This window comes from Homo sapiens, chromosome 2, assembly GCF_000001405.40.
Source record: "Homo sapiens chromosome 2, GRCh38.p14 Primary Assembly".
Lineage (NCBI taxonomy): Eukaryota > Metazoa > Chordata > Mammalia > Primates > Hominidae > Homo > Homo sapiens.
The window spans coordinates 57,077,920-57,222,098 of NC_000002.12; the positions used below are offsets into that span (position 1 = coordinate 57,077,920).

Consider the following 144,179-nt stretch of genomic DNA (forward strand, 5'->3'; position numbering starts at 1 on the left):
TCATTCCAGCCTTCCTTGTTCAAATGTCACCTGCCATGAATATAGTTGGAGCCATAAGGCTTCTCTTTAGGCCACACTAGAGTCAATGTACATTGCATTTGCCAGGCTTCTTGACTCCTTCAAGAAGCCCTCACCTCTGCCTTGGACCCCCAACTGTACTGTTGTCCCCACCAGAAATGTTAAAATAATTGTCCCCTGAAGGACAATGGTGGCAATGCTACAAAGACCTTAGTGTAAGGTTGAAGTATAAAAGGTTCCACTTCCTTGTCCTATACTATCTTTAAACTCTTCATAATACTATTAACAAAGTAATTATAGTTGGATGACCTTTATTGATTATCTAGAGGTGAATGACTATTTACATGCAAGCATAGCATCAACAAAACAAAAGAAAACAAAACCCCAAGCAAGCCAAAATGCAACGTAATAATTACTATTGGATACCAATATCCCCGCCCCCCTCTCCTTACACAGGTGCTCACTGACTCCACTCTTTTCTTAGATCTTGATCAATTGCTATTTTCATAGGTCCCTTATCTTTCTAAAATTTTTGCAAATCTATTCTCTCTTGCTAGCTGCCTGGACGCTCATAGTTTTGCAAGAACATGAATGATTATTCTCTTTTTTATTGTACAAAATAATTCAGATCTCTCTTCCTTATTCCATTCATTTAGGATATGTCCAGAAGGCATCATTTCTCTTCACTGAAAAGTTCCATCAGGGTGTTTTCCTAAATAATATAATCTATCTAAGTGTTGTCACTCCCTTGAAGGTAGAAGATGCCATAGATTGCATTCAATTATTTTTCAAATAATTACATACACATGCAGATATATCTATATCTAGGTCTAGACAGATATAGCTATTGATAATATGTGTGTGTAGTTATCTGTAAAATAATACATATAGATATGAAAAAACTCTTGTTCATATTCAAGTACAAATTGCTTCATAGTTAAATGCTCATGTGTTTGGGTGAACTATAGGTAAACTTACGTGGAGGACTCTTCTTATTGGGCTTCCCACATTTGGAGCAGCTTTTACCTTAGAGCATCTTAAACATCAGTGTTTGTCCCCTGAAACTGATGGCTAATAGAAGCCTAATTATTCCCATTCTGAGCTCTTTATATGATGTCTTTATGACAGTGCACCAGCTGATAATGGTTTGGCTCCGTGTCCCCACCCAAGCCTCATATAGACTTGTAATCTCCATATGTCAGAGGAGGGGTCTAGTGGGAGGTGATTGGATCATGGGGACAGATTTCCACCTTGTTGATCTCATGAGATATTATCATTTAAAAGTGTTTGGCCCCTCCCCCTTTTCTCTCTCTCTCTCCTGCTCCACTGTGGTAAGACATGCTTGCTTCCCCTTCAACTTTACCATGATTATAAGTTTCCTGAGTCCTCCCAGTCATGCTGCCTTAACAGCCTGTCCAATTAAACCTCTTTTCTTCATATTTTCTTCATAAATTACTGAGTCTCTGGTAGTTCTTTATAGCAGTGTGAAAACAGACTATGCAAGCTTTAGGAAGGGAACATATTAACTTTACAATAATTTTAATGACTTCAAATTAATATATTAAGTATCCATTCTATTGTGTAAAATGCTTTCATTAAATGTTTATTGAGAACAAAATGAAAGAAGGGAAGAAGAAAAACTGTTTCCACCTCTTTAGATATTTTGGCTAAAGTGTCTCAAAATTATAGGGATTGCATTGTTTCTTCAATTAGGACATTTAACATGTATTTAGTATTTCAGTCATGGTTTTGCTCTGTTTGGCATATAGTCAATTTTTTAAGCTCCCTTTCCAAACCATCAGCCACGTCAATCATTATGTCCAGGGGAATGTTTCATGATGTTTAGGGACAAGGATTTTCTTTGAGAAATTTTGCACTCCTGAAAAAGATACAGGCATGGTAGATAGCTTCCTTCAAATCCTTATTGTTTTTATGGTGAAAATAATGCCTGCATATTCAGTAGCCATTGTGCACCTGCAAGGTAACAAACAGCAGACAAGTCAATCTCTGCTAAGTCTAGCAGAGCAGAAAAAAAAGCATAGATAATTAAATAGTGCTTTCAGAATTCTATCTCCAGACTGTTATTTTTTAGTAAAGTGTTGTTTAAACATTCTGAGTGTAATATCCCATTAATGCACCAATTTGAATTCCTAACTGATATATTCTGACAAAGGGATTTTTCAAGTACAGCTATAGAACTGTTCAGTTCCAAGTTTCTACTCAGGACATCTTGGGAGATACTGACAGAAAAATAAACAACCATCCTTTAATCTTGGTTTGCTTTATTATGATTCATAAAGTCCAGTGAAGTCATGACTGACTCATCAGTTTCTGGTCCTATGATGAAAAATGAGGTTCAGTTTCATTAAACATAATTGTTTCTTCATGAACTATAAACTAGCATCTAGAATTGGTTTATTTGCCAAGAGAGACTGTTATTTTGATATATTTTAATTGGAAGCAATTGTAGCATTTTTTCTGCAAATAATAATGAACATTACTTTCTATTCATGTGATTACAATATCTTTGTTAATATTGATATAAATATTGTTTGGATATTAAAATATACCATATCAACATTTTTTCAGGTGAGGTAGAATCAAGATTGTACCCTGTAATTTTTGCTGGTTTCATAAATGATCAGAGTTAGAACTCTTTTAAAGATGGGATTGGAAACATCATAAAACAAATGAACAGTTATGCAAATAATTGCTGTTATATCATTTTAACAATTCAAATTGATATGGGAATTTGTCATTTCTTTGCTTGAATTGAATTTTCTTCATCAGTTGGTTAAAATCAGACTTTATGCATTGTACGATTTAATGGCTGTAGATGACATTCATATAGAAATAAAGATGTAAAATTGAAGGAAGCTGCTGTGTATTTTGATTCTTTATGTCAAAAATAATGAAAAATAACCACTTTTCAGTGATCGTTCTAAGTATTGTGTTATACATACATAACTTATCATAGTCTACTGATGTCATTATTTTACCAGTTGAGTAAAATATCTTCTAATGGCCATTTATCCTCTGGTTTATAGTATAATTGTCTTAATCATTTCCTCTCTATATAAATTTAGAACCACATCGGACAATGCTATAATTTTTGCTTCAACAATCCAACACACAGTAGTTTCCTCTTATCAAAGGAGGATATCTTTGATAAGAGGATACCAGGGATAGTACCAGGGGATGCCTTAAACCATGGATAGTACTGAACCCTATATATGCTATATTTTTCTTTTCTATACAATCACATCATACAGGGCAGGTAGCATGTACAATATGGGTACGCTGGACAAAGGAATGACTCATGTTCTGGCAGGATGGAGCTAGATGATGGGAGACTTCATTGCACTACTAAGAATGACAAAATTTAAAATGTATGAATTGTCTATTTCTGAATTTTTTTCATGTAATATTTTCATAGTGTGGTTGACCAAAGGTAACTGAAACCACAGAAAATGAGACCTTAGTTAAGGAAGAACTGCTATATAGATGCGGCTTGACTTATGATGTGACTTATGGTTTTTCTACTTTACCATGGGTTTATCAGAATGTAACCCCATAATAAGTTGAGGAGCATATGGATTTACAGTCTTTTGAATTATGATTTTTTGGCTTTATGATAGGTTTTTTTAGATATTAAATACGTTTCGGACTTGCAATATTTTCAACTTACAATGGGTTTATCAAGATGTAACCCCATCATAAGTCAAGGAGTATCTGTACTTTAGAAGACTTAGGAGGAAAAGTCTTTTTTTGTTTTGTCTATTTTTTGATTATCATGTTCTTCCTTCCTGATATTCCAAAATTTCTACTACTATTACATATCCATGAAAATTAAAAATATATATATTTTATATATTCCTTCTTTTATCATTTTTCTGTTTAGATAGCTTCCTCTGGCCATTATTTTATGGTAGGTCTACTGTAGATGAATTATCTTATTATTCCTTTATCTGAGAATGTCTTCATTTTCTGTCATTCCTGAAGAATATTTTTACTGGATATAGCATTCTGGATTGACAATTCTTTTCTTACCACATTTGAAACATGATGTGTTTATTTCTGCCCTCCATGATTTCTAGTGAAAAATTCACTGCCATTCACATTGATTTCCCCTATGCATAAAGCATTCCTTCTTTCTTGCTATATTCAATATTTTTTCTGTCTTAGTTTTCAGAAGTTTTACTATGATATCTCTTACTATGGACTTATTTGGGTTTATTCTGTTGGCAGTTCACTCAACTTCTTGAATCTATAGGTTTATGTCTTTTTCTGAAATTGACTATCTAGCATTATTTCTTCAAGTGCTTTTTCAATTCCCTCCTTTCCTCCTCCTCCTCTCCGTGTGCAACTCCAGTGAAAGGAATGATAGATCTTTTCTTGTAATCCTAAGGTGTCCGAAGCTCTGTTCATTATTTTTTGAATCGATTTCCTCTCTGTTACTCAGACTGGGTAATTCTAATGTTCTGTCTTCAAGTTTCTGCCTCTTTCATTATGCTGTTTAACCCATACATTGAGCTTTATTTTTGCAACCGTACTTTTCGTTTCTAAATTTTTAATTTAGTTTTTTTCCTTTTTTTATTTCTTTGCTGGAAATCTCTATACTTTGTGTGTTGCTAAATGGTCATTCACATGTTTTTACGGGGACTGCTTTAAAATTTTGTTATCTATACCTAACATCCCTGTATCTAGTGTTTGGACTTACTGTCTTTCTCTCAATTAGTTGAGATACTTCTGGTTCTTAGTATGATGAGTCATTTTTTATTGAAACTTGGGCACTTGGTTATTATTTTGAGACTCTGGATCTTACTAATTTTCAGTTTACCTGATTTTCACTACTCCAGCAGGGAAAGAGGGAGGTGCTGCCTTGTTACTGCCAATTGGAGATTGAAGTCCAGGCTTCCCTCTTTAATCTCTGTTGACACCGTTAGCCTTCTCTGAAATCATCCTAGAGGTGGGTAGAAGATGGAGTGCTTGTGAGTCTCATCTTAGCTGAGTGCAGGTAGAAATCTAGGCTACCCAGGGAAGCTGCTGGTGGTGTAGGTGGGGTTGGTCCTACAGGTTTTGTTGTTGTTGTTGTTGTTGTTGTTATTGTTGTTCTTTTCTTGTGGTGTTTGGTTGAAGAAGAGTAGTTAATGTCTAAAACTTTAATGCGAGGCTTCCCCATTTCTAGTTTTTTGGTAATAAAGAGCTAGACATCATACTTTTTTGTTTTTTGATCTTGTTGTATTCTTGTTGTTGTTGTTGTTGGTGGTGGTGGTGTGTGTGTGTGTGTGTGTGTGTGTGTGGTGTCTCATTAGAATTTCTGTGTGGCTGGCTTATTTAACACTCAACCTTAAATGTTTAAGGAAAAAAAGCAAATCTAGGAAGCTCACTATTATGGGATTTTTGGGGGTGTTGCTTTTCTAGCTGGAAACCTCTGTGACCGGTTGTGCTTTTGCCCAAGTTTTGCTCAGCCCTGCCTGGTCCACTCGGCCTGGCAGGCTACAGTCAGCTCTTGCTACCGGCCTGGATCTCATACTTCTGAAGAGACTGGAGTGGAGTGGCAAGAGGTGTGTGCGTGAACAGGCATGGGGTCCAGCCACTGCACACAGTCAAGCACACTGGCTGCTGCAGTGGGTCAGGCAACTCCAGGTGCCAGCACAGGTGCCAGCTCATTACAAGGCTGTGGCTGGACCAGGCACACCAAAAGCACCTTCCATGGCTGGCACTGGGGAACATGATGGTACCTGGAAGCTTGAGGACTCCAGAAACTTCAGGGGTTCAAAGGGAGAGTCACAGCCCTTGCTAGGAGAGCTTGCAGGTCTGGGATCCCCAAAGGGCCACAGCTCTTCTCTCCTTCTCCCTTCTCTCCTTCTTGTCACCCACAATGTGATGAGCAAAAGGCTGCTTCAGCTCTGTTTGTATTACAGCTCTTTTAACCCCTCCACAGGGTGGGTCCCAAGTTCTTGTCCTGTGTCCAGGAAGAATGAGGTACGTAGACAAGTGGAGGGTAGGCAAGACAGCGGAATTTTCTTGAGTGATAGAACAGAGAAGACCCAGAGAGGCTATCTCCTCTCCATAGGCAGGTCATCCTGTTGAGTATTCAGTTCTCAGCACAGAGGTAGCTCTTCTCTGCAGTGGGTCATCAGCAGATGGGAGAACCTGGAGTGGGAAGCTCCTCTCTGCAGTTGGTCGTCCCATCATCTTCCAGTTGCCTCTCCATCCTCTCCTGGAGTCTTGCTGAGTCTGGGGGTTTCCATGGCCTCAGAGGGGAGGAAGTGCATCCTGATTGGTCCATGGGCAGCCATGGGTGGGCCCAGGGAAAAGCATCACACATTCCGACTCCTGTCCTTGGGACTGGCAGCCTGGCCCCAGGCTTCAGACCTTCCCTGGCTTGAAGGTGGGGCTTCACCAGGGACCCACACTCTTCCACCCTGAAGCCTTTCAGTCTCCTGCTGCTGTTCATGGAGCCCAGGCTGTTTATGTCAAGGGCCACCTGCAGCCCAGGACTAGGATGTTTTCAGCCTCCCCACCCCTTCATTCTCCCTCCCGTACTCATCAGTGCCTAAAGTCTGGAGGGGGCTGAGATAGCAGGGGGCTGGTGTTGTCAGTGCTGCCTGAGCATGTGCACACCGGCTGGGCTGCAACAGCACCCGGACTTGGCCCCATTTTTGCTCTGAGATTGGAGTGAGCGCTGGGAGCAGGGAGAGGCCAGGCAGCCAGAGCAGACACCTCTGAGCGTATAGGGGGTAAGGGGGAGCCTTCCTGTCTCCCAGAGTGCAGAGATGCCTGGGTCTGTCGCCTTAGCTCGATAGCTGCAGCTGGAAAAGCAGGGCTCTTGCCTGCTCCCGGCACCCAAGAGGGAGGCCTATGTCCACAGCCAGGACTTGGGCTGCTGGAGCCATGCCTGGGAGGGTGGGACTGCTGTCTACTCCCGGCTCCTGCAGGCTCTGTGGAGGGCGGTACCCCCTCAGGCCCAGCTCCACCCCAGGGCCCCTTTCTGCCCACCCATCCGTGCCCGACTGCACTGCTCCCCAACTGGCGGGCAACTTGGCCCAGCCCCATCATGGTAGACTCTGGGGAGCTCCCAGGTTGGGCTCGCCGGACTGTCCGCCGCCTCTCTGTGCCCTCCCTGCAGTGGTGGCAGGCTAGAGTGGCGACATGGGGCCAGGGGCCAAAGCGGCAGAGGCTCCTGGTCTGACAGTGGGTCCCGCCAGGCTGAGCAAGGGCAGGGGCGGCACAGTCGGCTGCCTCCAAGATACGGGGCATAGGGGACACAGGGCACAGGAGTCCCAACACTGCCATTGCAGCTCCCACCCGCAGCGACCTGCCCGCACAGCCCCCCACCCCCTTAGCAGCCAGCACCATGACAGTGGTTGCTCTGGACAGCCCACTACTGCCATCATCACTACCACATCATTTATTGAGTTCTGAGGTCCCTAGCATGTCTACCTTCTCTCCGCCTTTCAAAAGTCTTCTTAGCTTGATTTTACATACGATATGCAGAGTTTTTAGCTACACTTGGCAGACGGAATAGGGAAAAGTTCTTCTATCTTCCCATAAGCAAAAATGCATTTGCTCTTTTTTTAATTTACTGGACAGTGTTCTGTTGTATGGACAGATCCCATTTCTTCATTACTCAATTGTTGTTTCTAGTTTTTGACATACATGAATAAAGCCATATTAAAGACATAGATCACAGGATTTCGTCTGAAAAAAGGTTTTCATTCTGTTAGTGGTGGAAGAGGTCTGAGTTACCGTGATTTACCAGCGGCGAATCACACAGATATGCCGCAACCTCAATTCTTGCCTCCTCAGAAGAAAGAATTCGACTGATGGGCATAAGGCAGAAGGAGAGGCCGAGGCAAGTTTCAGAGCAGGAGTGAAAGTTTATTGAATAGCTTTAGAACTGGAAGAAAAGGAAAGAAGAAGGAAAGCGCAACTTGGAAGAGGTCCAAGCAGGGACTTGAGAAGCCTAGTGCACAACCTGACCTCTTGAATTGGGGTTTTATACATTGGCATACTTCCGGGATCTGGCCTTACTTCTCCTGACCCCTGAGATATTATTGGGAAGCTGCTGACCAGTTTCAGATGTTTTCTATAAGGAGACTATCTTTCCCGGGCACTGGTGGTGACCAATTATTACTTTAGAGAAACAGTTACCAACCACCTGACCATCACCTGATGGTCACCCAACACTCCTGGGGTGTGTGTGTGGGGAAGCCGTCTCCTGCCCTGCTCATACCCGACCAGCCACTGCAGCAATTCTACTTTGTTAAGTACCTTAAAATGAGATTGCTGTGTTGTATGGTTAGTATATTTTTTAACTATGAGAACCTGCCAGACTGATTTCCTAAGTAACTATAACATTTTTCATCACATCAACCGCACATTATGTATCTCGTTGTTATGTATCTTCTTATTTTGAGCACTTATATTTTCAATATTTTTTTAATTAAGCTATCTAATAGATGTGGCAAGTTGCTTTGTCAAGATATTCAGAAATACATATGCATCCAAAAAAGAAACTTTGAAATCGAACACTATTGTTTCCTAAGATTATGGTACAACTTCCTATGTGTTTAGATTGTGTATTAGTATCTTTTAAGCGTACTTTTATATGAGAACTCTATTCTTTTCTTTTTTACAAATTTATTATGAAAACGTTTGTATTTTAATACCATCATTAATGAAATATGTTTCCCATTTTTATTTATAGGAATTTATTATTAGAGTAGAAGAGAATTATTAGTTGGTAATATTATTTTGTACCTACCTTGCATGGTTTAGAAAATTTGTTAAAACTCTGATAGATTTACTCTACTAAGGCCTCTTGAGTTTTATAAAATATAATATTAGGAGCAAAAATATATATCTTTTATGTTTTTCGTATGTTATGTCAGTTATTTTGCTTTTTCTCTTATTTCCTTTTCCAAAATGTATCTGCACAATTTTTTAAACTTAATTTTTATGTACATAAGTGTACATGTTTATGGAGTACATGAGATATTTTGATACAGGTATACAATGTGTAATAATCACATCAGAATAAATGTGGTATCCATCACCTCAAGGATTTATCATTTCTTTGTGTTACCAACATTCTAATTATACTCTTTTAGTTATTTTAAAATGTACAATAAATTATTGTTAACTGTAGTCACCCTGTTGTGCTATCAAATGCTGGATCTTACTCATTTGCTGTAACTGTGGTTTTTATCTAATAATCATCCCCACTTCCCCTGTACCCCTCATCCCCTACTACCCTTCCCATCCTTTGGTAACCATCATTCTAATCTTCGTCTCCATGAATTCAATTGTTTAAATTTTTAACTCCCACAAGTAAGTGAGAACATGGAAAGTTTGTCTTACTGCACCTTCATTATTTCACTTAACACACTGTCCTCTAGTTTCATCCATGTTGCAAATGACAGAATCTCATTATTTTTATTTTATTTTATTTGTTTTTGGCTGATGGATACTTAATTATATACACATACCACATTTTCTTTATCTATTCATCTGCTGATGGACACTAAGGTTGCTTCCAAATTGTAGCTACAGTGAATAGTGCTGCAATAAATATGGGAGTGCAGATATTTCCTTTCTTTGGAATCTATACCTGGCAGTGACATTGCTGGATCATATGCTGGCTCTTTTTTGAGTTTTTTGTGGAACTTCCAAAATATTCTCTACAGTAGTTGTAATGATTTACATTCCCACCAACAGTGCATGAGGGTTTCCTCTTCTCCACATCCTCATCAGCATTAGTTATTACCTGCCATATTGATAAAAGCCATTTTTGCTGGAGTGAGACTATATCTCATTGTAGTTTGGATTTGCATTTCTCTGACAATCAATGATGTTGGGCATCTTTTCATATACCTGTTTGCCATTTGTATAGTCTTCTTTTGAGTGATATATGTTCAGATCTTCTGCCCATTTTTTAATCAGATTACTAGATAATTTTTCCTGTTGTGTTGTTTGAGCTCTTATATATACATGTTGGTTATGAGTCCTTTGTCAGATGGTTAGTTCGCAAATATTTTCTCCCATTCTGTGAGCTGTGTCTTCGCTTTGTTGTTTCTTTTGCTGCGCAGAAGTGTTTGGACTTGATGTGATCCTGTTTTACGTTTTTGCTTTGTTTGCCTGTGGGGTATCAACAAATCAATAAATTTTGCTCACTCCAATGTCCTGGAGTGTTTCTCCAATGTTTATATTTAGTAGTTTCATAGTTTGAGATCTTAGGTTGAAGTCTAATCCAGTTTGAAACATTTCCAGCACCTCAAAAATTACCTACACTTCTGCAGCTAATTCTTCCCTCTGAACCAGCTTGCAGAACATTACATATGTGATTTTTGTCACTAGCTTAATTTGAATTTCTTAGAAATATACATTGAAATCAAATATTATATTCTCCTTTGTGTCCAGCTTTTTTCAGTTATTATAGTGTTTTTGAGATCTATTGATGTCGTTGCATGTATTTGTTGTTGGCTTATAATTTTTATTGATAATTAGTATTCAAATGTATTATCTATTACATCCTATTGATGTGCATTTTACTTGTTCTTGATTTTGGATATGACAAATAAAGTTACTATGAACATTATGTACATGTCTTCTTGTACATATATTTTTAAAAATGTATACTTAAATGTTGCCTGGTTTGGAAGCCATTTAATGAAATGGAATTTTATTTTGTGATTTTTATTTGGTAGTAATATGGTGATGCAATTTGTGAAAAGTAATTTTAAGTACTGCTGTCTTGTGCAACACACTCAATTTTTAGTACCTTTTTTGTGGCTTCCTTAAGATTTTCCATTTATAAAAACTTGTTACTGCAAAAAAGAAAAATAAAATTCACTTCTTTTGACAATCTGTATAATATGTAATTATTTGTCAAATTCATTTTTGCTAAGTACACTGGGTAAGACCCCTTTACAATGTCGAATAGCAGCAGCAAGTGTTGACATCCTTAACTTGTTATAAATTTTAGGTGGAAAGATACAGTATTTTGCCATTATGGCGCTAGTTTGTGGTTTTATCAAATGCCCTTTATTAGCTTGATGAATTTTCTTCTATGCTTAGTTTGTATAAATGAATGTTGAATTTTGTCAAATGCTTTTCTGCATCAAATGTAATCATTATATGTTTATTCTTTTGATTCTGTTTATATGGTGAAATGTTGAATAAATCTTGCTTAAATAAACTTTACTTGGTGAATAGATAGCATGTTTTTATCTTGTGGGACTTAATTTACTAGCATTTCTTTTTTTTTTAATTATACTTTAAGTTTTAGGGTACATGTGCCCAACATGCAGGTTAGTTTCATATGTATACATGTGCCATGTTGGTGTGCTGCACCCAGTAACTCGTCATTTAACATTAGGTATATCTCCAAATGCTGTCCCTCCCCACTCCCCCCACCCCACAGCAGGCCCCGGTGATGGAATTGAACAATGAGAACACATGGACACAGGAAGGGGAACTTACTAGTATTTCACTAGGAATATTTACTTGTGTGCTTTTAAACGATATTGGTCTATAGTGTTTCTCTTATAACATCGTGTCTTGTTTGGTGTCAGACAGCAGCTAATGGCCCTATTAAATGAGTTGGGAAGTGTTTCTTGCTTCCTTAATACACGTAGACATTTAGTCAACAATGAATGCTAAATATTATTAGTTCTTTTGGAATATTTCAATGATTTTTAATATAAATTATATGACAAATTTTGGTCTCAGTGTATTATTTCCTTAATACACTACTGTATTTGCTAACATTTCATAATAATTGTTTTAATCTTTGTAATCCTAAGTAAGATTTGAAATCAGTGTCCTTTTGTGACATAAATTCTTCTTGGTTTCTATATTAACTAGAATTGTGCTTATAAGTTAAAAGTGTTTTTCTTCTTACATAATTAAGGGTTTTACAGCAGAAATTTTATTATCTGAATATAATTTCCTCTGTTACATAGATTTAGTTTTGGCATGTCCTTCTTTATTTTCTAGTTTGTATATTCTCTTTTGATTTCTTCTTTGATGCAATTGTGTAGTGTCCATTTAAATCATTAATTATATTGATTAATTTTTATTAGCAATTTCTAAATATACTTTTCTTGACCACACAGGTTGCTTGTAATAATGCACATATTTGGACTTGGTAAATGTGTTGTTTTCAATACATGGTCACATTTTATTTCCGTTTCTGTTTTTGTTCTTTTGAGACACAGTCTCACTGTGTCACCCAGTCTGGAGTTCAGTGGCATGAACTTGGCTCACTGCAAACTCCACCTCCTGGGTTCAAGCGATTCCCTTGCCTCAGCCTCCCGAGTAGCTGGGATTACAGGCCCACACCACCATGCCCAGCTAATTTTTGTATTTTTAATAGAGGCTGGGTTTTGCCATGTTGGGCAAGCTGGTCTCGAACTCCTAGCCTAAAGTGATCCTCCTGCCTTGGCCTACCAAAGTGCTGGGATCACAGGCATGAGCCACTGCACCTGGGCCATGGTCACATTTTGTATAAGTTTTACATATGTTTAACCAGTAATATATATTCTCTCTATAAATAATAAAAAGATGTATCCATGTGTGTTAATTTAAGATTATTGATTATATTACTCAATTTGTTTACATTTCAACTTCTTTTTCCTTGATCAGGTCTATCAAAATTTGAGCAAGAAATGTAGAAGTCTTAGAATTTTCACCAAAATGTGTTCAGGGATGTACATTTTTCATCACTCCAGCCTGGGAACCTGGTAAACCCCTTCAATATGGAGGCTCCCATTTTTCCTCAAGTAAGACAAATTTTCTTCTATATTTTGTTTAAATATTAGCTCTTCTTACCTGTTTTTATTTATTATTTTATACATGAATTTTATGTATCCTGGCATCTATTTATATGTCTCACCACTTGTTTCATGATATTCTCTTTTGTTGCTTTGCTTTGGAAGTATTTATTGCTCTTAATTTTCCTGGTCACTAGTTCTGAACTCTATATGACTCATTCATGTAATTAGTTTTTATTTTTGTTAAAAAAATTAAGCTTTAGATATTCTGTCACACTGGATCCCTTTACTTAGTTGTGAGGAGAATGTCTTATGTTTAGTTAAAATTTAATAACAAGTTTTATACATTGATGGTATTCTAAGAGCTGAGAATAAAAATATAATTTGTGATGAAATAAAGAAAGGGGAACAGCAAATGCACATTTCAAGACTTAAATACTTAGGAAAAAGGAAATAATCCATGTGATAATCTATAGAAATGGCATTTCATAGTGATAACATCAAATGCAAAAAGCCTAGAGGCATTATAGTTCTGAAAATTCTATGAGACCAAGTTTAGAAATTCTGGCTTCTCCTCATCGCATGGAATGGAGTCAATTGAGTTTGCCAAGGCTGTTCACTTAAAGAATACAGAATCGTCAGGATATGGATACTTTTCTAATGCATAGCAACAACAGGCTGGAACAGCCTGCACTTAGTGTGCTAAAAGAAATCCTCACAAATTAACTAAACTCAAAATATGAGTTTTCTGAGAATTTAAGCCTTCTCAGATTCTGATCTTTTGGTTTTTGGTTTTCTCTTATTTACCTGATCTTGCCAATGATAAAATCATGGTCTTTGGTGCACATAAAATTTCTTCCCACCTCTAACCAATGGGACCATTTAATTGGTTGCTGTGTCATTTATCCTGCTAATTGGAAAGGAGGGGTAGTTATATATGTGTACTCAGCATGCTGTCTTTCAATTTCTACATATTCTTTTTTTTTTTTTTTTTTTTGAGACGGAGTCTCGCTCTGTCGCCCAGGCTGGGGTGCAGTGGCGCGACCTCGGCTCACTGCAAGCTCCGCCTCCCGGGTTCACGCCATTCTCCTGCCTCAGCCTCCCGAGTAGCCGGGACCACAGGCGCCCGCCACCACGCCCGGCTAATTTTTTTTTGTATTTTTAGTAGAGGCGGGGTTTCACCGCGTTAGCCAGGATGGTCTCGATCTCCTGACCTCATGATCCGCCCGCCTACATATTCTTAATACAATATTTTAAATTTATCTACTTGCAGAAACATGCCAAATAGTATTTCAAATTTTATTTCTATATTTTCTTCATTAGGTTTGTCAGAGATACATGTAATCACGGATTTCCTCCAAAGACCTAGTTTATATTTAAATATTAATTATATAATTTTTCATTTTACATATTTTATTTTATAATTCATGCCCTGGGGCTCTACAATCAGTAGGTGGCAAAGCCAGCCAAGACTGTGTTCTTCCCTTCAGGACCGCGTGTGCCCCCAGGCCCCAAGTGCCATCAGGGAGCCAGGACTAGAGTCACAAACCTTAGAAACCTACATAGTGTCCTCTGTTGTACTGCAGCTAAGCTGGCAGTGAAACTGTAAGATGCAGTCCTTCCTACTCTTCTCTCCTAAAGATAGAGGAGCTGCACTGCATGGCCACTGCCACCACAGGCCCACGGGGAGTACTGCCAGGCTACTGCCGATGTTCTCTTAAGGCCCAAGAGCTCTTAAGTCAGCCTGTGGTGAATGCTGCTTGGCCTAGGACTCACCCATGAGGGCAGTGGGCTCTCTTCTAGCTCAGGACAGGTTAAAAAATGCCATCTGAGAACCAAGTCCTAGAAATGGGGTCACCAAGAGCCTGCTTGGTGCTACTCTCCTGTGGCAGAGCTAGTACTTAAGGTACAAGACAAAGTCCCATTTACTTTTCAATCCACTTTTCTCAAGAATAAGGGGTCTCCCCCATAGCCACCATGTCTGGGAATGTGCTGAGTCTAACTTGAAGCAAGCCTCAGAGTCCCACTCAAGACCTACCATGAGTATTGCTGCTGGTTATTCAGGGCCCAAGGATCTTCAGCTAGCAGGTGATGTATTCTGCCATGACTGGATGCTTCCCTTCAAAGCAGCAGGTTCCCCTGTGGTCCAGAGTATGTCTAGAATTATTATCCAAGATCTAGGGGCCTGAAAAAAGGACCTCACCACTCTAACCAGTGCCACATTCTGCTGTGGCTGCGCTGGAATACAAAGTCTTCCCCAGTCTTCCCTCTCCTCTTCTCAAGTGAAAGGAAGGAGTCTCTTTTGGAGCCATCAGCTGTGCAGCCTGGGGTTTAGGTGGGGAGTGGTGCCATCCCTCCCCTAGATACCACAGCTGGTGTTTCAGTAGGTTGTGTCCACCTCACCCCAGTTAACTGACTCTGAGCCCAGTTTAGCACTAGGACTTGCCTAGGAGTTACAGTCCTTGTGACCTAGACTGCCTTTCTAGTTTACTTAGCCCCAGAGCACTCCAGTCCAATGTGTCAATGTTTACTGGAACTTAAGTTCCCTGCTAGAATGGGCAATTCCCCTCTGGCTAGGGTTAGTTTAAATAGTCTTCCCATGGGAAGATGTCCACTGAGTTTGTTCCAATTTTGGTTTCTGCAATAACAGGGAAACACTGAGTTCAATACATTTTCTCAAAATTGCTGTGCTCTCCCTCTCCAAAGCACACAGCTTTTCTCTTCATGTTGCATGGCCATTGATTGCCAAGGGATTGGAGAGGGGTGGCATAGGAAATTCAAGACTGTTTTCCTACCTTTTCAGTGCCTCTTTTAGTGATATAAAATTAAAACCAGATATTGTGAGTGCTCACCTGATTTTTGGTTCTTATGAAGGTGTTTTTTTTTGTTTGTTTTTGGGTTTGTGTGTGTGTGTGTGTGTGTGTCTGTGTGTGTGTGTAGATAGTTGTTAAATTGGTGTCCTTGCAGGGGAGTGATTGGTGGAGCCTTCTATTCTTCCGTCTTGCTCCACCACTCTCCCATTAATTTGCTTTAGTGCTGATTGGGGCATACGTGATTTACTAAGAAATATATTTATACTGAATAAAATGTTTAGCTCACAAAATTACTAGTGTTTATAAAATAATAATTTACTATTGCTCACTCTCATTTCTTTTGAAAACCTTTAGAAGACTGTTTTTTCTGATCAATAACATGAGGAAATATTTGTTTAGTTGTTTCGAGATTATGAGATTTCAAGCTTTACCAAATGAAAGTTTCTTGTCAGAATGGTATTAACATTTGTGGTATAAGAATATTACTAGGAAAATGAAAAAAAGTGACAAAAATGATGCATTGAGGACACTGAAACACTCTACCTCACACAAATCACACCTGACATCACTTATTTATGCAATTTGTTTGATTTCTTTAATTCTACACAAAATAAGTTATAACATTGAATTTAACATATATTTACTTTTGTTTTAAAAGCATATGATAAATTTCTTAAATTCACATAAAAATCTCTATCAGACAGTAGAAGTCAATAATGTGATACCAAAGATACTGAAAAAACTGATGCAATGTTTCATATTTTTAAAGAAATATCAGCCTGGAAAGTCTGGAAGGGGTGACTAGTCACTCCATCAAATGCAGGACATCAATGCAAGTCAATGAGAAACATGAAAAGTAAACAAGGAAACAGTACCAATAAAATAACACAATTATTTTCTCATGACAGACCACAAAGAAACGGAAATCTATGAGTTACTTAAATAATTCAAAATAATCATTTTAAGAATGCTCAGCAAATTTCAAGAGAAAATGGAAACAATCCAAATCAGAAATACAGTTCCTAAAAAACAATAACTTTAACAGAGCAATGAAAATCATAAAAAAATAAATCCTAGAGCTGAAAAATACAGTGAGTTAAATGAAAAATGCAACAGATAACATTAATAGCAAACTTTGTTAAGGAGAAGAAAGAACATGTGAACTAGAGTCAGATAAGAATTAAGAAAAAAAAAAAAAACAAAAAGGAATAAAGAAACTCTACAAGATTTATGTCACCTGAGGCTAGGAGTTCGAGACTAGCCTGACCAACATGGCAAAACCCCATCTCTACTAAAAACACAAAAAATTAACTGAGCATGGTGGCAGTTGCCTGTAATCCAGCTACTTGAGAGGCTGAGGCAGGAGAATCGCTGGAACCCAGGAGGCAGAGGCTGCAATGAGCCCAGATTACTCCATTGTACTCCAGCCTGGGAACAAGAACTTAACTCCATGTCAAAAAGAGAAAAAAAAAGAAAAAAGAGAGAGAATTCTAAATTTTCTCACCATAAGAAATGTTAAGTATGTGATGTGATGTGATGTGATGGCTGTGTTAATTATGTTGTAATTCCACAATGTATGCATATAACAGAACATGTTGTACATCATAAATATGCACAATATTTTTTCTTAAAAGTTGATACCTTGTTATTCCCCACTGAATCGTGAGTGACACAGGCTCAACCTACTGACACACTCTGATATGCAAGAAAGGAAATCTGGAATTTATTTAAATAGAACAGATTGCTTGTTCATTCACATGGTCTATTTTTACGTTTTTTTCACTTGTAGCCAAGGATATATTTTGCTATTTTTGTCAAAGACTTCTTAATAAAATCCACCTTGCTCTTTCTGCCAGTTATGCATTGAATGTTATGGAAAACAAAATATTCCCTCAATTGTATGTTCCCTTAGTAGTTTAGGACTATCCCATATAAAATATTTTCTCAGACAGCCCATCTTAAATAGATGATATAATGTAAAAAGAGAGTGGGTAACCTTTGGCTCTGCTGTCTTCTTGTGGAAAAACATATTGAAGAATTTATCTCCCATATTATTACCACCTCTTGGCAATATACCACTTACTTCAGAGAATTTCAGAGCTCAAACATCCTTGGGAATTATCCACTCCAGCCTTGTCAAAATAGTGTGAACACTGAGACAATGTTTCTACAAAGATTCATTCAATTTATGCTTGATTACATACCAGAACAGGTTCTTCAGTTCTTCAATAAGCAGTCAAACTTTTTGATAAATCATCCTTATAATAAAGTGCAATGTATTTTCCTGGAACTTTGACCCAATTCTATTGTCTAAACCAACAATGAACAAATGCACCTAGTTCTTCTGCATGACATTCTTAGAGATCCTTGTACATAGACAGCAGTTCTTTCAAAGTTCATCTACGTGTTAATTATTTATTGTCCTTTTACATTTGATTTTAATAACACTCCCCATCCTGTTAACTTTATGTGACTGTAATCTATCACGTGAGAGCCGCTCTTAAAATATTGCAAGAAGTGGGCACATAATTCCACCATGTAAGATTTAGTTCAGGCAGGAATTATTTTTAGTAATCTGATCAATTTGACACTTTTAATGCAGTTCAGCATGCTATTTCCATTTTGAACATTTTTGAAATCATGTCAAATTTAGGGATATATGGTTAATACTACCAGGTTCATTGCATATTAAATGCTATTTCTTTAAAAAATTATTACTTTTTGGCTCAATTAAAAATATTCCCATCTGTTATTGACAAATTTTACCTTAGATAGCTTTATCATTTCAAGCCTGTTGATGTCATTGTTAGCTGTAGAGGAATCATGTAATATATTCCTCTTGATTTTCTTATCTTCATCCTCTCTTTACCTTTTTTTCATTCTAAATGGTTTTACTGGGGTTTTCAATTGCACAATCCCACCCTTCTACCACAAGACTTTGTTTCTTTTTTTTATTATTATACTTTAAGTTTTAGGGTACATGTGCACAACGTGCAGGTTAGTTACATATGTATACATGTGCCATGTTGGTGTGCTGCACCCATTAACTCATCATTTAACATTAGGTATGTCTCCTAATGCTATCCCTCCCCACTCCCTCCACCCCACAACAGGCCCCGGTGTGTGATGTTCCCCTTCCTGTGTCCATGTATTCTCATTGTTCAATTCCCACCTATGAGTGAGAACATGCGGTGTTTGGTTTTTTGTCCTTGCGATAGTTTGCTGAGAATGATGATTTCCAATTTCATCCATGTCCCTACAAAGGACATGAACTCATCCTTTTTTATGGCTGCATAGTAATCCATGGTGTATATGGTGTATATGTGCCACATTTTCTTAATCCAGTCTATCATTGTTGGACATTTGGCTTGGTTCCAAGTCTTTGCTATTGTGAATAGTGCCGCAATAAACATACATGTGCATGTGTCTTTATAGCAGCATGATTTATAATCAAACCACTGCTCAATGAAATAAAAGAGGATGCAAACAAATGGAAGAACATTCCATGTTCATGGGTAGGAAGAATCAATGTCATGAAAATGGCCATACTGCCCAAGGTAATTTATAGATTCAATGCCATCCCGATCAAGCTACCAATGACTTTCTTCACAGAATTGGAAAAAACTACTTTAAAGTTCATATGGAAGCAAAAAAGAGCCCGTGTTGCCAAGTCAATCCTAAGCCAAAAGAACAAAGCTGGAGGCCTCACTCTACCTGACTTCAAACTATACTACAAGGCTCCAGTAACCAAAACAGCATGGTACTGGTACCAAAACAGAGATATAGACCAATGGAACAGAACAGAGCCCTCAGAAATAATGCCACTTATCTACAACCATCTGATCTTTGACAAAGCTGATAAAAACAAGAAATGGGGAAATGATTCCCTATTTAATAAATGGTGCTGGGAAAACTGGCTAGCCATGTGTAGAAAGCTGAAACACCTTATACAAAAATTACGACTTTGTTTCTTAAAATTCTGGGTTTTGAACTCATTCACCTGTTCTTTCAGTTCTGTGAGATAGCATATATCCCGTCGTTTTATTCCTAGCTCAATTTCATTCAATACAGATTGCCCTCCAACTAAGAATTCTAACTGTTTTGTATAACACTCAGTTTGACATCCACCAAAAAATTGATTACTAAAATTAAAAATTACTATATATCCATCACAAATTAGAACACATGCACCAACTGCTTATGTAGGCTTTATTTTTCCTGAGAACTGTGTTAATCATTTAGACAAATAACTCTTATTTGTTTTCTGGGAATATAGTTTAAAAGCATAATTTTTATTTTTTTAATTTTTGATTTTTGTGAATACATAGTATGTGTATATATTCATGTGGTACTTGAGATTTTTTATATAGGCATACAATGCAAAATAAGCACATCCCAGAGAATGGATTATCTGTCCCCTTAATCATTTATCCTTTGACTTAGAAACAATCCAATTACACTCTTTAAGTTCTTTTAAAATGTACAATCAAATTATTATTGACTATAGTCACACTATTGTGCAATCAAATAGTAGGCCTTATTCAGTCTCTTTTTCTTGTACCCATTAATTATCTCCACCTTCCCGACAGCACCTTACCACTTTTCCCAGCCTCTGGTAACCATCCTTCTATTCTCTATGTCCATGGGTTTAATTGTTTTAATTTTTAGATTACCCAAATTAGTGAGAATATGTGATTTTTGTCTTTCTGTGCCTGGCTTGTTTCACTTAACCTAATGATTTTCAGTTCCAACCATGTTGTTGCACATAACTGGATTTCATTCTTTTTTATGGCTGAATAGTACTTCATTGTGTATAGGTACCACGTTTTCATAATTAATTCCACTGTTGATGGACACTTAGGCTGCTTCCAAATAGTAGCCATGTAAACAGTGCTGCAGAAAATATAGGAGTGCTGATATCTCTTTGATATATTGATTTCTTTTCTTTTGGGTATATACCCAGCAGTGGGATTACTGGATCATACGGAAAGTCAGTTTTTAGTTTTTTTTAGGAACCTCCAAACTTTTTCCCCCAATGGTTGTACTAATTTACATTCTCACCAACAGTGAACAAGGGTTCCTTTTTCTCTATATCCTTGACAGCATTTGTTATTGCCTGTCTTTTGGATATAAGTCATTTTAACTGGGGTAAGATGATATCTCATTGTAGTTTTGATTTGCATTTCTCTGATGATCAATGATGTTGAGCACTTTTCATATGCCTGTTTGCCATTTATATATCTTCTTTTGAGAAATATCTATTCAAATATTTTGCCCATGTTTTCATCAGATTATTAATTTTTTTTCCCTGTAGAGTTGTTTGCATTCCTTATATAATTTGGTTATTAATCCCTTGTCAGAGAAGTAGTTTGCAAATATTTTCTCCCATTATATGGGTTGTCATTTCACTTTGTGGATTGTGTCCTTTGCTGTGTAGAATCTTTTTAACTTGATGTGATCTCATTTGTCCATTCTTGCTTTGGTTGGTTGCCTGTGCTGGTAGGTTATTGCTCAAGAAATTGTTGCCCAGATCGATATCCCGGAGAGTTCCCACATGTTTTTTTTGTAGTGTGTTTTGTTTTTTTTTTTTCATTTGAGGTCTCACATTTAAGTCCTTAAACCATTTTGATTGATTTTTGTACATGGTGAGAGATAGGAGTCTAGTTTCATTCTTCTTTATATGGACATCCAGTTTTCCGAAAAACATTTATTGAAGAGACTGTTTTTTTTCCAGTAGATGTTCTTGACACCTTTGTCAAAAATGAGTTCACTGTAAGTATGTGGATTTGTTTCAGTTCTCTGTTCTGTTCCACTGGTCTATGTTGCTGTTTTTATGCTAGTGCCATGCTCTTTTGGTTACTAAAGCTTTGTAGCATAACTTAAAGTCAGGTAATGTTATTCTTTCAATTTTGTTCTTTTGCTCAGGATAGCTTTGATGATTCTGTGTCTTTTGGTTCCATATAAATTTGGGAGTTTTTTCTATTTCTGTGAAGAATGTCATTGGTATTTTGAAAGTAATTGCTTTGAATCTGTAGTTTACTTTGAGGAGTATAGAAATTTCAACAATATTGTTTCTTCCACTATATTAACATGGAATATCTTTTTATATCTTTTTATTTTTCGTGTCCTCTTTAATTTCTGTCATTAAAGTTTTATGGTTTTTGTTGTGGAGATTGCTCACTTCTTTGGTTAATTCCTAGGTATTTAAATTTATTTGTATTGTAAATGGGATTACATTTTAAATTTCTTTTTCAGATTTTTTAAAATTGGCATATAGAAATGCTGCTGATTTTTGTATCTTGGTTATGTATCCTGCAATTTGCTGAATTTTTCAGTTCTAATAGTTTTTCTGTGGAGTCTTTAGGATTTTCCAAATATAAGAGCATATCATCTGGAAACAAGGATAATTGGATTTCTTTCCTGCCCATTTGGATGCCCTTTATATATTGCTCTAGCTAGGATTTCCAGTACTGTGTTGAATAACAGTGGTGAGGGTGGGCATCCTTGTCGTGTTCCGCAACTTAAAGGAAAGGCTTTCAGTTTTGGTTTTTTGTTTTTGTTTTTGCTTTTGTTTTTTCCATTTAGTATACTAGCTGTGGATCTTTTGTGTAAGGGTTTTATTATGTTGAAGTAGGTTCTTTCTATCCCCAGGTTTTTGAGGACCTTTATCATGAAGGGATGTTGAATTTTATTAAATGCCTTTTCATCACCAATTTAAATGACCATATGATTTTTATTCTTTATTCTGTTGATATTACAGATATGATTGATTTGCATATATTGAACCATACTTGCATTCCAGGAATAAATCTCACTTTGTCATGATGAATAATCTTTCTAATATATTGTTGACTTCTGTTTAATAGTGTTTTGTTGAGGATTTCTGCATCAATATTGATCAAGGATATGGCCTGTAGTTTTCTCTTTTTGATGTATCTTTGTTAGGTTTGGGTATTAGGGTAATACTGGCCATATAGAATGAGTTTGAAAGTATTCCCTCCTCTATTTTTCAGAATAGTTGTAGTAGGATTGTTATTAGTTCTGTAAATGATAGGTAGAATTAGCAGTGATGTCATCAGATCCTGGACTTTTCTTTACTGGGATAATTTTATTATGGCTTTGATCTTGTTACTTATTATTGTGCAATTCAGGTTTTGAATTTCTTCATGGTTCAATCTTGGTAGGTTGTATGTGCCTAAGAATTAATCAATTTCTTGTAGACTTTCCAATTTGTTGGCATATAGTTGTTCATGGTGGCCACTAATTTTTCTTTAAATTTCTACAGTATCCATTGTAATGTGTCCCTTTTTTATTTTTTATTTTATTTATTTGGATCTTGTTTCCTTTTTTCATAGCCTGGCTAAAGGTTTTTCAATTTTAACTATTCAAAAACCAACTTTTTGTTTTATCAAAATTTTGCATATTTTTAGAATTTAAATTTCATTTATTTCTGCTAGGATCTTTATTATTTTTTTTTTCTTCTAGTAATTTTGGGTTTGGTTTTCTCACTTTTCTAGTTCTTTAAGATGCATTGTTAGATTGTACATTTGTTTTTCTCTTTTTTGATGTAGGCATTTATGAACTTTCCTCTTAGTACTCCATCTGTTATATCTCATAGGTTTTGGTATGTTGCATTTCCATTATCATTTCTTCTGAGAAATTTTTCAGTTTCCTTCTTAATTTTTTCATTGACTCACTGGTCATTCAGGAGCATTTTTTAAAAAATTTTATGTATATGTATAGTTCCCAAAATTCCTCTTGTTATCAATTTCCAGTTGTATTTCTTTGTGTTCAGAGAAGATGCCTTATATTATTTCAAATTATTTGAATGTTTTAAGACTTGTTTTGTGACCTAACATATGGTCTATCCTTGAGAATAATCCATGTACTGAGGAAAAGAATGTGTATTCTGCAGCTCTTGGATGAAATGCTTTGTACATATCTATTACATCCATTTGGTCTATAACACAGATGAAGTCCAATGTTTCTTTGTTTATTTTCTATCTCTAAGATTGGGCCAGTGCTGAAAGTGGGGTGTTAAAGTCTCCATCTATTATTGTATTGGGGCCTAGCTCTCTTGTTAGCTCTAATAATATTTCTTTTATATATCTGGATGACCCAGTGTTGGGTGCATATACATTTAAAAATGTTATATCTCATGTTGAACAGATCCCTTTATTATTATATACTGACAGTCTATGTCTGTTCTTATAGTTTTGGTCTTAAAATCTATTTTGTCTTATTTAAGTATAGCGACTCCTGCTCTTGGTTTCCATTGACATGAAATACTTTTTCCGCCCCTTTATTGTCAGTCTATGTGTGATTTTATAAGTAAAATGTGTTTCTTTTAGGCAACAGATCTGTAGGTCTTGTTTGTTTTTTTTTTTATCAATTCAGCCACTTTATGTCTTTTCATTGGAATGTTTAGACCATTTACATCAATGTTATTATTGATAAGTAAGGACTCACTCATGCCATTTGTTATTTCTTTTTCCAGTTGTTTGATTATCTTCTTTCTTTTGTTTTGTCTTTCTCTAGTGAAGGTGATTTTTTTGCTGGTGATATAATTTAGCTTTCTGCTTTTTATTTTTTTGTGTATTCACTGTATTTTTTTGGTTGAAGTTGCCATAATGCTTGAAAATATTATAACCCATTATTTTAGCCTGATAACAACACTATTTGCATAAAAAAAGCTAATAAGAACTCTATGCCGTAACTTCATCTCCCCCACTTTTTAACTTTTTATTTTTTCTATTTATACTTATTGTAATATGTCTTGAAAAGTTGTTGTAGTTACTATTTTTAATTGGTTCAATATTTTGTCTTTCATTTTTGTCTTTCTACTTACGTTATGAGTAGTTTACACACCACAGTTGCAGTGTTATAATATACTGTGTTTTTCTGTGAACTTACTTTTACCAGTGAGTTTTGTACCTTCAAGTGATTATTTATTGCTCATTAGTGTCCTTTTCTTTATGGTTGAAGTACTCCCTTCAGCATTCCTTGTAGGAGATATCTGGTGTTGATGAAACTCCTCAGCTTTTTTTCAGCTGGGAAAGTCTTTATTTCTCCTTAATGTTTGAAGAATATTTTCTCTGGATATCCTATTCTAGGGTGATAGTTTTTGTTTCGTTTTCTTTCCCCTGCAGCCCTTTAAATATGTCACGCCACTGTCTCCTAGCCTGAAATATTTCCACTGAAAAATCTCTTGCCAGACTTATAGGAGCTCCATTGATTATTTTCTCTTGGTGCTTTTAGGATCCTCTCTTTATTCTTGACCTTTGGGAGTTTACTTACTAAATGCTTTGAGGTAGTCTTCTTTAGGTTAAACCTGCTTGGTGTTCTGTAATGTTCTCGTATGTGAATACTGATATCTTTCTCTAGGTTTGGGATGATCTACCCCTATCTCTTTCTATAACTACTTTTTAAGACAAATAACTCTTAGATTTGCCCCTTTGAGGTTATTTCTAGATCTTATAGACATGTTTGATTGTTTTATATTCTTTTATATTTTGTCTCCTCTGAGTGTGTATGTTCAAATAGCCTATCTTCAAGCTCACTAATTCTTTCTCCTTCTTGATCAATTCTGCTATTACATTACTCTGATGCATTCTTTAGTATGTGTATTTCATTTTTCAGCTCCCTAATTTCTGGATTATTTTTAATTATTTCAATCTCTTTGTTGAATATATCTGATACTATTCCAACTCCTCTGTGTTATCATAAATTTCTCTGAGTTTCCTCAACACAGCTATTTTGAATTTTCTGTCTGAAATGTCACATATCTCTGTTTTAGGATGTCGATTTGAGATCTTTCTAGCTTTTTGATGTGGGCATTTAGTGCTATAAATTTTCCTCTTAACAGTACTTTAGCTGCATCCCAGAGATTCTGGTACATTCTCTCTTTGTTCTCATTAATTTCAAAGCATTTCTTGATTTCTGCCTTAATTTTCTATTTACCCAGGAGTCATTTAGAAGCAGGTTGTTCAATTTCCATTTAGTTGTGTAGCTTTGAGTGAGTTTCTTAATTATGAGTTCTAATTTGATTGTGCTATTGTCTGAGAGACTCTTTGTTATCATTTCAATTCTTTTGCATTTGTTGAGGAGTATTTTACTTCCAATTATGTGATCAATTTTAGAGTAGGTGCCATTTGGCACCAAGAAAAATGTATATTCTGCTGTTCTGGGTTGAGAGTTCTGTAGATATCTATCAGTTCTACTTTATCCAGAGTTGAGTTCAAGTACTAAATATTCTTGTTAATTTTCTGTTTTGATGATCTGTCTAATGTTGGCAGTGGGGTGTTAAAGTTTCCCACGATGATTGTGTGGTAATCTAAGTCTCTTTGCAGGTTTTAAGAAGTCATTTTACGAATCTGGGGGTTCCTGTATTGGGTGCATATATACTTAGGATAGTTTGCTCTTCTTGTTGAATTGAACACTTTGCCATTATGTGAAGCCCTTCTTTGTATTTTTTTTTTACTTTGTTAGTTTAAAGTCTGTTTTGTAGAAACTAGGATTGCAAGCTCTGCTTTTTTCTACTTTTCACTTGCTTGGTAAAGTTTCCTTTATCCCTTTATTTTGAGCATATGTGGGTCTCTGCTTGTGAGATGGGTCCTTTGAATACAGCACACTAATAGGTCTTGTCTTTTTAGAGCTTGCCATTCTGTGTCTTTTAATTGGAACAGTTAGCCCATTTACATTTAAGGTTAATATTGTTATGTGTGAAGCAGTGTTAATATAAATTATTTTTTCCTTAAAAGTATAGGTATAGAATATATAATCTTTTATAAAATAACTGTGCATTTATAAAATGACTGTGCATTCTGGTAAAGTATTATTGACTTGTTGTCCATGAATATGCTCAGGTGAAAATTTTTATATAATCAAGAATTTAGTGCAGAATCTTTATTTCTACAGAACAAGTACATTAAAATAATTTCATTCTTGTTAGCATAACATGTTTTATTAATTTTAAAACACTATACAATTTATAGAGAAAATTGTAATGGTCAAACAGATATTATTAAAGTCACCAAACATGTTGTTATATTAAAAGTAGATAACTATGCTTTAAAAAAGCAATGACAGTAGAATTTAGAATAATAAAGTTATCTTTCAAACTGATTTATATTAAGGCCTGATGTATTTTGCAAATAATTAAGCATGTGTGTGTGTATATATATATATATATATATATATATATATATATATATATATATACACACACACACACACTTAATATATTAATATATAAAGGGTAATATGTTCTAAAATGTATAAAAATATTATACTACAGTATAACGATCATACTTGATACATTCATTGTTGCTGTGGAAATTTTTTTGAATTTATAATACATACTCTGTGCACATCATACTTTGATTTTTTTAGGTCATTTGGTCTTTTACTAGTGAATTGTGTCTTCTCTGCACAGATAAGTCAACAACATAATTTCTATGATTTCCGTATAATTAAAATTGTAAAAATGAAGTTAATTATTATGGTAGGCAGAATTCTAAGATGGCCCTCATAATTTTTGCTCCTTTAAGCCCCTGATTATGTTATATTACATGGCAAAGGGATTGTGCAAATGTAATTAAGTTTCAGTTGACTTTGAGTTAATAAAAAGAGAGATTATCCAGGTGGGTCTAACCTAGTCAGTCACATGAGCCCTTCAAAAGCAGTTTTCTGTGGCTGTTTTAGGAGAAGTCAGAGAGATTCAAATAATGAGAATTCAATTGAAGGAAGGTTTTCTATTGCTGTGAGAGCAGAGGCCACAGGGCAAAGATCTAACAGTGACCTTAGAGGCAAAGGTGCTCCCTAGCTGTCAATCTGCAAGAACATAAAGACATCAGTCCTATGACTATAAAGTAATAAATTCTGCTAACGACCTGAAGAAAAAAACCTGGAAGTAATGTTTTCCAAAACCTCAAGGTGAGAACTCAGACAAGCTAATACCTTGTTGTCAGTCTTGTGATACCCTGAACAGAGAACCCAGTCATATACTACCTGAAATCCTGACCTACTGAAACTCTGAGATATTAAACAGGTGTTACTTAAATTTTCTAAATTTATGTTAATTTGTTAAGCAGCAGAAGACAACCAATATAATTCGTAAAATTTGCTTGATAGGTCGATGAAACCTCCTAACCCTTTCAATGAGACAGTTTTAAGAACACTGACAAGACAAGTAGGCTGGTTTATATTAGGTTGTGCAAAAGTAATTGCGGTTTTTGCCATTATCTTTCATGTACCAACATAATAGCAGGGATCCCCAACCCCTGGACAGCAGACCAGTACCAGTCCTGTCTGTGGCCTGCTAGGAACAGGGGCGCACAGTGGGAGGTAAGTGGCCCTGAGCGAACATTACTGACTGAGCTCCACCTGTTGTCAGATTAGTGGCTGAACTCCACTTCCTATCAGATCAGCTGCAGCATTAGATTCTCATAGGAGCGCAAACCCTATGGTGAACTGCACATGCAAGGGACTTAGGTTGCATGCTCCTTATGAGAACCTAACTAATGTCTGATGATCTGAGGTGGAACAGTTTCATCCTGAAACCTCCCCTACCCCCACTGTCCGTGAAAAATTTGTTTTTGCCATGAAACCCATCTCTGATGCCACTCATCTCCTGCTGTGCATCCAGCAATAGAAGATAATAGGCCACAGACTGGACTGGCACTGGTCTCCTTCCCCCAGGGTTGGGAACCCCTGCTATAAACCAGCCTACTTGTCTTGTCAGTCCTCTTAAACATATCTCACTGAAAGTGTTAGGAGGCTTCATCAACCTATCAAGTAAATTTTACTACTTGTACTGGGGATTGCTGGTTTATGGGACTCAGTTGCCTGAAGGCAATTAGGAAAATGAGGAGGTTAGAATGAGATGAAGTAGGGCCCAAAGAAAGGCTTCTCTAGGTCTGAATTTCATTCAGATCCTCACATGAATATACATAAATAATTTGGATTTGGAGAATTATAGCATCTTCCTGGGAAAAATTCTGCAACTCAAAGTTACCTTTATAGCTATTAAGTGACTGGAAGACATTACAGACTAACAAGTGGCAGCTTTTTTATGGACAGTTACTGAGGAAACAGAAAACAGATCAAACAATAATTTCACACATCATAAATGACAAACCTATATATAAATGAGAAGTGAAGGGGCTCAAAGACAGGAATTTGTGGAAGTTGATGGGGAAAAGAAAAGCATCCTAGAAAGTCACAGACAGGGAACGTTATCAAAGCCATCTAGAAACCAGGGAAAAAGAATTATGTTTATGTTTTAACAGAGACCTACAGCACCTCAATAAAGGAAAATGGTTATTGGAAATTTTTTCAGGCATTGGAGTAGATGCAGGAGTAACATTTTGGGACTCCCTGAGTTACACTCTATAGGAGCTGTCTACAGCTAAGGTTTGCACCTGCACAGTCTTAGATAGCTTCATTATACTAACACTGGCAAAATATAATATGTTTACATTTGCAATATAATATGCATGTAAAATATAGATGACATATGCTAATATTTTGAAAATCTCAGTCATATATTTTTAGATATGTCTTCTTTCTGATAGCATTTGTTTATTCTTTCACTTTCTCTAGTTTTAATTATTCTAGTTAAAAGAATTTACTTAAATAACCTACTCATTTTGTCTTCTGAATAATATTAACTATTATCCTTATCATTTTTTTGCTCTACAGTTTTTTCAGGCTGGTTTTGTTCAAATTTTGTAATTTGAACAGTTTGAATATATGACTAATTTTTTTATTCTTTTTAATAAGGAAAGCATTTATAAGTCCATGGATTTTCCTATTAGTAAAGTGTGCCTATTCTACAAATACTGAGCTACAATTTCATTGTTATTATTCAGATATATTTTTCACTTCCTCTGAGATATAATTATTAAACCGCAGAACTATTGAAAAGTCATTTTAGTAAAGGTGAAATTTGAGTCAAGACTTGTTGACAAAACTAATCCAGATATGCAGACATCTGGGCAAAGTCCATATCTGGAAAAATTACTGCCAAATGCGAATGTGAAAAGAACTTGGCAGGATGGGAACAGAAGTAAAGGCATACAGTACATTCACACTTTCAAATCAAGCCAAGATTTCTTAGTTATGCCTATTTGAAGCACCCTTATCTGAAACATTGCCTGAACCTCTCTATTTTAGATTTAGTGCACTTCTTGAAGGAATATGAAAATGAACTTGAAAAAAAAAGTTCATTTCCTTATTGAGTGGACAAAGAGAGAGAGATTAGACCATTAAGGGGAACCAAGGTAGATAGTTATGTTTAAAGGAAAATTTCTTCTATTTTGCTAAAGTACAACCAGGAAAGAAAACAATCATCTCCCTAGTCAGTCCAGATGCTTTTACCAAGGTGCTGAAAACATAAACAAAAATAATCTGAGAAGAGATTATCTGAAAATGAGAAATCTGATTAAGGCATTTTGATGTTAAATATGACTTTTTTTTTTTTTTACCAACTACTCCAAGTGAGTTTCTCCAATAATTAATTACTAGCATTAAAGCAAAATCTTCTTGATGTGCCAGATATAATCTTTCCTTCCATCAAAAATAGATGGCAAAAAAACTAACCTATACTTTATTATATATACTACCCTTTTATTTTCTTGGTACCAAGCACAGAGTCTAATAAATCTTTAGAATAAACGTTTGGTTCAATACATCAAAGTATGTGTTTGAAAGGTTTCATTTGTCTCTGAATCTTTATTGACTCTAATTCTGATGAAAACACAATACTTAAATATACTTCAATATTTAGTAGACTAATCTCTCATAACTTGGAAATCAAATTACTTTTTCTAGAAAACTTAGAGAGTGTACTCAAATACTTTCTCAAAATACAGGCATACCTCAGAGATACTGCAGGTTCAGTTCCAGACCTCCACAATAAACCAATGTTGCAATAAATCCAGTTAGATATTTTTTTTGGATTCTCAATGCATAGAACAGTTATGTTTACCCTATACTGTAGACTAGTAAGTGTGCAATGGCAGTAGGTATTCAAAAACAATGGACATACCTTAATTAAAAGTACTTTACTACTAAAAAGGTTCATGTTCATCTGAGCTTTCAGTGTGTCATAACCATTTGGCTAATGAAGGGTCATTCTTCACTGTTAATGGCTGTTGACTGACCAGGGTCATGGTTGATGAAGTTTGGGTGGCTTTGGCAATTTATTAAAATAAGACAACATTGAAGTTTGCCATGTTGATTGACTCTTATTCTCATGAAAGATTTCTCTGTAGCATACTATGTTCATTGGTAGCATTTTACCCACAGTAGAACCTTTTTCAAAATTGAAGTTGACCCTTTCCAACCCTGCCACTGCTTTATCAACCAGGTTTATGTAATAGTCTAAATTCTTTGTTGTTATTTGAGTAATGTGCAGAGCATCTTTACCAGAAATAGATTCTATCCAATAAACCATTTTCTTTGCTTATCCATAAGAGGCAGCTACTCAACCTCTAAGTTTTATCATGAGATTGCATGAATTCAGTCCCATCTTCAGGCTCCACTTCTAATTCTTGTTCTCTTACTATTTTCACCATATATAGTTACTTCCTCCATTGAAGTATTGAATCCCTAGAAGTCATCCATGAGAGTTGGACTCAACTTCTTCCAAATTCCTGTTAATACTTTGACCTAGTGTCAAGAATCATGGACATTCTTAATGGCACTTAGAATGGTGAATTCTTTGCAGAAGGTCTTCACTCTCCTTTGCCCAGATCCATCAAAGAAATTACCATCTATGGCAGCTATAACCTTACAAAGTGTATTTCTTAAATAATAATACTTGAAAGTTGAAATTACTTTTTGATACTTGGACTGCAGAATGGATGTTGTGCTATCAGGCATGAAAACATCACTAATCTTTTTGTACATCTCCATAAGAGCTCTTGGGTGACTAGGTGCATTGTCAGTGAGCAGTAATATTTGAAAAGAATCTTTTTTTTTATCTGAGTAGTAGATCTCAACAATAGGCTTAAAATATTCAGTAAACCATTAGACAGATATGTTGTCATACATGATTTGTTATTCCACTTATAGAGCACAAGCAGAATAGATTTAGTCTAATTCTTAGGGGCTCTAGGAGTTTTTGAATGGTAAATGAGCATTATCTTTAGGTTACCAACTGAATTAACCCCTAACAGGAGAGGAGCCTATCATGTGGAGCTTAGAAGCCAGGCATTGCTCTCTCCTTTCTAGCTATCAAAGTCCTAGAGAACATTTTATTCCAGTACAAGGCTGTTTCATCAACATTGAAAATCTATTGTTTAGTGCAGCCAACTTCATCAATGAGCTTAGCTAGATCTTCTGGATAACTTGCAGCCTCTACACCAGCACTTACTGGTTCACCCTTCACTTTTATATTATGGAGATGGCTTCTTTCCTTAAACCTCATGAGACAATGTCTGCTAGCTTCAAACTTTTCTTCTGCAGCATCCTCACCTCTCTCAGCCTTCAGTGAATTGAAGTGAGTTAGGGCTTTGTTCTGGATAAGGCTTTGACTTAAGAGGATGTTGTGGTTAATTTGATCTTCTGTCCAGACCACTAAAACGTTCATATCAGCGATAAGGCTATTTCACTTTCTTAACATTTTGTGCTCACTGGAGTAGCACTTTACGTTTCCTTCAAGAACTTTTCCTTTGTATTCACAACTTGACTAACTGACACAAAAGGTCTAGCTTTTGGCCTGTCTCAGCTTTGACATGCCTTCCTCACTAAGCTTAATCATGTTTAGCTTTTGATTTAAAGTGCGTCCAGGGTAAGTCTTCCTTTCACTTGAATACCTAGAGGCCATTGTAGGACTACTACTTGGCCTAATTTCAATATTGTTGTGCGTGAGGGAATGGGGAGGCCCAATCAACGGAAGATGGGGAAATGGCTTGTTGGTGGAGCAGTCAGAACACATACAACATGTATCAACTAGGTTCGGTGTCTTACATGAGCACGGTTTGTGATGCCCAAAAACAATTTTATCACAAACCTTTAATTTGTAAAAAATGCAATATCTGCAAAGTGCAATAAATCTAAGCGCGTACAATGAAGTATGGCCGTATTCATTTTTCATGGCTGCTGTAACAAACTACCACAAACTGAGTGGCTTAATATGTCAAAAATTTATTATCTCCCATTTCTGGTGGTTAGAAGTTTAAAATCAAGGGATTGGAAAGGTTGTTTTCTAGGTATAGAAAGATTCAATTTCATTATCGAAACATTTGATTAAGCTAATTAACATATCCATCACCTCACCAATTTATAATTTTTTTGTGATAACAATATTAAAAATCTATTTTAGCAATTTTGAAATATATCTGTGTTCACCATGCAGCTTGGTTGAATCTTTCTTTAATGTACACATTAATCAAAATGTCACATTGTACCCCATAAATATATATAATTATTATTTGTCAATTAAATATAAATAAATCGGTTTTTTTTTTTAAAGACAATAGTTTGTTTCTTCTAGAGGGCTCTAAAACAGTTTGTCTCATTCCTTTCTCCTACCTTCATGTGGTTTTCTTCAGTCCTTGGTGACTCTTGGCTTGTGGATGCATGCCTCCAGTTTCCGCATCTGTCATCATATGGGATTCCTCCTGTATATCTTTGTCAAGATTTCCCTTTTGTTATAAGAACAGCAGTAATTGAATTAGAGAATACCCTAAGCTAATGATATGGTTTGGCTGTGTCCCTACCCAAATCTCATCTTAAATTATAGTTCATATAATCCCCATGTATCGTGGGAGGTAATTTAATCGTGGGGACAGTCAGGCTCAGGCTGTTCTCGTGATAGTGAGTTCTCACGAGATCTAATTGTTTCATATGGAGCTATCCCCCATTTTGCTTGGCACCTCCCCTTGCTGCCATCATGTGAAGAAGGATGTGTTTGCTTCCCCTTCCACCATGATTGTAAGTTTCCTGAGGCCTCCCCAGCTCTGTGGAACTGTGAGCCAATAAAGCCCCTTTTCTTTATAAATTATGCAGTCTCAGGTGTGTCTTTATTAGCAGCATGGGAATGAACTAATACACCTAATATGACCTAATTGAAACTGGGTTTACATTTGCAAAGACTCTATTTCTAAATAAGGTCACATTCATAGGTATATAGGATTAGTCGGAACATATCTTTCGGGGAGATAAAATTCAATCCATAATACTTCTTTTAGCTTGCTCAGCAATATTTTGTACTTTCATTATTGTAATCTGGAACATATTATATTAAATATATTCATAAGTATTTTATGCTCTTAGTTCTGTATGTAGTGTTTTAAATTTTTACTTTACATTAATTTGTCATTAGTTTATGGAAATGCAATTGTTTTTTTACAGTGAACTTGTACCCTATAGTTCAGATAAATCCTTTTACTTTTTATAGTAGAGGTTGTAGATATGTTTGAGATTGTCTACATTGATAACCACTGAATAGAGACAAATTACTTCTTTATTTTTAATCATTTATTTCTTTTTCTTGCCTCATTAAATTGTACAGGATCTTCAGTATAAAGTTGGACAGTAAGCAGATATCTTTGTTTTACTTTCATTCCTGAATTCCCCATTATTTTATTTTTCTAGAGATTCCATTTTTCTACTTAATTCTGTATATGTTCACTCACTATAAAACAATTTCTTTGAAATTCTTGAGTATAGGTTTTTATACTTATTAAACTATATCATCTAATACCTATTGTCTGATTCCTGAAAAACAATCATCTCAGTTATTTTATTGTTTCTAGTTTTTAGATTTTTGGATTGTGGTTGTTGTGCTTTGTTTGTTTTTTAGCTGGAAGCCCAGTCTGGGACAAGGTCCTCTGTCATAGCATGCAATGGATTTATAGTTATTAAACTCCAAAATTAAAAAACAGCAGGTTTAAAGTCCTTGTCAATTAAATACAACATCTAAGGTCTGTTTGTACTTATTTTCTTTATTATAGTTCACATTTTCCTATTTATTGGCAGGTCTAACAGTTTTTAGGTGTTCAGATTGTTTAGTAAAGTTTTTAGTTTTTTGAAGGAACAGACTATGTTGTCTTGCTTTATAGAATTTTTGTTTTGTTCTGATAGACCACTAAATTAATGAAGATCCTTGTTTGTGTCTGGTTTGATCATTCTTTTTACTGTTATGTTAGGTCTATTTGAGTTTTGAACTTTGTCCTTGGGCCTAGTTTTAACTGTCAAAACAAGGTATTTTTGAGGCATCATAATGAAGCCTGACATTCTCAGTGAGGTTTTTCTACTCAGCTTAACATGGAATTCCAACTTCTGTAATCACTGTACCATCTTGGTTAGTTCTGTTCTGTTCTCAGTCCCACAGCGGCAATCTCATTTAGACTTCCCACAATCTCACCCACAAGCCAGCTCATGGAAACCACCCTAATTTGATATTCCCAGCTAATGTTTCCCTCTACCCCGTACCTTCTAAAACATTCCATCATTTTAATTACTTTTTCTCTAAAATTCCAAGTGCACTAGCCACCTAGAACTCCAATATTTACCTCCTCAGGTTAGAAAGACTGTCAATATGCTTGGGTTTTATTTTCTTGCATTAAGGCAGCAATGTGCTTCCAGGTAGAAAGTCAGGCAATCATAGATCCTCACGTTTCCACTCTCTTAAATATGAAAGTCCCTATTGTCAATTCCTGAAAAACAATCATCTCATTTATTTTATTTTGTCCAGTTTTTAGATTTTTGGGTTGTTGTTGTTGTGCTTCATTTGTTTGTTTTTTTAGCTGGAAGCCCAGTCTGGGACAAGGTCCTCTGTCATAGCATACAATGGAAGTACTTTTTCTTATAGGCTTCAGAAGACCAATGGAATGATTTTCATTTTTTAACCATACACTGCTGTTTTAATTTTTAACTTAATAAAAGTTATGAATTGACTAAGCTTATTTATCTCCAAAAAGAAATGTATAAATAGGTAGTCAGAAACACCAAAAATAAAATCATCAATTTCATGAGCATGTTTTATGAAAAATAGTCCAACATTCTGGAGATTTCAACAAGTAAATTTATTTACTCCTTCATTCATTTAATCATCTTTACATATGAAATATTGATTAAATTTGTTATTTTCTAGGCATTAAATTGAATGTTGAAGATTACAGTTGATATCCAAAAGTAGTTTACATGATGGTAAATAGAATATGACAGACGAATATGTAACATACCTTTGATGTCACTTTTATTATTATTATAATTATTATTAAGCTATGTAAAAGGAGCTATGTTAACATGGGTGAATAAATCATTAGCTCTATTTTGGCTCCACTGTGATGAGATTAAGATAAGACCCAAAGAAATAAATAGTGAGATTTTTCCTAATAAATTAAATTTTAGGACAAGTTTGAATAACTTGAAGAATTGTTGATACAGTAGAGCATGGCTGAAAAACTGGGTTTGGGCTAGCTGTAGGCCTCGTCATGTTGATTATTAATTTAATATGGTTCTGTGGACATCAGATATTTATAGCAAGGAATCTATTTTTATCAGCTACATGTTTTTGGAATTTAACTGTTTTGACATACAGATGATATATTGAAGAAATTAGTGGCTAGTGTCTGGGAAAATTATCAGAAGGTTATTGCTCTAGTCAGTCAAGGGATGAGGAGCTGAATTATTGGTGTAGTTGTGAGATACAGAGAATAAAATAGATGGGAGAAATTTGTTTCATGAGCAATTATATTTTATGTAATGTATTGAATGCCTGTTGAAACCTTAGGTAGTAGATGCAGTACCCTAAAAGTTGTTGACAAGAAGCAAAATTTTCATTCAGTAAATGTTAAACACCTTCTCTCCATAAGGCATTTTATAATGCTGGGATCTGAAATTGTGCTAGTGTAATAAATGTTTGCCCTATCTTGATTTCTATCTTCTTCTAGCTTCCCTTAAACACAACAATGAAAAAAATGTTGGCAAATTGTAAAGTCAGTGATGGGGACTGGAAGGGCTGCTCAGGGTCGAATTGGACCCAGAGAAGTAAAATTAAGCAAATAAGGTATTTTGCTGACCTAACCTTTCCAAATTTTTTTTTTTTTGGAAAGTAAAATTAAAGGGATTTTTTTAAAGTCTTCTAGTTGCTATGTAAAATTGTATTATATATGAGTTAGTCAACCTTAGACAAATGTGTTAACTATCGTTTAAAAATTTTTGGAAATGATAAATTATAGTTAACATCAAGACATTATAGCCTAACCTCTCAAATCTGTGACTTGTTGCTCATTAATATTGATAACTGCTAAATATATCTCTCACTTTACTTTCCACCAAGTAGAAAAAATTGGCATTTTTCAGTAATGACCTCTCAATCTTCTCTTTTCCCTAGATCTTCTTTTTTCATGAAATTTTCCATTTTAGTTTTGAGTTATGCTTGCAGATTTTTATCTCTAATGAATTGTATGCCTTTGTCCTCTGCAAAAGTATTAAGCTAGACATATTAGTATGCAGTTACAGTCTTCTTTGTTTGCTCTCTATTTCAATTAGCCCTTTTATTTAAATTTAAATTTGGAGTTTTATTACTATGTTTTAACTAATTAGCTTTTATGTACACTGTGCTGTTCTACCAATTTCCCCTACATTGTTTCAGGAAAAAGTTTCTTACTATATTGCATTGCTGAATGTCTCACAGCTTAGTATTTTCCAATTATTCTTTACACACTTAACTTTTTAAAGATCTATAAAATATTAAAAAAATATAAAAACTAACTTTCAGTTTTCAGTTTATAGAATCATTTAGTAGGGTAGAAATGTTTCCCTAATGTTTTTATGAGATGGACTGAGGTGTACATAAGACTAATTGAGGGATTCCTTTGCAACACACAATCACAAATGCCTCTAATTATGAATTTTTAAATTATAAGAGCACATGACTCATTGTACATTCTTTTTTAAAGCCTCATAACTAGTTTTGCAGTAGTGCTAAGATCCACCTTATGATTTGAACACCAGGCAATGTCTCTCTCTCTCTCTCTCTGTCTCTCTCTATCTATCTCTTTCTCTCTTTCTCTGCACTTTGCATACATCAGCCCCTCTCCCGGGGCTAGTAGCTTTTTTTTTTTTTTTTTTTTTTTTTTTTTTGAGACGGAGTCTCGCTCTGTCGCCCAGGTCGGACTGCGGACTGCAGTGGCGCAATCTCGGCTCACTGCAAGCTCCGCTTCCCGGGTTCACGCCATTCTCCTGCCTCAGCCTCCCGAGTAGCTGGGACTACAGGCGCCCGCCACCGCGCCCGGCTAATTTTTTGTATTTTTAGTAGAGACGGGGTTTCACCTTGTTAGCCAGGATGGTCTCGATCTCCTGACCTCATGATCCACCCGCCTCGGCCTCCCAAAGTGCTGGGATTACAGGCGTGAGCCACCGCGCCCGGCCGCTAGTAGCTTTTTATGTGGCAGTTTTTTGCAGCAGCAATAGGAAACTAGTACAGACATTAGTACTAGAAAGTGGGGTACTTCCTGGCAGCTTTTTATGTGGCAGTTTGTTACAGCAGCAATAGGAAGCTAGTACAGATATCAGTACTAGAAAGTGGGGTACTTCTATAGCACATACGAAAATATGTGGAAGTGGCTTTAAAATTAGGTAATGGGTAGAGGCTGAAAGAAGTTTAAGAAACATTATAGAAGTGCCTGGGGAGTCTTGAACAGAATGTTAGTTAGTTTATGGGCATTCAAAGGGTTTCTAGTGAGGGTGCAGTAGGAAGTGAGGAGCACAGGAGAAAAACTTATTGTCTCAGAGAATACTTTAATTGTTATATGTAGGCTGTTGGTAGAAATATGGATATTAAAAGGGCTGCTGTTGGGAGACCAGAAACAAATGAAAAATATGGTACTAGAATCTGGAAGAAAGGGGATCCTTGTTATATAATAGCAGGAAACTTAGCTGAATTATATTTTCTAGTTGTGTGGAAAGGAACTGTATCTGATAAACTTGGATATTTAGCCGAGGAGATTTCTGAGCAATGTGTTGAAGATGTGGCTTTGTTTTTTTCTTATGAAATGTGAAATGTAAGAGGAAAGATATAAATTGAGGGCAAAATTCTTATGCAAAAGTGAGCCAGGGCTTTCAAAACATGCTACTATGAGGGGATTAACTGTCAGGAAAGCATGCTCTGAAAAAAAAGCCAAGTGTATGGCTTGACAACATTTTGCTACTGTCTGGAAGAGATCAAACAATCAGACTATTTAATCACACAGGGGACTATGAAGAGATTAGGCATGTGACTAGGCATGAAATCCAGAAAGGTAACTCAGCAGAAGCCATAAGTAGTGATAGAATTGTCTAGAAAAGATATGTACAGGAGTTTCTTGTCTGATAAGATGAAGCTCCTGACATATGAGGAAAGTAATAGTGGTACAACCACAAGCAAGAAATGTTAGCACTTTCTAGAGCAAGCTTGTCCAAACTGCAGCCCACGGGCCCCATGTGGCTCAGGATGGCTTTGAATGCGGTCCAACATAAATTCGTAAACTTTCTTAAAACATGATGTTTATTTTAGTTCATCAGCTGTTCTTTTTTATGTGTGGCCCAAGACAATTCTTCCAATGTGGCCCAGGGAAGCCAAATAATTGGACACCCCTGCTCTAGAAGCTGGAAAAGACAAGAAACAGTTCCTAGTCTAGAATCTTCAGAAAGAACTAGCCTTGCCCAGCATCTTGACTTCATTACGTTGAAACTTATTGTGTACTTCTGCCTCCAAAACTGCAAGACAGAGCATAGTATGTGTACGTGTGTATATGTGTTTGTGTATTTAAGTTACTCAGTTTGTCATAATTTGTTTATAGTAGCAATAGGAAACTGTTACAGAGATTGGTTCCACTTGAAATTATTAGGTATGTACATAGATTAAGGGAGAAATGAGTAGATCTGTCATAATGGATTATAGGTAGATTCTTTTGGGAAAAATGTGTTGCACACAATTACCTTCATATAACTGTATTAGGTTGTTTTGCCGGGTAACAGTAAAAAATGCTCAATCCTGGCACATTCATTTATTTTGAGTCTAAAGTATACTGCCAATTTTTTAACTTCTAACTTAGTCTATTAGTACTTGTCCCACATAAAAAGAATTTACTTTATTTTTTTATCTTTTTTTGTATTTGATAGGGGCAGGTAGCTATTGCAGAGGAAATAATCATTCTGAGAATAACTGAGAGGTTAAAACTTTATTTAAAAAAAAACCTCTGAATCAATATTTGGTGAGGTGAGAATGTCCATTTCATGCTGCTATTTTATCCAAATAAAGTTAAAGCATTGTAGAAATGTATGGCTATATGTTAGGACTTGAGATACTAAAATAATTAAGGTGTATAGAGTTTGGCAACCTCTAGATATTATTCGTGTATTATTTTTAGTTTATGAGGTTACATTCAACTTGTATCAATCTATTCTGTTCATGTGGTCACTCATTAAATAGAAAAATTGAATGCCACGCACATTTCACTAAGCCCTTTGCTTTTTCTCATTTAAACTATTTCGATAACAGAGTTATATGATAAGATTATTCTATAAATATTGACTTCTTAACAGAGCATCTTATTAAAAAGTATGGCATTATATATGCAAGGGTTTTTAGCATAATCAAACTTCTTTACCTCATCTTATAAGTGAAGGTTACAGTTTTCTGCTGTAAGCTGGACACCAAAGCATATGTGATCAAAAACCCTACAAATATTAGTGACTATGGCATCATAAAAATAAAATAACTAACCCAATATTTATTAAAGTCAATTTTTATAACTTCAAGCTTCATCATTAGGTGCTGTGATATTTGCCTAATTTTTATTACCCCCCAAAATGTTATTAGAACAAAAATTAATAGAAAGCCACTGTAAAGAGGAGCAATTTGATATTAATTTGTTTTCCATCACATCAAATAGTATGGAAAGTTTCCAGGCCCTTACAGTAGGAAATTACAGGTAGGATGTTGAGGTCTGACAGCGTTCTGAGTGACAGGTTTTTCTGTTTCTCTAGAATGAGGAGGCTCCAAAACAAGAAATCATAAACTCACACATATTCTGACAAATTTAACTCTCTCATTATTGTGAATCAGCTAGAAATTTTATTTTAATCATCATACTTCTGGATGCATCATTTTGCAACCCTCATTGCTTCTGCAGGTGGATTATAGGAGAAAGCCTTTGTTATGTCTGATTAGGCTCCTTAAAATCTCCTTGACCTCGGCCAAATTCTTTGAATTATCTGAGATCACTCTTCTGGTCTGCATAATGCTTATTTTCTTACAGGTTTGTAGTTGCAAAACTTGAAGTATACTAATGTTGTGTAGGGTTTTCCTGAATTATGGTATTAATAATCAGAAACAGATTCAATATTCTTCAAATATTTACACCATCTCAGGTAAAATGGATTTTCCTTTGAAATAAATCATGGAAGCAAAAACCTCCAAAACATTTGTATTTACTTTGCCTGTGTCTTAATCTAATAGTAAGGCAGATATAAATAGAGAATAATAACATGCTATGATATTACTGGGTGTCATATTCCCAGGAGTTAGAAAAATAACATAGCAAGGCAGGTGACTTCTAATAAGTACCTTTTTTTTTTCATTAAAAACAACATGTGCCCTAAATAAAAATAACAGTAAATGGAAAGTGCCATTGGCATCATATGAAATAATACACACTTTACAGGCAAGAACCCTGTACAGTATGTCTTATTATTTCTATTTGACTGATGAAGGAATTGGAGATGGGTGAACCCAACTATATCACTCAGCATCACTCAGCTTGTAAGTTGCAAGTGTCTCTTATTTCAATGCCTGTGCTCTTATCACCATATGATGACACTGCCAAAGAAATGTGTTGGCATGAAAGTAAAATATTGTGTACTTTGGATGATGGATGGAGCATTTTATTAAAGAGACAGACTTATTCTGCATTCCCTCAGCCTTCCTTGTAATAAACCTTTCCATTCTGTAAAAAAGTTTTCATTGTTTTATGTTTTAAAATATTGCTTCTTTTCTTTTTTTAATACTGAAATTTAGTAAAATATTGCCACCTTGAATGATTTACCTACTGAAAAATATGCAATGCACCTAAAAAGACCAATTATGCCATTTTTAGGTTTCACAGAGTCAGAATTTCTAAGAAACAACATCTTTGTTTCTGTGATACTAGTGGATGATTATACACATGAATCTCCAGCAAATTGTCTAGTTTGTTTAATTACTTATGTAAAATTATCATTTAGGATATTGTTTATTCATGTTAAAAAACTATTCTTACATAATTAGAATTTATATTTTAAATAGAAGAGAGGAACTATGCTTGATACTGTGTGATGAGCCCACAAGTTTAGTCCCTCACTGTTTGCTGTTTTATGGTCAACTAACTTAAAAATTGGTGTGATTAAAACAAAACATAAAAATTTAAAAAAAAATTGATATAGCCTACAAAAGACTTTTTCTCAGATTCTTATTATGATTTAAATAGCAGACTTGCTTTTATGGCATGACAGAAGCCCTGGGGCTAAGAGATAAAACATCTTCTCTCTGTTACATTAAATCTGCTATCTGTTCTATCTGTTAAACTAAAACCTGGCATTTATAGCTTTGAAATATATATTACACATTAGAGATGTCCTAATTTTCTGTGAGCTAGTAAATCTCATTGTTCTACTTGTATATTTTATGGAGCCCATCAATATTATTGCTTTACTGTGTGTGTGTGTGTGTGTGTGTACATATATATATACAGTATGTATGTACATACAGTGTGTATATATATAGTATGTGTATATATACAGTGTATGTGCATGTACATATAGTGTATATGTGTATATATGTATACACACCGTGTATGTATATGTACTGTATATATGTGTCTACGTGTGTATGTGTGTGTGGTATGTATGTGTATGTATGTGTATATATTTATAGACTGGTGGAGCATCCCTAATCCCAAAATTCAAAACCCAAAATGCTTCAAAATCTGAAACTATTTGAGCACAAACATGACATAATGATAGCTTTGCTTTCTGATGGATCAATGTACACAAGCTTTGTTTCATGCACAAAAGTATTAAAACTATTGTATGAAATTACCCTCAGGCTGTTTTTATAGGTGTATATTAAATATAAATGAATTTCATGTTTAGACTTGAGTGCCATCCTTAAGGTATCTCACTATGTATATGCAAACACTCCAATATCTGAAACAATCAGAAATCTGAAACACTTCTGGTCCTAAGCACTTTGAATAAGGGATGCTCAATCTGTACCTGCAGTTAATCATCATATATACAAACACACACACACGCATACATATATACACACACATATATGATTATAACTTCAATTACTTATATATATGTATATGTAATTACTGCAATTATGTATACATATATGTGATGCAGAAATAAGAGTAATATATGCTTTTCCGGCAAGTGACTATTTCTTTCCATATGGGCATAGTATTTTTGTATAAAATAATACAGTCATACCTTGGAGATATTGTGGGTTCACCTTTAGACGACCACAATAAAGCAAATATTGCAATAAAGCCAGTCAAAGGATTTTTTTAGTTTTCCCAGTGCATATAAAAGTTACATTTACACTGTACTGTAGATTATTAAGTATGAAATAGCATCACGTTTTTAAAAATGTGTATTACTTACCTTGATCAAAAATATTTTATTGCTAGAAGATGCTAACATTCATCTATGCCTTCAGCAAGTCATAATCTTTCTTCTGGCTGAGAGTCTTGCCTTGATGTTGGTGGCTACTGACTGATCAGAGGGATGGTTGCTAACGGTTGGGGTGGCTTTGGCAATTTCTTAAAATAAGACAACAATGAAGTTTGCCACATTGATTGACTCTTCAGGAACTATTTCTCTGTAGCATGCAATGCTCTTTGATGACATTTTACACACAGTAGAGGTTTTTTGAGAATTGGAGTTGGTCCTTTCTAACTCTGCTGCAACCTTATTAAGTCTACATGATAGTCCAAATTGCTTGTTGTCATCTTCATAATGTACATAGCATCTTCATGAGGAGTAGATTTTATCTCAAGAAATCAATTTCTTTGCTCATCCATAAGAAGCAACTACTCCTTCTCCAAGTTCTATCATGTGATTGCTGCAATTCAGTTGCATCTTCAGACTCCACTTTTAATTCTTTGTCTTCCTATTTTCACTACATCTGTAGTTACTTCCTCATGTAAAATTACAAACCCCTCTATGTCATCCATGATGGTTGAAATCAATTTCTTTTAAACTCTTGTTAATGTTGCTATTTGACCTCCTCCCATGAATCACTAATGTTCTTAATGGCATCTAGAATGGGGAATTCTTTGCAGAAGGTTTTCCATTTACTTTGCCCAGATCAACCAGATAAATCACTACTTATGACAGCTATTGATTTATGAAATATGTTTCTGAAATAGCAGTACTTGAAAGTCAAAATTACTCCTTGATCCATGGGTTGTAGAATGGTTGTTGTGATAGCAGGCATAAAACCAACATTAATCTCCTTGTACATCTCCATCAGAGTTCTTGGGTCACTAGGTGCATTGTCAATGAGCAGTAATATTTTTAAAGGAATTTTTTATTTTTTTCTGAGCAGCAGGTTTAATAGTATTATTAAAATATTCAGTAAGCCATGCTGTACACCAGATTTATTGTTTGATTTATAGACTACATGAAGAGTAGATTTAGCATGTATTTTAAGGGCTGTAGGATTTTCAAAACAGTAAGTAAACATTGGCTTCAACTTGAACTCACCAGGCCCACTAGTGCCTAGCAAGAGACGCAGACTGTCCTTTGAAGATTTGAAGCCATACATTGACTTCTCCTCTCTAACTATGACAGTCTTGAATGGCATATTTTTTCATCATAAGACTGTTTCATCAACACTGAAATCTGTTGCTTAATATAGTCATCTTCGTCAGTGATATTACTAGATCTTCTGGATAACCTGCTGCAGTTTCTACACCAACACTTACTGCTTCACATTGCACTTTTATGTTATGGAAATGGCTTTTTCTCTTAAACCTCATGAACTAATCTGCTAGTTTTAAACTTTTCTTCTGCTGTGTCCTCACCTGTCTAAGCCTTTATATTGCTGAAGAGAGTTAGGGCCTGGCTCTGGATTAAGCTTTAGCCTAAAGGAATGCTGTAGCTGGCTTCATCTTCTATCTAGAGCACTAAAACTTTCTCCATATCAGCAATAAGGCTTATTCACTTTCTTATCATTCATGTGTTCATTGGAGTAGCACTTTTAATTTTCTTCAAGACTATTTCCTTTGCATTCCAACTTGGCTAACTGTTTGATGTGAGGCCTAGCTTTTGACCTGTCTTGGCTTTGACATGACTTCCTTACTAACTTAATCATTTCTAGCTTTGGATTTGGTGAGAAACATGTGACTCTTCCTTTCACTTGAACACTTAGAGGCCATTGTAGGATTTTTAACCCATTTGGCTTAATTTCAATATTGTTTTGTCTTCAGGAATAGGGAGGCCCAAGGAGAGGAAGAGATGGAAACAAACAGCTGGAGAGCAGTTAGAACACAAACAACTTTATTAATTTTGTTTTCATCTCAGAAGGGCATGGTTCGTGGGACCACAAGACAATTAAAATAGTAACATCAAAGATCACTAATCACAGATCAACATACAGATATGAGAATAATGAAAAAGTTTGAAATACTGTGAGAATTATTAAAACGTGGCATAGAGAAACCAAATGAGCATATGCTATTGAAACAAAGGTGCCAATAGACTTGCTTGATGCAAGGTTGCCACAAACCTTCAATTTGTGAAAGAAGCAACATCTGCAAAGTACAATAAAGGGAAGCACAATGAAATGAGTTATATGCTTATACATTAATATAATCTATTATATAATTATAAAACATAATATTATATAATAAATGTATTAATAGTGGAACTAAGGAATATATTAATGTATAATATATTAATGTGATGTATTGAGATATTAATAAAAAATTGATATAATATTAATAGTATTTTATATATACATATATTGCCCATATATTTTAGAAAACATAGTCATTTACTGATAAAAGCACATATTACTCTGATTTCAAAATGTAATTTCATAATAAAGTGGGCAATAGACTTAGTTGATTATTTAGTTGCCCACTCTTAGTTAATAATGACCTATACGGCCAAACTGTTACTTGAGTAAAGAATGGACCAATAATTTGATACATGGTAAATATGATTTTTTTCCACATAAAATTATAAAACATGTGTATACATTTGTGGCACCTTTAAAAATAATAAAAATAATAATTTTTATATTCTGACAGTAAAATCACAAGAATCTCTTCTTAGTAAACAAGGATAAATTGTTCAGTTGCAAAAAACATAAAAAGCAATAGCTTTTATTTCTTCAGGTTTTCCTTATTATAAATGTGCAAATAAGGTTACATTTGGGGAGAAATTTTCCTCTGTTTTGGGAAATTTCTTTCTGATCAAATAATCTACCTAAAATAGACAGGTTTCCGCAGATTTTTATGCAGTTTGCTAGATATTTTTTTCTATATAAATAATGTAATGTATCTGCTATGGGAGAGGGTTTCTGACAAGTCTACATTATTGGTGTTTTTCTTGTGGACAAATGATTTTTCTAAAGCCTGAGTGGATAATGGACTGGACTTTTAGCTATAATAGTCCTTATTTCATCTATGTTGTTTAACTTCATCTATATTGTTAATTTCATGTGTATTGTTCAATCAATCTATTATGTGTAACAAGTATACACTTAGCTAGGTTCAGATTACATAGTGTGGTGGAGAAGATCATGTGATGGCCAAATGCCCTTGCAAAGAAAGACCTGCTACTCTAGCAGCTGGGAGTACTTCAGCCCCTTCTCTGGCTGCCTCAGCTACACAGAGCTGCCACAGGGCCTGAATTGTAACACAGCTTCTCCCTTGGCCTCTAATAATCATGACTGAGGTTCTCCTTCCTTGAAGAGTCATCCAGCCTGAAATCCAGAACTCTGAGAGGCTCAGAGGAGACAAGAATTCCATTGTGGAATACATACATGTTATACACACACACACACACACACACACACACACACATTTTAAAATTATTTTTTCCTTTTTATTCCTCCTGCTGTGTGTGCATGTGTGTGTATACAAATATGTATATATGTGGTTTGTGCAAGCTTTTTTCTTCTTTTATTTAATATCATGTGAGCATTTTCTGAGATAAATAAGAAATCTAGGCAAATTTTGTGTTTTTAAAAATAATCACTTTGCATAGCTGTGCCAATATTTATTTAACTAATTTATATTATTTAGCAATAGCTTTCTATTCTTCAGGTTTTCCTTACTATAAATCAAGCAACACTAAATGTCTATAAATTTTTGTGTACAAGAGTTACTCTTTTATCTCTCCTATGACAATTCCGATTATTACAAATTTGAATTTATGAAAAGCAATTCAATATATTTTATTTATAGATACAGTGGTTTCATTTTAAAATATAAGTGGGTCCAATAAAATGTTAATGAATAACAAAAATCAGAGCCTAAATAAAATTCAATTTATTAAAATAGGTTTTTAAATTTTTGATGAGTGTTGAATTAATCATGAGTTTTTCATCCAGGTCTTTTATTTTGAGAAAATTACAAAATTTTATAAACCGGATCTCTCGTCTTCAATTATTTGTTCCCCATTAAAAAAAATTACTGTGCCCTGGAAACTATAAAATTTTTAAGGCAAACTTTTTTTTCAAAACTTTTGAGTTAATTCTGCCCTATTAAAAATTTTTATAACTTGTAATTGGATTCACTAGTTTTTATTACCATCTATAATACTTAAACAGTTTATAACCAGATTTAATGATGTTAATCTGCTTTCCAGGATAATCTGTAATGCCTCTGCTTGCTTGTTATCTAATATTTATTACATATATACATAAATGTATATATATCTAATATTTATTAGATATACACATAAAAATGTATATGTGTGTATATATATGTGTGTGTATATATTTGTGTAAATATATATACGTATATACAGACGCACACTTTTTTGCCCCAGCCACCTCTAGCCAGATGGCATATTATTGGTTGTAGTTATAATACTATATTTTTTGTTGCACCTAATTAGTTACTGATGGAAAAGTCCATATAACTTAAACACCTAAGTCCATATTAAATACATGTGGATCATTAAGGAAAACTGCTTCCAACAAATTCAAAAAATACAAGTATACAAAGGAATTTCTGTACTCAAATATCCCTGTTTCTTTTTTAATATTTGTTGCTCGTTTTCAAACTGGAACAATGTATGGAAATGTTTTGCCAAATGCGTTATATGTTTTTGTTTCATTTAAAGAAAACTTACACTATCAATATTGAATTATATCATCCACTAGTAAAACCAACTGCTTATGTGTTACTTTTTAAAAATTATTTTTCTAAAACATCTTACCCACCTCCTAGCCAATATTGTGTTTAAGCTGGGATTCACAGGCCAAGTATTGGGGGAAGGAGTCTCTGTCACTGATGAGCAACTAAAGATCAATATGTCCAAGATTACCCAGGATCTCCAACATCTAACAGGTTTTTAGATTTTCCTTGGGAAATGTTTTCCATTTTTTTCTACTTCTCCTTGGGAAATAATACCTTCATAAAATTAGGGGAAAAGATATCATCATTAAATATTATGTTAGCTGCAGGGTTTTTTTTATTATTCAATTCTATTTAATTACAAAACTGCTGCTCATAACCCATGGAATTGATTTCTAATTCACTCATCAGTCATGACCCGCAGTCTGAAAAATGCCAGTACAAATAGAACCCAAAAGCTAAGATCTCACCTTTTAAATGTTTCACAAAAGTATATAAAAAAGGAGAAAATATATGGAAAATAAAAATTGTTTATACTCGTATTTTTAGTAAATGTTTCTTTCTTCTTTATGAATTTTGTAGCAAAAGAAACCAGTCAATTGTTCTCTGACTTTGGGGAAGAATATGCAGGCATTAGGTCAGAATTTCAGACATGCATGCCCTGGTTGTGGAAATAGGAGACCCCTGAGCACATGGCCTGCCTGGGCTTTGGGCTTCCTTTCCTGGTGGTATGCCAGCAGGAAGGAAGCTGCTGTCACTGAGGTGTGTGTGTTCCTTCACTGCATCCTGTTCTGGGATCATTCATGTGAATAAATGCAGTCTTCTTCAGGCATGATGATGAAGTCTTTCCTCTTGTTCTGTTGGTGTGCGCTGCTTGTGGGACTTGTGACTTTGTCTGCTAAGTTTGGGCCATAGTCTCATGTGGCTGAAACATCCTCTGTAGGTCTTGATTATTATTTTACTGAACTGCCATAAATTACATGGGGAATCCTGGCATGTTTGGGGTTCATAGAAATGAGGGGCAACACATAAATACAGGGACAAAGATAACAGTATTCTGCCCTGTATTGTGAGTTTATATACGTACATAAACGTATATAAATGTTTATATAAACATATGCTAATATACATACCCATTTATGAAACTTTGATTTATGAAGTAGGGTATGTGGCAAAATATGCCCTGTATCTAATGTGATGGTTTTAGAGCCCCCACAAAGTGTCAAAATCCTACCATGGGCTTTGTGGATTTTCTGGCAGCTGAGTTTGCCCAGGGATCAGCTAGGGAAAGGGAGAGATACTCGACCTCCAGGTGAGCTTCCTCCCGTCCCCCTGCTCTTGCCTGGATAGAACCTAGGACTTTGTCTCTCCATGCCACATTTTATCTCCCTAACAGAAACAACAAAGTATCCTTTTCCTTGGTTGTACCCAGATGGATTGCAGGAAATCCATCAATGCTCATTTGAGGATAGACAGAATAATCATCCAAATGCAAGGTATAGTTTCATGTGCTACTCTGGAGTGGGCAGGAATGCTACCTTTCTTGTTATCTGTAACAAGAAATATCCTTGGGCCATGTCCTGAAATGACTTATAGGAATGCTGCAAGCAACCAAATGGAGTAATAAACAATTTATCACTAGATTGAAAATTTACCTAGTTTGCTCTTTTATTAATAACAACTAGAAAGTCATAATGATGATACAGATGACAATAATCTGAACCAAGATTTGAATAGTTACAAAATAATAACCATATATTGAGCTTTTGCTCTGTGCTCTGCTAGGGGCTTTGTCTCAGTATGTCTGTTACTGTAACACTGAGATGTACACATCCTTTTGTATGATTTTCCTTTGACACGTACATCAACAGCACAAGGTAATAGTAGTCCCATTTTCTTTGGAATAAAATGTAGTTTTGCACATGAGCTGGATAAGTAATTTTAAAAATATTTTAAGAAACGTTATTTTTTAGAAAGCTTTTAATTCACAGAAGAAATAAGTGGAAAGTACAGAGAGTTACTGTATAATTCCTGTCCCTGCATGGCACAACCTCTCCTGCTTTCAATATCCTGCACCACAGTGGGACATTTATTATATTAGATGAACCTACCTTGACACATCATTATCACCCAAAGTCCGTAGTTTAGGATTCACTGTCAATATGGCAGATTCGTTGGGTTTTGACAAATGAATAATGACATGTTATCTACCATTAAAGTATCATAAACAGTGGTTTTGCTGCCCTAAAAATCCTCTGTACTCTGCCTATTTATTCGCTCACCCTAAGCCAACTCCAGGCAACCACCGATCTTTTTACTGTTTTCATAGTTTTGCCGTTTCCTGAATGTCATATAGTTGAAATTATATAGTACGTAACCTTTTTAGATTGGCTTCTTTCACTTAATAATATCCATTTAAAGTGCCTTCGTATATTTTTATGGGTTGATAGCTCATTTTTAAGCCATGAATAATATTCCATTGTCTGGATGTACCACATTTTATTTATCCTTTCACCTAACAGAAGAACATCTTGGTTGTTTCTAAGTTTTGGCAATTATGAATAAAACTGCTATAAGCATCTGTGTGCAGTTTTTTGGGTGGGTACATTTTTAGTTCATTTAGGTAAATACCAAAAAGTGCAATGCTGGATCACATGATAAGAGTATGTTTAGTTTTGTAAGAAACAGCCAAACTGTCTTTCAAAGTGGCTGTGCCACCTGTATTCCCATAAGCAATAAATGAAAATTTTTGTTGTTCCAAGTACTCACCAGCATTTGGTGTCAGTGTTTTGGATTTTCACCACTTTCGTAGGTGTGCATTGATAATGCATTGTTTTAATTTGCAATTTCCAAATGACATACGATGTTGAGCATCTTTTCATATGGTTACTATCTATATATCTTCTTTGGTGAGGAGTTCAGGTCTTTTGCCCATTTTTAAATTGGATTGTTTGTTTTCTTACTGTCAAGTTTTAAGAATTCTCTGTATGTTTTGGATAACAGCTCTTTCCCAGATGTATCTTTTGAAAATATTTTCCTCCAGTCTGTGGCTTGTTTTCTCATTGTCTTTTACAGAGCAGAAGTTTTTCCTTTTATAAAATTCCAATCTTGCCAGAAGCGGTGGCTCACGCCTGTAATCCCAGCACTTTGTGAGGCCAAGGCGGGTGGATCACCTGAGGTCAGGAGTTCGAGATCAGCCTGTCCAACATGGCAAAACACCGCCTCTACTAAAAATACAAAATTTAGCTGGGCATGGTGGTGCATGCCTGTAATTCCAGCTACCTGGGGAGCTGAAGCAGGAGAATTGCTTGAACCCAGGAGGTGGAGGTTGCAGTGAGCCGAGATTGTGTCACTACACTCCAGCCTGGGCAATGGAGTGAGACTCTGTCTTTAAAAAAAAAAAAAAAAAAAAAAGGAAAAAAAAAAACCCAACTTAGATTTTTTTTATTTTTCATGGATCATGGCTTTGCTATATCTAAAAAGTTATTACCAAACTTAAAGTCATGTAGACTTTCTTCTCTGAGCTGCAAGTTTTTGGTAGATGGTATTTATCAAATTGAGGAAGTTTCCCTTTATTTCAAGTTTGCCAGAAGGTTTTATTATGCATGAATATTGGAGTTTGTCAAATGCTTTTTCTGCATCTATTCCTATGATCGTGTGATTTTCCTATTTTAGTTTGTTGATATGGTGAATTTCATTGATTGGTTTTCAGATGTTGAACCTTGAATCTAGACTTGTATATCTATAATATCTCACTTTTGTAAGGCATTATTCTCCATTATGTTGGATTTGCTAATTTTTTGATGAGAATATTTACATATGTGTTTATAAGAGATACTGGTTTGTAATTTATGTTTTCTTCTAATGACTTTATCTGGTTTTAGTATTATGATAATTTTTCCTTCATGGTAAGAGTTAAAAATTTTTCTTTCTGCTTCTAATTTCTAGAATATCTTGCATATAATTCATGTAATTTTGTCCTGAAATCTTTATTAGAATTCATCAGTGAAACCATATAGGCCTAATTTGTTCTGGTAGGTTATTAATTATTAATTCAACTTATATAGTAAATATAGGCTTATATATATTATCAGTTTATCCTTAGGTGAGTTTTGATATTTGTGTATTTTAAGGAATTAGGTCCATTTCATCTAAGTTATCAAATTTGCAGGCATAGAGTTGTTTATCATATATCTTTATTATCCTCTTAATGAACATGAAATCTGATGACCCTTACTTCACTTCTGATACTGTGACCTTGTGGTTCTTTTTTTTTCCTTTTTTTTCTTGTTTAGCCTTCCTAGAGGTTTATCAATCAGTGCTATTTTCAAAAAACAAGATACTTGTTTTATTTTTTCTATTGTTTTAATGTTTACAAATGTATTGATTTCTCCTTTGTTATTATTTCTTTTATTCTTTGTGTTTTGGGCTTAATTTTCTTTTACCATATTCCACAAATTTTGCTATGTTGCACTTTCATTTGTCATCTAGTTCAAACTATTTTAAAATTTCTCTTGAGATTTCTTTGATCCATGTGTTATTTTAAAGAGTTTTCTAAAAGTTTCTGAATATTCGAGGATTATTCAGGTATTTTTCATCATTAATTTCTAGTTTAATTCAACTGTAAGCTGCAAAATACTGTGTATGATCTCTATTATTTTAAATTTGCTTAGGTGTGTTTTATGGCCCAGAATATGGTCCATCTTGGTGAATGACCTAAGTGAACTTGAAAAGCTGTTGTTGAATGGAATATTCTATAAACGTAAGTTAGATAAAGTGCATTGATAGTGCTGTTCAGCTCAGCTATATCTTTACTAATTTTTCGGCTGCTTAATATATCAAGTACTGACAGAGATATGTTGAAGTCCCCTGTTATAATTTTGGATATGCCTATTTTTCTCTACAGGTCTACCAGCTTTTGCCTTATGTATGTTGATCTGTTGAAGTACCTACATTTTTAGGATTGTTGTGTCTTCTAGGAGAATAGTCCTTTATCATCATATGATAGTCTTATTTAATCTTTTATAATGTCTCTTTTTTTTGAATTTTGATTTATGTGAAACTATTCTAGATATTTTTAAATTAGTGATAGCATGGTATATGTTTATCCGTCTTCTTCCTTTCAACTTATCTAAGTATTTGTGATTAAAGAGAATTTGTTACTTGTAGAAAACATCTAGTTGATTATTACTTTTTAATAATCCATTTTGACAGTATTTGTCATTTAATTACTGTATTCAGATGGTTAATATTTATTTTAATGTTTATTTTTTACAGTTCAGTGACTTTTTTTAATGTTTCAATAGCTTTAGGGGTACAATTAGTTTTTTGTCACATGGATGAATTGTATAGTGGCGAAGTCTGGGATTTTAGTGCACCCATCCATCTCCTGAGTAGTGCATATTGTACCCAGTTTCTCGTCTTTCACCCATTTCCTACCCTCCTCCTTTTTGAGTCTCCAATGTCCACTATACCACCCTGTCTTGGTGTACCCACAGCTTAGCTCCCACTTACAAGTGAGAATGTGTGATTCTTCGTTTTCCATTCCTTAGTTACTTCACTAAGAATAATAGCCTCCAGTTCTATCCAAGTTCCTGCAAATACATTATTGCATTCTCTATTATAGCTGAGTATTATTCCATGGTGTGTATGTGTGTGTGTGTGTATATATATTTCTCATGGGTTGATGAACACTTAGGTTGGTTCCTTATCTTTTCAACTGTGAATTGTGCTGTGATAAACATATACATGCAGATGTCTTTCTGATTTAATGATTTATTTTCCTTTGGATAGATATCCAGTAGTGGGATTGCTTGATTGAATGGTAAATCTTTTAGTTCTTTGAGAAATCTCCATATTTTTTTCCATAGAGGTTGTACTAATTTACATCCATGCCAACAGTTTATAAGCATTGTCATTTCACCACATCTGTGCCATCTTTTTATTTTTTTGACATTTTAACGATGGCCATTCTAGCTGAGGTAAGTGGGGATGTCATTCTGGTTTTAATGTGCATATGCCTGATGATAATAATGTTGAGCATTTTTTCATGTTTTTTGGCCATTTGTATATCTTCTTTCGAAAAAAGTCTATTCATGTCATTTGCCCACTTTTTAATGGGATCATATGTTTTTATCTTGCCTATTTGTTTGAGTTACTTGTAGATCCTAGATATTAGTTCATCAATGGATGCATAGTTGGCAAATATTTTCCTCAATCTGTAGGTTGTCAGTTTACTCTGATGGTTATTTCTTTTGCTGTGCAAAATCCTTTTGGTTTAATTAAGTCCCATTTGTTTTATTTTTAGTTTTGTTGCATTTGCTTTTGTGATCTTTGTCATAAATTCTTTGCCTAGGCCAATGTCCAGAATAGATTTTCCTAGGTTTTCCTCTAGAAATTTTATAGTTTCAGATCTTATATTGAAGTCTTTAATCAATCTTGAGTTAATTTTTGTATATGGTGAGGCATAGGAATCCAGTATTATTCTTCAACATGTGGCTATCCAATTTTCCTAGCACCATGTATGAATAGGGAGTCGTTTCTCTAATTTTTATTAATTGCATGCTTTGTCAAAAATCAGTTGGTTGTAAGAATTTGGCGTTATTTCTGGGTTCTCTATTCTGTTTCATTGGTCTATGTATCTACTTTTATACCAATACATGCTATTTTAATGACTATAGCTTTATAGTATAACTTGAGGTTGGGTAATGTGTTGCCTCCAGAATCTTTTTGCTTAGGATTGGTTTGGTTATTCTAGACTTTTCTGGTTTTGTATGAATTTTTCAATAGTTATTTTCCAATTCTGTGAAAAATGTTGTTGGTTGTTTGATAGAAAATTCATTGAATCTGTAGATTGCTTTGGGCAGTATGATCATTTTCATGATATTGTTCTTCCAGTCAATGAAAATGAAATGTATTTCTATTTGTTTGTGTCATCTCTGATTTCTTTCAGCAGTGTTTTGTAGTTCTCATTGTGATATATTTCACTTCCTTGGTTAAGTGTATTCCTAAGTATTTTTTTTTTTGTAGCTCTTGGAAAGGAGATTAAGTTCTTTATTTCATTCTCAGCTTGAATTGTTGTTGTATAGCAGTGCTGTTAACTTGTGTACATTGATTTTGTAACCTGTGAGTTTACTGAATTTATTTATCAAATCTAGGGGTCTTTTGGAGGAGTGTTTAGCATTTTCTAGGTATGAGAACATATCATCAGCAAACAGAGATAGCTTGACTTCCTCTTTTCCAATTTGGATGCCTTTTATTTCCTTCTCTTGCCTAATTGCTCTGACTAGATGATTAATATTTAAATTATTAGTATATTTATATTAATATCTACCATGTTTTAATAAATGTTCTACTTGTTGTATTTGTTCATTGGCCTTACCTTCCTCTTCCATTGAGTTCCTTCTTTGATTTTGAGCGTAATATGTTTCATTGTATCTCCTTTGTTAACATTAAAAGTATATTTCTTATAAAAAGAATTAGTGGTTACCTTAGCATTTCTAACATATACTTATAACTAATTTAAGGCCATCCTGCAAATACCACTATACTGTCTCAGGTGTACCACAGGTATCTTACATGATTTCCTGAATCTTTCGTCCCATCTCCTCTGTCATTGCTATAATTCATTTCACTTTTGTAATAGTAATTTTGTTGTTATTATTATTACTTTAAACAGCTAACTTTTAGAATGATCAAGAATAAGAAAATCAAAATTTTTATTTTACATTTATTTATTCTCCAGCACTCTTGCTTTATGGATATCAGAGTTTCTAATTTATATTATTTTTCCTCTCTTTGAAGAAAACTTCTTTTAAGATTTCTCGTAGAGAAAGACTTCAATGATAAATTCCCCCTAGTTTTTGTTTGTCTGAGTTAAGTCTTTATTTCTCCATCACTTTTGAGTCATAATTAATTTAACTAGACATATATTCTAGGTTGGTGGATTTCTTTTTTCAACACTTTAAGTATTTTATTTCACTCTCTTCTTGCTTGCATGATTTGTGACAAGAAGCCTACTGTAACTTCTATCCTTATTCTTAGATGTGTATTAGTTTCCTAGGACTGCCATAGCAAATTACTATAATCTGAGTGACTTCATATGATGTACTTTCCTCTTTGTGCCTATGCCCAAATTTCCCTCTTTACAAGGACATCAGTCATTTGACTAGGTCTCACCCTAATCCATTATGACCTCATCTTAACCTGATTGATTATCTCTGCAAAGATCCTAGTTCCAAATAAGGTCACATTAATGGGTACCAGGAGTTAAGGCTTGAATATACTTTTTCGTTGGAGACACATTTAACTAACTCACAACAGTAGGTAAGAAAGATTTTTTTTTTTTTTTCTTCTCTGGCATTATATGAGATGTTCTCATTGTTTTTGGTTTTGGCTGTTTAAATAATATGATACATATGATATGGCTAGTTATTTTTTTTTAAAAAACACTTGCTTGGTGTTTTCTGAACTTCTTACATCTTTTTTTGTATATGATTGATTTTGGAAAGCCCTTGGCCATTATTACTTCAAATATTTCTTGTGCTTTGTTATCTCTTTCCCTAGTATTTTAATCATGTGTATGTTATGCACTTTGAAATTTTCCCCAAATTATTTGATGTTCTAGTCTCTCTCTGTTTTTCTCTTTTCACTTGAATTTGGAAAGTTTTATTGGCCTAGTCCACTCTCAGTCCCCAGAAATTCAATTAAACTACCACTTAAATATTTATACCGCTTTATGATTAAAGTGATTTCTGCTCTAGGCAAGAAAATCTCGGCTCTGATTCTTTCAATTAACCTCTCTTGTCAGATATCATGGTGGTCAATTTGTTCTAAAACCTTATTTCTTTGATGGGTTTCAGAAAGGTCGTGGATTCTCACTTTTGTAAGTTACTTTTTTCTTGTTTTAAGGATGAAAGCAATAACTTCCAAGCTCTTCACATACTGGAGTTGCAACTGGGAGTCTCTGTTGTTGTTTCTAAAAGTTTATTACTTCACTCCTTCTGTTTGAGTACTCATTATTTTAACAAAATAAAACTATCATCTTCCTCATACAACATTCAATATTAGTGGAAACACCTACTTTACATATTCATTAATCTTGTTTTTCCTCCTGTTTCCTGCATTTCCAACTATATTTGTAACTCTGTATATATTCATTCATTTACATCAAACTCTTCAGGTTATTCAACTTTACAAATTCAAAGTGAGCAATAGAAATTTACAAGTGTATTTGTTCTAACCATTCCTGAACTTTCTGCTAACATAAAGGAAAGATTTCCTCATTCATTTCTCTTCCCATACGAAAGTATTATATACAACCCAAACCAACAACAAATAGCATCATAAACAAACTGTCAAACCAATTAAATTAGAAACATGACAAGAATACTTACTAGCATAATTAACTAATATTTTGAGGTTCTAACATAATATGTAAATATAATAAAATTATTATAAAAGCATTAAATTGCTACATTATAAAAATAAAAGTAAACAGTTACCTCTCAACAGAAATTGTTATTATATAATTATGCAATTCTATAAAAGTTAGCAGACGATAGAAAAATTAATGTCTGGTAGAAACAAGATATTCAAAAACTAGAAACATGGTTTCCTTCTCTGTCTCTATGTCTTTCTTTCTCTCTCTTTCTACCTCTACTAAAAAAACCAGTTAGTCATAAAGATGGAAAGCTTTTTTTTTTGGTTACAATAACAATAAAAGCACTAAGTATAAAAGATAAACAAGAAAATCCAAAAGACATAAATGTTAAAATATATACAACCTTATTACAGTAAATAATAACTTAGAGTAATATAATATATTCCTACAAAGGTAGGTTCAAAAGTCATCATAATATTATTAATCTCTAAATTAATACATAAATTAATGCATTTCCAGTTAAAATCCAAATATATATGTTTAACAATGTAATATAATTTGAAAATGTGTATGTGAAAAGAATGTAAATTAAAAAAGATAAAATTTAAGAATAATGGACACCTGGTCTTGGAAGATATTAAAAACTTAAAATAGGACTGATATAATCAAAAGCTTGGCTCAGAAACTAGCAAATGCCAGGAGAACAAAATAGACAATCCACAATTTTTCTATGAGAACTCGTATGGCATTTCAACTTGTAAAATACTGTTTTATTTAGAGATTTTGGAACCATTGGTTGGCTGCTTATCTCATAGAATAGAAAGTTGGAACCCTAAAATTAATAATAAAAAATTAGAATATAACTTCTTTAGTAAACTGGAAAACCCAAAGTCTATGAAGTAAATGATAGACAGACATATTGTATTATCAAACTGCAAAGTGTGTATGACAGATGCTGCAAAAAATAAACAGAAAATTGAGAGACAGATGAAATATTTACAACTTATGTGAAACCTTATACATCAATAAAAATTTACTGATTTGGTAACAATGTATCACAATAAAATGGGCAAATTATATAAAAAGACATGGGGAAAAAAGATATATAAATGAGAAGATCTTCAATTTATATTTTAGTTAGGGAAATGCCAGTTAAATCTGTAATTTAATTATTTGTAAAGCCATTGGATTGTCAGTTGCATCACTGCTGAGTCTTAGCAGGATATGAAATAATACATTGTATGAATTTCTGTTAGGAAGAAATATTGATATTTCCTGGAAAGTGCTGAAGAAAAAAATACTTTTATAATTTTGATGATGACACAACAGAAGAAAAAACAGTGCTAATTTCTAAACTGCTAATTTCTGAATCAGTTTATCTTGTCACCTATTTGATTTTCTTGGTCTCAGACCAGGCACCTATTTGATTTTCTTGGTCTCAGACCAGGGCATCTTACCCTGTCATCTCTTTGATTTTCTTGGCCTCTATCAGACTAGGATATCCCTAATCTACAATTTTTGTTTGTTTGTTTGTTTGTTTGTTTTTGAGACAGAGTCTCACTCTGTTGCCCAGGCTGGAGTGCAATGGCATGATCTCGGCTGACTGCAACCTCTGCCTCAGCCTCAGCCTCAGCCTCCTGAGTAGCTGGGATTACAGTCACCTGTCTTGGTGCCTGGCTAATTTTTGTATTTTTAGTAGAGACGGGGTTTCACCACCTAATTCTATAATCTTTAGTGGAAAGATGGTTAAAATAAGAGTCTCCATTTGAAGAATCTTAAATTACAGTCAATAAGAGTAAAAATATGGAAAACCATTTCTACAAAATATAATATACCATATGGGTCTTGAATGTTTGCATCATTACATACTGAGAATTCATTATATAATACTCTGTCTGTTGAGGAATAACAATGTTGTTTGTTTAATCCGGAATTGCATGTTTGGAAATTGTTCTCAGTTATAATGGTAACGTTTGAAAGGGTGACAGATTTAGCTCTAGCAGTGCTGCAAAGCCCCTTTCTTAGTATAAACCATCAAAAAACAGTAACAAACACTACCATTTTGCTGCTTATATACCTTGTCTTAAAGAAGGAAAGGGTAGAAATAAAAAGATTTCAGAATTTATGCCAAACATATGTTAGACAAAGTACTATACCAGGAAGTAATATAAAAAAAATAAATTGCAGGCTTCCTCAAATAAGAAGAGTATCAAAACTCTCCTAAATTCTGGTATATTTTAAAGTTATTTATTTGTTTACTGAAATATATTTGTACTTACACTTTATTATGCTTGTTTTGGAAAGGTAAATTTGCTCCAATGTATTGATGCATTAGGGATCAATTCGAGCATAATAAATATTTCACATTTGTTTAAGCATGATTCATTTCTTGAAGTAAAATTAGGAGAAAGCAGAATATTGCACTCAGCTAAATCAGCCTGTATAACAATCAACAAAATACACAGTAGCACACACTTCAAACATATACCAGTTCTCTTAATCCAATGCATTCACAATCCTAAAAATATGTTCTGCTATTCTTCACATTTGTGAAGTTTTCTTTTTTTATATTAACACAAAAATACTGCCAGGCACAGTGGTTCATGCCTGTAATCCCAGCACTTTGGGAGGCCGAGGCGGGTGGATCACCTGAGGTCAGGAGTTCGAGAGCAGCCTGGCCACCATGGTGAAACACCATGTCTACAAAAATACAAAAATTAGCCAGGCGTGGTGGTGCGCACCTATAATCACAGCTACTTGGGAGGCTGAGGCAGGAGAATTGTTTGAACCCATGAGGCGGAGGTTGCAGTGAGCCAAGATTGCACCACTGCACTCTAGCCTGGGCGACAGAGTGAGACTCTGTCTCAAAAAAAGCCAAAAAACAGAAACAAAAGTAAAAGCACTCATTTATTATTCAAAACATGTGCAAGAGTCCTGGTTCAAAAATACCATGAAGTTGGTGCAAAGAGAAGTTTAAAGTGTTGAAGTGAAGCTTGAAATAATAAAATTTTTTAAAAAAGATAGAAAAACCAAAACCTGAGAGAACATGTGATGTCTCCAAGCAGTGGACATAAAGTAACACATATGGCAGACTATGAAAGACAAAACAATGAAAAGCAAAGAAACGTCAATAGCTATAACAATACCAAGTGCTGCAAAGTCAATAAGAAGAAAGCCTAAAGAAATGGAAAGATTATCAACCATATGGCTTGAAACTCAAACAACCAAAGAATCAGAAACAAGCTCTTTACAACCAAAGAGAAAGCACTAATTATATATGAGGATTTTAAATGGTAAGCACCAAATTCTCCTAGAATGCCTCTTTTTAGTGCTATTAGGGTCTAAGAGTAGTAGTTTCAAATACGAGTTCAATTTCCAAACCCTTCAGCTACTGAGCAAAACTGTGAGAACAGATGAGAAAGTTGCACAAGAATTACCAGTGATGATGCAGAAATTGATTACAGGAAGACTATATATTGGAATTTTTGTTTTTCAGTTTCAATGGACAAGTATCATATATAAGCATATACCTCCAAAACTATATCTCAAAAGCAGAAAAATATATCCTAGGATTTAAGGCTTTGAAAGATTGCTTAACTGTCATATTTGACCAGAGGACCATGAGTTTACCCATCCACATCTGGTGTTAAAACTTTCCATCATATTTTGGATAGCCCTTCTTCCATTGCCTCACAATAATTCACTACCATTCTGAGAACTACTTCCACAAGCAAGTATCAGGTCTTTTCAAGATCAAGTGCCATATTTTTGAACTGTTGATGTGTTTCTTAACCATTTAGCACATGTAAAACTATGTTACTCCTTTGAATGTAGTTCCTATCAATATTATTTAATATGTCATTGATGACATTTTGAGTGTTTTGTTCCTAATCTATTTTATTCATGAGTTCCATACTTTTTATTGCACATATTTGCATAATGCAGTGATATTTAGGAGCACATATGCTGTGTTATAATTAAACGTTCTGTACAATTGAATCTCAGTTCCTCTCTGAATATTCTTTTTCTCCTCTCTCATGCTCACATTTTGTATTCTCTTCTCATCAGCAATGACCCTCTATTTGTTGACATTCTAAATTCCAAAGCTGCAACTGACTCAAATCTCTTAGCTAATAAGTAAATATAGTCACTCTGGCAAACAACATATGGCTAAAACAGGTAGTTCTTCATATTTATGTATTCAAGTTTATGTATTCAAGTATATTCACTTTAAGTTCATCAAGAAAACATTTTGTTAATTGGTTGTAGCAATAAGAAATTGTAGTGAATTGTTATTCTGGGCCTTATATTAAAATGGAATATCAAAAAAGTATTGAATTGTAGCATATACTATTCTAAGACCAAAAAAAAAATTGGTATGGTCTTTATATAGTTTATAAATGTAATACAATAGGATATTTATGAAAACAATATTGAATGGAACATGTTTCAAAACTGATATTTCTATTGTAAAATGCTCACCACAAATATAAGAATTTTAAGTGGCACTTTTTTGGTGTATTGTTGCCAAATACTTCCGGATATTTTATTGAAGGTGTATTATGTTGGTTTGCATTATTATTAAAGGGAAACTTCACTATGTTGTTTGCATAAGGAGTAAAAAAACTACACAATGATGAATATTATTAAGTAACATGTCAAGTACATGGCATAGGAAAAGGCGTTGGCTTAAAAATTAGACACTTTTTCTGTCAACACTGAGAAAGTTTTAACATTGGATTGGAGGATTTGGACTCACTATAAGACTAAAACTTCTTAAAAATCAGTAATTCATAAAAAATAATAAATATGTTTTAAATATATAAGAGGGCATTCCAATCAACTTGTGTACACATTTTCTAAACATGATGGATAAATTGGTTTTATGGTCTGTGGAACACAGCACAAAATGAGCGAGCAATGCAAATAAGAGTCTTATCTAAGTCCCTCCTCTGTACCCAGGGAGACAGAAAATTTAATTAAATGGCTTGAATAAAATAAAATATAGCAGTCGCAATATATTATAAACAAGTCAGCTAGGAAAATGAGAATAAAAGTAAGAAAAAAAGTCAGAATGAGGGCTTTTTGATTATAACAATAAAACAGCAATAGAACTAACATAACTAACTCCATTTTTGTTTAAATAACCTTTTCCCATTCTTACACATAGGCCAGGATAATTTTAGAACACTAAAATAATATATAAAAGCAGCAGTCATGTAGTTTAAAAAACTAATTCTGAAATTAAAGGAAAAGTATGTAAACAAGTATGTTTTGTTAAAGACTTAGAGGAGCACTGTGACCTGACAAAGGACAAGGAAGGAAGTTTCCAACCTTCTTGGACACTCGCTGGTGCCCAGATGTCTGTGGTTGTTAGTTACCTCTTGATCTCAATCTCTTTCTCTTCCCTGGCCTTAACATAAAAAGGGTCTAAATTTTGTACTGACTTAAGGTGATATTCTAGGACAATAGTCCACTATCTAGTCCACTATCTTCTTGGTTTGCTGATTCTCCAAATATACCCGTTTTCCTCCCTACCAACCCTTGTGTCTCAAGTCTGGCTTTTGAGCAGTGAGCTGCCAAACCTGGGTTTGGTTACATAATGATATATATGACAAGTCAAGAAATCCCTACGGTTATAAGTGAATAGATGCTGGGTAAGTGATAGGCAGTTTCAATTATCCCTGTCTCCTATTATTTACATGATTCTACAATCACCTCCTTTTGAGTGTGGACTGGACATAGTCACCTGCTTTGAAGAAATAGAATACAGAAAAAATGATTTTTCTATGATTAAGTTACAATAAAATTGTTACTTCCAATTTGCTAGTATTCTAGATATATGGCTTTTAAAGTACCTTGCAGTTTAGCCAGAAAAATAGTTATTTGGTTTATTTTAACTGTTGAGAACTCTATTTAAAATTAAATAGGGCTTATTTCATGGACTGTCTGAAGTGTGTGTATGTATGTGTGTTTCATAAATGCTATAATAGTTTTGAAAATGTTAGGCATATTTTATTTTACTTCAGAAATCTTGAAAGCTTGAAGAGAAATTCATATATATTTTTGAGTGGGACTTTCTATTCTTTTCTGTTATTGTGTATGGAAAACATGCATATAAACTCATTCTGTGATTAGTTTAGTTTAAATCACCATGCTCTGTTTTTAGATACTGAAAGTATGTTTCCATGGCAGTTGACTGTGGTTAGCAGAAACAGAGAAGTCAGCTATCTATAAACTCCCATGATGAGATGCCAGAAAAAGTCAAACTCTGGGAATACAGGGTAGTACAATTTATTGATTGACATAAACTTCTACAGTAATTCATCTGTTTTCCTGCCTGAATTTTTTCAAGCTGCAGCACAGTGATTATTTAATTGAGTTAATTAATTTATTTTAGAGACATGGTCTGACTCTTGCTCAGGCTGTTCTCAAACTCCTGGGCTCAACAAATCCTCCAGCCTTTCAAGTAGCTGAAACTACAGATGTGCGCCACCACATCCAGCTTATTTCTGGTCGGGCAATGCTGGAAAGATCCATGAATCTTACATTACTAATCTACCTGTTTGTTGTTCCAGTATGTTAAATCTATATTTCAATAACTGTTGACTTTTGCCAGCCTTATGTCTACTCTACCATCAGTAGCAAGACAATTGTGTAGATCAGGGTTGTCCATAGTAGTTAAAAGGTAAGAATCGCTTGGCATATGTATTAATATAGTAATTCTAAGGTCTGTCTGCCAGAAATTCTGATTCTAAAAATTGGTATGGATACCCAGAATCTGTACAGTAGATGACATTTTAAGTTAGAAATATTTAAGCAACACTTATAAAAATGATCAGGAAGAAGAAAAGAATAACAGAAGATACCATTTAAAAAATGCATACATCTTTTGGCCAAATTCCAGAAATTTAGACTAAAATGTTTTGAATAAAAAAGTGTTAAAATAATTTTATTAAATTTTATGCTTCTTGAACTTCAAATTGAAAGCAGAAGAATATTTTGGAAACATTATTTTATTATTTTCATGATCTCTAAATGGAAATCTGAAACAAATTGATTGGAAAGGTTGAAATCATTGATTTTTCAATAAGCTGCATAAGCAAAAATAAAAATAATAAAACAAAGAGTAATCCCAATTACAGACCAAAACATCATTTTTCTTTTGGGTAGAGCCTGAGATAGGGCATGTTAACCAAAGGGCATGGAATTGGGAACTAAATGTGGGCAGCCACCCCATGAAGAGCCACCTCTGCAGGCATAACTCAACTTGTGCCTCCTCCAGGAGAAATTAGGTGGATTTTGATATATTTTTAGAGCTGTTCTTCTCTAATGCAGCTATCAGGTCAATCACTGCATCCCCTTAGAGACAGACTGAGGAAAAGTTCAGGAAGGCCATGAATGTGTTAAGGGGCAATCCCTCCTGGGAAATAACAGAAATGGGGAGAAAATAAAGTGTTTCTTTAACATGGAAGTTAGTCAGTAACCTTGTTTGCTTACCAAAGAATTAGCTGTTTGTTTTAGGTGTCATTTCTCAGGATTTCTTCAGCTCCTACACTTCTCTAATTCTGAAACACTAATTCTGAAAATTGAGCCAGTCATAACAATTTAATTACACACACAAAGGGAGCATAACCTCAAGTTAACATAAAATTATATGATTGGACTAACATGCAGTTGTTACCGCAATTATCCAGTCTGACACTGTGCATTATTGCATTTCACATTGTATTAATATGTATAAAAGACAGAGGGTCAATAAATATTTAGCAGATGAATCAGAGTTGGCATCTCAAGAATATAAGGGTGATTTAGAAATTATCTTAAATAATCTAGAAGAAGCGCTGTGTGGGTTCTGTAGAGAAAACAAAGGAGAGGAAATTGTTTACCATCCACTCCTCACTTGGCGTATTCAGGGAATATCTAGTAGCTTTTTGATGAGGCATAGAGACAGAAGAGCATGGGGAGCTGCTTAAGAGGAGTCCTAAAAATGTGTCCAGGACAGCTTGCTGGAGTATTTATGACAAACTTAAGAATGTTCTCCTCATTTTGTGGGCCAGTAGTGTTCAAAATCTTTTTCATGACACTTATTTGTAAAAGTTTAAGAATTTAACCCCAATTATTTACATTTATATCTCTATCTTTAAAAATATAGATAACAAGTTATAAACATGTGTGTATATATATAATACTGTATATGTAATACTGTCAAATTGTCTAATGCTGCTAATAAACATATTTTTCATCTTTAAACATTAACAGGCAAAAAGATTTTTGATTAAATATACAAACAGATGCCCCTTGACTTATGATGGGGTCCTGGTCCCAATAAACCCATTGTTAGTTGAAAATATTGTAAGTCAAAAATGCATCCAATACAACTAACCTGCTGAAAGTTGTAGTTTAGCCTAGCCTACCTTAAACATGCTCAGAGCAGTTAGAGAGCCTGCAGTTGGGCTCAATCATCTAACACATCTAGCCTATCTTATATTATAATAAAGTGTCAAAAATCCTATCTAATTTATTGAATACTATACTGAGGCATAGTTTCTACTGAATGTCTATCACTTTTGTACCAGTTTAAAGTAAAAAAATCGAAGTTAAACCAACATAAGTTATGGACCATCTGTATTAAGTTTGTCACCCACCCAAACATGGGAAATAATAGTAAAGGGGTTTTTGAAAAGACAAATCCACAAATACAAAAAGAATAAAAGAGGAGTAAGCAACATTTTAGAGGGTAGAGAACATATGGAAGAGTGGTAACTTACTTACTCATTGAATCCATGGAAGACAAATCCTAAGCTCCCATGGGGAAAGCCAAGAACTAACTTGAGTTTTGCTTCAGTACTCACAAAAGGACCATGAACTCATGCCGCCATTAAATCTGTAAGTGTAAATGAAGACACTCAGCCATTTTAATAAATGGTCAGAGTACAGGATAGACTACAAGACCTCTCCACCTTACTTAGTGCAGTTGGAGCAGCACTCTTCTTCTCCATACTCATAGAAGACTGAAGATTTAATACTGGACAGGTTAAAATTGAAAGACTCTCATCTGGATATACTAGACAAATTAAGAAGGATATTATCCTGAAAACAGAGGTGCTGACTAATTCCAAACTGTACTGAGATTCCAAACTCCCTTTTGTCTCTTATCATCTCATAGATTATTGGCAAGCAGTCCTGATCCCCTTATGCTTACCTGGGAAATATAATGACCCCTGAAAGAAAATATTAAATATTTTTATATCATGGATTATCTAAGGAAACAGCTCTACCTCAGAATCTATTAAGCCAAAATTTAAAAAGTTCCTTCAGTCATTCTGAAATTCCAATAAGTGAGGGACTTCAAGGTAGCTGACTAGAGGTATCTAGCATTTGCCTTGTTCACAAAGAACCAAAATAGGGAGATGATCACACTTGAAATATAGTGCCTAAGAAAGAACACCAGAATTCAACAGAGAAGTAACAGGAAGCAAGGAAAGAGAGAAAAGTCAGGTAGGCCAGGCTTGGCCAGGAGCACTGGGTAGGGTCTGCAATGTGGGGGAAGAGCAACTCAGACATCCCCAGCAGTCCACATCCCCAAGTAGACTCCTGTGATTCTAGCCACAGGAGAGCCCCTTGACAGTCGCAGGTCCTGAAACCAACATAGAAAGCTACCTAGAGACTACAGAAAGGCATTACTCCAGAGAGAGCTCATGGTGAGGCCCATACACTGCCAAAACCTAAGCAGCTGTGGCACAGCACCATTTTGGGAGCCAAGACACCACCAGATTGCATCCCACCCTGGGGCCTAATAACATACATTTTCACATCCCTGGAGCCCCACTGAAATCCGCTGTCCCCAGCCACTGCCATTGCTGGCTGCTGCCTCTGGAAGCCTAAGCACAAGTCACTGGCAGCACCCCCGTCACCCTCATCGAGGTCAATATGCATTTATATGTACCTTGAGAATAAGCTACCATGCCTGCAGCTGTCACCTGGGGCCAAAAGACACACTCCTCAGCCACCTGGCTACAAGTGCTGCCATTAAACAACCCTCCTCTCCCTGGCAGCAGGGACACAGTGCCCTCACATATGCCATAAGGGCAGCAACCCCTCCTCACCACTGATGTCTTCCCCACATGAGACTTCACTGGTACCTGGAGATCACCCCACCCTGTTTACCACAGCCAGCACCCACATGCACCGCTGGGGCACCTGAGACCTACTCCTCCCTTCCTGGCTTGAATTTCCAGCATTCAAGAATGTCATTTGAAGGCTTGGGAATCACTCCATTCCATCCACCACCATTGGCCACTGAGCACTCCTCCTGGGGGCCTGAAAACAAGTCCACTCTTCCTGCCACTACACCAGCGTTAGCACTAAACTGCACATGCCACCAGCAGGCCTGGGGACTTACCCACACAGCAGTTGCAGCCATTGCCAACACCAGTGCAGATCACTTGGGAGTCAAAGGATCGTCCTGCCACAGCTGCTGCTATCACAGATGCCATGTCCTCTGCCCAGGGCCCCGAAGACCTGCCCACCTGCATGGACCACCACTGTCACTGATAGCACCTGAACAAGTCACCTGTACCAAGTGCCAGAGCCTGCTACTCTGGGGCCCAAGGACATACACACTAGCATTCCTGCTACCACTGGGGACTGAGATTGGCCCACCTGATGTCAGTGTCCTCAGCAAAACTTCACCACAACTTCCACTACAGCCATACAATCCCTTAGAGATAGTCAATATTAGGGTTGCACAGTGAAGTTTGGTTTTAGGCATATTAGTCCACTAATTTCATGGCACATGGATGGCCTCTAGAAAAATGAAAGTATGTTTGAAAGAGAACATTTCTAGCTGAAATGGCCAAGATGACTTAAGGGAAGAGGTGAATTGCTCAGAACCTTGAGTGGTGGTTCGTTTGTGTTCATGGATGGAGGTGGGGGACAGGGAGAGCTTAAAGAAATCTGCAATGCGAGAAAGGGGCCAAGACAGACAAATAGAAACAGCTCCCATCTGCAGCTCCCAGCGAGATGAACACAGAAGGTGGGTGATTTCTGTATCTCCAACTAAGGTACCAAGTTCATCTCATTGGGACTGATTAGGCAGGTGGCGTGACCCATGGAGGGTGAGCAGAAGCAGGGTGGGGTGTCACTTTACCCAGGAGCTGCATGAGGTGGGGGGACCTCCCTCCCCCAGCCAAGGGAAACAGTGAGGGTCTGTGCTACCTGCCAGAGATACCGCGCTTCTCCCATGGATTTGTGCAATCTGCGGATCAGGAGATTGCATTGTGAGTCTATACCACTAGGGCCCTGGGTCTCAAGCACAAAACTGGGATAACCAACTAACCAACGACAGCCACTCCCGCCAGTGGCTGTTCAGGCTGGCACTGAGCTGCAGGAGTTTATACATACTCCAGTGGTACCTGGAACTCCAGTGAGGCAGGAGAACCTCACAGGAGTGGAAAGGCTAAAGCCAGGGAGCCAAGCAGTCTTGATCAGTTGGTCCCACTCCCATGGAGCCCTGAAAGCTAAGACCCACTGGCTTAAGACCCCTACTACCAGCACAGCAGTCTGGAGTCTGCATGGGAGGACTGAGTTTCCAGGGGAGGTGCGACTGCCATTACTGCAGCTGTAGTTGGTGGTTTTCCCCTGACAGTGCAAAGGAGACTGAGAGGTTTGCAGTGGGTGGAATTCTCCCACAGTGCAGCAAAGAGGCTGTGGCAGGCTGCCTTTTTAGGTTGGACCCAGAGCCATCCTTCCTCACTGGGCAGGCCATCCCTGCAGGAATTCCAGCAGCTCTAGTCAGGGGCTTACAGACAGAAATCTCATCTCCCTGGGACAGAGCACTGCAGGGGAGGGTGCATTGCGTTCTCAAGTTCAGCAGACTTAATCTTTCCTGTCTACTGGCTCTGAAGAGACTGGCTGATCCAGATGAGGGGAATTCCCCCAGCACAGTGCACTAGCTCCACTGAGGGAAAGTCAGACTGCCTCCTTAAGCAGGTCTTGGATCCCATGCCTCCTGACTTGACTGGGTGAGACCTCCCAACAGGGGTCACCAGACACCTCATATAGGACAGTTCCAGCTGGCACCAGGTCAGTGCCCCTCTGGGATGAAGCTTCTGAAGGGAGGAGCAGGCAGCAATCTTTGCTGTTCTGCAGCCTCCACTGGTGATTCCCAGGCAAACAGGGTCTGAAGTGCCCCCAGCAAACTGCAGCAGCCTGTTAGAACAAAAACAAACAAACAAACAAACAGAAAATAACAACAACAACAAAGACCCCACAAAAACCCCACTGAAAGGTCATCAGCCTCGAAGATCCAAGGTAGATAAATCCACGAAGATGAGCAAAGACACGGAAAATTGCAAAAGCCAAAATGTCTCTTCTCCAAATGATTGCAACACTTCTCCAGCAAGGGCACAGAATCAGGCTGAAGCTGAGATGGATGAACTGACAGAAGTAGGCTTCAGAAAGTGGGTAATAATGAATTTCTCTGAGCTAAAGGATTATGTTCTAACTCAATGCGAAGAAGCTAAAAACCATGATAAAAGATTACAGGAGCTGTTAACTAGAATAACCAGTTTAGAGAGGAACAAAAATGACCTGATGGAACTGAAAATCACAGCACGAGAACTTCAAGATGTTAACACAAGTATCAATAGTCAAATCAATCAAGCAGAAGAGAGAATATCAGAGCTTGAAGAATAGCTGGCTGAAATAAGGTAGGCAGACAAGATTAGGGAGAAAAGAATAAAAAGGAGTGAACAAACCTCAAAGAACTATGGGACTATGTAAAAACATCAAACCTACAACTAATTGGAGTACCTGAAAAAGATGGGGAGAATTGAACCAAGTTCGAAAACACACTTCAGGATATCACTCAGGAGAATTTTCCCAACCTAGCAAGACAGGCCAATATTCAAATTCAGGAAATCTAGAGAACTCCAATAAGATACTCCATGAAAAGATCTACCCTAAGACACATAATTGTCAGATTCTCCAAGGTTGACATAAAGGAAAAACTGTTAAGGGCATCCAGAGAGAAAGGCCAGGTCACCTACATAGGAAAGTCCATCAGACTAACAGCAGACCTCTCAGTGGAAACCCTCCAAGACAGAAGAGATTGGGGACCAATAGTCAACATTTTTAAAGAAAATAAATTCTAACACAGAATTTTATATCCTGCCAAACTAAGCTTTATAATAGAAGGAGAAATAAAATATTTTTCAGACAAAGAAATGCTGAGTGATTTTGTCACTACCAGGCCTACCCTGCAAGAGCTCCTAAAGAAAGCACTAAACATGGATAGGAAAATCCATTACCAGCCACTACAAAAACACATTGAAGTACACAGACCAATGACACTATGAAGCAACTACATTAATAAGTTTGCAAAATTAACCAGCCAGCATCATGATGACAGGATCAAATTCGCACAACAATATTAACCTTAAATGTAAATGGACTAAATGCCCCAGTTAAAAGACACAGAATGGCAAGCTGGATAAAAACATAAGACCTATTGGTGTGCTGTATTCAAGAGACAAATCTCATGTGCAAAGATGCACATAGACTTAAAATAAAGGGATGGAGGAAAATTTACCAAGCAAATGGAAAACACAAAAAAGCAGAGGTTACAATCCTAGTTTCTCAGAAAATAGACTTTAAGCCAACAAACATCAAAAAAAGATAAAGAAGGGCATTATGTAATGTCAAAGGGTTCAATTTAACAAGAATAGCTAACTATCCTGAATATATATGCACCCAATACAGGAGCACCCACATTCATAAAACAAGTTCTTAAAGACCTACTAAGATACTTAGACCCCCCCAACACACACAATAATAGTGGGAGATTTAATACCTCACTGTCAGTATTAGACAGATCATTGAGACAGAAAATTAACAGACATTCAGGACTTGAACTCAGCTCTAGACCGAGTGGACCTTATAGGTATCTACAGAACTCTCCACCTCAGAACAATGGAATGTATGATTTTTTCTATGCCACATGGCACTTACTCTAAAATTGATCACATAACTGGAAGTAAAACACTCCTCAGCAAATACAGAGAACTGAAATCATAATAGTTTCTCAGACCACAGCACAATCAAATTAGAACTGAAGAATAGGAAACCCACTCAAAACAACACAACTATATGGAAACTGAACAACCTGCTTCTTAATGACTCCTGGCTAAATAATGAATTTAAGGCAGAAATCAGGAAGTTCTTTGAAACCAATGAGAACAAAGAGACAACATACCAGAATTTCTGGGATACAGCTAAAGCAGTGTTAAGAGGAAAATTTATAGCACTAAATGCCCACATCAAAAAACTAGAAAAATCTCAAATTGACACTGTAACATCACAACTAAAACAACTAGAGAACCAAGGGCAAAAAAACCCCAGAGCTAGCAGAAGACAAGAAATAACCAAGCTTTGGCTGGGCGCGGTGGCTCACGCCTGTAATCCCAGCACTTTGGGGCCGAGGCGGGCGGATCACAAGGTCAGGAGATCGAGACCATCTTGGCTAACACGGTGAAACCCCGTCTCTACTAAAAATACAAAAAATTAGCCGGGCGCGGTGGTGGGCGCCTGTAGCCCCAGCTACTCGGGAGGCTGAGGCAGGAGAATGGCGTGAACCTGGGAGGTGGAGCTTGCAGTGAGCCGAGATTGTGTGCCATTGCAATCCGGCCTGGGCTAAAGAGCGGGACTCTGTCTCAAAAAAAAAAAAAAAAAAAAAAAAAAAAGAGAAATAACCAAGCTTAGAGCAAACTGAAGTAGATAGAGACACACACAAAAAACTTCAAAAAATCAGTGAATCCAGGAGCTTATTTAAAAAATAATGATAATAAAATGGATTGCTAGTGAGACTGATAAAGAAGAAAAGATTCAAATAAACACAATCAGAAATAATAAGGGGGATACCACCACTGACCCCACAGAAATAAAATCATCAGAGAATACTATAAACACTTCTAGATTTTCTAACTTATTTGCATAGAAGAAATTGATAAATTCCTGGAGACACACACCCTCCCAAGACTGAACCAGGAAGAAGTTGAATCCTTGAGTAGACAGACAAGTTCTGAAACTGAGGCGGTAATTAATAAATAGCCTACCAACAAGAAGAAAAAAAAAAAACCCAGTCCCAGTTGGGTTTACAGCTGAATTCTACCAGAAATACAAAGAGGAGCCGGTACCATTTCTTCTGAAACCATTCCAAACAATTGAAAAGGAGGGACTTCTCCCTAACTCATTGTATGAGGTCAGAATTATCGTGATACCAAAACCTGGGAGAGATACACCAAAAAAGAAAACTTCTATCAAATACCCTGATGAACATGGATTCAAAAATCCTCAGTAAAATACTGGCAAACAGAATCCAGCAGCACATCAAGAAGCTTATCCACCACGATCAAGTCAGCTTCATCCCTGGAATTCAAGGCCAGTTCAAAATACACAAATCAATAAAGGTAATTAATCACATAAACAGAACTAAAGACAAAAACCTCATGATTATCTCAATAGACGCAGAAAAGTCCTTTGATAAAATTCAACAGCCCTTCATATTAAAAACTCTCAATAAACTAGGTGTTGAAAGAACATACCACATAATAATAAAAGCCATTTATAATAAACCCACAGCCAATATTATACTGAATGGGCAAAAGCTGAAACCATTCCCCTTGAAAACTGGCATAAGACAAGGATGTCCTCTCTTAACACTCTTATTCAACATAGTGTTGGAAGTTCTGGCCAGAGCAATTAGCCAGGAGAAAGAAATAAAGGGTACTCAAATAGGAAGAGAGAAAGTCAAATTGTCTTTATTTGCAAATGACATGATCATATATCTAGAAAAACCCATCAACTGAGTCCAGAAGCTTCTTAAACTGATAAGCATCTTCAGCAAAGTCTCAGAATACAAAATCAATGTGCAGAAATCAGAAGCGTTCCTATACACCAACAACAGACAAGCAGAGAGCCAAACCATAAAAACACTCCCATTCAAAATTGCCACTAAGAGAATAAACTACCTAGGAATATGGCTAACAAGGGAAGTAAAGGACCTCTTCAAGGGGAAACTACTAACCACTGCTCAAGGAAATCAGAGATGACACAAGCAGATGGAAAAACATTCCATGCTCATGGATAGGAAGAATCAATATTGTAAAAATGGCCATACTGCCCAAAACAATTTGTAGATTCAATGCTATTCCCATTAAACTACCATTGACATTCTTCACAGAATTAGGAAAAACTATTTTAAAATTCACATGGAACCAAAAAGAGCTCACATAGCAAAGACAATACTAAGCAAAATTAACAAAGCCAGAGGCATCACACTACCTGACTTCAGACTATACTACAAGACTAAAGTAACCAAAACTGCATAGTACTGGTACAAAAACAGACACATAGACCAATGAAACAGAACAGAGGCCTCAGAAATAACACCACACATCTACATCCATCTGATCTTCAACAAACCTGACAAAAACAAGCAATGGGGAAAGGACTTCCTGTTTAATAAGTCGTGCTGGGAGAACTGGCTAGCCATATACAGAAAATTGAAACTGGACCCCATCCTTACACCTTATACAAAAATCAACTCAAGATGAATTAAAAACTTAAGTGTAAAACCCGAAACTGTAAGAGCCCTAGAAGAAAATCTAGGCAATACCATTCAGGACATGGGCATGGCAAAGATTTTATGATGAAATCGCCAATAGCAATTGCAACAAAAGCAATAATTGAAAAATGGTATATAATTAAACTAAGAGCTTCAGCACAGCAAATGAAACTATCATCATAACAGACAACCCACAGAATGTGAAATAATTTGCAATCTATTCATCTGTCAAAGGTCTAATACGCTTTGTCAGAATCCACAAGGAACTTAAGCAAATTTACAAGGAAAAAACAACCCCATTAAAAAGTGAGCAAAGGATATGAACAGAAACATCTCAATAAAAGACATACATGCAGCCAAAAAAAAAATACAAAAAAAAGCTCGACGTCACTGATCATTAGAGAAATGCAAATTAAAACCACAATGAGATACCATCTCATGCCAGTCAGAATAGCAATTACTAAAAGGTCAAGAAACTACAGATGCTGGTGAAGTGGTGGAGAAATAAGAACACTTCTACACTTTTGGTGGGAGTGTAAATTAGTTCAACCATTGTGGAAGACACTGTGGCAATTTCTCAAAGATTTAGAACCAGAAATACCATTCAACCCAGCAATCCCATTACTGGATATATACCCAAAGAAATATAAATCTTTCTATTATAAAGATACATGTACGTGTATGTTCATTGCAACACTATTCACAATAGCAAAGACATGGAATCAACCCAAATGCCCATCAGTGATAGACTGAATAAAGAAAATGTGGTACATATACACCACAGAATACTGTGCAGCCATGAAAAGGAATGAGATCATGTCCTTTGCAGGGGCATGGATGAAGCTGGGAGCCATTATCTTCATCAAACTAATGCAGGAACAGAAAACCAAACACCACATTCTCACTTATAAGTGGGAGCTGAACAATGAGAACACATGGACACAGAGAGGAGAACAACACTTACTGGGGCCTGTTGGGGTAGGGTTGGGGGGAGGCAAGGAGAGCATTAGGAAAAATAGTTAATGCATGCTGGGCTTAATACCTAGGAGATGGGTTGATAGGCACAGCAAACCACCATGACACACCTTGGCCTATGTAACAAACTAGCACATCTTGCACATGTACCCCAGAACTTAAAATAAAAATAAAAATACAAAAGAAAGAAATCTGCAATGCTAAACAACAAAAATGGCAAATGCATGCAAATGTCAGTGAATATAAAATTAAAACAAAACATTTCTGTTTAATTTAAACAAGGTAAATAGACAACAGACTATTCACTTATTATAACAACTTTAGAAATGAGGTTGGATTGTTCACTGTTATACTTACATAATTCCATAACTGTGGTGCTTCTCAATCTTTTCTCTTGTTTGGAATAAATACTAGGTGGTGAGCCATGTGTTTGGTGGAATTTCCAAATAACTAATCAAATTCAACAGCAGACTTCTCCTCTCCCTTCATGATTAATTCCACATAATTCCACATAGTTTTTTTTTTTTCTTCCCATGTTCCCCAAGGCTTGACTTCTGTACCCAACCTAATCATTTTATTTATTTCCAGCTTTTCCTCAGGCAATAAAAATCTAGGCAACTGTAAGAGTTAATAACAAGCATAAAGGTTGTACTACATCAGTGTAGTTTTACAGTCTTGAATTTTAAATGTACAGAAACCACCAGAGTGCTCAATGGTAGGCTTCTGCTCATATAGAAAAGGGATGTGTTGAATTGAGCCATATGTTAGCCTCCTCCTTTATAACAATGCATGTTGTAAGAGATTACATGCATGGACTGCTTTATGAATTTTGCTGAAAAATTTATAGCATGTGTCTTCTGAACATAATTAGATCTTGCTATGTGATAAAAGCATTCTACTGAATTTATTTTATCTTGTAACTGAATAAATTTGCTTTGTTAATTTTTCAACATCTGCTAAATTTAAGTATATTTTTGCTATAAATTGTATTAGTATGTAACTGACTCTGTAGTAAAATTAATTCATTTTATATTTCATTTTAACTGATTGAGATATATTTACAATACCAGGAAGATCAACAGAAAGAACATAGGCCTTGAAAATTCTGATTTGATTACAAGTATTAGGTACTTTATGTTATCAAAATACATACAATGAAAGGGAAGGTCCTGGGGTGTCAGTGATGTCTTCAAACAGAATGTAGAAGGACATTATGTGTTGTGTAAGTAAAACTATTTTATTAACTCTCAGTCTCCAAATTTTGAAGATATGGAGAAGAAAGTTGAAAGACCTAAAAGAAAGGCAATATAAAATGGAAATCATGTAGATAGACACATATACTTTTATGCCCTTCCTCTCATCAGTATACATGTAATGTGTATTTCATACATTGCTATTGATTTTAAAACGCAAATATCTTTTTATTAAAAATTATCTTTCCCACATGAATTTTATGTACATTATATTAAAAAATATACAAAACACATATACAATATGTGTATAAAACATGTTATTTTTTTCATTGAAGAGTTTTCTTATTTGCTAAAGGTAACTCACTATTTTAAACCAGTTCTACTTTACTCTTCTTCAGAACAGGCAGTTTTTTGTTTTGAGAATATTATGCTATGTTTTATGACAACATACCTGTCAAGTTTGCATGGTTATCCTAATTAGAGAATTAGATGCTAATCTCAACATAACTATGATATAGGTAATGCATCATGGAAGTCTTATGTGACGGAAAGCTGACAGTTGCAGAACAGTACTCCTTGGCCTTCGTGGATCATGACCCATAGGTAGACTTTAAGTACTTTAAGTGTTTACAATTTTCTTACATGTTAAAGCAAAAGATCTTATCAAAGGCAATTTATGTGTCAATATTGATACGTACTTATTACATGTCCAACACAGCATTCATGTGCTAAATTTATTATTTTATATAATTTGCTTTATGTCTAAGATAATATTAAATAATAAAGGTACTTGTTAATGTCCTTCTAGGATCTCATTGTAACTGAATTAATACTAATCCTTTTCTTTTAAGATTTAAAATCATATTTGAACTTCCAACATCTGCTTAGTATATAGAAAGCGAGAAAAGCACCACTCTCTGTATTAGGCTATTCTTACGCTGCTAGAGAGAAATATCTGAGACTGGCCATTTTAAAAGAAAAGAGGTTTAATTGGCTCACAGTTCTGCATGTTGTACAGGAAGCATGGTGCTGGCATCTACTTCTGGTGAGGCCTTAAGGAGCTGATAATCATGGTGAAGTTTATCAGGAAGCCAGCATGTCACACGGTGAGAGCAATAGCAACAGAAGAAGGGAGAGAGGTTCCAGGTATTTAAGCAACCAGGTTTCACAAGAACTGAGAGAGAACTCACTTATTACCAAGGTGATGGTGCTAAACCATTCGTGAGAGACCCACATCCATGATCCAATCATCACCCACCACACCCCACCTCCAAAACTGGGACTCCCATTTTAACATGAGATTTGGAGGGCACAAGCATCCAAACCATATTATTCTATCCCTGCCTCCCCAAATCTCATGTCCTTCTCACATTTCAAAATACAATCATGCCTTTGCAATAACCCCAAAAGTCTTAATTTGTTCCAGCATTAACTCCAAAGTCCCAAGTCTCAAGTACCAAGTCCAAAGTCTCATTTGGAGATGTGTTCCTTCCACCTGTGAGCCCGTGAGATTAAATACAAGTTATTTTCTGTCAAGATACAATGGTGATACAAGCTTTGTATATATATTCCCATTCCAAATAGGAGAAATTGACCAAACGAAAGGGTCTACAGGCTCCACTCAAGTCTAAAACTTAGTGGAGCAGTCATTAAATCTTAAAGCTCCAAAATAATCTCATTTGACTCCATGTCCTGCATCCAAGGTATACTAGAGCAAGGGGTGGGTTCCCAAGTCCTTGGGTTGTTCTGTCCCTGTGGCTTTGCAGGGTGCAGGCCCTGTGGCTGCTCTCACAGGTTGGAGTTGAGTGCTTGTGGCTTTCCCAGGCTCAGGATTAAAGCTCCCAGTAGATCTATCATTTTCAGGTCTGGATGATGGAGGCCTCCTTCCCACAGCTCCACTAGGCAGTGCCCTGGTGTGGACTTTGTCTGGGGGGCTCCAATCCCACATTTCCCCTCAGCACTACCCTAGTAGAGGTTTTCTGTGAGGGTTCTGCCCCTGTAGCAGGTGTCTGCCTGAGCACCCAGGCTTTCTCATACATGCTTTAAAATCTAAAGGGAAGATGCCAAGCCTCCTTCACTATTGCATTATATGCACCCACAGACTTAAAACCACATGGAAGCCACCAGTGCTTATTGTGGCCTATGCTCTCCAAAGCAGTGACCCAAGTAGTATCTGGGTCCAATCAAGCTGGAGCTGTAGGTAGAGCAGCCAGGATTCTAGGAGCAGTGTCCTGGGCTTGCCCAGGGCAGCGGGCCATGGGTCTGTCAAAGAAACCATTTTTTTCTCCTAGGTCTCTAGTCTGTAATGAGATGCCCTGTGTGAGAGATTTCTGAAATGCCTTTGAAACCTTTTCCCCATTGTCTTAGATAGTAGCACTTGGCTCCCTTTTAGTCATGCTAATCTCTCTAGCAAATGGCTGCCTGGGCAGCTTGCTTGTATTTCTCTCCAGAAAGTGTCTTTTCCTCTTCTATCACATGGGCAGGCTGCAAATTTTTCAAATTTTGACACTCCACTTCTCTTTTAAATATGAGTTTCAACTTTAAGCCATTCCTTTGCTCCCACATATGATCTTAGGCTATTAGAAGCAGCTATGCTCACTTATTGAACTCTTTGCTACAGGAATTTCTTTCACCAGATACCTTACGTCATCATTCTTCACTTCAAACTTTCTTAAAGCCCTAGGACATGGATGCAGTGCAGCCAAGTTTTTTGCTAGGGAATAACAAGGGTGACCTTTATGCAAGTTCCTGATAAGTTTCTCATTTCCATCTGAGATCTCCTTAGTCTGATATTGCTGCCCATATCTCTATCAGCATTTTTATCTCAAACATTTAACAAGTCTCTGTGAAGTTCCAGACTTTCTCTCATCATTCTATCTTCTTCTGAGCCATCCAAACTCTACCAACCTCTGTCCATTACCGAGTTCTAAATCTGCTTCTACATATTTAGTTATCTTTGTAGCAATGCCCCACTCTTGGGTACAAATTTTCTGTTTTAGGCTGTTTTTACATTGTGTGAAGAAATATCTGAGGCTGGCTAATTTATACAGAAAAAAAGGTTTAATTGGCTCACAGTTCTGCTGGTTATACAAGAAGCATGGTGCCAGCATCTGGTGAAAGCCAGCCTGAGGAAGCTTTCAACCATGTGAGAAGGCAAAGAGGAAGCAGGCACCTCACACGGTGAGAACGGGAGCAAGAGAAAGGAGGTTGGGGAGAGGTCCCAGACCTTTAAACAACCAGATCCTGTGCGAATTGAATGAGAACTCACTTATCACCAAAGTAATGGTGATAAACCATTCCTGAGGGATCTGCCTCCATGATCCAGTTACCTTCCATCAGGTCCCACCTCCAACACTGGGAATCACATTTTAACATGAGATTTGGAGGGGACAAATGTCCAAACCATTTCACTCCTATTCTTAAAATAAAAACAACGAAAAACTAGACTAGCTACACATTCATAATTTTCTTGAACACTCCATAGATTTGAGTTTATAGGTCAACCAAATAACTAAAAATTTAACAAAAACAAGTTTCTTCTGGAAAAATGAGATTCAGGCACTTGCTTACCTGAGGAAGATGCTATTGCACACTGGTAAGATTAGTCTGGATAAATTGTTTAATGGAATGCTAAAGCCTGAGTATGGGATAGCAGAGAATGTAGAACTCCTGGTGGGTGCAGTCTGAGAGAAGACTTTTCTCTCACTCACAGGATTTTTTCCATAGAACTCAATAGCCTCACCAAAAAGATTGTTGAGCATCCTAAAATGTCTCCCTTGTGGTGCTATTCTGGGTTAAAGGAGACTCAGCAACTGCAGTAAAGATCCAAAACAAGCTTCAAATTCCTTCCCCCACACCCCTACTCCTCGTTTGTTGTTGTTGTTGTTGTTTGTTTTTCTACAGGAAATAAAAAAGCCTTAAGCTGTTGGTGAAGAGCACTATACAGCATTTTTCTTAGAGAAATGGTGAAAATTTATTGTATCTGAGAGAGGGAGACAGAAAAATCACTCCAACGTAGAGGAAGTGGCAAAAATGTGCTGTGATTAGAGTCTCCTCCAGTTGAGGGAGGAGCGTGGTCATTAGAAGGCTTTAACCCTGAAAGCCGGGAAACACAGTATTTGCCTAGAATGAAAGCTTAATCAGAACCACAGTGAATGCCTTCCCCAAGCCTCCAACTACCAACAGGTTAGCAAGCATCAAATAATAAGGAACAGCAGAATACTGCTGGGGAAGGAGCAAGAGCATAGAGAGAGATCTGCTTTGAGGCACAGCATGGAGGGAAGACCTAAAGGTGAAGGTAGGAAGGTCACATTCAAGGAATTTGAAACAGGTGGTTCACCAGAGGGTAACTATAACAACCACAAATCCCAAACCCAGCTGATTAAAAACTGGATTGACTCAATGCTCTGAACTAAAGGCAAAGCAGGAGAAAAGTAATGTCCAGTTAAACAAACAAACAAACAAACAACTTATTTGCCTCAGAATCAATACAGATTTCTAACTTTCAAAAAAAACTATGTGCCATATAAAAATACAAAACCCATACTCTTAAGAGAAGCAGAAGTCAACAGAAATTTAAATCATCCATCAGAAAGTATTGAGTTGTTTAGACACTATAAGAACCTTGGACTTTCTTGTTTCTCATTCTACACCACATTTATTAGATAGTGGAAATTAGAATTAGGAAAGTTAACAGAGGCTAATAGGCTAGTTAACAGGGAGTAAAATGTTTGATTGTCATAATCTAAATCTTGTGTCAAGAGAACATTCAATTATAGGCATTAGTTTCCATTTAGAAGTATGTAACACATTTCTGAGACATTGGCATTTTAAATGATTATATACTTAGGTACTTAAATAGGCTATCTAAAATACGTAATTATAAGGATAGCTACCTCCCTCATTGATGATGGATTAATTCTTTCTGTCCCTTTGATTGCCCTTTAAATCTCATATGCAATAAATTGTAGTAATTATTTGTGATGGCAAACTCACTTTTGCCCTGGCATAGTCCATTTTAATTTATCTAGTTAATTGTTTAAAATAATGTAATAAGCACCTTCAAACATACTAACCAAAACATAGCTCTTTTCCATGAGATTTGCTACTGATTAGCTTAATACTAATCATCCAAATGGATGTTTTATGAGGTTGCTGACTTCTATCAGCATAATTGTAATGGTTTAGAAGAAATTTTTCTTTTTCAGACTGATAATGTTTTCTTCTTAAAAACTGAAAACTTCCCAACATAGTGACATGACTTCTTTGCAATTATTTTTAAACTATTGCTATTTTTTAACTAAATGGCAACACCATGATAATGTTAGAGATTTTAACTTTATACACATAGAGATTTATAAATAACCACATTGGTTACTGCTGTTTAACATATTATATAACTTGTTGACTGGCATAAAGTCTTCAAATGCAGGAGATAAAAATTGTAATGATCAAATGAGACGTTTTCCTAGTTAAGGATTTAAAAATTATCTAAATTGTTTCAATTTTTTATATTAATGAATTTGGTGATAGATATGTTTCACTTAGTGCTTATTTTATCTTTTCTACTAAAACATTCAATGCTCATATTTTCCTCTAAAATGTAATAACAAAACTTTCCCTTGGGTTATCATTTCATCTTATTGTTAAAGAAGCTGGAAAGTGACACTAAAATAAACCAATAAAAGCAAAATAGATTGTAAATAATATGTTCTTTAAAACGTATTTTTATCATTTCCCAACTCCAACTTTTCATCCTCTTTTTTTGTTTTTTTTTTTTAAATTGTGGCTCCAGCAGTAGTTCAATTTCAGAATCAATTTCATAATATATGTTTTAATATAAACTCAGTCTTAGAAACCACTGTATTTAAAAGTAACCTAGAATAGGTTAGGTGTATATTGGATAATATTTCAGATTCATTTAACCCTTCCCTATCCTTCCAAGGTTGACTGAGGCTGTGTCAGCTACTTCTATGACATAATGGACAGTGATACAATCTATTAGACAAGTTAGCCTGTAAAATAAGGTGTGAAAAATATATCAACAACTTATCTGGTGACATTCAGAGATAAGTGTTGTTGCAGTGTGTAACAAGGAATATGAAGTGGATAATATTTTGATGAGCATAAATAAATTTTTTAAAGTTTTATAAGTGTTTATCTTGGTATAATTTGATCACTCTATTTTCTCGGTCATGACAGGTACTTTTCATGCTTAACCAGTACGTTATAGAGGTATATAGTAACTATATAAGCAAACAAAAGGGGAGGAACTAGTTTGGCTTTCACAAGGGAGAATCAGAAGATATATCAGAGAAGTGTGATCCTCAGTTTGGTTATAAAAGGTGAGTATAATGGCAATAGATTGAGATAAAAAGAAACAAATGTGCAAAATCCCAGTAGAACACAAGAACATGGTATATTTGGAAAACAACGAGAATTTCAGTAAAGGTTTATAATATATCTCTGCTAGACATGCTGCATGGCCACTCCAAAGACCCTTCTACTCTGATAGAGTGTCCCTAAATTATCAGTAGAATTGAGTTGACAGCCACTGCAGGCACTATCTGTGAACGCACGTATCTCCCAAAGGCATATATCACACAAACGGGAGTATCAGCTGCATCTGATGCCCTCACTGGGGATAATTTGAGTGACCTGTAGGTGAGACCAATAAGAGAAAGAACATTATTCTGGTTGCAGATCCAGAATAATACAGAAACTGTAGTGCACATCCAAAGCATGGTTAAATTAAATTGTCAACTCAACCTCCTGCTACCTCTCAACTGTATGCTAAGAATAATTGTCAGGCCCTGGGATTTAATTTTACCCTCCTTGTGAACAAGTTAGCCTGTTGTTACTGTTTCATGGATGCTGGCAGTAGACATGAGACTCCTGGGTGAGAGGTAAAGAGAATTTCATTACTCATGGCAGGATGAACATCATGTTTACATTATTTCTTCTTGTTCCACTGGTTCAATGGGGCTAATGCAGAGGGCCCAGATGGTTGCTGCACATGCAGTGGGTTGCATTACAGGAGAATAGTGAGCATCGATAATTGACTAACCTATAGTAAGCAATAAGCAAGCACACACTGTTCTAGAGGGAGACATGATCTCATACCTCATGGTTACTCATTGTAAACACAACTCTGGCAAAGGAAAAGAGCTGTCAGGGCCTTGCATGTTTGGTGTACCCACTAAGACTGAGGAGTATGAGACTTCGTGGAGGACTGTTACCCAGCAAAAACATAGATGAGATTGTTGAAGTAAGTTCACATCTGAAAGGTTATTCCATATAAGACTGTCCTGCTTTCACTCATGTGTTCACTTCGTCGTGTTATCAGTGCCCTACTTTTATTTATGTATTCACTTCTTTATTTATGGGGAAATAAAATTTCGCTGTATTTTTTTTAGCGTTCCTGTAGAAATCTTTAGCCTCCTGAGACACAGGAACATTCCATTCTTCACATACATAAGAATTTGATCTCTAGCTATTTGTCTACTTAATGGTCCTGATATGAAAGTATAATAAAACTAATATTTCCTCAAGAGGACCAAATGGTTATATCCTGTAATAGTTCCCTAGATTAAGCTTCAGGATGTCAAGGAGACTGGAGCATTATCTCCCCAGTACTGATATTTCAGAAGAAACAATGCCTCAGACACAGGGGGCTATCTGCCTCATAGAGATATTTTATTTACATATACCAAATGATTGGGGTAAGGATTCAGGCCCATTAGGATTCAGGGTCTCTAAGGAGACCCTTTTAGAAAGGGAGGGATACAGTGGCCTCTTTCCTCTTTATTAGCAGAGAGCAAAAAAAAAATTTACTTTGTCTCTCACCCATGGAGTATCTGGATATTCAGATAGAAAAAAAAAAAAACAAAACTATCATCTTTCATCATGTCACTGCAAGGACAAAAGAAGGGCAGTCGAAGCATTCAATTTTTACTGTGAGATAGTAAGAAATCTGTTTCTGACCCAGGACGTCTCCTAGGAGCATTTAGGATACAATTTTTAAAAGATGAATATTAAAAAGAAACAATTGGGTAGTTGTTACACAAATATCTATTACAAAACCTATTATGTGCCAACCTGGGTTTCAATGCCAAAGATAAATTAGTGCTAAAAGAAGCATGGCACCTAACACATGGAGTTTACGGTATAGTAAAAAGATTATCTATGGAAAAATAACATGAATATGTGCACTATTATAAATTCTTATGCTATAAAAAATCAGGTTGTTAGGAAGAAGAACAAGGAAAATCCAATTTAGATTGGTATTAGACAAGACCTCTCTTAGAAATTACTTCATAGCACTTAACATATATTGATAATGATGAAGATAGAGATTATATGTATCTATCTTCCTATCTATTCATCTTCATTCTTTCCTTTCCTTTCTCTTCTAGCTTTGTCACTAAGGTATTCCAGTACCTAGAATAAAGCCTTGTACATAATAGGAAGTCAAGAAATACTTGTTGAATAAATGAATGAGTGAAAAATTATTTGGACATTTAAACTTAGCCCTAAAGTGTGGTGATAAGTCAGGCCATAAATGGAGAAAAACCATTCCAGATTCAGGAAAAAGCATGTTGAATAATTTCACAGTAGGAGTAAACAATAACTTCCTGGCCATATTAAAGATGTTATATTTATCTCAAGATAATTTTTACTTTTTAACAAAGGGATGACAATATCCAAATTTATATATTTTTTAAAAGTCATACTGTCTATGGAGCGAACAACAGTTGTTCTAAGAGAAAGACAAAGTAGAAAATTCACTGAACTACTACTTCAGGCCAGGCGCAGTGGCTCAGCCTGTAATCCCAGCACTTTGGGAGGCCAAGGTGGATGGATCATGAGGTCAGGAGATGGAGACCATCCTGGCCAACATGGTGAAACACCGTCTTTACTAAAAATACAGAAAAATTAGCCGGGCATGGTGGCACGTGCCTGTAGTCCCACCTACTTGGGAGGCCGAGGCAGGAGAATCACTTGAACCTGGGAGGCGGAGGTTGCAGTGAGCCGAGATTGCGTGCCACTGCACTCCAGCCTAGGTGACAGAGTGAGACTCCTTCACAAAAAAAAAAAAAACATAAATAAAATAAAAGTACTTCATTAGGCTATGGTGGACAGGTGAGGAAGGTGACAGCAGACATAGGAATAAGGGCTAAGATTTAATATAGGACTTTTACTAATAATCATAGAGATTTGCTGATGAGGATGGAGAGAGAAGCTGGTATGGCTGTTGATCACTAGGTCACAGCTTGAAGTACAGAGCACATGCTAGTGCCATGTGGAAAGACGGAGAAGTTTGAAGGAGAAATATAAATGGAAGATCCAAAAATTAGGAGTTCAGCTTAGGACAAGTGAAATTTTAGATAAATGGAAGGTAACCAGATGGAGAGATCAAGATATACAGTTCTGAAAGATCAGCATTATATATATAGCTATCTTCAACATCAGTATACCTATGTGACATTTAAAGGTAAAGGAATGGATGAGATGATCTAGAAAGTGTTTAAATGAAAAGGGCAAGAGGAAGACAGTTAGAGGTTGGATGAGGAGTCTGAAAGGAAACAGAGGAATGCCTAGAAAGGAAAAGGCAAACATGGTAAGTAGGTAGTGACTCTAGAGCAGAAAAGTCCTCACAAAGGAAAAAACAGAAACGGGGTGAATGATTCTGAGAACACTGTAAGAAGAGTAAAAAAAATGTCCATTGGATTTTAATAATGTGAAAATTATTGTAACACTAGCAGTAGCAGTTTTCATAGAATTTAGGTATAGAAGCCAGATAAGAATCCATTGAAATCTGAATGTGTGGCATTGTTCTGTGAGCTCTGAAAGGACTAGTCAAGGATACATGCAGGATGCAAATTAAATCCATGGCAAAGAAGTGCAATGTAAGTAACAGCAAATTAATCAGTAACATATTTTGGGAATTATTGACTGTAATACATGATTCATTTTGTAGCTGATTTTAAAAATACCGGAGCCAAATCTCCAGACAATAATGATTTGCAAAATGACAATGGAAGCATTTAAAGGACTGTTAAGCATAAGGTGCTTTCATGAAAAAATTTGGATCATGCTACAAATATATACAGTTAAATATGTATATTGAAATTTTAATTACTTAAAATAAAACCTATAGAATCCAAACCAGCAGATGAAGTATAAAAAGAGGGAGAGATAGAGAGAGGGAGAAATGAAAAGAAAGTGCCAGGATTCAAATGACTCAGAAGTTTTCAAGGCTAAATGATTGGGAAGATAACATTTACATAAATGGAAAAGGATATACAAGAATATGAGACATAAGCAAAAGATTTAAAAGCACAGTTTACTAACTTGTCAAGGGTAATGAGTGCCAATTTGAATTATTAATAGCCCCTTAAAAGGTGAAATCAGTGAGCTGAAAAAATATATTATGAATTTTTGTTTCTACTTATGCAAAATTTACTAGTTCCTTACCACTGGAATGAAATGTGACCCAAAAAAATGGTATACTAATTAAAATGTTGCTCTTAGGAATGCACTCCCATCACAATGAAAAGAAAAACCTCTATCTGCAAGGTAAGAGTACAGAGGTGATATTTGCTTTCTTAGCCTTCAAAAGAGAGGCCAAAGAATTTAAACAAAAACAAAAAACAGAGAAAGACTTCACAACATTTGAACAAGAACAGCTGCTCCTTTCCTCAACCTAGTCATAATAGAGCAAATTATAACCTTTGTGTAAACATTTACTTTCAGCGCAAACTAGACACTAAGCAGGTGCAATAGGAACACAAAGATCTCATATGTCAAGGAAGAGAATATTGTCAACACTTTATTACTACATTTAGTAGGATATAATAAGAGACAAGTCCTTAATATCATCATCATGGAATTATGCTTTCATTCATTCCTTCACCAAGCATGAGTTCCAAATTTGTTTCAACTTCATTCCATAGTTGAGCTTAGTTATTTAAATAATCATAACCAGTTAACTTTAAATTGCATTATACTTTATATTATTTTATACTGAATTCTGTATTTTTTACACAATCCTAAGAGGTAAGTTGGTGTGGCTATGATATCAACTTTGCTGATGAAAAAATTCTGATTTGGAGAGATGAAATGGCTCCCATAGGTTTTTAAGTCTTTAGAGGCAATTAGAAAATGGAGCAGTTCTTAGATTCCCTAACTTAAAGTTTGGTTTTTCTTTGTATTAAAGTACATTTTTAGACAATATCATACAATAAATGTTAGCTGTAAAGTTGGTTTGGTTAAAGCTTATTTGTAAAATAAAGAATTTAGAGCATAATTACATTAGTGTATTTTAAATTAAGAATCCCATACTAAGTGGGGTCAATTTGATTTAAATTTGTACTTACAGAGATTTGCATAATAAAATATTTTAGCAACAAACAGTAAATAAGAGCTGAGAGAGTGGAGCCAGCATATGGACACAATTATTCTGAGAAGCCTTGTTGGCACTAAGGCTATTAAATATTATAATCAGGCAGAGTTTTGTTGGTAAAACCTAAAGATTTCTTTTCTACTCTCTCTGCTTTGTGTAGTTTGGTTCTTAATTTCATGAAAATGTAGATTAGTTTGTAAAATAAAGAAGTGATGGAATCAGCAACTGCTGTCACAGGACCTGGACCAAGCAAGTTCTAAAGCCTTAGGCATCTGCTGACATGCCTCTCCTTCACCTAGTCTTCAAAGGTTTACAGTAGAGAAGGTGGCCTGGGTCAACTCTTATTCTCACATTCCTTCCAGTGTGTCAACCTAATACAGAGATTTGAAAGTAAGGCCTAATTTTACAAAAACTGTAGAGTAGTGATTTACAAACTTCATTGTAGAATCGCAATTAACATATGAGCTATTAGAAAATACAGATGTGTAGTCTTCACCCCTTGAAAGTTTGGTTCTCTGGCCATAGGGTATGCTTTGGGCATCTGTAGTTATTTAAAACCCCTCCAGATGATTTGGCTGTTAAGATGGAAATAACTATTGTACTTGTCAAATACCAGCTTACGAGGCTGGGGACTCTCTTGCAGCTTCTAACTTCTGAATTCTCAGCTCACTGCTTTAGATACATTTTAATCTCAAAGAAAAGAGAGCAGCCTGTTTTCTTGAAAAAAGGTCAGGACATTTATTGGGACATATTTTCATATTAGAGGAGGGTACTGTTATTTACAGAGGATACCTCATGATAACATTGTCTATTTGCTGCCTGGGACAGAGACACCAGGTTTTGTGTTCTCCTTCTTGTGAGCATTATTAAGTAGCTAAATTAGATAGAGCCTTCTTTATAATCTATATCTCTCTTTCCACATTTCAATCTGTCCAGTAGTAAAACAAAAGGGTCACTGGTACATATGCTAATGGTTCTGAGTTTCTATGACTACCTTCTTTAATTTTTTTATTTGTTTTAATTTTTTAATTGACTGATAATAATTGTACTGATTCATGGAGTACATAATGATGTTTCAGTACCTGTAATATATAGTGATCAAATCAGGATTTTAGCATATCCATCATATGAATCATTTATTACTTCTTCATGTGGGGAGCATTCAGTATCCTTCTGGCTATTTGAAAGTATATAATATTTTACTGTTAACTATAGTCATCTTATAGTGGCATAGAACACTAGAACTTATTTCTTCTACCTCGCTGTAGTTTTGTACCTGAGGATAGGATTCCTACAGTTTAGATTTTGGTTCGGAGGAGACTGTTATCCACTGAAGCTTCAAGCCTAGACCATGTAACCAGTCTTATAAGAGCCCTAAATTGGGAGTTTTGGGGCTCATGAATCACCTCTAATATGGCTGTAATTCAGATACTATTTTTCGAAGTTTCTTGCACTCAGTATGCCTGGAAGTATCTTCAGCCTCTTCAATTTGCTTCTGAGATTTTTGTCTGGCCTTATTGTCTATATCATGCAGTGCCTTCCATTATTAAAAAATAAAAACACTGTACTTTCAAGGCACTGACAATCATGGATTCATTCCCATCTATCATTTTCTCTCAGTTATTCCATTGTTCCCAGGTCAGAGTCCTGTTGCTCCTCACTCTTTGGTGGAATTGAGTAGAGAAACAGTTCTCACTTCTCTGAACTATGTTTATTAAGGCCATAATGTGTGCATAGCTCCCAAGATGCAAGCTTTTCTAAGTTGACTGTAGCTCATTCTCCCCCAAATGCATGTTGGGAGAGAATATCAAGGTCGGGTCATATCAATATAGTCATGACTAAATGACCTGTTGATATTGTATTTTATTGAAGTTCCCTTGTAACTCTGGGACAAATCCACTCCCAGGAAGCCGTTCTGTCCCTTATCAAACTAAATGCTCTGGTCCAAACTTCTATATCTTCAGAAATGACTGAGATTCTTGTCATAGGAGTCTCCATAATCCCATGGGGGGAAAGTATGGTTGTAAATGGATCTAGCGAAATGTCACATTTTGTAACAAAATCTCAGTCTGACTTACTTGAGTTCCCTACCATCCTTAGTACTGTATAATTTATACACTAATATTTGTATATATCTATCTCTATGTATCCATCTATATATCTATGAATCTATCTCCATTTATCACATATCTATCTCTATTAGCTACATATCATGTACTTGTATCTACTCCCTCCTTATGAAGATATTAATTTGTTAGTTTTGTGTAACTCTACTGACCTGGAGTAAACTGAGATATATGGGAGATTTATGCTTAGCACAAATTCTGCGAAAGATTTATGTTCAACATCTCCTTTTAAAATATATATTTTAAAACGAGCTTCCCAAAATACTTATTTCAAACACCATGAAAGAAAAAATGGTATTTAACCCATTTAGAGTCTGACATACATTTTTCTTATTTAACACATTTTTATATAGCTTGAGGTTTCTTATTTGATTTTTAAATTATTGTGTTAGGAATTATTTTCATTGAAAGATTATTAATGTAAATTAAGTCATAGCAATAACATAAAGATTAATTTTATATATTCACATTCCTCAGTAAAAATATGATAAAATTTCCATAGAGTTGATTTTTTTCAACTTTATTCTTGAGTATGACCCAATAAATCTGATTTACAGGGCAATTATGCAAAACTGTTTTTATTATCACTTTGGATAAAAGTACTATATAAAATAATCTAATAAAATGGTGACTAAGGCACAGCATGTCCTCCAAATGAAAACACAGGAGCTCTGGTCTGTCTTATTCTTATACTGAGTCCTGTTCCTAGAGTTTCTGTGAGCTCTGAAAAAAATTTCTCTTAGACCCCAATGACAATATTCTTACTAAGCATACTCCCTCACCAAGGAAATATCTAGTGGCTGCCCTGATTTTGAAATATATTCTGACTAGTGCCCCACATTTGATTCCTTGGAATCTAACTTTTGGAAACTATCAGACATATGGACAATAGGGAATAGTGCAGAATTCTCTCCTGTGATTAGTACTGAATCATTCCAGATGAGCTGGAAAAATCTTTCATGTACCTGGACCCATGGAATTCAAGAGCTATCTAGCTAAAGAAAGTGGGAATGAGATTTGTTTCCATTGTCAATGCAAGCAACTCAACTAACTATCCTCAAATTATATTTTAGCCTCTGGAAGGTTTGGCAAATGCTTGGTTAGTCTAGAAAAAGATATTTGGGAAGGCCACATTACTCAGAGTTGTATGCATCTGAAACCTTTGTGTGCGTATTTTAAAAATAATTTAGAAAATATATGTACTCACCATTAAGTCATCTTAAAATGTTGTATTTCAATTTTAAATAGCTGGAAAGAATAATTTGAGGCAGAATATTATGTCAATCTTTAAACAATTTAAGTGGCATAAAAATACATACTGTTATACATATTATCATATATATATATACACACACGTGCAAAACGTTTTAACAATAACTGTTAGAATGAATGGAATTTCATTCTAATCTATTTTAAACTTTAAAGTCATTCTTGATCATCCTCTCTTATTCCTTTGCAATAAATAACCTGTATATAAATAACCTGTATATAAACATAGTTTTGTGTGAAGCAAGTTTCAAAGATAATGACTTTCATGAGAACTGTCTCATTTAATATTAGAACACCAAATGTCAGATTTAAAAATAGTTATATGAAGATTTAAAAATAATTAATAAACATAAAAGTATAATTTTACTGGAAATATAAATATGAGGTGGATGGAAAGTTATGGAAATTTTGATTTATTATATCTGTGGACAGATAATTTCTTATCGAATATCATATGGATAAATGTATTTTTTCTATTTCTGTCATTATTTTAAGCTTTGAAAAGCTAATGAACGTAAATTAGCAAATAAGAACAGAATGGAGTTCTATACCAAATCTCACATAGTAATCAATCATAAAAACTTATTTTTGACTTTCTATGTGCTATTAGTTTAATTGAGTCCTGTGTCAATTTTGTTGAAAATAAGACATTGGTAACAATCTTCCTTGCAAAATGATTTCATACTCAGTCATTGATTTTTCCATTTTCTTAACATTAACAACCATATTTATCATTCTTTTGGTATTTGAGAGATAAACTATCAGAAAGGAAAATCCATAGGATGCCTTAATAACAGACACATTCTCAGCCAGACCCATATTAGAAAAGAATACATATGGTAATTGAAATTTTAAAATGAAAGTTTTTTAATAATCTTCATGACCATGTACTCCTAGGAAAGTTTTCATATATTCCCATGTGTTCCTACAAATCACATCTAAGACTACTAGAGTAAAGTAAAGAACTGGCCTAAAGGCAGGAGAATCACTTGAACCCGGGAGGTGGAGTTGCAGTGAGCCGCGATCATGCTGGCGCACTCCAGCCTGGGTGAGAGAGACAGAGACTCCATCTCAAAAAAAAAAAAAAATTAAAAATTAAAAAATAAAAAAGAACTGGCCTAAATGATTATCTTGATTTCATTTCAAAAATATAAACTAAATTAAATGAGGAAGAAACACATCTCCTGACCCATAAGTACTGATAACAGATTGTGCTTCGGTTTCAGCTATTTACGCTTCTCTTAAAAACAAAAACAAAAAGATGCTTGTCTTATGTTCCTTAGACCCAGAAAGCACATTGATTCATGACAATGCACTTCCAAAAACCCATTTCAATTTGTTTTTTAATGTACACAGGTTGCAGATTAAACATACTACATAACTTCCCTTGTGTATCTAATCAAGCTCAGTGGTATTACATATTTGAGTTTCCTTTGTCAACAATAGACAGTGGGAACAAAGAGTCAAAGAGTTGAAAATTAAAAAGAGAGAGAGAGAGATTGAAATTATTGTTTTCTCTCAGCCAGTGTAATTCTGCCCTCACAATGATGATGATACTATTCTATAGTTTCATAAGTTTGTATTCACTTTTTAGAAAAATGAATCTGCATCTAATTATAGAAGAGGGAAATTGGGAAATTGTTATTTTATATTCAACATACATATATATGACATGAAGAGTCTAGAAACAAATAATTAAAATAAACATCATAGGAAATATTAAATTTGGGCTACTTCCTAAACATACTCATCCCTTGAAGGATAGAGCAAAGACATCTAACTAGTGCTGCTGGTGCCATTTTGGCTCTAAAATCTGTTTCTTTATCAAGAAAACTCATCTATAAAAGAAATCTAAAAGATAAAATAAAAGATCATGCTTCATACTGACCATCTATTGCACAGATTATTGTTTAAAGTGCTACCAGAGCATAAGAAACTTGTAGATAACTTCAAGTTGAATAGGTTTAACAAAACCTATTTAAAGAAAGAATTGAGCTTAGAAGTATAGGGTATATGCAATGGCCCTTCTGAGCACACTTTATCTCACTTAATAGTGCAGTTAAATCTATACCATTCCCCTAGCAATAATCAGTGCTGAGTATTTCAGAAATCCTAATCTCTAATGCATAATTCAAGAAAATAAACAGGTGCTTTTGGATTGCCTTCAGTGTAAAATCTAGATCTAGATTTACTGTTTTATAAACTTAATGTCCCCACTTCACTGATACATAAGAGCTACATTTATTTACCTGCAATTCAAGGCCTCAGTGCTTTAACCTTTGTCTTCCTGCTTTATGATGTTGTAGTACTCCTTTTACAGAAATACCTATATTAAATAGAGATGGACAATCTAGATTTTACCCCAACAAATAAGTTCATTTAGGCACTGATTAATCACATGTAAAGTGAGGCATGTTAAATTTTCTCCTCCAACACAGTAAAATTAAATATATCAATTTCTTCACTGTCAGAATAACGTAATAGACATGGAGGAGGACTAAGATTGAGTAAATTCGTTCCAGTGCTGTCTTTTTACTGTGTGTGTAATTTTGGATGAGTTGCTTGTGTGTTCTCAGGATCTATTAACTACATTTATCAACAGGGTAATAATAGCCCCTGTTCCCCTATAGGCTAATGGCAACTTTCAAATCTTTTGAAAAAGTCAAAAGCCTTTGCATTTGGTCCTGACCCATTATTACTCTGTGAATTAATCCTAAAAGTCAGTACTCAATAATGTGGCTTTTTAATCATGAGCAACAGTGGCTGCCCTTTCTGTCACTATCTTCAAACTCACCAGTTCTCTCTGCTTGTTAGCGAGTTAGCTACTTACAAAGCTACTTCTAGGCAATTGTGTTTGACACCTGGCCTCTTAGAGTTATCTGCTTCCTACAATACTGTAAGATGCTTGGGGTCTAGAAACCACATGGAGCAACCACCATTCAATTTCCATGCGGGGATGATATTTTTCTTTGCACATTCCTCAATGTCAGTGGTTCTTGCACTCCCAAAGCCAGAATATCCATCAGCATGATTGATCTTGTTTTCACCCTAGAAGAGTCCTTGACATCAATGGAGCTTTTTAAAGTACTGACACTTTAACTAATCTGGATTGTGGCCTAGGCACCTTAAAGCTCTCCAAGAGCTATAAAGATTAAGAACCACTAATCTAGAAGAATCTAGAGGATTCCTTAAGAAATTTTTAAAAATATTTGCATAAAATTCCTAATTTTCAAGCATGGGAAATTACTGGAAGATACCTGTTGACAACAGCATCAGGAAGATACATTTGGGAAAGGACAGTCTCTTCAACAATAGTGCTGGGGAAACAGGATATCCATAAGCAGAAGAATGAAACTAAACTTTTATCTCTCACCATATAAAAAAATTAAATCAAAATATATTAAAACCTTAAATGTAAGACCTGAAACTATGAAACTCCTACAAGAAAACATTGGGAAATGCTTCAGGACATTGATCTGGAAAAAGATTTCTTGAGGAAGCTGTCAAAAGCACAGGCAAATAAAGTAAAAATGGACACATGGCATCACATCAAGTTAAAAGCATCTGCACAACAAAGGTAACAATCAAGAAAGTGAAGAGACAAGTTACAGAATTGGATAAAATATTTGCAAACTATTCAACTGACAAGTGATTAATAACCAGGATATATAAGAAACTCAAACAACACAATAGCAAAATAATATTATAATAATAATAATAATAATAAATGATCCAAGTAAGAAATGGGCAAAAATCTGAATAGACATTTCTTGAATACATACAAATGGCCAACAGATATATAAAAAAATGCTCAATATCAATAACCATCAGAGAAATGCAAATCAAAACCACATAAGTTATCTTACCCTAGTTAGAATGGCTTTTATCAAAAAGACAGGGAATAATAAATATTTGTGAGGATGTGGAGAAAGGGGAAAGCTAATAAGCTGTCAGTGGGAATGTAAGTTAGTACGTCCACTGCAAAAGATAGTGGGCAAGTTCCTCAAAAAACTAAAAATAGAACTAGCATGTGATCCAGCAATCCCACAGCTGGATATTTATCCCAAAACAAAAGGACTTCAGTATATTGAAGAGGTATCTGCACTCCCATGTCTACTGCAGTACTATGCACATTAGCCAAGACACAGATTCAACGTTAAGTGTCCATTGATAGATGAATGGATAAAGACAATGTGTTACATATAGACAGTGACATATTATTCAGCCATGAAAAAGGATGATATCCTGATATTTGCAACAACGTGGATAGAACTGCAGGATATTATGTTAAGGAGAATAAGCCAAGCATTGCAAGATAAGTATCTCATGTTCATGTTCTCACTTATATGTGGGAGCTAGAGTATTGATCTCATGGCAGTAGAGAGTAGAATGATTGTTACCAGAGGCTGGGAAATGTAGACGGAGAAAGAGAGATACAGGGGAAGAAAAAGAGATTGACTAATGGGTACAAAAATATAGATAGATAGAAGGAATAAAGTCCAGTGTTTGGTAGCACAATAGCGTTCCCATAATCAACAATAATTTATTGTATATTTCAATATAACTAGAAGATTGGATTTGGAATGTTTTCAACACAAAGAAATAATAAATGTTGGAGGTGAAGAATATCTCCATTTTGCTCTTTTTTTTTTTTTTTTTTTTTTTGAGGCAGAGTCTTGCTCTATCACCCAGGCTGGAAAGTGTACAGCAGTAGCACGATCTTTGCTCACTGCAACCTCCATCTCCTGGGTTCAAGAGATTCTCCTGCCTCAGCCTCCTGAGTAGCTGAGATTACAGGTACATGCCACCACGCTCAGCTAATTTTTGTATTTTTATTAGAGACAGGGTTTCACCATGTTGGCCAGGCTGCACATTAACACCTGACCTCCAGTGATCCACCCACCTCAGCCTCTCAAAATGTTGGGATTACAGGTGTGAGCCACAGTGCCCAGCCACAATTTTCCTCATTTGATTATTACATATTGTATGCTTGTATGAAAATAGCACATAAACCCTATAAATATGTACAACTATTTTGTATCCATAAAAAATATATATAATTATATATGATAATATATAATATATATTATTAAATGATATATAGTATGATACATAATATAATATATAATATAGGGTATGAAGTGAGAGAGACAAAAGGGAAATAATAATCTATTTTATGTTTAAACGCTGCAGCATATTGAAGGCGGGAAGAACACCAATAACAATAATGTTTGTGGTGGTTCTTGGTAGCCATTAATGCCCTTAATAATGAATAAGAATTTAATGACTAAAAAATAAGCTGCACTTTTCTGGAATGGTTGACTTTCAGTGAAGAAAAAAATTAACTTTGCTTCAATTTAAAAAGTTACTTTGCCTCTCATTTAAACAACCCTAGTCCCTGCTTGCCTGCTGATAAATTCTTATCTTAATGTCTACTCCAGCTGATTCTTCTTTTCAGCTCTAGACTCTGATCTCCTTGAGAACAGCAGCATCACATTCATCTTTTATTTCCCCCTTCTTTGCAGTATCCCTGGCATATAGAAGGCACTCAGTAAATATTGATATGAACTGAGCTGAAAGCACCCTATCTTCACCTTGATCTCCTGGCTTTCTAAGCTGGGTAAAATTAGACATAATCATTATATTCTTGTAAAAGCAAGGACTACAGTGCCTCAGAGCTTTAAGCAACCCACTGTCATTCCACAAAGAGGTAGCATTTTGGATACAAAAGAAATTAGCATGTATTAATTTAAGATGGCCTAATTCAAGTAGCAAATATATTTGAAAGCATAGTAAAGCAATAGCATGAATAACTGTTTTGCCACCTGATATATTGATAGAAAAGGAGAAAGCTTTACCCCTGAAATAAAATGCTTAATCTCAGTGTCAGTGTTTTGTATATTAAAAATCTTAATTGAAAAAATTACATCATGAAACTATTAGCAATCATTGTAACTGTTAGACCACAGGAGAATGTGCAAGTTGCTGCTAAGTACGTGGCAAGTTTTTATAATAATAATCAGCTAAACTGCTTAAGTGAGTGATACCATTTAAATTAGGAAATTAAAGCTTGAATTATTTTTCTGAAAATTTGCTACTGCTTCTTAAAGAAGCTAAAGTCTTGTTGGATATTGGAATTCTCTATAGCCACTGATTGTGTGCTGTTTACAATCAATCTATAATTTGCTTGGCTGCTTCCAATAAAATATTAATGCAATCAAACCTAAAATGTTTCTGTTCACAGGCATCCTCTTATCATGGGTCAGACTATAAAGCTCTATTATTAACATAAGCCAAGTATTTGCTGTTTAACTGCATACAGATAACTTTGGAAATCTCATCCTAAGGAGTTCAAGATACTTTTTTTCCTTTGGACTAGGACTTCATTTTCTAACTAGATAATTTTCAGCTAAGTATTTATTGTTAATATATAGTTGACATAGATTGTCTTAGGCAATATGCAAATTATTAAAGGGTATAGGATAAAGTTCTGACATTTATATATGACTGCAGAGACAATAATACACATAAAAAGGTTGAGAACATAAGACAACATGTTCTTAAAACAATGCTACATGCTGTCATTTCTGAGGAAGGGGGTTTCTCATTGAGGGTAGTATCAGAAGAGGATTAGAGACAGGGCATCAAGATGAGTGACAATCGAATGTAAACATCCCTCCTACCAAGTGGCTCTTATCCTGTCCTTTACTCAAAAGTAGATAGCCATTGTAAAAACACTTTAATAAGAAGGAAATCTCATGTATGTTGAAATAACTATGTATCAAATTAGAGAATTTGGTGTACTTGAGCTGAAGTCATTAAGACTGGAAAGTAAACAGATAAAAAGGTAAAGGATAGAGCCTTCCAGCTGCAGAAAATAAAGGAAAAAGAAAAACAAAAACAAGAAACCTTTGAGAATGGTTTTCCTGGAATAAACAAGTAGGGGTAGGGTGAAATACAACTGATGAACAGACTCTGGCACAGATAAATTTACATTATTTTAATCAGAGAAGAGATTTTATCTCAAAAATAAATCTCACGAAGTTCTAGATTGTGATGGAAGAGCTTTGATACTCCGACATATTTGACATTATACTAGTTCTAGGATTTCTTTATCCTGGATATGACTACAGTGATCCTAAAACTCCTCAAGAAGTTTCATATTTAGTAGAAAGACATCCCAAAACTCACTTCATACTAGGTCCCACCATATATAATCACTAAATGGGGTTACAGGTTTCAACTTTCCATGAAGCTAATGGGTCACATCAGATAAACAGTTTCTTGTTTCATTAAATCAAATAGTCTGATTTTGATGCAAAAGCTAATGTCTTACCATGCATCCTTCTGGCTTACGTCTCAAGTCAAATCACTATACATACACTACCATAACTGAATACAACAAGCTGTGTTCATTGATTATTGAGTGAGGAGGAGCTGTATCATTTAAAAAACAAATTGTATGGGTCTCCCTGAGAAGAAATATAAAGAGCTAGCTTTAGGTTTCTCAACAGAAGCACTATTGACACTTTGTTATTTTTTGTTTTTGTTTTTGAGACTGAGTCTTGCTCTGTCACCCAGGCTGGAGTGCAGTGGCACAATGTGGGCTCACTGCAACTTCCATCTCCTGGGTTCAAGCTATTCTCCTGCCTCAGCCTCTTGAGTAACTGGCATTACAGGTGCCAGCCACCACACCTGGCTAATTTTTAAAAAATATTTTTAGTAGATATGAGGTTTCACATGTTGCCAGGCTGGTCTTGAACTCCTGACCTCAAGTGATCCACACACCTCGGCCTTCCAAAGTGCTGGGATTACAGGTGTGAACCACTGCTCCCGGCCACTATTGACACTTTGGACTGAGTAATTCTTGGTTGCGTCTCTGTGTGGTGGTGGGTGGGGGTGTCATATACATTGTAGGATGCTGAGCAGTGTCTCTGGCCACTACTCACTAGATACCTGTTACCCTGCTCCTCTAAGAGTATGACAATCAAACTCTCTCTAGATGTTTGCAAATTATTCCCCGGTGGGCTAAATCACCTGTGGTTGAAAATTACTGGGTAAGAGAAAAGGAGAAAAAAGAAAAAACACCAATTTAGGCAATATGAGTTCAAGTCTTAAGTTGACTTAGAAAGCAGATTGTATACTCTTTTTTACAAATGATCTTATGTTATTTGTCTCAGAAGGGAGGGTGTAATTCTCAAAGGGGTCCAGGATGAGATGAATAATACTGTAGTGAGTATTTGGATGTGCATGCTAGAAGCTTGAATAACTTTTTTTTTAACGACCCACTTTTATGGGTCCCTATTGCCCCTTAAAATATAGAAGAAACCAGCATTGGGTCATGTGTTAATAATTTCTGTCTTTACCACCATATGCATTATTATCAGCTGATAATCTCTGGATTTTTATGAAGCTTCTGGCATTTACTCTGAGCAGAGCAGAAACAGTTCATTTTACTTTTGTTGAAGAATGAGTTTTTGTGCCATGTGACAAGAAAGGAGTTATGCAACATCATTTCAGACTCTGCAGACCAGACATCTGAAGATGTGAGATGAATAAGAATAAGTGCAATTACATAAGATCGGACTAGAAGACACTTCAGAGCCATGACAGGAGATCTCCCAATCTTGGCAAGGGAAACAGGTCCCAGAGACCTCCAGTGTCTACTTTTAATAGTCAGGTTGCCCTTCCCTTTGATTTGCATATGGATTATTCAGGCATCCCTGTGGTATTACTATATGTTCAGTAGAAAATGTTAGTAATAGCATATATTCTTTGTTGGCATACCAGCAGGAAAACTAGGGATACCCTATGATCCAAAAGTCCTCAGGCCAAAGTACTCAGTCCTGCTTCTTGTGCTTTTTGGGCTTATGCAGTATTACTGATCACAAGCCAGTATTAGAGTTACATTTGGATTGGTGGCTTTAATAACCTGGATTTCTTCCATTCATATGTAACCAAGTCCTTTTGATAAGCTAAGGCAATATGATATAAAAGTTAATATAATATGCAAAATCGACATGAATTTCTTCACTGTTTGAAATGATGTCATGATAAATCTCAATATTATAAAAGGATTTCTGGATATGTCTAGTTTAAATGAAGTCTTTTGATAAAAGGTAAAATGGCTTAGTTTAGAATATCATGTGAATATCTAATTTAATCCCTGCCTACTTGCCTATGCAATACATTTGCATATCACCATAGGCACTGTGAAAATGGTTAGAACTGTTTGATCCACAATCATTCCCTTCTTGCTAATGTATCTATCATGCTCAACCTCCCTCCTAGTTTCCTAAATTCAGTCAGCCATCCTGGCCAGCTTACAAATAAGAAACATGATTGACAGCTGTCTTCTCTCAAACTTCTACGGCTATTCTCTTTACCTTCCCCCTTTTAAAAATGTGCTTCCTCAATCTAAATTCCATTCAGTCTAGGGATTCCTTTCTTCTTCATTGACAAACTCCCCCTCTATCTTCTGTCTCTTCCTTAATTGACCTGGCATGTCACATTAACAGACATGGTTTTCTCCCTTGAAGATGTGTCCCATTGGGACTCTGGTGGAAGGAATCCCATTCACTTATTTGAAGCAATACAGGACTTTAGTTACCCATCTGCATTTCTGATTTTGGTATCAATTCATTTATATCATGCTTTCCACATTCTTGCTTTAATCACTCCTAAACTTCAATGAATCAATCTCTCTGTAATAACAATCGTATGGAAAGGAAAATGAAAACTTCTGTTTTTATTACAAATTTAATAGCAATAATAAAGCTAATTTGTTTGGAGATTGCATAAATAGACATACATTGTAAAGAAAAGAGATTTTAAAGAACAGATATCAAAACCTCAAGATTGTAGACAGGAGAAGAGTGAGAATGGTAGACCTATATAGCATGTATGTCAAATAGGAAATATGTTATTTAAATACTTATTTTAATTTTTTTAACTTTTAATTTTTGTGAGTACAGAGTAAGTGTATATATACTTATAGAGTACATGAGATGTTTTGATAAACCCATGCAATGTGAAATAATAACAACATGGAGACTGAGTATCTATCAATCACCTCAAGCATTTATTCTTTGTGTTACAATTCAGTGATACTCTTTTAGTTATTTTTCAAGGTACAATTAAGTTATTATTGACTATAGTCACCCTGTTGTGCTATCAAGTGGTAAGTCTTATTCATTTTATCTAACTATGTTTTTGTACCCATTAACCATCCCCACCTCCCTACCAGCCCCCCACTACCCTTCCCAGCCTCTGGTAACCATCCTTCTACTTGCTATGTTCATGAGTTCAATAGTTTTGATTTTTAGATTCCATAAATAAGTGAGAAAATACAGTGTTTGTCTTTCTATGCCTGGCTTATTTCACTTAACATAATGATCCCCAGTTCCTTCCATGCTGTTATAAATGACAGAATCTCATTCTTTTTTTATGGCTGAATAGTATACTCCCTTGTGTATATGTACCACATTTTCTTTATCCACTCATTTGCTGATGGACACGTAGGTTGCTTCCAAATCTTAGCTACTGTGAACAGTGCTACCACAAATATGAAATATATGGTATTCAACTGTTACATATTTTTTATTTAGTTATATTTGTATCTATAAAATTCAGATCCAAATATTCCTGTCTGTAATTAAGAAAGAGAACTGTGAGTAGTCAGGGCCAAAGAAGAAACTGTATTAAGAACAGAAAGGCTTTTGCAGATGGCTAAGCATAATTACCAGGTAGAAAAAGGGTCCAACAAGGCGTTCTAGTATGAAGGGTTAGCAACATGCAGCAAGAGCAGCATGTACAGAACAGATGCAGTTTCTCCTCTTCTGAGAGATAAAGCCTCTGGATGACCATGCTAGCAATGATGCACTGCCAACCAGTCATATGGAGGAAAACAGTAAAGAGATGACATTCCTTGAACAATCTTTGATGAATTACATGAAAACTGAGAAAGTGCCAAGAGAAAAGTAGGAAGTGCGAAGTAAGAAAAAATAAAAAAAAAAAAAAATAAAGACCTCTTAAATTGTCTGCTAACAATTGGAGACTTGTGGCTATTATTTACTTCAAATCCCAGGTCAGGGAGTAAATCAAGCTGTTTAACAGAAGACATGAAGAAACCGGTAACATACAGTTATAAAAGTAGAAGATATTAATAGCCATCATCAAAGCTAAAGGACTGTCATAAAGATGAGAGGTGAGATCAATCAGTACCCATCTTTCAGTCCATTCAAGGGACTTTCCTGCTCTGAGTGACGTAATTTGGAGGCCCTGAATATCTCAAATACACACAAAATAAATGTATTAAAGAATACTCAGACACACCGGTACAGCTCAACCCATAAACCACACATCTGTTCTTCTGACTGAGTCAGGCCTCTAGGAAGTTCCTTACCACATCTCTTGCTCTATATCTTCAAAACAAAGAACAACTGTTTTTGGAAGTTCTGAAGGTTTGGATTGTGCTACTAACTTTTTTTAGGGCACTATTTTGAACTATAAGGAGCTTTTCAGCTTTGGAAACACTTGGATGAAGGAAGAAAAAAAAAATTAACTTGTGAATCCTTCTTTCCAATAGCAAGGAAGCGATACATTCTTGAGTAATGAAGCATGTTTTGCCAGTCACACCATGCATTTGTTTCCTCCACGCTTCTCTTATTGTTCCAGTTTAGGATCTAAGAGATAATAATCACAATAAAAAATTTGATTTATTTTATACAATAAGATGCAGTTTTAAAAAAGGTAAAACAAGAGGTGATCTTCAAATGGAGGGTGAATTGTGGTCTTAGACAAAAACTAAAAGTGAATTTATATTTTCCACATTATTGAGTATAAACTAATTTACCTTTAATATCAGTGAAAGCTTAGCAAAAAAATGCTAACAGATCTGAATGATTTCACTATTAAAATGATTACAGTATTTTTAAAATTTTAGAGAAATTTGTTTCCTAAATAGATACAACATGTGGAAAAAAAGATAGATACAACATGTGGAAAAAAAGATAGATACAACATGTGGAAAAAAGGGAATACAAATATTATTCCAATAAAAATAAGATAATTAGAACAAGAAAATCAACACAATTTCTATGACTATGAAAGATAAGATTCATGAACATATAAGCTCAACACTTATTTCTATAGGGAATAACACTGGCAATTATAGATCAAAGTATATAAAGAAAACAAATTTGGCAACATATGCTATTTCCATTTTTTTAATACTATGTTACCATTGAAACATTTGAAAGAAGAATGGAAACAATAATCTATGAAACTAGATATTGTTTTAAGTGATGGTGAAAACTGCAATCTGAGATAGCAATTTATAAAATGAAATTACAGTATTTTGTAATATTTTCTGTGATGACACTTTAATATTTGTCACCTCATCACAAAATTTGAACAATACTATTTCAATTCTTTGGTTTACACCTTAATCTAACTGCCAATTTAAGAATTTTATGGACGATTGTAATGGCTATTGTCTCAGTGGGCTAAAATTTTCTATATTGAAACTACAAAAGTAAAATAACTAGAGCTATAATAACTCAGAGCTGTTGTAGGCTGAGAGTGGTGACAGGGATTATCTACAAAGAGGCATGAGGGAATTTCTGGATGATGAAAATATCTAACAACTGCATTGCTTTGGTGACTGCATGACTATAAACATTTGTCAAATTCATCAACTGTACACTTAAGAAGGGTGAACATCATTATATGGAAATTATACCTCAAAAAGTTGACTTTTAAAAACAATAAAACATTTGTTCTTTAAATGCTGGCAATATATCATTATTCCAACAAATTATTTCAAAATAATTTGTTTTTAAAAGTTGTCTAATTTGGCATTACTCTCAACAGAAGAAAATGTGTTATTCTGATTATAACAACATAGTTGTTAATGTTGATAAAAATGTAAGTTAAGATTGCATAAACATAATTTGTGACTCATGTCAGTCTTAATGTATTAGTCATCCAAATGCCACTGACTCAGAAAATAATCAGACATGCATAATAAAATTATATTTATTTACAATTTATATTTTACCAACTTTCCTTCTCTGGAAATTGTAGCTTAATACATACATTTCAATATTTCCACTACACAGAATATTTTTAGCCACTTTAATGAGGTATAGTTGACAGAGAAAAGGCTGTAGATAGATATACATATACATAGATAGATATACAATGTATACAACTTGATGTGTTTGAAGATAAGTATACACCCAGGAAATCATCACCACAATTTATGCTATAGACTTATTTATCACTTCTAAAAGTTTTTTCCTGCCATTTTTAGTTATTATTATAATAATTACATTTTTCTTTCTGTGGTAGGAGCACTTAACCTAAGATTAACCCTTTTTAGAAAATATTTAAGTGTGTGATACAGTTTTGTTAACTGTATGCTCTACAGTGTACAGTAGATCTCCAGAACTTATCTTGCATAACTGAAACTGTGTACCCTTGAAAATCCCCCCCATTACCCCTTCCCCAATTCCTTGGCAACCACCATTCTACTTTCTGCTTCTATGTATTTGAATACTTGGGATACCACATACAAGCAAGATGATTCAGTATTTATCCAGAACAGAAAAATAGAAGATTTTTTGTATTAGTTATGTTAGCTTGATTTTAACTTTTAGACAAAGGGTATGTTGCCATCTCTTCTCTTGACACAGGTCCCACAAATGTTAGAGGTGTATCTGAGACTCTCTGAATCTATGAACCTCTGCATTTATCTATTTTAACTTATAGGGAGGTTCCAACATAAAAAAGAATAAGCTAGCCATTAGTGCTGCCCCCAACCAGAGTGAACAGACTTTTTAAAAGGCTGTGCATGCTATGAAACTAGAGGATTCAAATCCGAGTTCAACAGTTGTGACAGAAGGATAACCTGGATGAGATTCCCTGCATTCTTAAAATAACTCTGGTAAGTGATGGTAAGCATTAAGGGTAATATAATTTTTAAATACCAAACTGCCTTTTAATTACATTAATATTTACTATACATTGAATACTAGATTCTGTGTTAAGCATTTCTTAGGTAATTCATTTAAGCTTTACAGATTTTGAGATGGATACCATGTGTTTCATTTTGCAGACAATGAAGCCCAACCTGAGAGAAATTAAATACTTTTATCAGGATTAGCCTCCCAGGATATGGCAGAGTTTGGATTTCAATCCTGGTCTATGAGTCTTCAGCAACCATGGTATTATTCCTTACACAACTGCCTTTAATTTATGTCTCATTTTTAAAAGAATGTTTTCTCTGGAAGAAGTTGTAACAGCTGCTTTCATTGTCCTACCATATCCCCTCAGCACTCACCCTTTCTGTAAACACCAGCCCACTTTCCAGCACACCTTCCCACATCTAGCCAGAATCTGGACCCATGTGTTCAAATAACAGGGTTTCCTTAGAAAATTGATCTGCTGATTAATGGAAAATTGTAAAGGGTTCTAAAAAGTGTAGGAAAATATTACCTTACAGTCAAGGTAATTAACACTGGATAGATTGATAAAACTAGTTTTTAATAAAATTTTAACATTAAAGATGCACCAACACAAACATGAAATTTGATTTTCTCTTTTGAAAAATAATTTTATGTAATATCGAGAGACAATTAAACATTTTTATTAGCCTTTTGAGTAAACTACAATAAAAGACAGGGTGGGGAGAGAGAGAAGACAGATTCACTTGACCTCATGCTGTCTTTATTGGGTCTTTATTAGAAAGCTGATTCTCTCCTCTCTTAGTGAGTATGAGATTTTGCATTTTTAAAATATTCGAGTAATCATTCTGGCTAAATGAATGACTGATAGTGACCTGAAGTTCTGTTTTGTGATATCCAGTGTTTCAAACCTTTGATATTTGACAAGTCTTCCAAGATCAAATTCTAAATTAAAAAAAAGGTAAAATTTAGGTCCCCTAAAGTGCAAAAAAGACATATTCAGCTTATTTAATATATTAAAATCATATAGGAAACACTGTCTGATATAAAATGGTGTTTAACTTTCTCTGGATTATGTTCATATAAATATTAGTATGTGTTACAAAATTATATGTTTCCTGTAATTGTGATATGTCTCTATATATGTTGCTAGTAGTAATTATAATTATTGTGTAAAATTGATGGTATACCACAGAAATAACCAAGATTCCTAGTGAATTTTGGCTTTAACTATGGCTGTCCTGAGAATTTTGTCACCCACAGACAACTGTTGTCTTGTTTTGAGCCTCTTCAAAAGGTGGTTATAATCAGCTGTAGGACTTTGACAGGTGCTCTTGAATTCAGGTCTTTTATAGCTTTGGAGATTGTGACATTAGAATAGAGGAAAACCTTTCAGAACTCTCATGGAAAGCTGGAATGTTCATGTATATCAAGCAGAACAGCAGTAAACCTCATGGACTGAACTAATAGAAGACTAAATTATTCCTTTTATGACTTTTGTTTAAAATGTTACTGATTCTTTGTTTTGTTTTTCAAAGTCAAGAACACTTTTATTTTAAGCTATTTACAGCTTTTAACAATTGAGTATACTCCTATAAATGAAATTTGAGGCATATTTCTCTCTGATTTCTCCAAATTTGAAAACTAGTTGTGAGCATTCTTAACTTATGGCAATATAGTTATTTGCATAAGTGCAATTAGAATCTGTTTTCTTTTGCAACAGGACACAATTGAAGAAACTGGTTATTTTTACCCAGGCTTTGACTGGAATGACATGCTTTCAAATATAAGCAGCCTGCTATAAGGAACCAGACTTGACTTATGGAACCAAGAAACTCAAAATCGTACCAATTATAATCTCACAATACAGTGAAATAAAAATAGAAATCAATATCAAGAAGCACTCTCAAAACTATACAATATGTGGAAATTAAACAACTTGCTCCTGAATGACTTTTGCGTAAACAACAAAATTAAGGCAGAAGTAAAAAAAAACTATTTGAAATAAATGTAAATAGAGACACAACATACCAAATTCTCTAGGATGCAACAAAAGAGTGTCAAGAGGAAAGTTTATAGTGCTGAATGCCTACCTCTTAAATGTAAAAAGATATCAAATTAACAATCTAACATCACACCCAGAGGAACTAGGAAAATAAGAACAAAACTAACCAGAAAGCTAGCAGAAGAAAATAAATAACTAAAATCAGATCAAAAGTGAACACAATTAAGACCTAAAAATACATACAAAGAATCAATGAAACCAAATTGAAACACTGAAGAGACCAATATCAAGTTCCAAACCTGAATCAGTATTAAAAAGCCTACCAACCAAAAAGAGCCCCAGACAAGAAGGATTTACAACCAAATTCTACCACATGATTAAAAAGAACTGGTATCAATTCTAATGAAACTATGCCAAAATATTGAGGAGGAGGGACCTCTCTCTAATTTATTATATGAAGCCAGCATTACCTTGATACCAAAATCTGGAAAAGAAACAAGGAAAAAAGAAAACTACAGATGAACATAGATACAAAAATCCTCAACACAACACTACCATCCTCAACACAACACTACCAAATCAAATTCAACAGCACATCAAAAATTTAATTTATCATGATCAAGTAGGCTTGATTCCTGTGATGCAGGGTTTGCTCAATATATGTAAATCAATAAATGTGATTGCCCACATATACAGAATTAAAAACAAAAAACACAGGATCATCTCAATAGATGCAGAAAAGGCTTTCAATAAAATCGAACTTTCCTTCATAATAAAAGCCCTTGAAGGAACATACCTCAAAACAATAAGGGCAGTCTGTGAAAAACCCATAGCCAACATCATACTAAACAGGGAAAAACTGGTAGCATTCCCTTTGAGAACTGAAACAGAACAGGGATGTCCACTCTCACCACTCCTATTCAACATAACACTGGGAATGTTAGCCAGAGCAATCAGGTAAGTGAAGGAAATAAAAGGCATCTGAATAAGAAAAGACAAATTCAAATTACCTGTCTTCACCAGTAATATGATTCTCTACCTAGAAAACCCTAAAGACTCTGCCGAAAGTTTCCTGGTCCTCATAAATGACTTTCGTAAAGTTTCAGTATACAAAAATCAATGTATAAAAATCAGTAGCATTTTTATACATGAACAGCATCCAGGTTGAATTTAAGAACACAATCTCACAATAGCCACAGAAATAAAATAAAAAATAAAATAAAATACCTAGGAATACGTCCAACCAAGAAGGTGAAAGATCTGTTCAAGAAGGACTACAAAACACTGCTGAGAGAAATCAGAGATGACAAAAACAAATGAAGAAACACTTCAGGTTGATGGATTGAAATAATCTGTATTGTTAAAATGGTCATACTACCCAAAACAATCTACAGATTCAATGCATTTCCTATCAAACTACCAATGTCATTTTTCTCAGAACTGGAAAAAAACTATTCTAAAGTTTGTATGGAATCCAAAGAGCAAAAATACCAAGCAAAAAGAACATAGCTGGAAGCATAGCATTACCTGACTTCAAAGTATGCTATAAGACTACAATAACCAAAACAGCATGGTACTGGTATAAAAACAGATACATAGACCAATGAAACAGAATAAAGAACCCAGAAATAAAGCCACAAACCTACAGCCATCTTTGACAAATTTCACAAAACTGAGCAATGGGAAAAGGACTCCCTATTGAAAAAATGGTGCTGGACAAGCTGGCTAGCCAAATGCTGAAGAATAAAACTGAACTCCTACCCTTCACCATACATAAAAATAAACTCAAGAGGGAATAAAGATTTAAATATAAGACCATGAACTATAAAAATTGTAGAAGAAAACCTAGGAAACACCATTCTGGACATCACCTTTTCAAAGGAATTTGTGACCAAGTCCTCAAGAGAAATTGTAACAAAAAGAAAAATTAAGGAATCAGGAAAAATAGCTAGTGTATGCTGGGCATAATACCTAGGTGATGGATTGATAGATGCAGCAAACCACCATGGCACATGTTTACCTATGTAACAAACCTGCACATCCTGCACATGTACCCTGGAACTTAAAATAGAAATAAAAAAAGTGAGTCCTAATTAAACTAAATAGCTTTGGCACAGCAAAAGAAACTATCAACAGAGTAAACAGACAACTTACAAGATAGGAGAAAATATTCTCAAACTATATATTCAACAAAGGTCTAATATCCCGACTCTATAAGGAGCTTACGCAATTCAACAGTCGAAAAACAACCCCATTAAAAAGTGGCCAAAAGAAATGGACATTTCTCAAAATAAGACATACAAAGGGCCAAGAAACATATAAAAAAAGTTTATATCAATAACCATAAGAAAAATGCAAATAAAATTACAACAAGGTAATATCTCACATCAGTCAAAATTGCTATTACTAAAAAGTCAAAAAACAACAGATGATGGGGAAGATGAGGAGAAAAGGAACATATATACAGTGTTGGTGGGAATGTAAATTAATTCAGCCACTGTGGAAAGTGGTTTGGAGATTTCTCAAATAACTAAAAACAGAACTACCATTTGACCCAGCAAACCTGTTATTGGATATATATACAAAAGAAAATGAATCATTTTACCAAAAGGACACATGTACTCATCACAGCAGTATTCACAATAGCAAAGACATGGACTCAACCTAGGTGCCCATCAATAGTGGATTGGATAAGGAAAATGTGGTATATATACACCGTGGAACACCATGCAGCTGTAAAAAAGAATTAAATCATGGTTTTTGCAGCCACATGGATGCATCTGGAAGTTATTATCCTAAGCTAATAATGCAAGAACAGAAAAAACCAAATACCACACATTCTCACTTATAAATGGGAGCTAAACATTAGGTACTCATAAGGATGGTAACAGTAGTCACTGGGGCCTACTAAAGGTGGGAGAGATGGAGGGTCCAAGGGTTGAAAAGCTAACTTTTGGGTACTATCCTCACTACCTGGATGATAGGATCATTCATACAGCAAACCTCAACATCATACAATAGACTCAGGTAATAAACCTGCACATGTACTCCCTGAATCTAAAATAAAAGTTTAAAAAAAAAAGCGCCTCCCCACCCACCAAATACCAAACAAGTGTCAGTTAGTCTATAGCTTAGCGATTCTAACATGCTGATAGGAAGACATACATCCACAAAAATGGAGGAGTAGCAAAGAAAATAAACCAAAAGAAGAGGAAAAGAACAACACCAAACTAATATTCAATAAGACTATCTCAAGAGTTATGTGCCACATATTATATCCATGTACCTTGGGAATCTGGTACTGGTGCTTGAGTATAAGCTTTAGTGTAATGTGGTAATTACCTTGGGCTTCCAATTTTTTTTATTAATGAAGAAGTTAGAATAATTAAAAAGAAGGAAAATATCTCTCTACCAAATACACTTGGTGAAAAAATAACTATCAAAATTACAGGCTATAACACCGTACCATCAAAATCCTCCAGAACAGACTTGAAAAGCGAAATCAGAACGTTACCTTGGTATAGTTTCTGAATAGTACAGTGTGCCAATATTGTGGGGATAAAGAGGTAATAGTTTAGATATATACAGAAGTTTAATATTAATTGTTTTCATAGATGTTCATTGTCATGAATATTCATGTTGAAATAACTTTGGAAAATACAGAGAATAAAATCAGTCAGAGTATTATTTATTCCACCTCACATAATTCAATGGTACACAGTTAGTAGGGATTATAAATGCATATACTTTACTTTTTCTGTTGGTGTAAATAATTCAGTCACCTTTCCTCATAGTGAGTGCTTTGTATACTTCCTGGGTTTTGGCTCCAGAGCAGATAAACTTTAGCAGAAAGCTATGCTTCTCAGAAAAAATAAATGTATTTATCTAATACTCCTTTCTATCAGCTTTTTCATTTGGAGTTTATAGGTTATCTGAAATACCTCCAAGGATATTGTTATTGTACCTTTCAATTTGCTACTAGCAGTTGTCACTGTATGACTATTACTATGATTGAATTAAGGTGATAACTACTCTTTTTGTTAAAAAAAAAAAACTGATCTTAATTGGTGTTAATCTATTTCTTCTTTTCCTTGTCTGTAATATTGAATATTTATCCCATAAAAATCTATTTGTCTCCTCTGAATACACACACACACACAGACACACACACACTCTTCTGCTCCATCTGCCAGAGTGATAGAGAGGAAATAACAAATTCATCAAGATAATGGAAGAAAGTCTAGAATGTCTACAAGGCAATATTTTTCTAAGCATTAAACATACCAAAAGGCTGAAAGGTTTATATCCACAGAAATTTATTGTGATTCTATATATGAAAAAACAAATACCAGCATTGTATCTTGAAGGTGGTTGAATGCTTTCTTTGAATTTTGTGAAATAACTGCCTGAGTGGTAGCAGAGAGGTGAAGATTAATAATTTGAGATAGCATCTGAAAAAGAATGTCTGGAATAATCAAAAAGAAAATAAAGTACAGGTACCCAGGAAGGGCACTAACTAGACTGAGTTGAATTTTTTTTTTTTATATCTGATACAGTAGAGCAATACAAAAATCACTCTCACAGTTAGTAGTACTCCTGTCACTACCACTACTAACTGTGGTTAATGTAAACAGTAGAACATAAAATTATAGCACTAAGGATGATTCTGCTTATCATAATTACCATAATTAAATACTGAAGCACTTCTGTATACTTTGTGCATCACATAATTTATCATTTAATCCACATGACAAACCTATTAGGCGGTTTTCTTATCTGCTTTTAAATCTTGAGAAACCCGAGGTGACTGAAGATTCCTAGCCTCTCATCACTTGTAAGATGAAAAGTGTTTATTTGCCTCTTTGTAGTTGAAAATGTAATGAATCAATTGAAGAAGGAGAAAGTTGATGCTTTCCATATAAATCTGAGACCCAAAGAGCAGCTGATAGAAATTAGGAAGGACAAGAGTAATTAAGTACCTAAAATATATTTACAAATTTAATATCCACAGTAACCCTTTGAGGTAGGTACTATTATTATCCTCATTTTAAAAATGAGAGAGGTAAGGCAGTAAATTAATAAACCTGTAAATTGAGCAAGAATAGGGAGACTTAAAAACACATTAGATGAACAATTTAAATCTTCCAGACACAGATATTTAACCCAGCAAACTGGCTTCTGGAAATTACAAGTGAGAGATCAGGTACATGTACAATTCTGGAAAGAATCCGTATTGGATTTTTCTCAGAATTGCAAAAATGACTTGTGGAAAGGCACTTCTAATTTCCAGGCTAAGTCCTTTGACTTCAGCTAGCTCAATGTGGAGGTGCTATGTGCTACCCTGTGAACACCACTGTGAAATTCTCTGACCTTGATTATGATGGTGAATGGCAGACACAAAAAGTCACACATGATCAAAGAGATGTTACTTTGCCTAAGATGAACCTTTTTTCTTTCTGGTTATTTTTCTCAGGACCCATTTCTCAGGGTGCGATGTTTGTGACATCTACAGGGATGAGGAAATTCAGAATATTATTTTACATCATTTTCTGCTGTTTAGAGGAAGATGTCAGAGCAATAGTCTGTTATCAAAATTAAAATGACTGGTCTATTATGCTTGGCCTATATATGTTCATATGCTATAGAGCTATATTAAAACAACATATAACATTTTCATATCCTCAAATATCTCTCTTTAGTTTCCCAGTTTCACCACTTTGCAATGTTAACAAGAAAAAAAGGTAGTTTTATCCTAGAAAATAATGACAGAGAGAATTTTAAATAAAAGGAAGTAATCATGTCAAAAACTGAACAAATGAATGGAAACAAAAAATGACAAGTGTCCATTAAACTTCAATATGATGTCATTGGTGATTTAGAAGAATGTAAAATCAACAAATACAAAGACCAAACAGAGAACAACAGATAACGATGTAAAGAGAGGTAGCAAATATATATATATTATATAATATATATTATAGATATAATATATATTATAGATATTATAAATATATATTATAGATATTAGATATTATAGATATAATATATATAATATATATTATAGATATTATAGATATAGATATAATAGATATTATAGATATTATAGATATAATATATATTATAGATATTATAGATATAATATATATTATAGATATTATAGATATAATATATATTATAGATATTATAGATATAATATATATTATAGATATAATATATATTATAGATATTATAGATATAGATATTATAGATATTATATATATTATAGATATAATATATATTATAGATATTATAGATATAGATATTATAGATATAATATATATTATAGATATTATAGATATAATATATATTATAGATATTATAGATATAATATATATTATAGATATAAGATATATTATAGATATTACAGATATAATAGATATATTATAGATATTACAGATATAATAGATATATTATAGATATTACAGATATAGTAGATATATTATAGATATTACAGATATAGTAGATATATTATAGATATTATAGATATAGTAGATATATTATAGATATTATAGATATAGTAGATATAGATATTATAGATATAGTAGATATATTATAGATATTATAGATATAGTAGATATATTATAGATATTATAGATATAGTAGATATATTATAGATGTTATAGATATAGTAGATATATTATAGATATTATAGATATAGTAGATATATTATAGATATTATAGATATAATAGATATATTATAGATATAGATATAATATATTATAGATATTATAGATATAATATATTATAGATATTATAGATATTATAAATATATTATAGATATTATAGATATAATATATTATAGATATTATAGATATAATATATTATAGATATTATAGATATATTATAGATATTATAGATATAATAGATATATTATAGATATTATAGATATAATAGATATATTATGGATATTATAGATATAATAGATATATTATGGATATTATAGATATAATAGATATATTATGGATATTATAGATATAATAGATATATTATGGATATTATAGATATAATAGATATATTATGGATATTATAGATATAATAGATATATTATGGATATTATAGATATAATAGATATATTATGGATATTATAGATATAATAGATATATTATGGATATTATAGATATAATAGATATATTATGGATATAATAGATATATTATGGATATTATAGATATAATAGATATATTATAGATATAGATATAATAGATACAGATATTTAATCTATAATATATATATTATAGATATTATATATATTATAATATATAATTTCTATAATATATATATTATAGATATTATATATATTATAATATATAATTTCTATAATATATCTATTATATCTATAATATACCTATGTATCTATATAATATAATATATAATATATATATATATGTCAGGCCTCTGAGCCCAGGCCAGGCCATCGCATCCCCTGTGAATTGCACGTATACATCCAGATGGCCTAAAGTAACTGAAGATCCACAAAAGAAGTAAAAACAGCCTTAACTGGTGACATTCCACCATTGTGATTTGTTCCTGCCCCACCCTAACTGATCAATGTACTTTGTAATCTCCCCTACCCTTAAGAAGGTACTTTGTAGTCTCCTCCACCCTCAAGAAGATTCTTTGTAATTCTCCCCACCCTTGAGAATGTACTTTGTGAGATCTACCCCTGCCCACCAGAGAACAACCCCCTTTGACTGTAATTTTCCATCACCTTCCCAAATCCTATAAAATGGCCCCACCCCATCTCCCTTTGCTGACTCTCTTTTCAGACTCAGCCCACCTGCACCCAGGTGAAATAAACAGCTTTATTGCTCACACAAAGCCTGTTTGGTGGTCTCTTCACAGGGACGTGCATGAAATTTGGTGCCGTGACTCGGATCGGGGGACCTCCCTTGGGAGATCAATCCCCTGTCCTCCTGCTCTTTGCTCCATGAGAAAGATCCACCTACGACCTCAGGTCCTCAGACTGACCAGCCCAAGAAACATCTCACCAATTTCAAATCCGGTAAGCGGCCTCTTTTTAGTCTCTTCTCCAACCTCCCTCACTATCCCTCAACCTCTATATTATAATATATAATTTCTATAATATATCTATTATATCTATAATATACCTATGTATCTATATAATATAATATATAATATATATATATATGTCAGGCCTCTGAGCCCAGGCCAGGCCATCGCATCCCCTGTGAATTGCACGTATACATCCAGATGGCCTAAAGTAACTGAAGATCCACAAAAGAAGTAAAAACAGCCTTAACTGGTGACATTCCACCATTGTGATTTGTTCCTGCCCCACCCTAACTGATCAATGTACTTTGTAATCTCCCCTACCCTTAAGAAGGTACTTTGTAGTCTCCTCCACCCTCAAGAAGATTCTTTGTAATTCTCCCCACCCTTGAGAATGTACTTTGTGAGATCTACCCCTGCCCACCAGAGAACAACCCCCTTTGACTGTAATTTTCCATCACCTTCCCAAATCCTATAAAATGGCCCCACCCCATCTCCCTTTGCTGACTCTCTTTTCAGACTCAGCCCACCTGCACCCAGGTGAAATAAACAGCTTTATTGCTCACACAAAGCCTGTTTGGTGGTCTCTTCACAGGGACGTGCATGAAATTTGGTGCCGTGACTCGGATCGGGGGACCTCCCTTGGGAGATCAATCCCCTGTCCTCCTGCTCTTTGCTCCATGAGAAAGATCCACCTACGACCTCAGGTCCTCAGACTGACCAGCCCAAGAAACATCTCACCAATTTCAAATCCGGTAAGCGGCCTCTTTTTAGTCTCTTCTCCAACCTCCCTCACTATCCCTCAACCTCTTTCTCCTTTCAATCTTGGCACTACACTTCAATCTCTCCCTTCTCTTAATTTCAATTCCTTTCATTTTCTGGTAGAGACAAAAGAGACATGTTTTATCCGTGGACCCAAAACTCCGGCGCTGGTCACGGACTGGGAAGGCAGCCTTCCCTTGGTGTTTAATCATTGCAGGGACGCCTCTCTGATTATACACCCACGTTTCAAGGGTGTCAGACCATACAGGGATGCCTGCCTTGGTCCATCACCCTTAGCGGCAAGTCCCGCTTTCCTGGGGCAGGGGCAAGTACCCCTCAACCCCTTCTCCTTCACCCTTAGTGGCAAGTCCCGCTTTCCTGGGGCAGGGGCAAGTACCCCTTAACCCCTTCTCCTTCACCCTTAGCGGCAAGTCCTGCTTTGCTAGGGGGCAAGAACCCCCCACTCCCTTATTCCCACACCCTGACCTCTTATTTCCGTGCCCCAACCCCTTCTCTGCTTTTCTGGAGGTCAAGAACCCCCAACCCCTTCTCCGTGTCTCTACTCTTTTCTCTGGGCTTGCCTCCTTCACTGTGGGTAAGCTTCCACCTTCCATTCCTCCTTCTCCCTTAGCCTGTGTTCTCAAAAACTTAAAACCTCTTCAACTCACACCTGACCTAAAACCTAAATGCCTTATTTTCTTCTACAATGCTCCTTGACCCCAATACAAACTCAACAGTAGTTCCAAATAGCCCGAACACGGCACTTTCAATTTTTCCATCCTACAAGATATAAATAATTCTTGTCATAAAATGGGCAAATAGTCTGAGGTGCCTGACGTCCAGGCATTCTTTTATACATCAGTCCCTTCCTAGTCTCTGTGCCCAGTGCAACTCGTCCCAAATCTTCCTTCTTTCCCTACCGCCTGTCCCCTCAGTCCCAACCCCAAGCGTAGCTGAGTCTTTCTAATCTTCCTTTTCTACAGACCCATCTGACCTCTCCCCTCCTTGCCAGCCCAAGCTAGGTCCCAATTCTTCCTCAGCCTCCACTCCTCCACCCTGTAATCTTTTTATTGCCTCCCCTCCTCACACCTGGTCTGGCTTACAGTTTTGTTCTGTGACTAGTCCTCCCCCTCCTGCCCAGCAATTTATTCTTAAAAAGGTGGCTGGAGCTAAAGGCATAGTCAAGGTTAATGCTCCTTTTTCTTTATCCCAAATCAGATAGCGTTTAGGCTTTTTCATCAAATATAAAAACCCAGCCCAATTCATGGCTCGTTTGGCAGCAACCCTGAGAAGCTTTACAGCCCTAGACCCTAAAAGGTCAAAAGGCCATCTTATTCTCAATATACATTTTATTACCCAATCTGCTCCCGACATTAAATAAAACTCCAAAAATTAAATTCTGGCCCTCAAACCCCACAACAGGATTTAATTAACCTTGCCTTCAAGGTGTACAATAATAGAAAAAAGTTGCAATTCCTTGCCTCCACTGTGAGACAAACCCCAGCCACATCTCCAACACACAAGAACTTCCAAATGCCTGAACCGCAGTGGCCAGGCGTTCCTCCAGAACCTCCTCCCCCAGGAGCTTGCTACAAATGCCAGAAATCTGACCACCAGGCCAAGGAATGCCTGCAGCCCAGGATTCCTCCTAAGCCGTGTCCCATCTGTGTGGGACCCCACTGGAAATTGGACTGTTCAACTCACCTGGCAGCCACTCCCAGAGCCCCTGGAACTCTGGCCCAAGGCTCTCTGACTGACTCCTTCTCAGTTTAGCGGCTGAAGACTGATGCTGCCCGATTGCCTCCGAAGCCCCGTAGACCATCACGGACGCCGAGCTTTGGGTAACTCTCACAGTGGAAGGTAAGTCCATCCCCTTCTTAATCAATATGGAGGCTACCCACTCCACATTACCTTCTTTTCAAGGGCCTGTTTCCCTTGCCTCCATAACTGTTGTGGGTATTGACAGCCAGGCTTCTAAACCTCTTAAAACTCCCCAACTCTGGTCCAACTTAGACAATACTCTTTTAAGCACTCCTTTTAGTTATCCCCACCTGCCCAGTTCCCTTATTAGGCCGAGACACTTTAACTAAATTATCTGCTTCCCTGACTATTCCTGGACTATAGCCACATCTCATTGCTGCCCTTCTTCCCAATCCAAAGCCTCCTTTGCGTCCTCCCCTTATATCTCCCAACCTTAACCCACAAGTATAAGATACCTCTACTCCCTCCTTGGCGACCGATCATGCATCCCTTACCATCTCATTAAAACCTAATCACCCTTACCCCGCTCAATGTCAAGATCCCATCCCACAGCACGCTTTAAAAGGATTAAAGCCTGTTATCACTCGCCTGCTACAGCATGGGCTTCTAAAACCTATAAACTCTCCTTACCATTCCCCCATTTTACCTGTCCTAAAAACAGACAAGGCTTACAAGTTAGTTCAGAATCTGTGCCTTATCAACCAAATTGTTTTGCCTATCCACCCCGTGGTGCCAAACCCATATACTCTCCTATCCTCAATACCTCCCTCTACTACCCATTATTCTGTTCTGGATCTCAAACATGCTTTCCTTACTATTCCTTTGCACTCTTCATCCCAGCCTCTCTTTGCTTTCGCTTAGACTGACCCTGACACCCATTAGGCTCAGCAAATCACCTGGGCTGTACTGCCGCAAGGCTTCACAGACAGTCCCCATTACTTCAGTCAAGCCCAAATTTCATCCTCATCTGTTACCTATCTCAGCATAATTCTCATAAAAACACACGTGCTTTCCCTGCTGATCGTGTCCAATTAATCTCCCAAACCTCAATCCCTTACAAAACAACAACTCCTTTCCTTCCTAGGCATGGTTAGTGTGGTCAGAATTCTTACACAAGCGCCAGGACCGCACCCTGTAGCCTTTCTGTCCAAACTTGACCTTACTGTTTTAGCCTAGCACTCATGTCTGCGTGCAGCGGCTGCCACTGCTTTAATACTTTTAGAGGCCCTCAAAATCAAAAACTATGCTCAACTCACTCTCTACATTTCTCATAACTTCCAAAATCTATTTTCTTCCTCAAACCTGACGCATATACTTTCTGCTCCCCGGCTCCTTCAGCTGTACTCACTCTTTAAGTCCCACAATTACCATTGTTCCTGGCCCGGACTTCAATCTGGCCTCCCACATTATTCCTGATACCACACCTGACCCCCATGACTGTATCTCTCTGATCTACCTGATATTCATCCCATTTCCCATATTTCCTTCTTTACTGTTCCTCACCCTGATCACGCTTGATTTATTGATGGCAGTTCCACCAGGCCTAATCGCCACATACCAGCAAAGACAGGCTATGCTATAGTACAAGCCACTAGCCCGCCTCTCAGAACCTCTCATTTCCTTTCCATCGTGGAAATCTGTCCTCAAGGAAATAACTTCTCTGTGTTCCATCTGCTATTCTACTACTCCTCAGGGATTATTCAGGCCCCCTCCCTTTCCTACACACCAAGCTCGAGGATTTGCCCCCACCCAGGACGGGCAAATTAGCTTTACTCAACATGCCCGAGTCAGGAAACTAAAATACCTCTTAGTCCGAATAGACACTTTCACTGAATAAGTAAAGGCCTTTCCTACAGGGTCTAAGAAGGCCACCACAGTCATTTCTTTCCTTCTGTCAGACATAATTCCTCAGTTTAGCCTTCCCACCTCTATACAGTCTGATAACAGACCAGCCTTTATTAGTCAAATCAGCCAAGCAGTTTTTCAGGCTCTTAGTAGGTTTCAGTGAAACCTTTATATCCCTTACCGTCCTCCGTCTTCAAGAAAAGTAGAACGGACTAAAGGTCTTTTAAAAACACACCTCACCAAGCTCAGCCACCAACTTAAAAAGGACTGGACAATACTTTTACCACTTTTGCTTCTCAGAATTCAGGCCTGTCCTCAGAATGCTACAAGGTACAGCCCATTTAAGCTCCTGTATAGATGTTCCTTTTTATTAGGCCCCAGTCTCATTGGACACCAGACCAACTTAGACTGTGCCCCAAAAAAACTTGTCATCCCTACTATCTTTTGTCTAGTCATACTCCTATTCACCATTCTCAACTACTCATACATGCCCTGCTCTTGTTTACACTGCCGGTTTACACTGTTTCTCCAAGCCATCACAGCTGATATCTCCTGGTGCTAGCCCCAAAATGCCACTCTAAGCTCTTGAAGTAAATAAATAATCTTTGCTGGCAGGACTATGGTGAATCTCCTTAGGCACTCTCTAATCAGATGTCCTAGGTCCTCCCAATTCTTAGACCTTTTATACCTGTTTTTCTCCTTCTCTTATTCCATTTAGTTTCTCTATTCATCTAAAACCGTATCCAGGCCATCACCAATCATTCTATACGACAAATGTTTCTTCTTACATCCCCACAATATCACCTCTTACCACAAGACCTCCCTTCAGCTTAATCTCTCACACTCTAGGTTCCCACGCCGCCCCTAATCCCGCTTGAAGCAGCCCTGAGAAACATCGCCCATTCTCTCTCCATACTAGCCCCCAAAAATTTTCGCTGCCCCAACACTTCAACACTATTATTTTGTTTTATTTGTCTTATTAATATAAGAAGGCAGGAATGTCAGGCCTCTGAGCCCAGGCCAGGCCATCGCATCCCCTGTGAATTGCACGTATACATCCAGATGGCCTAAAGTAACTGAAGATCCACAAAAGAAGTAAAAACAGCCTTAACTGATGACATTCCACCATTGTGATTTGTTCCTGCCCCACCCTAACTGATCAATGTACTTTGTAATCTCCCCCACCCTTAAGAAGGTTCTTTGTAATTCTCCCCACCCTTGAGAATGTACTTTGTGAGATCCACCCCTGCCCACCAGAGAACAACCCCCTTTGACTGTAATTTTCCATTACCTTCCCAAATCCTATAAAATGGCCCCACCCCTATCTCCCTTCGCTGACTCTCTTTTCGGACTTAGCCCACCTGCACCCAGGTGAAATAAACAGCTTTTATTGCTCACACAAAGCCTGTTTGGTGGTCTCTTCACATGGACGCGCATGAAAAAATATATATATATATATAATTTTTTTTTTTTTTTTTTGAGATAGAGTATTGCTCTGTCCCCCAGGCTGGAGTGCAGTGGCACAGTCTCTGCTCACTGCAACCTCCGCCTCCTGGGTTCAAGCAATTCCCATGCTTCAGCCTCCTGAATAGCTAGGATTACAGGAGTCCACCACCACGCCTGGCTAATTATTTTTTCATTTTTTGTAGAGACAGGGTTTCATCATGATTGCCAGGCTGGTCTCAAACTGACCTCAATTGATCTGCCCTCCTCAGCTTCCCAAAGTGCTAGGATCACATGCGTGAGTCACTGAACCCAGCTTAAGTCTATATTCTTCTTTAAAATAATTCTGAAGGGGTAAGAGGTGAAAGAGATCACTAGCTAAAAATAGCAAAAAAGTGAATATAGTTTAGTTTCTTCTTGCTTTTTTTGTTTTCCTTTTAATGTTGGGAAAGTTTTGCACATGGAAGCAAGAGAAGCTGCAGTGCAAAGAGACTGACTGCTAAAGACAGCCTGGAGGAGGGCAATGGGTGTCATCCACAGCCGAGGGTCATAAATTTTGAATGACAAGAGGGGCATTATTTCCAAGGAAACTAAAATAAAGCCGAGAAAAGATGGCTGAATGGAAGTATATGGGGATGTTTGTGAGAATGAGAGGGTTTAAATGACTTAACATCTAATGGACTCAATAGTCATTGGGAAATAAGAGCCAAGGACATTTTCTGAGAGTGAGAAGAAGGTGAGGGGCAAGGCTGAAGGGAGTGGCAAAGGTATAAATTGCTTGAAGGGAAGGACTTCTGAAAAAAAAAAAAAAGGAGTATTTAACTAAGGCTGGAGATAATGAACATGTAATGACTTCAGGACAAACAATTTATTTTTTTCTCCAGGACTTAGTAACCTGGCTATAAAAGAGGAAATGAACAGTTGAGTTTATAGGAGATCGTTGTTTCTTTTTTGAATGCAGTGGGCAAGTACTTTTAGGTTACCTGTGCTAAATGTCGGTAAGGACAATGAATGAGAAAGATAAATTCAAGTACCTGTAGCTTTGGTGTCTAGTGAGTGGTTTAGGGGCAGAAGCTGTGTTTGAGTAACATTCTAGTTTCTCTGAAATCACACCTTGCACTTTTATACCTAACAAGGCAGAATTACCAAGTGGTTACCTGCGTGGGCACTGCAGTCAGAATGCACAGTTTCAAGCTCTGTCTCTGACGCTTACCAGCTGTGGAAAGCATGATCAGTTGCTCAAATTTTCAGTTTCCTTACCCTTAAAATAAAAATAAAAGTAATTGTGCAAACCTCACAGGGATTCATTAAATTAATACCTAAAATATTGCCTGCTTGATCACATTAAGCATTCCATAATTATTGTTCCTAATTAGATTTTATGACAATCTCTTTCTCAAATTCAATAGTTTCCAAAAAATAAAAGCAGAAAATTAAAAATATGGAGAATGAAGACTTTAAACAATTATTTGATTTTTCTATTAGTATTATAAATAGTACATGGAGTACTTCTTTTCTCAATTCCATTAATAATAACATGAGAATAAAGTTCGGGGTTAATTTTTTAAAAGCAGTTAGTTTGCTCCACTAGTGACAGAACCTATTATTGCCACTGACTCCATTTCTTTACACGTGGGCAAAATCTTAATTCATCTCTCTTGATCACTGCTCTTCCAATAGCTGAAAGTAGTTTTGTCACCAGCTCATTAGATTATTTGAAATTTCTAATTGAAATATAATATTTTAATGTCAAAAGGCCTGCATGTACTAGGTAGAACAGGGTAGTGAGATTTGAAGGGAATGCTTTTTCTTCTCTAATTAGAGGCAATGAAGTGCTTAATTAAGGATGTCTGGTTCATTCTTATGCACCTACTCATAGGACAAGTGAATACACAATCAACTCATAACTCTCCAGTGTTCTCTATTGTTTCATTTGACCACTGGTCTTATAAAAGGGAATGGTTCCAAAGTGAGTTAAAGAACTGAACTCACACCGAGAGTATATTCAGCAGCTGTGCTTTGAATAATTGGCCCAGCAACCTCAGCATCACCTGTTAGAAATAGAAAATCTCAGGTCTCATTTTATACCTATTGAAACAATTCTGCATTTCAAAAAGATACCTGAGTGATTCACATGCATAGTAAAATTTGAGAGGCATGGCCAATGACGACATTCATATTCTCTGGGAAAGTGAAGGCTGCATTAGGTCTCAGCATTCTGTCTTCCGCCTTTTTCCATTCCTTTAGTCTCTGACTAACTAGAAGGACTGTTAAAACACATCTGGAAATTTTGAGAGTCAGGAAGTTCTCCGCCTCTATAGGCACTGTCCAGAGGGTATTTTTTGTTAGTTCCTCCACATCTCCTCTTTTTTTTCCAGAACTGAGTATAAAAGGCCCTGTGTGTTCATATACCCAACACTTCACTTTGTTTCTGCTCATAATATGATAGATTTTTGGTTGGAGAAATAGGATGCTCATGCTGTGTGTACCAGTGCAGCTCATCGATTTTAGCAACCACAGCTTTTGCAAACAAAATCATAAAATATGAGTGAACATACAGTTTGAAGACCAGGGATAAATTTCCCTATGACAAGAACACTTTTTAAGCCCACAAATTTGTCCTGAGTGATATGTGCGTTATTAATCAAGACAGTTGTCAAGTTGTCTGGTTAAGTGGATCTAAGAGAAAAAGGAATGAGACAACAGCCTACATATTTGTTTAAAGTTATGAATTAAGTATTTCTTGTTCCATGTGTTTCACTAATTTGTCTATTCTTGACATTTAGAAAAGAAGAGGAAATAATACATTTGGTTTTGGAACAGGATTTGAGATGAGAATTGAGTTCAGAGCTGTGCTAATCATCTGAAACCTTCTTCAATGATAAATCAACTTTTTATTTTGAACCTATTTGATCAAACTAAAATCTCACAATTGAACATGAATAAAATTTTTTCTTCCTGAAATCTATATAACATACATCGAGTAACTTCTAGATGATATTTTCCCCTTGAGAAACAGGTTCTTTAAACATAGCAAATGGTGGGTTTCCCGTTACTATATCGTATCAATTTCTAGAACCAAATCATATTCTCCATGTTACTGTGCAGATTAATTGGACACCTTTTAAAGGATGACTTTTTTTGTGCCTGGATATATCTTCTGTGGATTAATTTCCATCTGAAAACTCACTTCAATGTTCAAGATAAAGGATTAAGTTGAGAAAAATAGTCAAAGTAGATTACATAATAACACTGCATGATCATGAATAATTTGTAGTAGTTCATCTGAGACTGCAACATTGTTATCCTATCAATTCAAACTTTAAATACTTGATAATCAGACTTTGGGAATCTAACAAATATTTGAGACTTGAGATTGAATGTCTACATTATAAGGGCAAATCTAAATGCTATGTTCCATGGTAAATTTGAGCAGTGCTTTTCAACCCTGGGAGGAAATCCAGTGTCCAAGCTCACCCCAGCTCAGCTGAATCAGAATCATTTGGTGGTGGGGTGGGGGTGGCCTATGCATCAATACTGAAAACAAATAAACTCAACTCTGATTCTAATTGCAGTCAAGGTTAAGATATACTTCCCTCTACTGGAGGACACTTATCGTCTTAGTATTTCATGTACATAAAATGCAACCCAAACTGCAGATTTCTAACAAGGAAATTACACCTATGTATTACACATAATGCCTCAGTATAAATTTCAAGTAATAAGTCATCTTACAACACTGTAATCACAAAATCTCTAGTTAAGTGAAATACTGGTTTCATATATGAAAAATGCATCCTGATGAAATATATGAACACATGTCTTCTGGTAAAGATCACTGATCTCATTGTTTCTCACTCTTATTGGGGCAATTGAGATTTCATTGCCTTTTAAATGTTATACAAGGGAAAATATAGTCTTGTAAACATTCTTCTAAAAAAATAGACTATAGTTTTAAGCTTGGGTGGCTCCATCCACAAAATAAATATTATAGCTGAAGTTCAAGATTTAAAAAGAATTGTTATGTTTTGTTTATCATAATAGCCGTTAACTAAAATATCATTATTTGTTTCATCTTACAATGCTCAGGGGGTTAAAATGGTTCACCAAATTTCATATTAAAGAATTGTTGGGGCCGGGCGCGGTGGCTCACGCCTGTAATCCCAGCACTTTGGGAGGCCGAGGCGGGCGGATCACGAGGTCAGGAGATCGAGACCATCCTGGCTAACACGGTGAAAACCCGTCTCTACTAAAAATACAAAAAATTAGCCGGGCGTGGTAGCAGGCGCCTGTAGTCCCAGCTACTCGGGAGGCTGAGGCAGGAGAATGGCGTGAACCCGGGAGGCGGAGCTTGCAGTGAGCCGAGATCGCTCCACTGCACTCCAGCCTGGGCAACAGAGCGAGACTCCGTCTCAAAAAAAAAAAAAAAAAAAAGAATTGTCGGATGACATTTTCGATAGCTGAGCTATTATCTCTGTTTATGACATTTTCTTTTTCTTTTTTTTCCTTTGAAGATGGAGTCTCGCTCTGTCACCCGGGCTGGAGTGCGATGGCATAATCTTGGTTCACGGCAACCTCCATCTCCCAAGTTCAAGCAATTCTCCTTCCTCAGCCTCCCAAGTAGCTGGGGCTACAGGTGCATGCCACGATGCCAGGCTAATTTTTGTATTTTTAATAGAGATGGGGTTTCCCCACATTGGCCAGGTTGGTCTCGAAATCCTGACCTCAGGTGATCTGCCCACCTTGGCCTCCCAGAGTGCTGCGATTATAGGCATGAGTCACCATGCCCAGCCTGTTTTTGATCTTTTCGATAGCTGACCTATTATCACTGTTTATGGAAATTAGCTTAGTGACTTATCCTAAGTTCTTGAGGAGGCACTAGAGAAAATATGTACTTTGTCTATAAGTTTAGCAGATTATTTTAGGAACTCTAGCTTCTCTGCAAAGTAGGTTTTATCTGACATACAAGGCAAAGGAAATATTAGGAAGTACACATACATGCTAATATATAGAGAGCCAAAATAAATAAAGCAACACATTATTTATATTTAAGAACTTTGCTTTGAAGACTTAGAAAGGCAAACAAAGAAAAAAAAATCCCACTCAAAAAGAAGTTTTAAGACTGTTGACTGTATATTCTACTTAAATTAAGTCACATATAATAGTTTCACTGATTTTAAATGAGTTAAAGGTGTTATCTAAAGTAAGGTAGGAAATATAGTGATTACTATTCTTTTTAAATGGGTCACTATAAAATCTAATAGTGCTAGTATAATTTAAAATCTATAGAAAAAGCAGACATTTTTTAAAAATGAGAATGGAGGTGGCTAAAGTATATACTGATAAAAAGGAAAATATAGATACAGATCCAAAGTTATATATATATATACATATATATATAAATACATATATATATAAAATAAACATTGTGTTTTTAATTCCTCTTCCAGTAATCATGTGTGTTTGCAGCCATTCCTCATTTATTCACAATGAAAAATTCAGGGAAGATGGGGTGGCTGATAACCCTAGGGAAGAAGAAAGAGGCTATGAGATGTTGGGAAGTCTCTACTGGATAGGTAGTAAAAATGGGAGGCTTTAAGAACTGAGGCTGTAGGTTCAGAAGATAATAGAAATGGAGAGAAGGAAAACAGGCAGTAAGACATTGATGTTTTGACCCCTAATCTATGGGTTGATGTCTTGGAGGGGGTCAAGGAGTGTACTGGATAGTTTGAGAGGAACCATTTCTATGTATAATGCTGATGTGGTGACAAACATCTAAGTTGACACCGCGGCCTGGGATGGCAGCTCCTTAGAGCCCTCCAGCTCTCGTAAGGAATCCAGAAGTTCCCACATGCCCTGTGGAGAGCTAGGGGGAGCTGGCTGATGGTGCTGACTGGCCAGCCAGCAGAGAGTGTCACAGTGGCTCAAGAGAAGGGATCCTGCAGCTCTGCTATACTAGGTAGCACATTCAGGTTTAGGATGAAAAAAGTGTCTGGCAATTCTCCAGAGAAACCAAAGCAAAAGAGAACTAGGATGGAGCCTGACTGGCTGATGGATTATTAACAGTTACCAGGTGCAGAGAACCAGCAGATGCTGGGAGCTGTAGCAGTGATTAAGGCAAAAAATACCACTGCTGCAGAGGACAGTGAGGATCCTATAAGCTCCTCCATAAACCAAAGTCCCTCTGTATAAAGAGAAGGGAAACAGCCATAAAACAACATTGAAAATCAACAAGCTGAGCTATTCAGAAACAGTCTATTGAAACACAGAAGTTACCACATGACTACTTGCTAAGTTTAAAGTTTAATTTTCAATGCTCCAGAGGGTAGATGGTGAGGGGCAGGGTTGAGAACAGTGAGGGTAGTAACAGCAGTTACAGATAATAAAAATGCACATGTTAGTGTGTCTGGCGAGTGACTTCCCTACATATATTTTTTCATAAGCAAGTTTTTCTTTTAAAATTTTATGAAGTTAATTATAGGTATCTTTTCACATTTCAGCTTCTGATAAAGTCTTGGTCATAAGAAAACAGTGAGGTAACTGAATTTTGCTTCAATTTATTTTTTCTTCCTAATCACCTTGCAAGTGGGCTTTATAATTTCAGAGCTAGTAATAGTGATGACATATTTGTGCTTTATTGCTATGGCAACAGTGCTTCTCCTGAGACAAGGGCCATGTATTTTTGGTTCTCTGTTCTAAAATCACATGTTTACCAACAGATACAGCTTTGTGATTGTGGCTTTCAATTTGATTGCCCCGAGCAATGTGTTGTGGATACTACTGTATTGCCCAGGTCTTCCCATCAGGATTGAGGCTGTTTTCACCCAGTTTTAAGGAGTGCTGTTGTCAAAAAAACCTTCAACAGTCAACCCTTTGGAATTGCCTTCAGCTGAAAAAAAGCCTCCTTGTACAAGGTCATATTGCCGTAGCAGTCACAGCTTAAATCCAGTGACTGGTAAATTCTGGGGTTTAAACCACCCCAAATCAAGACAACTCTGAAGATCTACCCACGCTTCAGAGCTCACCAGGGTTCCTCCATTTAAGCCTAATTCCTTTTCCTCTTCCCAGTGTTAATTCTAAGAGCACTACCTACTAAACCTCCTGTATGCTAATTTCATTTTAGAGTCTGCTTCATCAATAACCTGACCTGCAACAGTTGCTTCTAGTAGTAGCCTGAGAAATCAGATGGATTGGAACATTTGCCAGCCAGCTGACAATGAAGGCCAAACCACTGGTGGTAGACAGAACTTGGATAGGTTCTGTAACAAGATTTTGGTGCAATTGTCAAAATGTTTATCAGCAATAAACTGGAGAGATAAACCAGGAGAAGCAATGTATCATGTGCTTAAGAAATACAGGATAAATAGTATTGATAAGGATAACTATTCTAGGGGTAATTGATGCTCTGGAGAAAAAAAAGGAAAGTCTGGGGGTTATTATCTATTAAAAAGGTAACTGAATGTCAGAGAGACTTCTTGGAAGCACTTAACAGTCTTTTATTTCCTACATACTAAGGACAGAGAAAGCTGAGGACTAGGAAGAGAGCCAAATGGGAATAGCACAGTTCTAATAAAGGTTTAACATTTAAGCTAGACAAATCTTATATGTCAAATTCAAAGTCCTGATTGGGAAAAAATGGGACCTTGACATAAGGGATGGGGTCATATGGGTGCATGCCCTTGAAAATATTGAATCTCCAAATTCCATTGAACTCTTTGGAGCTGTAGAAGTGGCACATTTCTCTCTGTTAAAGGCTAGGGTCCCACTTGTCTTAAAGAAGGCCTCTCTCCTGCAAGACATCATGTGCCTTCCTCAAAATCTGGACCTCGCTTTCCTCTTAAGTAAAAAGTCAATAAGCAGAGATGTCACACCATAATCTGGTCATGGAAGTGACAAGCTTGTGAAGGGAGGTAGGGAGCAATATCCCAAAGAGCTGCAGGACCAAGACAGCTGGTCCCACAGAGGAACCGTGAAAACAAAATTCAGGGAGAAGATGAAATTATATATGGAAGAGTTTATCTATACAGAAGAACTGTTGTTTTAAAAACATTCTGGCAAAACACTTTGGGAAAGACTCCAAAAGACAATGCTAGGATGTTTCTTAGCAACTTGGAGAAAATGTGGCCCACTATAAGTAGAATAGGAGTGTCAATATTGCTATGGCAGATGGTAGTAAAAGAGGGGAAATAGTTTGGAAAAATGGGCATGCCAGAGTGGACATTTCATGTAAGCCTGGGCAAACTGCTAGATGACTATGCTCTCAGCAGGGCCAGGAAAATACTTCATTTAACAAAGTAATGAGGAATATGGTAGTGAAAAGCCTACCAGCATTAGAACCTACAGCCTAACTGTGGAGTACAATTTATGAGAGGAAACATGTTAGGGAAATGGTCTCCTTAATAAGAGTGGGGATGATAACATTTCAAAATAATGGACTCTAGGTGGTGGCTTTTAACAGTTTAAAACAAGACAGTTTCAATTAGTGTTGAATTAGTGTTGAAAGTTGAAATATTGCCTAGAGGAGCATGGCAGGCAGAGAGCTGCAGATATGGCTGATAGAACACACTTTTCTTAGAGTCAAGATAGATGTGCATTCAATGATAGCATTGCCCAATATTTACAACAACTCCAGGAAGGCTGGTCAGGAGATTAAAGGCAGTCCTCTTAACAAAATGTCACAATCTCTTGTCCAATTTCCAGATGCGAGTCAGTGTTCCAACCCTTGAACCCAATGAATGAAGAACAAGCTTGGTTCCCAAGAGAAAGTACCCTGGTAGCATTCCAGCAATTACACACTGTAATGATTACTTCTTTTCCCAAAGAGCACTATAACCATTTGCTTAAATAACTGCACACTGGGAAAAGAATACCCAAACCTAATATTCTGAGGATTGTTGCATGTAAGTACTGAGTTGCCAATGATATCCATGAACACAAATTATCTCACCTTCATGGTTTGCATGTGAGGCTAGGAATATATGAAGGCCAGGTAATAAATGGGATCCTGGTGCAAGTTCAGCTTGAGTGTGTCTACTGGTTCCATGACTCATCAAAAGGAAGAGCCCCGAACCCCTCCACCACCAACACTGACACAATAGTGACAATATCATATTCCAGGTAAAACTGCAGAGATTGATACTATCTTATAAATAGAAAGGAGACAGAGGTGGCGTCTTTATCATATCTCCTTTCAGTTACCAAGTCTGGCCCTATAAAACCAAAGAGATCCTCGAAAATACCGTAGATTACCACAAACTCAGCCAAGCAGTATCCCCACATCAAGCTGTTGTAGAAGAGGTGGTTATCTTGGCTAGAGAAGATTAATGTCACTTCATGTATATGGTATTTAGCCACTAATCTCCCAAAATGTTCTTTTCCATCCCTACCAGAAAAGAATATCAGAAACAGTTAATATTCATTTGGAATAGATAACAGTATTCATTTTTCAGTCTTGCATCAAAGCTTTGCTAACTCTCCTACTGTCTGTTATAATACGGTCTGAAGAAACCTCGACTATGTCTATATCATGTAGAATATCAGACCATTTTCACTATACTGACAGCATCATGGTAATAAATATGTATAATCAGGAAATGGCAAGTACAATAAAAGCCTTGGTAAGACACATGTGATTCAAAAGATGTAAAGTGAGCCCGATGGTGATTCACAGGTTTGCTATCAATAAATTTGTAAGGGTCTAGTGGTCCAGAACAGACTGGGACATTAGTTTCAAAGAACAAGATAGATTATTCCACCTCACACTTTCACCACAAAGAAAAGAAAGTTCAATCCCTGATAGGCTGATAAGTTTTCTTGAGTTTTGGCAGCAACATATTCTACAGATGACAGCATTTTCCAAAGCTCCATCCTATGCACCCAGTGGCATAGAGAGCTTCCAACACTGAATAGGACTCATAATTCAGTAGCCTCTAATCGTAGGTAGTATCTGTAGTGAAAGAGGTATCGTGTGGAGTATATGGCAATCTGTAACACAACAGTCACAATATAGACTAAGAAGTTTCTGGAGAAAGACCATACCATCTGCATCAGACTTTTGACATAAATATATAAGTTTTTAATAATTTAATTCAATAATTTAATACAAATATACTATTTGTATTATAGTAAATATAAATACCATATAAATTTAATGCAATTATTACATCTAGACCTAGATATAGTTATACAGATATCTATACCTATTCATGTATCTGTATCTACATATCTATATCTAGCAGGCTGTATTTGACCACCTACATCAAGTATGAAAACACCCTGATTGAAATACAAAAACCCCTTTAGTTTACCATTTATCCCACACTTGAGAATATTTTAGAGGTCTTCAGATGCAATTAGTTCAAAGTGTTCACTTGCATGAAGAATGGTGGTTTATTAGAAAACATAAAAGTTTGATTTATGAAAACCCTGTGTGTAAGATGACCAGATGTTCTGTTAATGGTAGCTGCTCAACCAGCTCCTAGGTATTCAGATTACCCCTCTCAGTGATCCTTCTTTCAAACAGCATACTTTTCACTTCCTATGTAGCATCTCTACCCTTGGACCAGTATTTGACTAGAGGACCCTGAGGCTCATTGTCTTATCTCCCTGTCTTTTCTCTCCAATGCTCTGTCTATGTTTCCATTTGCCTCTTTATACAAAGACCCTCTGCTCTCCATGCTTCTCTGGCTCTTCAGATGCTGTATCTGTAACTCATGTCATTACCATGAGAGAACTAGTTACCCTTTTATTTTATGTCAAAGAGGGATCATTTTCTAGAAGTAAGTTTCTCCAAACCTATTGTTTGGAGGATGAGGGGAGATGTTTGTTTTCCATTATGGGCAGCTGTCTCACCCCACAACATGACCCTTTACAATGACTTAAACAACTCTTGATATAGAAAAAAAAATGACTTCTCCAGAAAAGTCTCATACAATGACTTTTACCAGAAAAGAATATCAGAAACAGTTATTTTATTTATCAACTTTATTTATTGACAAGAGTGAAAGATCACAGTCAACTCTACTCTTTTTCCAAAGACCTGTTTACATCACACAGAGATAACTAAAATACGTCATTCCAGAGATTATCCTCGGCCTTTAAACTTATAATTCCCATTGCCTATCCAAAATAAAAGCTTTCTTCTATACAACATTACAATAGAACTATTTGAAAAATAGTTGCTTGGGCAGTAAAAACATTCCCAGTTACTTCCCCCAGTAACTATGAAAAGCCTCCGATTTCTCCAAGGCAAATACTGTTTTCCAGTTCATTTGCACAATAGGCTTCCTCTTAGCTTAGCTTTGGCCACGCCGAGTCTCAAAGGTATTCAGCAGAGCCCTGGCTTTATTTGTATTCCTGCCTCTGTTAATCTATTCTTCCAACAGATCTTCCTTTTATGCACATTTAAAAAAACCGCAAATAATCACTTTGAGTGCACAGAGAATGAGATAGGATTTTAGTTTATATATAAACAGAAAATACCAACACATTTTTTAAAAAAGAATTAGAAAGACTAAGGAAAGAATATGTCAGAGGGGCAGGTGTTCAACGTTGTTGCACATTACAAAAATGTGATGAGTTTTAAAACACCCATGCCTGGGTCCCATCTCTGGAGGCTCTGATTTAATTGGTTTGGAGATGCAACTCAGGAATCCAGGTTTTCCAAAAGATTACCAATTCTAAGTAAAGAACCATTTCTATACACCATACGATTAGTCCCAAAGTCTCTTGCATGGCTTTTCTTCTTCTGAATATATTTGAATATCCTCTCTTCAGTTTTCCCTTAACTGTTTTCTTATTGTAACCATTCTAAGGCTCTTTCCCCATTCATTATGCCAAAAGAAACTCAGCATTCCCATATGCCTTTGGTTAAAAACATCAATTTTCAAGTCTAGTTTGGCTCTAATCTTCTCTGCATAACTTTAGAGAACATATCAAAAGTATTATTCCTCTTTTGACTTTTTGCTAAACTATTATTTATACTTCTTATTGCAGTTTGCCTAACTCAGAAGAAGTTGTTGACAACATTGCTTTGGCACCTTACAAGGAGTGACTTATATATTGGATTGCCTTCTTATACTCCCCAGAAAGAGGTAACCATTCCTCTCTGTGGGTTTTTGTTGCAACCGTTTCCTAAAATATTTTACCTGAATATTTGGGAGACATTTTTAAGAGTAATCATAAACTAATGAAAAAAATGCTAAAATTAAAATTAGTTAAAATAAAATTGGCATTGTATTAAAAACAAAAGGAAGTAATGATATGAATGCATTCTTTTTCAGACTCCATGGTGAGCCTGTTGCTAGTGGGTCTATAAATATCCTCCTGGAGGGAAAAAATGAGGTTTGGAGAGATAACTTCTATTTCTAGACTAGAAGATAACCAGCACAGGGGGGCAGGATTTTTATAGACTGCATGTAGAATAGCAGAGAGGAATGGTTGCATAAGTAAAGTATTGATAATTTTTTCTTTTCTTTTCTTTTTTTTTTTTTTTTTTTTTTTGAGACTAAGTCTCGCTCTGTCACCCACGCTGGAGTGCAGTAGCGCGATCTTGGCTCACTGCAAGCTCCACCTCCCAGGTTCACACCATTCTCCTGCCTCAGCCTTCCGAGTAGCTGGAACTACAGGTGCCCGCCACCACGTCTGGCTAATTTTTTTGTATTTTTAGTAGAGACGGGGTTTCACTCATGTTAGCCAGGATGGTCTCCATCTCCTGACCTCGTTATCCGCCCGCCTTGGCCTCCCCAAAGTGCTGGGATTACAGGCGTGAGTCACCGCGCCCGGCCTAATAATTTCTTATTGGGCAGAGTCTCAATGGGGCCTTCAGAAGAGGTGGAGAAAGGTACTAAACACTTAGGCACCTACAAGCCTTTTTCCCTGTTGCATTCTCTTCTTTTCTTTCCCCATTCTACTTTCCTCCCTTCCTTCAGTGAAGGCTCTTCTCCCTTTCCTGCTTTTCTCTCAAGGACCTCAGATATTCTTAAAAGCCAGAAAGGTCATTTGTTTGTGGACAATCTCTGCTTTCATTCATGCTATCAAAATCTCCTTGGGAAAAAAACAGAACAGAATGATGAATACGTTCTTAGTAAAGGGAAAGTAAAATATATGTAAAATAAAGTCTCAATAACTTAGGACCATATGTTATAAAACATTTCTTCTCAATAATACTCTAAGGTATATATTAAGAAATAAAAACAACTTGGTCTCCAAATATTTAGTGAGTATAAATATGAATGAACCCACTGATGAAAAATCTAGTTCTATAACTTGTGGTCACTTATCTGTGCCTTGGATTTCCTGCTTATAAAATGAGGGTGTTAGGTGACCTCTGAGGACCCTACCAGCCCCAAAACTGCTTCTGTGTTATTGAAATTGTGTGAAAAAAACACTCAGTGGAAAAGCAACTTATAAAATTTTTAACTTATTCCAGCCAGTGATTTTTCATCTTTGCAGGTTTTATGTCAGGATGGGAACAGATGCCATTTGACTTTGTAATTTAGGTTTAATTGATTTACAGGCTCATGATACCCTGCAGTGCACTGACTTCTCCAAGCAGGAGAAAATTGCTGCTCTAGAATAAGTTTAAACTCTCTGAGATGAAATTATGCTTCTGTTTCAAGCTGAAATCGCTTTTGCCTTCCTGACTATCCTAAGGCCTGCGTGTGACCCACTTTTTCTCTGCTCATATTCCCTGTCTTCTTACGCCCTTTTTCAGCATCCTTCATCTTCTCTTTTGAGAAAACTCTGAAATATGTTTCTCCAAATGCCTTTTCTGAGTTAATCGTGATTTTCTATTTGCTTGCAGGAAATCTCTTCTTTTGTGATCCCTAAAGACTAAAACTCAACACATACAAGATGGGACTCATTTTCTCTTCCTTCATTCTACTCTGCCATTTTTTCTGTATTATCATCTGCATTTTCTCAAATCACAAGGACTGGAAAACTTTTGTTATCAAGTCAGAATTCTACATTTCTCATGCCTCCCTATCTGTAATGAAGTTCCAGAATAGCACAAAAGCTAAGAGCACCAGCTCTGGAATCAAACTGCCTGGGTTCAAATCTCAGTTCCCCTGCTTCACAGCTGTGTGGTCTTGGGCCCCAGTTATCTCTCTGTGAAACAGAACCTTCTCTTAGGCTTGCCATGAGGGTAAGATTAAATAATGCATGTGAAGCCCTTGACACAGAGTAGTCGCCTAATAAATTAGAACTACTATCCTACTTAACTCCCAAACTTCTCAAATCTCCATTCCCTCTTGTACTAACATAACAAGAACTTTGGTCTCACACATAACCTTTTCACTGGTTCCATCTTTCGTCATCTTAACCACCTACTTATCAGTCTACAGCTTCTCATTTCTAACTGAAGAGCCTCCCAATTTTTCCTTTTTTTTTTTTTTTTTTTTTTTTACAATTCAAGAGTCCTCATGGCAGGGTCACAATGTCCTTTTTCAAATTTCTTTACTACAGCCTATTGCCTGTAACTTCAATACAATTTCTAATATTTGCTTTCTTCCAACCATGCTGACTAATTTGCCCATATTCTTGAATTTATTCTTATATGTTCTCCCTGCCAATATCTCCCTACCTCTACCCATATGGTACCCATTTCATGTAGGAGCTCAAATGCCGCTTAAGTCTTTACATCCCTCATCGTCTGGGAGTTTGTTTTCCCACCTGTAATTCCCATAATTAACCTGTCTTTCACTTAGGATGCTCGTCAACTTTCTCCCTTTCATTAAACTTGCTCATGTACCTAATTCATCTTCCTTATGTACTTACAAACTACTTTGGAGAAGAAACCATTTCTTTTCATATATGTATACTCCATGTTAATATTCATCGAAAATGTAAATGGGCAACATTTTAAAGAATGAAGAAACTAAAGAAGTAAATAAACAATGAATGAATAAATGAATTAATGAGCTATCAGACAAAAATTATTTCCCAGCATGTGCTTCATAAATGGAGAATAAATTGGCAAGGCAAAACACCAAAAAATTATAAAAGAGAATTATTTTTTTTTTTTTGAGACAAAATCTCACTCTGTTACCCAGGCTGGAGTGCAGTGGCTCAATCTCCGCTCACTGCAAGCTCCACCTCCCAGGTTCACGCCATTCTCCTGCGTCAGCTTCCCAAGTAGCTGGGACTACAGGCACCTGCCACCACGCCTGGTTAGTTTTTTGCATTTTTAGTAGAGATGGGGTTTCACCATGTTAGCCAGGATGGTTTCAATCTGACCTCATGATCCGCCTGCCTCAGCTTCCCAAAGTGCTGGGATTACAGGCATGAGCCAACACCCCTGGTCATAAAGGAGAAATTTTTAAAAAGTGAACATTAATGCAAGAAGTTATAATGTAAATATTATCACTGAAGGAGTGAGACAAATTGTAAAAGAGAGAAAGTCAGCCAGGGTAATTAAGAGTGATTAAGTTTTCAATCTACTACTCATCAGTTTTGTTGTGTTCACAACTATATGTACATGTAATTTTACCCTATTTCAATACTTATTGAATTCAGCCATAAACCACTCTACATAATAAAATACTAATTTCCCATAATATAATACATTGCGTTGTAGTTTCCACGTGTTTTTATGTATTCTGGCTTATTGTTAATTCTTCACAATGATATGGTATTTGTATTTTCTATATTCAACCAAGATAATTGACTATCAAAATTATTAATTTGCCCACCTACATGGTAAACTAAGATCTGAGACTCAGATCCAGGACTTACAAATTAAAATCCAAGTTGTTTCATTTTTTTTTTCATTCCTGCAACCCATTTAGGGTAGATGTTACCTATTCAAAGTCAGCAAAACAAAATGATAGAGCTGCATGTTCTGTCTGTAAAAATCCACTCTTACTCTGACCAATGCTATTTTTAAACAATGTAGCAAGTTCAATTTCTCAGGGCTGAATATCAACGTTTTACATGCTGCTAGTGCTATCACTGACAAGAAGTAATGGCTTCTTTACCGATTTCTCACCAGAGTATAACAAGTCTAGGATGGAGAATCCATGCTGCCAACTTGCTCTGAGGAATTGTGTTCTTCCTCTATAATTTGTTTACTTCCTCCCTGGAGTCCATTATCTCTGGCTGATTTTAGTCTTTAAAAGAAGACAGAGGTAGCAGCAAGCATATGAATGTTTGCTGACAAATGTTGCTTTATTGTTCTGTAACACAAAACAATAATACATGCAGGAGCCGTATGTTGAAATACAATGAGATAAATCATTATTTTTTTAATGTAAAGAATATTGGAAACTTAAAGTATTTATTTAGAATTTCTTAGTCTAGGTGAAACAAACATAATAATTTACTAATGAATTTGATTTTCTCTACATAAAATTATACATCTTATTTGCTTGCCTAAAGAGATGAATTTTTCTCTCTGCACTAACTGTAGAATTATGTAAATCAGTTTTTATTTACATATTCTTAAAATATCTAATCAAAATTAAATGTAATTAAATTGTATAATTGAGCATACTAAACTAATAATTTGAGAATCCTGAAAATGAACAAATTTCAAATACGTCACAAGAAATTTAGCCAAACAGGTGAAAAATCTGTACATTGAAAACTATAAAACGTTGATGAAAATAGTTGAAGAAATAAATAAAAAGACATCCTTTGTTCATGGATTGAAAGAATTAATATTTTTAAAGTATCCATACTATCCAACTTAATTTATAGATTCAATATAATTTCTATAAAAATTCTAATGTAATTTGTCACAGGAATAGAAAAAGCAATTCTAAAATTTATATGGAACCAGAAAAAGCCTCAAATAACCAAAGAAATCTTAAGCAAAAAGAATTAAGCCAAAGTCATCACACTTCCTTACTGCAAAATATATTATAAAGTTCTTGTAATCAAAACACATGGTGATGGCATAAAAACAGACTCATTGGCCAATGAGCAGGATAGGAAGTTGAGAAATAAACCAAGATATCTACAGTCAATTGATTTCAACAAGGATGCCAAGAACACAAAAGACGATACGCAAATTGCCACAGATACATGAAAAAATGCTCAACACCTCTAATCATCAGGGAAATACCAATTAAAACCACAGTGAGATATCACCTTGCACCTGGTAGTGTGGCTACTATTAAAAGGATAGATGATAACAAGAGTTTGCAAGGATGTGGTTAACAGGGAACCCTTGTACACTGTTGTTGAGAATGTAAATTAGTACAGCCACTTTGGAGGACAGTATGGAGGTTACTTAAAAAACTGAAAATATAATAACCATATGATCCAGCAATTTCACTTCTGAATATATATCCAAAGGAATTTAAAAATTGGTATGTTGAAGAGATATCTGCATTCTCATATTTATTTCATCATTATTCACAATACACAAGATATGGAAGCAATCTAAGTGTCCATTAGGTTTTGAATGGATAAACAAAATTTGGTAAATGATATAATGGAATAATATATATCCTTAAAAAGGAAAGAAATTCTGTAATTCTGTAATTTGTGACAACAGAAATGGAACTGCTGGACATTATGCTAAGTTAAATAAGCCAAGCACAGAAAGACAAATACTGTATGATCTCACTTATATGTGTAAACTAGAAAAGTCAGTTTCATAGAAACAGAGAGTAGTAGACAGGTGATGATAAGACCCTGGGGGTGAGGGAGAGGTTTGGAAAAAAATATGTTGATCAAAGGGTACAAAGTCTCAGACTGGAGGAATACATTTTATTGATTAATTGTACCATATGGTAACAATTAATAATAATTTATTGTATATTTCAAAATTGCTAAAAGAACAGATGTTTAACATTCTCACCCCCCAAAAAAGATAAATTGGTCAGGTGATGAATATGTTATTTAGGTTGATTAAACCTTTCTAGTTCAAAATATCACATAGTACCCATCAACATACACAATTTTTAAGAAGTAAGGAACAAGACAAAATTCTGAAAGAGTGAAGGAATAATCAATCTGATAGTCAACCTCTCAGCAAAGAGTCTCTCATTTAGGACTATGTATAAAACTAAATTTAAAATTGATAGCAGAGGTGACCTGCCTGAAGTGGCCACTCCCAAGATGCCACAGGCTGCAGTGGGGGAGGCATGGCTGGGCTGCATGCTCCATGGAGCCCACAGGAGCTGGGACCAGACAGGAGTCTTACCTTCCCAGGTGCAGTTGCAGCTGCTCAAGTCGTGGCTGCAGACCCAGGCCTCCTGTTCCTTTGGAGGCCAGGAGCAAGGAGGAGCCCCACCCTCCCAGGTGCAGCTGTAGCTGCCCAAGCCACAGCTGTGGAATGGGCCTCCCTGTGCACTTGGGGGCCAGGAGCAGGCAGGAGCCCCAACCTCTAGGCACAGTTGCAGCTGCCCAAGCTACAGCTGTGGACCTGGGCATCTCTGCACTCTTGGGGGCCTAGGAAGGTCCCCCCTATACCTGCAGGCTCAGAGGTGTCTGATCCTGCTGCCTGGCCTCTCCCTCCTCCTGGCACCTGCTCTGATCTTGGGAGCAAGTTTGGGGCCAAGCCCAGGTGCTGTCACAGCCAAGCTGTGTGTGTACATGCTCAGGGCAGTGATAACATGCCAGCCCCCTGCCGCCTCAGGCTCCTCTGAACTCTGGGCACCGACAAGCATGGGAGGGAGCTTGGGGGGTGCTAAAGGCAGCTCATTGCTAGCCTGTAGGTGCCCCCTGAGCATGAACAGCCTGAAAACCATGAATAGAGGCAGGAGGCAGACAGCCTTCTGGGTGGAAAGGGCCAGGTCCCAGTGAAGTCTCACCTTCAAGCTGGGGAAGCCCTGAAGCCTGGGGATCAGGCTGCCAGTCCTGCAGACTGGAGTGGGAACTTACGGTGCTTTTTCCAGGCCTGCCCATGGACCAATCAGCACACACTTTCTCTCCTGTGAAGCCCATAAAAACCCTAGGCTCAGCCAGACATGAGGAGAAGACAGGATGACCAGCTATGGAAAGAAGCTACCCACTCCAGGGTCTCCTCTCTGCTGAAAGCTGAGGAGATGACAGGATGACCAGCTGTGGAGAGGAGTTACCCACCAGGGTCTCCTCTCTGCTGAAAGCTGAAGAGATGACAGGACAATCAGCTGCAGAGAGAAGCAACACACTCCAGGTCTCTTCTCTGCTGAGAGATGAAGAGATGACAGGACTACCAGCTGCAGAGAGGAGCTACCAACCCCAGGGTCTCCTCTCTGCTGAGAGCTGAACACTCATCAGGACACTCTGCCTGAGGAGAGGAGCTACCCAATGTAGGTCTCCTCTGAGTTGATCTGTCACTCAGTAAAGCTCCTCGTTGCCTTGCTCACCCTCCACTTGTCCATATACATTATTCTTTCAGGATGCAGGACAAGAACTCAGCATCCACCAAATGGTGGGGCTGAAAGAGCTGTAACACAAACAGGCTGAAATACAACCCTTGCTTGCCACATTGTGGGTGACAAGGAGGGAAGAGAGAAGGAAAAAAGAGCTGTGGCCCTTTGGGGAGCCCAGACATAGGAGCTCCCTGAGCGAGGGCTGTCACATCCACTTTGGGGCTCTGCAGTTGATGTCATCTCCAAGATTCTGAGTGCTACCATGTTCTCCAGTGCCAGCCATGGAAGCTGCTTGTGATTCACCCGATCCAGCCACAGCCTCACAGAGAGACAGTACCCATACTGGCACCTGGAGCTGACTACCCTGCCCCGGCAGGCATGCCTGGCTTTGCACAGTGGCCAGACCCCATGCTTGCTCACACACCCCTTGCTGCTCTGTGTCTGGCTCACTCTTGGCAGGTGTGGGATGCAGGCCAGTAGCTTAAGCCAAGTGCAGCCTGCCTGGCCAAGTGGGCAGAACAAGCCCAGCAGGCCAGAGCAAAACCCAGGCAAAGGCACCTTGGCAAAGAAGTTTCAGGCTGGTGAAGTGACATCCCCAGAATCCTGTTACTAAATCACATCCTGTGAGAAACATTTGTTTTGCTCCTGAAAGGACTTAAAATTGTCAAAAATAGAAAAAAATCTTACTGGCATATTTTGACCTTACTCCACATCCTATTTTCCAGTGTATAGTCTCAGAATTATCAATGACAAGGGAACTGAACAGTGATTCTTCTGTTATTAACTGAACAAGAACAATATATTGTCTCTTCCTTCACACCCCACATCTCACATATATGTTTATTTTTATATATAGATTGCAACATACACACAGAGAATAGAAATTAAGTTGTAAAATCACATTTTGAGGGGTGGTATACCTGAAATGCTAATAAAAATGCTGTCTAGTTTGGGCATAAAAGTACCACTGACTGTAGTGCATGATGGGAAATATCTTTTTTGTTTAATCTAGGAAGCTGCTCAGTGATGAAGTCTATCAGAAACTAGCAAACATACTGTATTTGAAGTCTATTAACAGTAGTGACTGGTGTAAGTGTAACATATCAATAATTCTTCTATATTGTAGAATTGCAAATTGTAAATACTGCCAACATACAATATGTTAAAATGTCCAGGGCTTATGAAGAGCCCAATCCAGCACCTAATAGCAATTTTGAGTTTGTGATAGACTCCTTATTTTTCAAGATTCAGTAAACAAATGAATAAAATAATCCAGAAGGAGATATATGTAAAATGTTTCAGAACAAGGAAGCATTTGATATCATTCTGAATAGCACAAAAAATAAAAATACAACTGAAAATTACTTTTTCAATAAGAAATCAAAGAAAAAATATAATTTTTGATAACCTCAATATAATGAAAATATACATGAACCACAAATAACACTTTCTCTGAACTGCCAAGAACACAGTAAGCATTCTGTAAACTGTAACTATTATTAGTAAGCATTCTTAAACTGTAACTATTATTAGTAAGCATTCTATAAACTATAATTATTAACATCATGAAACTAGAACAAAAAAACAATAGGGAATGGAATGTCAAGGAAAGGCAGAGAAAAGGCATAAAAGGATTCCAAGACACTATAAAGCAATAACCAAACTAAGGTCTTGACAAAAGTGATGTGGATGAAAGAATTTAGAGAACTGATGTGTCAGTACTTAATTTTTCTAAGAAGAGACCAGAAAAAAAAAATTAGAAACCTGGGTGGGTGTTTGTCAACAACAATTACAGACAAGTCTTTTATTTTTGTGGCTGCCTGAGGCAATGGACAAAGGTTGGGGAAAATGTTTAAAAGTAAAAAGCGCAGAATGAGACAATCATAGGGGCTTTGAAAAGCTCCAAAATCTTTGTGGGGACTATAAATCATTTGCACGTGCATTTTGAGGAAATACCTGAAAAGGCCCTAAGTCCTCAACTCTGGCTGACCTTCAAGCTCTGTGCATGCTGAAAATGAAGTTTAGATCAGAGGTCTGAGCTGCCTTGATTGAGGGTTGAAATGTACCCCAGTACACACAAACAGCCCCTCAGAAGATAATAGGAAATTTATTGATTCCATGCATTTAAGAAAGTTTATATCAAATTATTAGCTGAGCACTGGAGTAGAGACTTTAGTGGTCATGCACAATAAAGAATACAGATTTTATAAAATTAGTTTAGAAAAGTCACTAAAAAACAGTAATAACTTCAGCAAGTAGCAGTTATAGCAAGCCCCCAGGAGAGAATGTATTTTCCAGAGTTGCCAAAATTTATTATTTAAAATGTCCAGCTTTCAACAAAAAATATAAGACATGCAAAGAAACAAAAACTACAACCTATACACAGGGAAAAAAAGCAATCAATGGAAACATTCTTTGAGGAAGTATAGACATTAGACTTATTCATCAAAGTCTCTAAATCATTACTCGTATATATATTCAAAGAGTAAATGAAACTTTGTCTAAAGAAAGAAAATTAAGAGAAAGGACATATCAATAAAGAGATATAAATTATAAATAACAATCAAATAGAAATTATAGAGTTGAAAAGTACAATAACTGAACTAAAAAATATACCAGAGGGTCTCCACTACATATTTGAACAGGCAGAGGAACAAATCAGCAACTTGAAGAATGGCCAATTGAACTTCTTCAATCAGAATACCAAAATGCTAAATACTGAAGAAAAATAAACAGAGCCAGAGACTTATGGGAAACCATCAAGCATACCAGCATCTGAAAAAGAATGGGCCTCAGAAGCAGAGAGAGGAACAGAAATAGTGTTTGAACAAAGGATGGACAAAAACTTTCCAAAAACACTAATCTGTACATTCAGAAGCCTCAACAAACTTTATATGCTATAAACTTGGAGAGGCACAACTTGGCACATCACAATAATACTGTAAAAGCCAAAGACCAATATGAATCTTGAAAGCAGGGATAGAATTGACCCCTAACTTTTGAGGGATCCTAAATAAGAATAACTCCTAATATCTCAACATAAACCATGGAGACTAGGACATATCCAAAGTGCTGAACAAGAAAATCAAAGAACAAAATTGTCAACCAAGAATTACATGTCCAGAAAAACTATCCCTCAAAAATAGAGAAATGAAGTTATTTCCACATAAAAACTGAGAGAATTTACGACTTGCTGAGTGTCTTAAAAAGAACTACTAAAGAAAGTACTTCATGATAAAATAAAAGGACAATATTCAGTAACTAGAATCCACACTGAAAAGTAATGAAATGAAGAACATCAGTAAAGTTAACTACATACACAACAAAGAAAAAAATTGTATTTTGTCTGAAATTATTTTTTCTGCCTTACTTAAAAGGCAAGTGCATAAGCAAAAATTGTACATCTGTGTTAATGTACACACAAGGTATAATTATGTTATGTCAAGAATATTGCTTTGGGAATGTACATTCTGCTGTTGGAAATAGTTTGACAATTTCTCAAAAAGTTCAGCATATAAATTTATCTTATGACCCAGTATTTCTACACCTAAGTATTTACCCAAGAAAACATATGTTCACACAAATACTTGTACATGAAAATTCATGCCAACATTATTCATAATCATTAAAATGTGAAAACAATGCAAATGTCAATCAACTGATGAATACATAAAGAAAATATGGGATATCTATACTGTATTAGTTTTCTGTGGCTGTTGTAAGAAATTACCATAAATTGTGGTGTTTTAAGACAGCAGAAATGTACTCTCACATTTCTGGAGGCCAGATAGCTGAAGTTAGCTTCAGTGAGTCAAAATCAAAGTGTGGGCAGGGTTTTACTTTCTCTGGAGAAATCTGTTTCTTGCTTCTTCTAGCTTCTAATAGCTGCCAATATTACTTGATTGTGGCTGCATTACTCCAGTCTTCTCCTCAGTCTTCTCACATCACTACATCCTCTCCCTCTCTCTCTCTCTCTGTGTGTGATTGTGTGTGTGTGTGTGTGTGTGTGTCCAATTTCTTGTGACATTCTCTGAAAAGGAAACTTATTATTTTGGGCTTACCTGGATAATCCTAAATACTGTTGTCATTTTAAGGC

General features: G+C 35.9%; 1 annotated feature.

The window, feature by feature from the left end:
- Window positions 78,271–78,926: an enhancer, noted in NCBI's record as "OCT4-NANOG-H3K27ac hESC enhancer chr2:57383325-57383980 (GRCh37/hg19 assembly coordinates)". NCBI's record gives its function as "activates a minimal SCP1, AML or CMV promoter by ChIP-STARR-seq in naive H9 embryonic stem cells {active_cell/tissue: H9 hESC(naive)}" and the evidence as "EXISTENCE:reporter gene assay evidence [ECO:0000049][PMID:30033119]".